The sequence below is a fragment of the Cynocephalus volans genome, chromosome 2, assembly GCF_027409185.1.
Source record: "Cynocephalus volans isolate mCynVol1 chromosome 2, mCynVol1.pri, whole genome shotgun sequence".
NCBI lineage: Eukaryota > Metazoa > Chordata > Mammalia > Dermoptera > Cynocephalidae > Cynocephalus > Cynocephalus volans.
Genome location: NC_084461.1, coordinates 200,708,797 through 200,851,589, shown reverse-complemented (window position 1 = coordinate 200,851,589; position 142,793 = coordinate 200,708,797). Strand labels below are relative to the sequence as shown.

At 47.8% G+C, this 142,793-nt stretch overlaps 3 protein-coding genes across 4 annotated transcripts; 2 read left to right on the top strand and 1 right to left on the bottom strand.

Moving 5' to 3' along the window:
* Window positions 1-49,610: 49,610 nt before the first annotated feature.
* CRYBA4 (crystallin beta A4) lies at window positions 49,611-63,676 on the bottom strand. Its single transcript, XM_063086842.1, has 6 exons — window positions 63,640-63,676; window positions 55,849-55,899; window positions 54,984-55,102; window positions 53,144-53,285; window positions 51,342-51,484; window positions 49,611-49,758 (listed from the first exon to the last, which is right to left on the bottom strand). The coding sequence occupies exons 2-6, from the start codon at window positions 55,885-55,887 to the stop codon at window positions 49,611-49,613; spliced, it is 591 nt and encodes a 196-aa protein (XP_062942912.1). The 5' UTR covers window positions 55,888-55,899; window positions 63,640-63,676.
* CRYBB1 (crystallin beta B1) lies at window positions 61,414-73,545 on the top strand. The gene is made up of 6 exons (XM_063087742.1): window positions 61,414-61,596; window positions 63,157-63,163; window positions 63,658-63,844; window positions 67,357-67,489; window positions 71,262-71,404; window positions 73,282-73,545. Exons 1-6 carry the CDS (start codon window positions 61,414-61,416, stop codon window positions 73,463-73,465), a joined length of 837 nt encoding a protein of 278 aa, XP_062943812.1. The 3' UTR covers window positions 73,466-73,545.
* A 5,925-nt stretch (window positions 73,546-79,470) lies between these two features.
* Window positions 79,471-139,451, top strand: TPST2 (tyrosylprotein sulfotransferase 2). Of its 2 annotated transcripts, XM_063086995.1 has the most exons (7): window positions 79,471-79,552; window positions 122,003-122,071; window positions 126,417-127,346; window positions 130,927-131,125; window positions 133,823-133,873; window positions 137,135-137,183; window positions 138,968-139,451. In XM_063086995.1, exons 3-6 carry the CDS (start codon window positions 126,505-126,507, stop codon window positions 137,174-137,176), a joined length of 1,134 nt encoding a protein of 377 aa, XP_062943065.1. In that variant the 5' UTR covers window positions 79,471-79,552; window positions 122,003-122,071; window positions 126,417-126,504; the 3' UTR covers window positions 137,177-137,183; window positions 138,968-139,451. The 2 variants fall into 2 exon arrangements, with proteins under 2 accessions (XP_062943065.1, XP_062943064.1); XM_063086994.1 differs by lacking the exon at window positions 122,003-122,071 and having other exon boundaries at window positions 79,495-79,552.
* Window positions 139,452-142,793: the final 3,342 nt, after the last annotated feature.

Sequence of the window (142,793 nt, the reverse complement as noted above, 5' to 3'; positions counted from 1 at the left end):
GAATATTATAAAGTGTTCAGTACATGGAGGAAGAGATAGATTGACTGAACCAGATTGACTCTGACCAGGCTGCCTTTCTGCAATACCCAGCAAAATCCTCCAGGTCTGCTGCCCTGTCATTGCCTCACTGGAAAGTCAAAGCCCTCAATGTGGGTGGTCCCATTTCTTCCTAACTTTCAGATGCCCAAGTGCCTTTTGGATGAATATACCATCCTTCATGCCCTAATTGTTTTGACTGAAGATCTTAGTGCTCCTGGGGTGTAAAAAGCCATTGTGAGTGGTTTATGCATGCTGAATTTAACCTAATTTCCAACACAAGGGCTCCCTCTGCGGAGAAGCCCATTTAAATGGCCTCAGCACTGCTCTCTTCAATCCCCTGGTGGCTGAAAAAAGAGGAAGCAGAGAAATGGGAAACTCCCCCTCTTAACCAACTCTCTCAGGAGGGCTCCTAACTGGGAACCAAGTTTATTAAGAGGCAAATCTCAGAGCAGTGGAGAAACAGCCCAGAGGAGGAGGAGGACGGACTGCTGGCACTCAAGATCTACAAGTGTGATCCAAGGGCAGCTCCGCAGGCTTTCCAACTATGACCTGCTGGCGGGTGAAAACCAGGCAATTTGAGTCTGGGGAGATTAAGGGGAAACCAACATCTCTGAGTTTCAAATTTCTTCCTCCAATATCAACATTGTCACTGGTGGGCAGGGGACTATGTCCCCTGTTCAGAGATGATTTTAAGAGATTCGCTTATTTATTCAGGCTCTGTTTGGGGATACTGCTAATAAGACTGACACTGTTCTTGTCCTCAGGGAGGAAACAGCCCAGTGGATACAGTAAAATGGCAGGAAAAGCATGAAAGAATCACTGTATTTATGATATGAGTATACAATTACTAAGGGGGCAATGTTGATAGACTCTCTGAGCAATGGACCTTGTAAAAACACGTTTTAAGCAAAACAAAAACAAAGAGTAGGATCTGTGTTTAAGTGAGTTTGGCAAACTGGGTTCAATGAAGTTACATGGGTGTCTTTATTGTAGGCATTTTCAGTGCCTTTAATGTGATGATGTGCCTTGTAAATCTCTAAATCTGGGTAGTTGTCAGAATCTTCTTGGAGGTGTCTCTAAAGGACAAATACACCACAGACGTGTGGAATCAGAATTCTCAGAAGTCTGGCTCAGAAAACTGCAGAGTTCAAAGGTCTCCAGGCTGAGTCTCGATGGTCAGCTAAATGGATCTCGAGATTGAAATTTGGAACCGTAGGAATTTCCCAAGCTTCTTTGACTCCTGAATATATCTGTTGGCACCTGCTGAACTCTCTTCAGTATGCACTGGTCCAAATACGTGGTCTCAGCTGTGTTTATTTCCCTGTTTTCATTCATTCCCTCTTAGAAAATCTACTGTGGAAATCCCAGTCCAATCCAGATGTGTAGGGAGCCATTAAAGGGAGCCTGTTCCTTTCCCCAGCACTGCCACCCCCAGCCTAGTGCTAGGAGACAAACATCGCTGAGAGCTCCAAAGCACACCATGCACCTTGGTCTGCTAGGATTTCTCTTTTGCGGAGCCCCTTTTAGAAAATCTGGTTTTGCTCTGGATTTTCCTAAAATGCAGGTGCAGGGGCTGGAATGCCACTCAGAGAATCCACTAATGAAATGTCTCCAGAGGCTGGAAGGGGGGCTGTCTGGGTGGTTCCTAGGAGGGAGTCCTGAAGCAATCAGAAAGCGATGAGTGGGTTCTAGGAGATGGTCTTTAAAGGAGGGAGAGACTTGGCTATGTCTGAATTCTTGGTCCTGTCTGTACTTTACAGAATTTGAAGGAACTGACTTCCAATCTACTAGCTCACTATCTTCCAACAGCCTCATGCCGGTATCTACAGCAAAGCAGCACACCTCTTTTTAAAAGGCAGCATGGGTTACTAGAAAATCATGGAATTTGTCAAAACAATTAAATCAAGTTTTTCTCTGGCCAAGTTATTCAAAATTTCTGAGCCTCAGTTTCTTCATGTGTAAACAAATAAAATAGAATAAAATCTACCTCCCAAAGTGGTTAAGATTAAATACATGACATTCCAAAGTACCTAGTACATGAGTTATTCCTTCTTTTCTTCCACCAAAGTGTTTTGCATTGGACAGTCAGCAGAAAGAGAATGGTTCTGCCACCAGCCTGCAGTGTGACACTGGATACCTCTTGGGCTCTGAATTTGTTAGGATACTTTTCATTGAAAGTAACAGACTTACTCAAATTAACTCAAACAGGGCAGGTGGAAGAAAGAATAATTATTATAAAAATGCGGAAGAGCTGGAATGCAGCCAGGTCTCAAGAAAGGACTGGAAACAGAGACTGGGATGTGCCAGGAAATCTAAGATATTCCTTCTCTCTGTCTTTCATCCTTTCTCCTCTCTTGGCATTGCTTTCATTTGTAACTACTTCCAATTCCACAGGACAGATAATGGCAGTCGACATCTCCCCTAAATACTCAAGCTGGGCCAGTAGGGCCCTTTCCTTAAGCCTAATTCCAAATTCCTAAGGAAGGCTTTCATTGGCCCAGCTTGGGTAGGGACATACCTCTAGTCCAATCGACAGCATCCAGAGGTGGGGCTACAAGACTTTCATTTGGCCCAGCTTGGGTTGAACCCGACACCTAGTCCAATCAACAGCATCCACGGGTGGGACAATGTTGCACAAATATGGAAGCTCCTAGTATAACAATACGAATGGAGAAAGTCCGAAGCCGCCTCCAGACATGGGAAGCTGGGTATGCCGAACAGTAAATGACTTGCTGAGGTGAACAAGACATAATAATACCTGCCCTTGAGGAGCTCACAGTTTCAAAAGGGAGACAAACCCAGACACAGATAACTCCATTCTTGCTCAGAAAAGGCCATTACAGGAATATGACTCAGAGATGTCCACACAACCAGTGTTTGGTGGGAGAAGCTCTCAGAAGCTGTACCATCTGCCACCCCAAAGCCATCCTAGGACCTGATGAGCTAATTAATCACAATTATTATTGATGGCAGTGCCAATCCACCTGTTCATGTCACAAGACATTAGTTATTGCCAGGAATGATAAATCCCAGGATGTAGAACATGCTAAAAATATTAATCTACAAGTGAAAATGATTTTAATTGGATTTCGCCCTTGGGTCATGTCAGGGGCCCGCTTTCAATCAGACTTGTCCAGTCAGCAAAGCGGACCTCAGCCTTTCAAACTGAAACTGTGATTGGCTGGCAGAGGTTAATAGAAATGTTGGGAAATAAATAGGTTATTGATTGATCATAACAATCAGCTGACTCCCCGCTTACCTTGCTGACCTCGCCCACCCAATTTTAAGGCAAACTCGGTTAGCATCTAATTATAGATCACTTTTACAATACTGTGTATTAATGAACAGATTATACAGTGAGGGTGGGGGAATTCTTACTGGAGAAGTTTCCCAGTGCAGAAAAATGTGGCGAGACGTCATGTCCAACCTGAGGACTGTCAGTGAGTGGGGAGGGTCCCACAGGAATAAATTTCCTCTCCCCCACATCCCCACCTAAAATCTCATTTGTTCGCTCAACACACATTTACTGGGTAGGGGAACTGGGGATGAGATGCTGTATCAGATGCAGCCCCTCTGCTTAGGAATTCCCTCTGTTATGCAGTGGTTATAAAACACCTGTCAGCCCAAGACTCACTTGGCAGGTGGTTGCTAAAAAGGCTGGTTCCTGGGCCCACCCTCTGAGATTCTGATCCAAATGGGTCCATATGTTTAATGAGCCCTCCCCACCCCAGAAATTTGGATGCAGTTGGGGAACATCATTTTGAGACACACTGGCCTGATCAGAAAGAAAAAGCTACACAAAAGTTACAATTCAGTGCTCTGGGTGCTTTGCTAGAAACTTGTCCAGAGTCCAGTGGGACACAGAGAAGCAAGGTCAGCTGAACCTGGAAGTCCTCATAAAGCAGGTGAGGCTTGCACTGAGTAGGAATATCCCAAGGCGAACCTGAAGAACAGTTTCCCCCATAAAAGGTCACTTTTAATAGGCACCAGTGGCATGCACAGAAGTGTGCCCAGCCCCACCAGGGAGACAATGGGCATCTATTTCTGTCCTTCAAGGGACTAGCAAGCTGGTCGGGAAAACAAATATATAAATAACCTTGAATTGTTCCTCGATTCCAAATGGCACCTCACAATGCACAAACCCTTTACTGGCCATCATCTTGTTGAACCAACGTGATGACTCTGTGAAGATGGCACAGATGAGGAAACAGGCCTGAAGGGGTGAAGTGACTTGCCAGAGGTGACATGGCTGGTACATCTGGACAAGACCCTAAGCGCAGTGTTCATGCACGATGGCACTGCAGCCACCTCGCCAGGGAAAATAGCCCTTCTAAAGAGGATGGGTACCAGCCAGCCGCAAAAAAAAAAAAAAAAAAAAAAAAAAATTCAACTTAATTACTTAGGGCTGGCTGGTAGCTTATGTGGGAGAGTGTGGTTGGTGCTGATAATGTCAAGGTGAAGAGTTCAGATCCCCATATCCCCGTAAAGATCAACTGCCAAAAAAAAAAAAAAAAATACTAAAGAGGATTGGGTGTGTCAGGGGCGTGGTTAGGATTGAAGGGTGGGACAGTGACAAATGGTTCAATGGCAGCTTTTAGGACAGGGCTAGGAAGGCCTCACTCTGGCAGCTAGGCTGGGCTTCTGGAAGACTTACAGGATGCCAAAGCAAGTTTATTAAGAGAGACCCTCGACTGAGAAATGAGGAGGGAGGCTTTTTAAAGAACAGCAGATAGAGGTGATTGAAAGTCATGAGGAGAAGGCTGTCTGGTTAGCTCAGTTGGTTAAAGCACGGTGTTATAACACCAAGGTCAAGGGTTTGGATCCTCTTACCAGCCAGCCACCAAAAAAAAAAAGTCACAAGGAGGAGATGGAGGAGCTCAGCAATGCCTGTGCAAACAGTGTCTGTGATAAATGCAGTTTCTCTCCTGGAATCTTCTCAGCTTCTTCCCAGAGCTCCCTGCTTCCCCTCGTCCCCCTCCAATCTATCCCCACCCTCCCCACAGCAGCTGGAGGCCACTGTTTAAAGCATAAATCAGATGCGTCACTCTGCAGTGCAAACCCCCCAATGACTTCTAAATACACTTACGGTCAAATCAGACTCCTTGTTGTGGTTTCACAGGCCCTGAATCGCCCAGCCCCCACTTGTCCTTCCAGCCTTATGTCCCACCAGACCACCATAAATGTCTTCATTTTACAGATGAAGAGTGCTATGGCCTCACCACTGTTCCTCCAACACGCCAAGCTCCTTCCTACCTCATGGCCTTTGCCCCTGCTGCTCCCCCTGCCTGACACTCTCTTCCTCCTTATGTCGCACGATGACTCCTTCTCGACAGCCCACATGCCACCTCCTTGGAGAAGCCCTCCCTGACCACCACCTGATCTTTTCCAGACCTCACTCCATCCAGTGCCTGGGTCTCACTGTTCCATTGTCCTGCTGTGCTCCTTGCATAGCAATGAACGGGTGTGGGAAGTATTTAACATTTGTGTTTCCATGTTGAAAGTCTGTCTCCCCCACTGTGAGTCCCACGAGGCCAGAAATTTAGTTTCCTCTCGCCACTCTACTCTAGGTGCCTAACACAGTGCCTGACAGACAGAAAGTGCTCAGCGCATACCTGATCAACTACTGAATACAAATCCAAAGTCTAACCCCCCCCTGGGGGGGGGATAAAACCTGGACCTGCTTGTCTAGAGACCAAAGCAGTGAACAAACTTGCTCAGTCTTAGTTGGGGGGGGGGGCCGGGGGGAGTGCTATGTGTAGACAAGACGCGGTGGTCAGAGAACATAGAGGACAGTCCAGGAAAAGACAAATGAAGGCCTCAAGCTGACACCCAGCACTCGAGGCAGATGAAATTAGATGCCTATGATTTACCTATTTGGTGCATCATTGATATGTCAAGGCTCCTGTTCTGCATTAGAAATTGAGAAGCCAGGGAGGAAGGTCTACGGCTGTCCAAGACAGAAGTGCTGGTGGCTTAGAGTAGGCCATGGCAGGAGATGGAGGTAAAATGGCAGGACTTGCCCAAAGGTTGTACCAAGGGTGAGGGAAGAGGAAAGATGTCTCCCAGGTTTCTGCTTTGGGCAACCAGAGATGGTGAGGCTCTTGGCTGAGATAGGAAATGCTGGATCAGGCTTAGGGAGAAAAGATCCTGAATGTAGCTGAGAGAGAATTGTATTGGTCCATTTTTGTGTTGCTATAACAGAATACCTGAGACTGGGTAATGTATAAAGAAAAGAGGTTTATTTGGCTCACGATTCTGGGACAGCTGCATCTGGCATGGGCCTCAGGCTGCTTCTGCTCATGGCGGAAAGCAGCAGGCAGCCAGCGGGTACAAGCAGAACACATGGCGAGAGGAAGCAAGAGAGAGGAAGCGAGAGGAGGTGCCAGGGTCTTTTAAACAACCACCTCTTGCAGGAATTAATAGAGCGAGAACTTACTCTTAACCCCCACCCCCCAGGGAGAGCACTAATCCATTCATGAGGGATCTGCCCCCATGACTCAAACAGCTCCCAGCACTGCCACATTGGGGATCAGATTTCCACATGAGTTCTGGGGGGACAACACATCCAAACTCTATCAAGAATCAACAATGTTTTTTAAAAGTAATTGTACCAGTTGTCTATTACTGCATAACAAACCCCTCCAAGACCTAGGGGCTTAAAACTACAATCATTTATTTGGCTCAGGACCCTGCAATCTGGGCAGGGCTAATGGGGACAGTTTGTCTCAGCTCTGTGCAGCATCACTGGAGCCAAACAATCCACCTTCAAGATGGTTCACTCACATGATTGACAACTTGGTCCTAGGAGCTCAGACAGGGCTATAGGTGGGCCTCTTCATGGCTGCTTGGGCTTCCTCACAGCATGGTGGTGGCTGGGTTCCAATAATTACTAACCCCCTTGTACGACTGAGCTTGAAATTCACATAGCATCACTTCCAAGAAAGTCACAAACCCGCCCAGGTTCAGAGGGAGGAGGGTCAAAGTCACATTACAAGAAGGGCATGCAGGGTGGGGAATATTGTTGCATCTATTTTTGGAAAATACAGCCAAACACAGTAACCATAATAGCTACTGTTTTTCACATTCACCTACAGGGGCCCTTTCACCTCACAACTGTCCCATGAAGGAAATCCTAGTATTATCCCCATGTTACACATGGTGAGGTGACTTGTTCAAGGTGACACAGATCCAGATGGGACACTGGATCTTTCCCACTTCATTTTCTCTACACTTTGGTGCTCAGCATAGGGCCGGGCCCAGACCCAGGGGTGCTGGTGCCCAGTGAGAGGCTGGGATCAAAGGCCGTGAGAGTCCAGCAGGGGACTCCTTCACTCCCATCCTGAGAACCTGGGAAAGCTTTAAGGCAGTTGAGACCTGACCCCAATGCCAGAAGGTGATGTCTGGTATGAGCTCCCCAGTGGCCCAGCAACCCTGAGATCTCTGGGAAAACGCCCCCACAGCCCTGCACTTCCAAGGCATTCTCCATCCTGGGGCCCAGGCTGGAGGCTCCAACACATTCTTCGCATTCCAGGGCTTTTCTCGGGGAGGAAGCCTCCTTCCCACAGGAGAGAGGCCTCTTGTGTGAAGATTAGAAAGTCAGTCATGTCTCAGGCTGAACTACATCCCACCCCCGACAGGGGCCTCTGTCTCCCTTGCTACATGGTATTGCCCCTGTTGTGGGTGCCTTCCATGGGAGGATCTGTTTATCTGCCATGTGCCTGGTGAGAAATGCCCATAGGGAATGGGCTGCTGTAACTGTGGCACCCGGGGATACTCACATCCAGGCAGGCTCCGAGCATAAAGAAGCCTGGGCTGCCTGCCAGCTTGCATGGTGACTTGGTCCAGTTGCTGCACTGTATGATCCTCAGGTTGCTCTACCTCCCTCCTGGACTCTGTGGGCGAGCCACACCCACTCAGGGCCAAGAGAAACCATGTGCGTATGAAATAGGGATGGGGCCCATTACCTGCTGATGCTTTGCATACGCCTTCTTGTTGAATTCTTACAATCTCTTTTGAGAGGGGCAAGGTCTTATCCCCATTTTACAGGTGAAGAAACTGAGGCTTAAAAAGGCAAGGTCCCCGGCCCTAAGTCACACAGGCAGTGAGGGGTAGATCTGGCCACCCCCTAAGTCTGCCTGGGCAGACCACTCACAAGGATTCCTGTTTCATTCATTCAACAAAATGTTGTTGACTCCCAATTCTGTGCCCAGCACAGTGCTGGGTGCCTGGGCTACAGGTGATAAGCAGGCAGGTATGTGTCCTGCCCTTGTGGAGCTCACAGTCCGGGGAGGCAGTAAACGAGCAAAAAATATGAAATCACAAACTGCTCAGCTCTCTGAGGACAACAGACACCTTGTAGGAAGGAGTGACAGGAGAGACAGTGGCACAGAGAGTGACTGGGCTCAATCTTACTGAGAACATGGAGTCAGCATTTTGGAGGGATGCATCTCCATGGGGGTGGTAACCATTTTGAGGCCAGATTTCCCCATCCTCCAGCTGTGTGTCTCCAGGCAAGTTTCTTCCTATTTCTGAGCTTTAGTGGCCCCTCTTGTAAAATGGGGATGATGAAACACTCAAATGGTCGTGAGCACTTCATGAATCAGTGTCCGAATCATTTAGCACGAAGCCTGTCATAGTAAGCACTCAGAAAATGGTAACAGCCATTTTATGTCACCCCAGGTGGATGAAGGCAAGGGGATCAGAGGTAGAATGAGGAGAAACGGTCTTGCCTGCAGGCAGAGCTCACAGCGTTCAGTGGGTTCTTAGAATACCATAGGCCTCAGGAGGAGGACGCTGGGGGGACCACGCACTGCCTGAAACGCTAGTGTTATCAAAATAAAGCAACCCTTATCAAGAGCAGCATGATGAAACGGAAGCAAAGTCATAGTTTGCTCATTTTGCAAAGGAGAAAACTGAGGCTCAGAGACGGGAAGTCACTTGGCTTGGCTTCTGTTAAGAACAGAAGCCCTCAGCAGAAATGAGCAGAGCTTTTCCAGAGTTTCTGTCTTCAGTTGCATTCTCTCCAGCCCCTTCCCTTCCCCCACCCATGCCAGGCCCTACCCAATGCCCTAAAACTCTGGGATCCCAAAAGTATCCCAATACAGCAACCCCAAACGCCCCTGAGGGGGGAAGCAGGTTTCCAGGAACTTAGAAGCAGTGGTTTGGTGCAACACCACCATCTGCTGGCCATTTCTATGAACTACAGCTTTGGTTCAACCATGGAACCCCTCCAAGTGGGCTTTGGGACTCTGCCTTCCAGGAGCTACAAATTATGCGATATTGCAACAGATTGAATGCAGCAGATATTAGAATCCAACAGAAACTGTCTCCTATGAGGCCAGATATTAAAGAGATTTTTTTTTTAGGTAAAACAATGCTGTCTTCTCACTGAATTTGTCTTGTTTTGGGAAATATTTTTCACAAAGCATGTGTTATCTATGTTAACATTCAATGGGTTTATTAGTGGTATTGTAATTTTTCAGCGAATTAATAAAGTCTTTTGAAAAATGTCTGTTTTAATTTCTAATGTGGTAGCCCCTCTCTACATCAGTTTCTCTCTCCTGTCCATATCTCTGTTTCTCTCTCCTGTACATTCTACACATTTCTCTCTGCTGTGCATATCTCTATGTTTCTCTCCTGTCCATTTCTGTATGTTCCTCTCTGCTGTCCATATCAGCATATTTCTCTCTCCTGTCCATATCTATACATTTCTCTCTGAAGTCCATATCTGTATGTTTCCCTCTCCTGTCCATGTCTATAAGTTTTTCTTTCCTGTCCATATCTAGGCGCTCTCTTACTGCCTCCCCTAGACTATGAGCTCTGCAGGAGTGATACCTACCTGCTTCATGGCTGTACCCTAGGCACCCAGCACCATGATGGACACAGAGTAGGGGTCAACAACATTTTGTTGAATGAATGAAATGGGAGCCTTGCAAGTGGGCGGTGTCCACACAGACAGGAGCAGCCATCTGCCTCATGGTAAAAGTATAAAGGGGTGCTGAGACCAAAATATTTGAGAACTACAGTGATAGAGTACAGATGCTTCTCAATTACGGTGGGGTCACATCTCAATAAACCCATCATAAATCAAAAATAACATAAGTCAAAAATGCATTGAATTCTCTCCCACAACCAGGCACACCAAGCCAGCACCTTGGGGCCAGCCCAGGGACCCGAGGCATGGAGAAGGGGACCAGATCTCTCTCCCACAACAAGGCACACTGTGCCAGTGCCTCAGGGCCCACCCAGGGACCCAGGGCATGGAGAAGGAGACTGGACCTCTTTCCCACAACCAGGCACACCAAGCCAGTGCCTTAGGTCCTGCCTAGTGACCCGAGGCATGGAGCCAGGAACTGGACCCTCCTCCCACAACAAGGCACACCATGCCAGCACCTTGAGGCCTGCCTGGGGACCCGAGGCATGGAGAAGGGGACTGGACCTCTCTCCCACAACCAGGCACACCAAGCCAATGCCTCAGGTCCTGCCTGAGGACCTGAGGTATGGAGCTGGGGACCGGATCCTCCTCCCACACCAGGCACAAAACGCCAGCACCTCGGGGCCCACCTGGGTACCCAAGGTATGGAGAGGGGGACCGGACCCTCCTCCCACAACCAGGCACATGGCTCCAACACCTTGGGGCCTTCCCAGAGACCTGGGGCATGGAGAAGGGGACCAGACCTCCCCCCCTCAACCAGGCACACTGTGCCAGCAACTTGGGGCAGACCCAGGGTCCTGGGGCATGGAGAAGGGGACTGGGCCCCTCTCCTTCAACCAGGCACACCAAGCCAGCTCCTTGTCTCGTCCGGTGACCTGAGGCATGGAGAAGGGGACCGGCCACCCCTCCCACAACCAGGCACATGGCACCAGTGCCTTGGGACCTGCCCAGAGATCAGAGGCATGGAGAAGGGGACCAAACACACCCCACAACCAGGCATACCGCCAGTGCCAAGGAGCATACAAAAAACAGCACCTCCACATGGGTGGCCCACCACAGCCACCACAATAACCATGGCTGCTGCAAAAGTGGCTGGACGCCACAGCCACCACACAGATGGTCCACCAACCACTGGAGTGCATTCACACAAGAGTCACCAGCAGAGACAAAGAAAAGAAGAGGATGTCTCTTTCCACAAAGCCCATTTCAGAGTGACAGAAGAAGCATCTGCTCTATGATATTGGGGGACCCAATCACACCTCTTAGCATTGGACAGATCATCTAGGCAACAAATTAACAGAGTAATCATTATTCTTTCAGAAGGAGAGAAGAAATCTAGGGCAATTGGGGGGGGAGAGGGGCATGGGGAGAGATTGGACAAGGGGTAAAAAGAATAATTACAATTTGTAACAATATATATGCTAGTAGTATTGATTTAATCAACATATCTCAATGTTCAACCCAAAAAATATGTATAATCGATTTTGATTCAATAAATCAATTTTTTTTTAAAAAAATGCACTTAATACCCTGATAAACCCATCGTAAAGTCAAAAAATTGTAAGTCAAAGCATCTTAAATTGGGGGCTGTCTGTACCACGGATGGGGTGGTCACAGGTGGCCTCTCTGAGTAGGTGATGTTCACCTGAGACATGAGAACCACCAAGAAGTCAGCCATGTGAAAAGCAGAGGGACAAATGTTTCAGGCAAAGGGATCAGCCAGTGCAAAGGTACCCAAGAGAGAACAAATAGGTGCATTAAAGTAACAGAAAGGCCAGCAACCTGGCATCCCAGAGTCTAGGGCAGTGCCTGTATACAGAAAGACTCAGTAAATGGTTTCTGGGTAAAGAGAGGGAAGGAAAGAAGGAAGGAGAGAACAGAGCTGAGAAAACACCAGTGGGCGGCTGAAAGCTGTGAGGAGCAGTAAGAGGAAGCTGTTTCCTAGTTAAGGGCCTTCTAGTCCTTCGAGGGCAGAAGGGCTCTCAAGTCCTGCTAACCCTGGGAGATTCCTAAGTCTCCTCATCACGCCTGGGCGCTGCTGCACAGGCCAGCTAAGGCTGTAACCTCCTCTGGAATACACACCCTGCCCTGCCCCAATATCCTATAGATAACTGCATCTCCTGTGGAATCAGTCTAATGAATCCCGGAGGAGCCACTCCAAAATGCCCTGCACCACCATAGCTACAATTTTCTCTCAATTGATTTTCCCCATCCTTCAAAGCTTCCCTCAAGTGCCCCTTTTCCAGGAAGCTTTCCCTTACTGCCTCCACCCTCCCTTCCCCTACCCCTGCCCTTCTCTCCAACACCCCTTTCCCCCAGCCCCCAGCCCACCATCTGCTGCTAACACAGAATGAGGTTTTGGGGGAACACCTGTGTGGCATCATATCCTGTCCTAGTTCTGCAAGAACTCTTGTGAAACTTCAGAACACTTATACCAGGTGAGAGTACTGTCCCCTTTTTACAAAGCAGACGGAGGCTCAGAGACGGAGGTTATCCCCAAGATATCACAGCAGGTAAGTGGCGAAGCTGGGTGTTTTAGTCCATTCTGTGTTGCTAAAGCAGAAATACCTGAGACTGGGTAATTTATAAAGAACAGAGGTTTATTTGGCTTACGATTCTTGGACAGCTTCATCTGGCACGGGCCTCAGGCTGCTTCTACTCATGGCGGAAAGTGGCAGGCAGCCGGAGGGTACGAGCAGATCACATGACGAGAGGAAGCAAGAGAGAGAAGCAAGAGGTGCCAGGGTCCTATAAACAACCAGCTCTTGCGGGAAGTAATAGAATGAGATCTCACTCACTACTCCCCCCTCCCCCAGGGAGAGCATTAATCCATTCATAAGGGATCCGCCCCCATGACTCAATCAGTTTCCAACACTGCCATATTGGGGATCAGATTTCCACATGAGTTTTGGAGGGGCCAACACATCCAAACTCCATCACTGGGATTCAAAGCAAGATTTGTCAGGAGTCTCAATCACAGGACTGACTCCAAAGTTCTTTAAAAACACCCCAACAGACTGGTCCTGGCTGCCCAGAACACTGTCCTGAGAAAGAGCCTGAAGGTGCATCCAAGTTTGCAAACAGAGATAGGTGATGAACTGGTAATGTCTGCCATGAACGTGGGCGGAGAGAGTGGCAATGTGTGTGCCATATACTCCTCAGCTCTTCACAATCACACACAAACTCCACCTTTTTCTCTGCCACCAAGGAACTCTTTGCCTCCACAATGAAGTGTAAGCTCCCTGGCAACAAGAACCTGAATCTTCTCTGAAGCACTACTATCTAAAAAATTAATGATAGTGGTGATGGTTGCACAACCATGTGAATGTACTTAATAACACTGAAATGTTCACTTGAAAAATGGTTAAGATGGTAAATTTTACATCACATGTATTTTACCACAATTAAAAATAAAAATAAATGCCCATTGTATTGACTTCTAAGGTCACGGTCTTGAGGCTGACTCATCGGCAGAGCCCACTCATTCCTTGAAAGTGTCACTGGCTGTCCCCTCTCCCCCAGACTATATGTCCCTTGTGCCTCATAAGCCAGTCATCCTTTGGGTGTAAACTGATTTTTAATATCCAAATGGTATTTTGCACAGAAGCTACATTCGTAGGTGAAAACAAAAGGCCAAGTAATGCTCCATTGCTGTATCCACATAAAATCTAATTTTTAATCTACAGAGCAATTTCTGTCCCCATATTCAGCATGCCCTGGAAGTAATGACATGGAAAACAAACTTCTTTTCTGGTCTGTTAGAGTAAAACAATGGGTCCCTGGATAGACTCTCAAGAGGGCCTTCGGGATCCTTTGTTGGGATGGGATCAGTCCCCAACCCAGGGCATCCCGCCAGCTCACTATGTCACCATTTACACCAGCACAGCCCTGAGGCAGGACCCACAGTGGCTACTCCCTCTGCACCACTATTAAGAGAGGATTAAGAAAGGATTAAGACACCTTTTCAGATTGGGAAGCTAATTCCTCGGCTCACAAGCCCATGCTCATACCAAGCTTGATGTTCGTAGACTCAAGGGCAGAGTGAATGAACATTCGCAGGCCCGGGGCAGGGAGGAGTAAAGAGAACGTGTCTACTCTGGTTCAGCTTCCTCCAGTATCAGGTGAACACACACGCCACACACACCACACAAACACACAAACACACTCCTAAAATCTCACAACCACTGTCAGTCTCAACATCGACCTGGTCTCAACCTGCCTCCAGAAACAGAGGGTCTGTTACCCACTGAGACATATTTTTCCATCTCTGGGGCCAGGAGCAGCCCCTCGGAAGTTTACTCCACACTTGCGTCTCCCCCTTGCAGCCACGCAAGACAAATGGGCTCCCTCTCCAGTGGCATTCTCTTGTAGACTTGCAGCCCACAACCAAGTCTCCCAGGATCTTCTCTAGGGCTTACATACCCCCAAGGGACACGTTTTTAAGACTGTTCTCCTTCCAAGTCCTCACTGTCACCTTGGTCCTTTTTGCTTTCCAGTCATTGCAGTGCTACCTCCAACTGGGGTAAGCATTAGGGATCCTGTTTATTTCAAGACAGATCAAAAGGTCCTCCTGTTTCAAAAGGTTTTAATCCGTTGTCTAAAATGTGACCAGAGCTCATTTTAAGCTCCTCCAAGTTCCACCTTGACTGAAATAGCCAAATGGCCAGCCTAAAACTCAAATCCAACATCTCCCCTTGTCACATCATATCCATGGCTCCCCAGCGTCTGCAGCATAAAGTTCAAATTTTAAAAGTACCAGGCAACAAGGCCTGGTACTTGTCCATGTCTCCTGCTGCATTCCCCATGATGAATCTTCCAGAACCTCTGGATCCTCTCTGATCCCCAGAACTTTGTATCCACTATTCCTGCCATCTGGAACTCATCCCCACCCACACTCCGCCTAGCCAGCGCTCAGCTTGGATGTCTCCCTCTTCAGAAAGCAGAATGCCTACCCTAACTGCCAGCGCCCCAGGATGAATTAGGCATCCTGAATTATGATGAATTATCTCTCCTCCCTCAAGCCCCCACTCCACCCAACATGCTAGAATTAAAGCTCCTGTAAGCCCGGATGGTGTTTAATCACCATCACATCCCCAATGCCTAGCATGGTGACTGGCACAGAGTACGTGCATGTCAACACTGTCTGTCTGCTGGATGCTCCCAGAGCCCCCTGACCAGCCCTATCATAGCACCCACCTCACTGCACCTGTCTATTTCATCACCCCCACCAAGCTATATAGCACCATGATGAAAAAGCCCATGTACAGGTCCCAGTAAGCAGACCAGTGCTTGGCACATAGTAGGTCTTTAGCAGCATCAAATCTTTTTAGTTGATGAAAGAGTTCTTGACATGGGAATTGTTTCTGAGCGTCCTGCTTTGAGTGAAATGAGGCAAGGCAGCCACTAGAGGGCGGCAAGTGGGCGCTTCCCCAGTGTGAGCTCTGCGGAATACCTGGGCCCTTCCAGCAGCCAATGAATTTTTCAAAGCTCTTCTTGACATTCTCTCTCCTCCCTTGTTCTCTTTGTAGCTCAGGACTCTGGATCACCCTTCAGGCCTCACTGCCAGCTACATTGGGTTAACTCTGAGCCCATGGTTGTTGCAGAAAGGGCCCTTGGCCCCAGACTGCAATTCAATGGCCCAAGCAACCTGCCTGTAAGTCCTCTGGATCAGCCTTTGACCCTGATCCAATCCTCCAGGCCCTGCCTTGAGCTGTCCTCTCCCACAGACTCAGACTACCAGACTGAGCCAGCAAAACGGGTCTCTCTTCCCATTCTCACCTTGACTTGGTGCCATCTCTTACCCCTATCCAGGAACGGATGCTTTGCGGCTCCACCCTCAGCTTCCAAAGGACCCTCCCTCAGCCTAAAGAGATGCAAACTTTCTTCCAGCCAAACTCCTATCTCCTCAGTGCAACCAAATTGCATAGAGAAATTATGTTAGATAACTTAGAAGAGAAAGCTGAGCTAATTTACACTAAAGTGTAAATGAGTGATGGATTTAATTCTGCTGAATATTCTGATCTAAAGCTTTATGTCCTAGGACTTGCAAAACTCTAAAGTCGCCAAAACAAGGACTCTAGGCCCTGGCCTGGCAACTGATTATTTCATACGTACTGGAATATCCTCTGTACACACCAAACAGGTGTCTTAAGGTTTATAAGAGCTGCACCTATTTGTATTTATATACTGTTTATATTACTGTAGCTATGAGGTTATTGTTTAGAAGAACTGAAACAAAGTGCAGATTATGAATTAATAGGATATGTCCACTGGCCAAAACCTTGGAAGACTGACTATACTTCTGACCCAACTCAGCTTGTAGCACCCCCAGACCTGGAACCTCCTTTAGAGAACTACCATCTTTACTGATTTCTGATCCCTCTGACCAAAAACAGTCACCAAGTCCAACACTACTAGCTATGTCTCTCCCTGTGTTAAGTTCCAAACCTGTTAGCCCCACCCCATCCATGCCGATATCCAAGCTGTTAATAGTAATAACAAGTAGTGTTAGACCTGTTGTTAGTCAGAAAGAAATCCACAAGCCGTTAGTTTCTGCTGAAAGAAACAGACCAGGAGGGCAGGAGTTAGCGGTGGTGAAGGAAAGGTTAATTAAGAGCAGATAAGAGCCAGGCCAGGAGCCTGGCGCCCCCAGATGGGCAGGGTTGGCTGTTAGTGGTCAGCCCCTCGGGCAGCCAGGGCGAGGCAGGGATTAGCTGGGTGAGAGCAAGAGTTAGTGCAAGGAAGCCAGAGATTAGCCCAAAGAGACCAAGGTGCCTACTGGAGGTGAGGCATGAAATCACCCCCAGGTGTGGCCCTGGCTTAGCGACTGGCGGGCTCTGGGGGAGGTGGGCTGGGCTCGGGTGTGGATGGGAACAGGACAGGGAGCCAGAAATTTATTCCTGTCCAGCCTGAGAAAATCTGTGGGCCCCCAGGGTTCGTTTCCTGTTCCCCACTTCCTCCTCCTGCAAACTCCTAGCTCGGGGTAGAGAAGTTTCCTCCCTTACCTTTTCAGCATGCCAACTACCGCCCTCTAGCTTCCAGGTGAGGGACAGGTCTTTCTCAATTCCTTCCGGTATGGAAAAAGGGCCTCACGTCTACTTCCGGTGTAGGAAACCCGCCTCTCCCAGCTCCACGTGTGGAAAGGGCCCCTCTAGCCGACCTCCTGTGTAAGAAAAGGGCCCTTTCCTTGATTGTTGGCCATTCCTCCTCAAGTTTTGTGGTGAGGAATCCTCTCTCACTGACTCCTGGCATCAGAAATACCCCTCGTCCAGGCCTTCGAATATTGGGAAGGCCCTTCTGGCTGACTGGCTGTGCACTAAATGCTCCACTCAGTGATTTTCAGCGTGGTAAGGGCCCCTTTCCTTGACTTCCGATGTAGGGAAGGGAAGTCTCGGCTTACTGACTTCCGGTGTGAGACAGGCCTCAGCTGATTTCCAGGGCGGGACACGCCCTGCTCCTGACTTCCCGTGCAGGACAGCTCCCGTCCCAGTCATGTAACAGTGGCAAAAATTCTACCTCGCTTCCGTCGCGAGAGGGACACCAGGCCCCTTCTCTCTTTCCCTTGGCTGGGAAGAGCCCAGAGCTCCACACTGTACACCCACAGGCCTCCACACTCACACGCCAGAGGCTTCCCTGGTCCCGCCCACTCCCAGTGGCAACCAGACTTCTGCACAGAGGAGATGTCATGTTCAGAGTCCAGCCTTCCACATCCACAGGCCCAGCTCCTCCTCCTCTGTTGTTAATAGGGCCATCCCCTGACTTAGACCTGGCCCAGTGGACTCTGATCTCACAAGCAGCCAATGTGGGGCAGCAAAGTGAACAGTCTGTCTGCAGGGCCAGCCCCAGAACATCTGCTTGCCAAAAGGAGCGGGGGACCAGCCCCCCAGAGCTCGGCAGGGCTGGGGTTAGTAAGAAGAGAAAACAGGGTTAGTAGGGGCTGGGTTAGTAAGTCAGCGCACAGCACCAGCGGACAGGGGCACCTCAGCAGACACACGCAGGAGTCGCTAGGAGAAAAGGAAGAAGGCACACAGGTCCGTTAGTTGGTTAAGGGATGGTTGGGGTGCAATGGAGGCACCCTCAGGTTAGACAGGTTAGTAATCGAACAAAAGAGCTGCCTATGGAAAAGAAAGCTGGGAAAGAGGAAGAATAGGGGGAAGAGACAGTTAGGGATTCAAAGCAAGTGTCTGGCCCCAGGCAGAAGGTTCTGTGTGCAGAACACCCAGAGACCAGGGCCCGGGCAGGGGTGTGATCAACCAGGTTTTCTGGGCTTCCCACCCCCACCACCATCCTTTTTTTTTTTTTTTTAATTACCTGCCATGGGTCAAGACCTTTATATTCATGGGACTCCTCACTGCAACGTGTGAGGTAAGTATCAGTACATCCATTTAAGCACTGAGGGAACTAGGGTTCAGAGAAGAGAGGCGACTTGCTCAAAGTCACCAACCAGAAGTAGCAGAGTTGATGAGTCTTCTTTGCATGCCCTGTCCTGGATTGAGTCTGCACAGAGATCCCAGCCCACAGACAGGGACTTTCGGAGCCTCATCTGCCCCAACGTCCCAGCCCCTTGAAATGCCCATCAGCTGCACGGTTAGTAGGGTCTGGCTGCAGGGTGGTTAGTAGGGCATGCTCGGGCCTGGTTAGTGGGTTAGTTGGTTGGCAGAAGGCCAGGCACCTCGTCACACACCACAGCGTCCCGGCCGAGCCCTGGGTTAGTAGGTTAATCACACCATGCAACACTGCCCCGGCCCCTCGAGCTGCAGCCCCACAGGTCTCCCACCCCCACCAACCCTGGAGTGGGGTCTGACCAGGGCAGGGGGTCTGCCTCTAAACCCCTCAGCTCCACCAGAATCAAGCCTAACCACATGGACCCCTGCCAGAAACATTTTGCTTCACTATTCCTTGGCTGTGGGTCTCAGAGCCTCCCCACCTCCCAAACACTTCAGCTCCCCTGAAGACGGACCTTCCTTGTCATGGGAGGAAACCCCCTACCTGGTTCTGGTCATCCCCTCCCCAGAGGGCTGGATCCTATCACTAGAGTACACACGCACACACCTGCTTCTTTCCACAAAAGATCTGATCCCCTAGAGCCACCATGCTCAGGGGACATCTCTCCCACCACCAACTGCCAGACCCTAGCTGCCCCAACAACTGGCCTGCCCTCCCCTCAACACAAAAACTGCATCAAACTGGCCAGACTCCTGATACTAAGTTCAGATTCCCCAATCGTTCCTGGTCTGCTTCCTTTCCAGACAATGGAACGAAGCACCTGAGTGTACCCTAGTTGTGCTGTCTCCTATCACCACTGTATTTTTCCCACAAAACCCCCAGCCTAGCATCTCCCATAATTCTAAATGATGCTCTGCAACCAAAAGATTCTGCAACCAAAAAAGTCAGGGAACACTTCCTCCTCTGTCCTGTCCCTGAGTATTCAAAATTTCCATTAGTGTTTTAAAGGCTCTAATAAGTCCTGCATTACAGAAACCTGCTGAATTTGTTTGCTTGTTTGTTTGTTTTATGAAAGAGCAATAACACCTCCTAGAATTTACTTTGGGGAATCTCTGTTCTAATTTCCCCCTAAAAGCTCTCAGCTAAGCCACTTCTTTCTCATCCTTCGAGGTCTTGGTTGGTTCAGCTTTGCTAGAAAACCTCTCCAGACTGCTGCAGCCCCCTCTAGGGGTGCACTCCCACCCTCCAAGCACTCAGAACCTGGGTCTCAGTAGACTATTTTATGATACTGCCCCATTCTCCAACTCTTCATATGAGCTGGCCTGGCTTTGCTGTGAAATCCTAAAGGTTTGAACCATGGCCAGATCACCTATACCCCACCCCCAGCCCACCCCAAGTGGCTAGCACAGGAAAGGGCCTGAAGTAGGTGCTCAGTTCTAATGAGAGGAGTATAATTTGAAGACCCCAGGAAGCATTGTGAGTTACTACAGAAGCCATGAAATGCGGCCACTTCCCCAAGCTTATTAGAGAGGGATATCAGGAAAACAGGAGGGGAAAGGCTAGGCAGAAAAGCCCCTGGATCAGCAGATGCTGAGTTTTGTAGTCCAAACAGCCAAAAACAGATAAACCCTAAATCTAAACTCCCAGATGGGTGGGAGCATTTACTGAGCACCTACTAAGAATCAGGCACTGTGCTAGGTACGTGATCTCATTGAATCTTCCCTGCGCCCACCAGGCGAGCACGTGGCTCCCATCTCACAGAGTGGAAGTCAAGGCTCAGAGGTGAAGTGAGCTGCCGAAGACTGCAGCAGATGTGCACCTGAGACCTGCTCTGGCTTCAAAGCCCTGGCTCTCCCCAGGACTTCACTTTCCTAGGGGATCCTCCTCTCCGCACTGGGTCCAGCCAGTGCCGTATGTCCCCAAAGCACCCCCAGCCCACCCTAGCACAGTACCTGCCATTCTGCGTCTGCTTCCCACACCTCTGCTCCTCCTCCCCCCTCCCTGTGGGGGTGGGAATTCTGAAGGGGAAATAGCTCCAGCTTTCCATGTTTGTGGTGACCACCCTGTTATGAACTGAATTTTTTCTTCCTAAAAATTCATAGGTTGAAACTCTAACTTGCTATGTGACTATATTTGAAGGTAGGGCCTTTAAAGGATTGATTAAAGTTAAAAGAGGTCTTAAGGGTAGGGCTCTAATTTGATTGGACTGGTGTCCTTATAAGAAGAGGAAGAGACACCAGAGCATGTGGTTTCTCTCTCTCTCTCCCTCTCCCTACAGAGAAAAGGCCATGTGAGGACACAGCAAGAAGACACCATCTGCAAGCCAAGCAGAGACGCCTGACCAGAAACCAACCCTTGCACCTTGATTTTGGACTTCCAGCCTCCAGAACTGTAAGAAAATAAATTTCTGGTGTTTAAACCCCCCAGTCAGTGGGATTCTGTTATGGTGGCCCTAGCAGAGGAATACACACCGCCTGCCCACCCTGGGAAAAGGACATTGGGCTTTTAAACTTGCCTAAGGAAGGCTATAAGCTGCCCTCTGGAGGGGACACTAAGGAGAGGTGCAGAGTGGAGAGTGAGCGTGGGGGGCAGCTGCACATGGGAGGTGGACGTGGGGAGCTGTCCTGCCAGCTTCTGCTCCCCAAGGACAGAATGCAGGAGCCGCACAACAAGGGGCAGGGGTCTGAATGGGGCAGAGTGTCCTGAGATCGGACTCAGGTGACCCTTCAAGCCTTCAGATAAGGTTGGTTCCCTTTCAATAGCAGGAATAAGACCCAAACTATCTGTCTCTTTCTAATGTGTTTCCCTGGCCTGGGTTTCCCCATCTCTTTGAAACCCTCTCTTTTCAGGATAGTGCCCCCTCTGCCCCTCTAGCTCCCTGCCCCCCCCCCCCGAGCTTGACAACACTGGGGTAAGACCTGGGCTCCTCCCAGGCCCTGACTGCCTCCTCCCTGTAACTGCCAAGGAGAGAAGCATGGAAAAGCCCCCACAAAAATGGCAGGAAGCCCCCACAAAATGGCAATTGCTCACAGGGCAAATGGCAGAAGAAAGACAGTCTCCAGCCAGAAGCTCCCCCAGGAGCTCCCACCCCTGTTCCCGCCTCCATCTGTAGGGTTCTCTGAGACCCAGCCTTGGGGAGGGTGTGGCCAGCAGGGCCTAGGCCCAGGCCGAGCTCTGTCCGGTCACCAACAGGGATGCGAGGAGGAGTCAGGTCCACACAGGGTCAGGAAGCAGCCTCCTGCCCCAGGCAGCAGGGCCCAGCAGGCAGGGTCCAGCAGGAGGAGAGGGGGCGGTGGGCTGCCAGGCCTCCCTCATACCCCTTGAGCTGTCCTCCAGAGCCACGTCCAGTCCTCTGCTGAATGTCTACCAGTGAGGGTTCTTATCCACGGGAGGCTTCATCCCAAGAGTTGGGAAGGATGAGGTCTTCAGAGGACCGCCCAGGGTTCCAGATAAATCATCAAAGACTGCTCCCTGGGTCACTGCAGCCAGAGTCCAGAGTCACTCGGGCTTCAAAGAAAAGACCAGGCCAGGAGTCTTGGAGATGCATCCAGGGCAGAGCCAGCTGGGGGGAGGCAGGACAAGTGAGGATAAGGCCATAGCCTCCATCCACAGGCCCCATAACCCCTTTCGTGCCCCCAAACTCACACACAGTGGGTAAGGGCTTGGGACACCAAAGCTTGTAGAAGAAACTTAGGAATAGAGAGGAAGTGATACAAGCTCTGAGTGCCCCGCCCGGGCTGGGTCAGCTCAGGGGATGGGGGAAAGCAGTAAAGGGAGCCCCTAGCAAGCCCCAAGAGCACTGTGGGCAGAGAAGAGCCAAGGGTTTGGGTGGGCAGAAAGGGCCTTCAGAGTCCTCGGGGGCTTGAAGTCCCTTTACAGTATTCCCTCTTAAAGGCCCTCTGCACGCCACCCACTACATACACACACATACACCCATCCCTCCCAGGGCGGGGAGCCCCCCATCTCTGTGATAAAGCAAGTTCTTACATGAAGATCTGAGAGGATGGGACCCTGTATCCAGTGTTCACCTCAGATCTAGCGTCTGGCTCCGAGAAGGTGCTTGGTCCCTGTTTGTGCTGAATGAAGAAATGTGCTAACATCTGTGCCGTGAGCCCACCCACCCCCACCTTGTCACACAGAACAAGCCTTCTAGCCACCTGGCTCCGGGCTTTCTTCTCACAAGAACCAGTGTTCTAGCCAGGCTGGGGCCTGGCAAGGGGACGTGAGGGGGAGGACAGTCTACCCCCATGAAACTAAGCTCAATGCCACCTCCCTCCCCCCCCCCACCCACCCAGGCTTACCTGACAGCATCCAGCTCCTTCCCCACATAGACCCCACAGGCCCATCCTGGAAGACAAAAGAGCCAACCACGCCGCAGGAGAAAACTGCACCCAGGCCCCCTCCCCAGGCCCGGGCCTGGCCAGAACTCTCTGCTGAAGAGAAGAAGGCCTAGGAGTCAGGGAGGCTGGGCCTGGACACACCACCCTCCACCTCCCTTCCTCCCACCCAGAACACCCTGAAGTGTGTAGGGGGAAGGAGGTGGGCTCTCTTCACCCACCTCGCTGTTGTGTAACAGCAGAAAGTAACCCAGAAGAAAGCAGGACAAACTGGGCAGCTTGGTGACAGCTAAGTGGAGCACTGAACGGAGAGTCAGGAGTCTGGAATTCTGATCCCAGCTCTGCCCCTGCCACACTGTGTGGCCATGGGAAGTCGCCCTCTCTCTGGGCCCTGGGACCCTTCCAGCCCTGACATTCGCCCCAAGTGCACGATAGTAACCTGTTGCTTTAGGCAATGGATGAGAAACAGGAGGGGCCCTTCTGCCCAGCCTCAGTTATTTTTCTGCTTCCCCTTCCCCCTCCCCCCCAACTTGTTTTCTTCTGCCCTTTCCTGATGACCCATACAGCAGAGGAAACTTGGGGAGCCAGAGGGTGGGGTAGGGCTCTTTTAAGACCACCCTATGTTGCCAGTCTGAAGAAGACTACCTGTGTCCTGACCCAGAACCATCTCCCAGATTTGACTTTTGGTAACAGCTCTGCTATCTTCATCAGCTGGCACACCTGAGCCAGGAGAGTCAGGGGACCCTCTCGGCACATTATCAGACCTTGCAGTCAGCACCTGAGACTCGGGGCATTGGTCCAGAGCTGGAGATATACTCAGACTGTGTACTACAGGCAGAATGTACTCAGAAGAATGTGTCCTACAGGCACAGTACTGAGGTCCCCACTTGACTGTAAGGCCAAGGAGCCCTGGCCAGGGTTTTATAAATATGATCACAAAAGGCCAGAGCTGAGAAGGGCCAGTCCAAATCACCAGGGAGCCCCCAGCCAGCGCCCTTTCAATGCCAGATCTACAGGTACACAAGATGAAGTCACTTAACTCAGCTATACAAAAGTTCCTGACAGTGGAGTTTATAAAATACTAGCCCTGATGACAAAAGTGGGGTGTGAAAATCACCTTTTCTGGGGCCCCATAAAATGGGGACAAGCTCTTTCTTTCTGGCATAGAAATAGAAAAGCAAATAAACTGCGTCAACAATTTCCCCTCCCACTTTGGGATCCCAGGACACTACACTTTCCTGCACAGACCAGGACAGGGCAGGCAGGTAGGCTGTGGGCTGGTAAGTTTGAATACTTATCTGCAACGTTGCTGGTGGGAATGTCTTGAGGAACCTGGAAATTTCCTTCTCTCTTCTCTTTCCCAGGACTTGTTATACTCTGTAAATAGACCTTGGGATGCTCAGGGAGTATTGCTTGACCCCTTCCCCTGGCTCTGTGAGCCCAGAATCCCTGATATTAATAAAGCAATGGAGGTTTCAAGGGAACTTTAGTTCCTATGTCAAACTGACACTCTCTTAAAGGTCAGAAAGGAAGACCTGGGCTTTGGGGCCAGACAAACCTGGATGAGACTATCCCCCTCAAACCGCACATATTCATTGTATGACTCAAGATTAATTATTTTCAAAGCTTAGCCAGTGCCTGGCACACAGTGTTTCAAAAATTATTTCCACCAATCAATGATTTAAACTTTGAATAAATCTTGATGTAAGACTTATGTTCCAGAAATATGGGCCGTATTTATCCTGTGGCATTATATGCCCCAAGGTGGGGGGTGTATATACCCCAGTTAGAAAGCACAGAGCAAATTAAAATCTCCAGTCTTGGTGAATGGATACACAGATTGTAGCACATCCACACAAAGGACTCCACTCAGCCATTGAAAGAAACAAACTATTGATACATACTGCAACATGAATGAACCTCAAACACATTATGCTCCTTGAAAGACAGGCACAACAGAACACATATGTATGATTCCATTTATACAGAACATTCAGAAAAGGAAAATCTATAGAGATCAAAAATAGATTAGTGGTTGTCTGGGATTAGGAGTGAAATGCGGACTAACAGTAAACGGGTATGAAGGATCTTACCAGGACAGTGGAAAGCTAACAACTGGCTTACAGCAATGGTTGCACAACTTGGTAAATTTACTAAAGAGCACTAAATTGTACACTTTAAATAGGCAAGTTATATGATATTTAAACTGTGCCTTAATAAAGTTGGACAAAAAAAGGATTGAACTACTGAGACTTGCAACAACAAGGCTGAACCTCAAAAACATCAGGCTGAACAAAGGAAGCCAAACCAGAGGATTCCATATGTATGCAACTTTAGAAAAAAACAAATCTAATCTATAGTCATAGAAAGCAGATGAGTGGTTTCCTGGAGCTTGGAGCGGACTGGCAGGAAAGGGACACAGAAATACTTTAGGGTGATGAAAATGTTTTATATGTTGATTATGGTGATGATCACACATGTATACATTTGTTAAAACACATTTTCATATATGTAAATTACACCTTCATAAGGTTATTTTTTCAAAGCTTATTTATAGGTGATGAAAGAAGACTAGAACTTAGAAGTGCCACATCAAAGACCATACAGAGACCTTGTGGTGGGTGCCAGGGCCCCAGCATCTCAGCTCTCACTAGGCCACAAGGACCCTCCGCTTCAAGCCAAGGTCAAAGAGACCAGCAGGGTAGTAGTGATTGAGGGACTGGAACCCACAGGTTCATCAGAGGACTCTCCTGCCTCTGAGATTCAGGTCTCAGCATATATGGATTTCGTGGTGGACCTGACCTCATCACATGAAGTTGGTTTCTAACACCCCCAGTGTACACAGAAGGAAAGAGAGGATCACCTTGGTTACTCCTTTGATGCCGTTGGGGTCATGGCAGCCACATGAAGGTGTCTGGAACCACATGGGGTAGGTAGGGAGGTGCCTCCAGCTGTCATCAAGAGAGAAAGAGAAAGGAGAGAGAGAATAAATACATACCTGTGGGCAAATTGGGGAATAAACTCCAGGGTTCTCTTTCAAATCACAGCATTTGCCAAAACCGATCTCCTTGATGCAGATCAAAAGCAACACAGGAAACTGGGAGGTATCTTGGTCAGTCCAGTGTCAACCAAAATATCTCAATACATTGGAAAGGACATGGACTTTATGGAGTGGATTGCCATCCTACTCTGCCACAGGCTGACTGTGTGACCTTGAGCAAGTCCATTGCCACACTGAGCTCAGTCTTCCAATCCATGAAATGGGGATAATAAAAGTACCTGCCTCACAAGGCTGTTGTGAGGATTAATTGAGATGATAATTATTACCTATTAGCTCAAATTCTACCATTTTCTTACATTGTTATTATTATTATTACTATTGCCCGCCCATACTGCTCATTACACCATCCATGGGATCTTCATTTTTCCCGTGAAACTGTGTGCACTGTTTCTGGTAATAAATAAACATATACCAGGGAAACATACATTGGTTGCATTTTAGGATCCCTGTGGGTTTTTGGTCTTTTTCTCTGACTCCAGAATAAAATGGCTACTCAGAAATCTCTTGGGGTCTCCAATCAGAGATCATGGGGTCTCCATGAGGCAGCACACAAGAGCCCTGGTAAATGGTTACTAAAGGGTAGCTGGCATTGGTTACATTCATCATCTCCTCTACACCTTGAGTCCACAATAGTTCAGCCCCTCCCCCCTTCCATGACTTATCCAGTAGCTTAAAGAGGGGCCCACCTGGCACTACAGGGAGAAGGGGACACCTGCCTCATCTGATCTGATCAGTGTGTTAAAGGGATGGGGAGACAGATGTCACCCTCAGCCAGACTTTGCCTCTGCCACTGAGAATCTCTGGCTATTGTTCCATGGAGCTGAAGCTGACAGATGAGCCAGGCCTCAGAGGCAAGGGGAGGGATTCCCCTGGAACAAAGGACTAGCCTATAAGTTATTCACCAGCCCATTGAACCTGCACAATGGACTCAATGCCCCAGAAACACTCTGCTCAAACAGCCCAAGGATCACCCAGGAGAGGAACCAACAGCTCCAACAGAAATAAAAGCAAATAACTAAGTCTCAATACAAGATTCAGGTGCCATGTAAGTGAACTCAGCTGGCACCCCAGTGGCTGCACTATAGCATCAACTACCTTTGTTAAGCACCTACAGGTGTCAGGCACTCTACACACACTGTTTCATAGCCTCATGACGGCCTTGTAAAGCCGGGATTATGACTTCCACTTTATAGATGAGGAGACTGAGGCTCACAGAAGAGAAATGACTTCCTTACTGAAGCGGACGTAGGGTAGGAAGAAAGCTTCACACACAGATCTATATGACTCTCAACCCCTTCTCTTTCCATCACACAGCATATGCCTCGATGAATAAATTCAGAAGTGTAAATAAATTCAGAAGCTAAAAATGCAGCAAGAAGGATGTAGGTTAGATTTCAGAACCATTCTCAGTAACAAGGGTCATTAAATAAAACAGGAATAGGTGGGCCTCGGGGCGCGCGGACGGGCCGTGCATGGAAGGTTTTAACATAAAAATTCTTTCAACATGGAATCAACCGAACTCAGTGCGGGATGAGTTCGAGCTAGGAGCTAGGAAAGTGCCCCGGTGGAACCGTCCTGCCGTGACTGCTGGCTACATGGTTCTGGGCTGGGGGGGTGGGAGTGGGGGGTTGGGGGGGCAACGACTGTTCCCTCAACCTATGGTCTGGTCTGCATGATCATGAGCAGGAGGAGGTCAGAGTAAACACTCAGATGCCCAGCCCCCCCCAAACCTGCTGACGCATCCCCCGGGCCACGTGGCCCGGACATCTGCGTATCTGAAGCAACGCCCCTAAAATCTGAAAACCAGCGTCCTCAGGTTTCCCCGTATGTCAAGTGGAATTACTCATCCCTACCCTGCGTCTCCTCCCCGCCCCCCTTCCCGGGCGATCGCGACGCTCCCACACGCTCCCAAATGGGAATGCGCTTTGGAAAGCAAACCACTGTGTCCAGAGCGAGTGTTCTGCTCTAGGCTGCGCTCAGTCCGAGGTTGGCACCGAGAAAAACAAAGCCGCTTCCCGCAAATTCTCTCGCTGCCCTCCCTCCCTTACTCCCCTCCTCCCCCGGCAGGTGGGGGCGTTTTCCCCGCCGAGGCACTGCAGTGGGGTGTGAGCGCCAGCAATCACTGGCGCACGGCAGCTTCTGGTGTGGAGTCTGGGATGACAGTGGAGAATTCAGGGCCCCCGGGGGTCTCCCTAGAGTCAATTTCTCTCCCCCAGGGCCCTCCGCTGGAGGGGAGGAAAGGTGTGGGCCCTTCCCTCCCAGGTTTCCAGCCGAGGAGAGGTGGGGAACCGAGCTGGTGGATTTGGGGGTCTCCCAAGACCCTTTTGGGGATGCAACATGGGCTTTACAGCCCGACATATCTGGATTTAAAATCACCGACTGTGTGACCTTGGATGTGTCGCTAACCCTCTCTGGATCTCCATTTCCTCATCTTTAAAATGGGGTTCTTACCACCTCGTGGGACTGTTGTAATAATGCATGCAAAGCACTAAGCGGGTCCCTGGCATTGAGCAACCTCTCCATAAACTGATGTATTATCATTGCCATTATCAATGCCATTATTTTTCTCAACGAGGTGGCTTACCGGCTCTCTCCATCCTTCTGGAGCCACACTAGATGTCGGACATCTGGGATTTGAGTCCCAAAAGTGAAGGAATGGCAGGCGCTACGGGGTGAGCTGGATACTCGGGAAGGGGAGCTCAAAGGCCCCGCCCCTCCTCCGCACCCCCAGTTCTGAGACCAGCTGGCCTCTGTTCACGGCTTGGCCAGTTCACTGCTGACCCGGTGGGCCGAGAGGTCCAGGATCCGCACCCCGCCCCGCCCCCGCCATGTCTGTCTGGTAGCCGGGGAAAGGAAGGGTCTTTGTTTCCCCTCACATCATGACTGCAAGACCCCCAACCGCAGTGGACTCCCGGCACACAGTCCCCTTCCCCTTCCCCGCGTCCCACGCGGGCCAGAGTACTGTCTGCATTTGACAATTGCAGGCTGGACAGCCTCCTCATCCATCAAATGCGGGGCGCTTCAGGCAGCGTTTGCCATCCCCTGAACCCTGCCCTGGGACTCTGGGACCCACCCTCGACCCCACCCTCAAGGAAGCAGGCTGTTCCGCGCGCAGGGACAAGAACACTTGGGGAGGGAGGGCCGCTAGGATGGGGACAGCTGCTTACCTCCGGTCCGCGGTCCTGCGGCGCGAGTGCAGAGGGCTCTTTGTGCCCCGGCTCACAGCGCAGAGCTGGGGGAGCCCCTGCAAACGCCTCCCATCACAAACGCCTCCCTCACTCGTCCGCAGCCTCCCTCCCTCTGGTCCCCCGAGCGCAGCCGGCGTCGTCTTTGTAGCTGCTGCAGCGCCCATGAAATTTTAATGCGGGAGCGGCTGGCGGGCGGAGGCGCCCCACCCCTGGCCCTCGCCTCGCCCTTCTCCCGCCTCCCCGCGCCCCTGCAACCCCACACTCTACCTCCTTATCCCCGCCCTGCAGTCCGGGCGGGGGAGTCGGGGTGCAGCGGGAGTGGGGAGAATGCACCGCCGCCTCCGCCGCACAAAGGGGCGAGCTGCGCCTTGCGCTCAGTTTCCTGCATCCCAGCCCGCGGCGCTGCCATGGCAACGCTTGCCGGGCTGGCCTTGGCCGCGGGGAGCTCAGGGCTGGAGAGGTCTGAATCCCAGCGGAAGAGGACAGAAGAGGCTGGCCTGGGAGTGCTTAACCCGCTTCTCAGTTAAACCTGCTAGATAGTCACATGCTTATGGACAGGCAAAGTTTGAACCCGTGTCTGTGACTTCATGCCTTTCCACCATCTGGTCTAACAACATTTATAGGTTTGGTGTTTTATTATTTTTAACTGCCTCTCCTTAGTACCTTCTATTTTCTCAGCAGGGATGCTAGAAAGTGATCTTAAAGCAGTGGTTCTACAGCTAGTCCCAGGACCAGCTGCATGCAAGTCATTTGGGAACTTGTTAGAAATGCAAATTCTCAGCCCCCCTCCCCCTCAACTACTGAATTGAAAATTCCGGGGTGGGACCCAGAGATCTATGTTTCAGCAAGCCCACCAAGAACTTCTGATGCATATTCAAGCTGGAGAATCACTATACTAGAACATTCCAGTGACCTCTAGAACCAGACTGTCCTCGGTTTAAGTTTCAGCTCTGTCCATGGCCCTGACCAAATGTGACCTTAGGCAAGCTACACACCCTTCCTGAGACTCTGTTACTAGTCTGTAAAGTAGAGGCAAATAATAAAATCTTCATGGTAGGATTGTGTGGGTTAAATGAGGGAGAGGGGCTTAGCCCAGTTTGGTAAGGGCTCAAAACATATTTTCATTATTAGACTGCCATCCCCTTTAATTTTCGCATGTCTGTGTATACTGTTTATCATCTTCATTGCTCAGATAAAAAGGCTCAGAGATTTGAGCCCACCCTTTCAGGTTCCAACTTTACTAGCTGTCCTCTATACTACACATCTCCTGCTGCCCTCCATCCCCACCGCCCCAAGCTCTTGTTTTCAGAAAATACAAACTCAAAATTGAACAAACTTATATCCTATTTCCAGTGGGCCCAGCCCAAGACCACTGCAGGAAGCTTGAAGGTCCCAGGGAAGCTTCAGACAGTGTCTCCACCCTGGCAGAGCCAAGAGACAGTCCTGACAGGGAGATAAGACACATGTGGCACAGTTAGAGAAAAGGCAAGACCAGGTGTGGTCACAGAATCGCCTAGACTGCAAAGCCACACTGGTCATCACCCAGGTCTTACGGCTTTCCCCTAGTTCACCAGTCTAGTCTCCCTAGACTACATACAAAAATGGTAGTGGGGTTTGGCATGACATGTTCTAAATGAACAAAGGGAATACTCAGGGATCACAACTTTCTTGTTTAAATATTCCCAAGCCAGCTGTTTCATAATCTGTTCCCAAATTATCCCACTTATTGGCCCATCATTTCCAATATCCATTTGAAAAAAAAAATCAAACCACTTGCTTGCCTCCAAACTTGCAACACTTCCTCTATACCCTGGGGCTTCTTGATGAGCAATAATGAGTCCATGATCCTATTTCCAAGCATCTTTGATTCTAGAGAATCTTCCAGGCAAGCAGGGAGGCCCAAAACATGGCCACTATAAGGTACTGTGGGCTCGGTGCAAATAGACCATGTCTAACTCAGATGGACTTGGGGTGAGCCATAAACTGAGGAATGCAAGGAGGGGCAGACCCCACATCCAGCAGACACCTGCCTGGCTGTCCTCTGTCCCTGATTCTCTAACACGGTGCATTTCTTTATGATGGGGTAGACCAAACTGGCTCTCCTGGGGGATTCACTGGTCCCTTGCCCTCCTTTTTTCCATCTGTTGAGTGCCTTTGTGATAAAGAAGCCTTCTGCAGCATCCTCCATTCTCCTAGGGAGGGTTAGAGATGTTTAGTGACTTCCTTCATCTTCTTTAGTCTTGGGACACTGTCATGACCTCTTTTGAGAGACATGTCTAATTTGAGACCTAGAGCTGGCATTCTTTTTATCTCCCCATCAATGTAACTCTGACCCTCACCTTATTTTGTAGGTTTTCCCAGAATATGGAAGAGCATGTCCCAAGATGGCAAGTGTCATCTTCCAGCCAAAAGCTCCAGTCTCCCAAAAGTCATTTATGGGGCTAACTTGGGCCCCAAGAACCCATGTGCAGATAAGAGCATGCTGAAGAGACATATCAACATTCCCCCTTCTACCTCTCTTGAAAATGACCTGAGCTACTTATCATGGAGGGTAGGTTGCCATGGCAACAGAAGGAGGTGCCATCAGACACTTCGGAAGATGTCCTTCAGAATAAAGTTTGCTCCTTCAAGCTGGACCTCCCTAGTCCCATGAGGCAGCCTGGCTCCAGGGATCTGTGTTCATTGAGCTCATGACACCGCCTCACAGCCCAAGATTTCCAGGGGAATTCTGACACTGGCAATAGGTCCAGGAAAGGGGAACCTGAATCCCTTCTCTCCTTACACCTAGAGTAGCCTCTGGAGAAACAAGGGTGGCCCAGGAGTCCAGGGTTCCAGTTGAAACTCTGTTATCAACCCTCTGGATGCCTCTGAATAAACACTTAGTCCCCCCGCTGTGCCTCTTTGGGTTTTTAATGGAAGCAAAATTCACATCACAGAAAACTAACCATTTTAAAGTATACAATTCAGTGACATTTAGTACATTTACCATGTTGTGCAACCACCAGTTCTACCTAGTTCCTAGACATTTCTATCACCCCAAAACAATACTCCACACCCTTAAGCAGTTACTCCCCATTTTCTCGTCCATTCCGTTATATGAAATCATACAACATGTGACCTTTTGTGCTGGCTTCTTTCACTCAGCATCATGTTCAACCACATTGTAGCATGGATCAGCACTTCATTCCTTTTATGACTGGGTAATATTCCATTGTATGGACACAGTTTGTTTATCTGTTCATCTGTTGATGACACACGGGTTGTTTCCACCCTGTGGCTATTGTGAATAGTGCTGATATGATCATGCGTATACATGTATTTGTTTGAGTTCCTCTTTTCAATTACTTTGGGTATATATATATATATCTCTGCGCCTCATTTCCTTTTATACTGCCCCACTGAGCGTAGTCAGGGGGGTTCTAGAGTCAGTAGCAAGTGGGCTTCTTCACCTTGTTACCTGAAGTAAGTTCACAGCCCATCCCCTGTCCCCAGCGCCACTTCTCTGTCCAGTTACACCTGCAGCACTCTGATGATGGGCTCTGGTAAAAGCCAGGTTTTGTCTGCCCTCCAACCCTGTTACTGACAGAAACTATGCATGTCTATCAGAAGACCAGGGTGCCTCCTCTCTGACAGCTGTTCCCTGCACCATCAGCTCCTAGTCTCACTCAGAAAATTTCGTTTTGACTAAATCAAAGCAGCCATTCTCACCTGGGGTGAGGGTGGGGCTCCCCAAATTCAGGGGCATGTGCTTGTATAGCAGAGGAGAGCAAGTTCAGTGTGGTCTAGAAAGAATGTGCCTTTCAACAATTCCCCGCAGCTACAAAATTCCCCTGCCCCCCCCCATTATCACCTTCAGATGCAATGAATTCAGCCCCCTGACCACTTTCCTGCCACGGCACTGTTCCAACATTGACTCTGAGGAAGTGTCAGCATCATCTTCACCTGGCAGATGAGGGAAGCGAGGCCCAGAGAGAGGAAATGACTTTTCCGAGGTCAGCCAGCTAGAAAGTGGTGAAGTTGAGATCGGAGCCCAGCACTGTCTGATTCCAAAAGCTGTACTTGGGATCTCTGAAAATATGTCTCCATCACACTGAACCCTGCCTTCCCCTCGGAAGAGATGTCCTGCCCCACAGCCACTGGACAATGACCCCACCACCTTGCTGGGGTCACTCTGGGGTCTGTTCATTGCCCTGCCCTGCACGTGCACAGTGGTGGTTAATCTCTGCCTCTGTTTCAAGGAACATCATTGGTTCAGGATCACTGTCATGGACGACTGGAGTTCAATGGTCTCTGAAGTCTTACCTCTGTTCTGCCCCCAGTGGCGGCCTGAATTGTGAAGGCGAGCAGTCCTGCTAGATAAAGGATGGATGAGGGTATTAGCCTGGATCATCCCAGACACAGACCCTAAGATAAAGATCCAAGTGCAAGTAGGTTATTTGGGAGACGAGCCCAGGAAGCATTGGTAAGGGAGGAGGGTAGTGAGACAAGGAAGAGAGGAAAGCTGGAATAAGTACGTTAAGGAGTGTGTTCCTCTGCTAGGGCTGCCATAACAAAACACCACAGACTGAGTGGCTTAAACCAGAATCAATTTCTCAGTCCTGGAGGCTGGAAGTCCAAGATCCAGATGCTGGCAGGGTCAGTTTCTCTTGAGGCCTCTCTTCTTGGTTTACAGGTGGAAACTTCTCACTGTGTCCTCACGTGGCCTTTTTCTCTGTGCACATATGCCCCTGGTGTCTTTTTCTCTTCTTATAAGGGCTCCAGTCTTACTGGGTTAGGGCCTCACCCTGACTATCTCATCTAACTTTAATTACCTCTTTAAAGGTCCTGTCTCCAAATACAGACACGTTGGGGGTTAGGGATTCAAGCTACAAATTTGGGTGGGGGAGACACGATTCAGTTCATAACTCTGAACAAGTTATTGTGGGAGACTAGGACCCAGTCTGGCTAAGGTCCCCTAGGAGACTGCTTGGGACACACCTGTCTTGTCACACCTGAGGTCATGGAAGCCTGGGCACTTACCCACCAACTTTTATCTGTCATGGTGGAAGGATGCTCTTTGTGCATTAACTTGCTCCACCTCCAGGCTACCACATGCATGGACCAAGCATGTGCCTTTGGCCAGAGAAAGCCATCCGCAGGGAGTCCCAGAGGCCTGCAGTAAGAAGCCACTGGTGTATCTGGCGATGGTGAGTGTTGAAGGGACATCCACCATGGGGACAGTGGATCATCCATGCCCCCATCACCTATCCACAGCCCAATCGTACCCCAGCAAAGCTCACCCAGAGTCCAACAAATTCAGGGTCTACCCAGTTTGAGAAATCTACTATTACATACTACTCTGGTGATAGATATGATAGGTAAAGCCTCTGCCTTCTAGAGCTCACAGCCTATCAGAAAAAGATATGTCAATTTGCATGTAGAAGTTACCATGATGGTCGCCATAATGAAGGAGCTCAGGGGGCTTATGGGAACATATATTAGTGACACAACAGTCTTTGAGGTCACAAAGGGACTTATCAAATGCCAGATACTACACCAGGTGCTGAGAATTAAAAATCATTAGAATAACTGTATCAATCACTATTTTTTTCAGGACATTTCTGGTTTCCAGCAGCAGAAACAAGTTCAAGGCTATACATAGCTTCAGGCACAGCTGTATCTAGGTGTTTAAACAACCATACCAAGAGTCTTTCTCCATATGTTGGTTTTGTTACCTTCTGTGCTGCTTCTTTCACAAGTAGGTCCTGCCCTAGTGAAGACAAAAAGGCCTCTGGTAGCTCCAGGCTCTCCACCTGCCAGTTTAGCAACTCCAGCTCCAGCCCCAACCCAGGGCCCACTCTCAGCACCCTGGCTGGGTCACATGTCCATGAACTGGGAAGTAGGGAGCAGTGGAGTGGAAACTCAAGGTGCTGCTACCAAAAGAAGAGAGAAAGAAACAGAAACCAGCTGCTGTCCTTAAGATGGACTAATTTGGGGGAAAAAATCATTAAACAAAAGGAGAATGATACACTAGGGCATGTATTAGTTTTCTATGGCTGTTGTTACAAATTACCACAAATTCAGTGGCTTAAAACTACACAAATTTATTACCTTATAGTTCTGGAGGTCAGAAGTCTGACATGGACCTCACTGGGATAAACTCAAAGTGTCAGCAGGGCTGCATTCCTGTCTGGAAAGTCTAGGTGAGGATCTCTTTCCTTGCTCTTTCTGGCTTTTAGAGGCCGCCCACATCCCTTGGCTTGTGGCCCCTTCCTTTACCTTCAAAGCCAGCAATGGAGGATCAAGTCCCTCTCACATCACATTACTCTGACCTTCCTCTGTACTCACATTTCCCTGTCTCTCTCTTCTTCCTCCCTCTCCCACTTTTAAGTTCCTTTGTGATCACATGGGACCCACCCTAATAGTTCAAGATAATCTCCCTATCTCAAAGTCACCTGATTAGCAACTTTAATCCTTCTTTGCTGTGTAAACTAACACATGCACAGATTCCAGGGGTTAGGACGTGAACATCTTGGGGGAGCCACTATTCTATGTGACACACATTCTCTACAACTATCTACCACGTGCGAGGCTGGGCCAGGGTTTGTATACTTTAAGAAGGATAACTGCCTTTTTACTGAAGATCTATTCTGTGCCAGGCACCATGTCAGGCCATCCCTCTGCCTGGTCTATGCTGGACTCTGAACTCCTTAAGACAGGGGCCACATCTAACTCATGCAGCACACAGTGGTCTCACAATTCACAGTTCTATGATCTTATCCAATTGACACAGCAGTCCCAGGAGGTGGGCACTGCAGTCTGCATTTGGCATATGAGGAAACTGAGGCTCAGAGAGGTGAGATGCAGAACTAGTAGTGGGGAGGAGCCCACAAGGGACTCCCAGGCCCCTGCTACCCGGCTCTTTTTCCTTCTTCTTCTTCTTCAACAAATATTTATTGAATGCTACTATGTGCTTAGAAGCTACATGCACAAATACACTGCTCACATGGAGCGATTAAAGTGGCAGTAAGACGAAGAAGTGGTACGGAGGAGGGAGTGATAAATGTTGAAGGTTATAATGAGACGTCATCTTAACTGAGCTTTTCTGTTTGTTTGTTTGTTTGTTTGTTTAATTTAATTTAATTTAATTTTTTCCATTGTGCATGTTTATGGGGTACACTTTGTTGATTCAGTACATACATATACTGTATAATAATCTAATCAGAATAGTTAGCATATCTGTTACCTAAACATTTATCACATCTGTGGTTATAACATTCCAGATCCTCTTTTCTGGCTATCCTGAACTATGCAATACATTGTTACTAGATATTGTCACCCTAGAGCACCAGAACTTACTCTTCCTGTCTAACTTTGTAACTTTGTACCATCTACCAATCTTTCCCTGACACCTCCTCCCCACCTTCCCTGCCTCGGGAAACCACTGTTTTGCTATTTCTCTTTTTTTGTCTCTTTTTAATTTGTTTTTAATTGACCCAGGATAACTGTATATATTTATAAAGTACGAAGTGATATCTGGGTATAGTCATGCTGTGTGCGATGATCATATCAGATTGCTTTGCCACCTGGCTCTTTGTCTTGTGTCCATTCTCTGCCTTCCTCCCAGCCGGGGCTGGCAGCCAAGACATGGACTCGGGAGCCAGGCAGATCTGAGTTTGAATCCCACCTCTGCTCCACCTCGCCATGTGACTTTGGGCAAGAAACTACACCTCTCCAGGCCTCAGCTTCCTCTTCTGTAAAATGGGGACAATGTAAGCTCTCTTGCAGGGCTTTTGGAAGAATTAGGTGAGCTGAGTATACAAAATACATAACCCACTTAAAGTGCTCAGAAAATGTGCTCTCCCCCCTCCCACACACACACCTTGATCTCTGATTTCTCTGAATTTTTTTCCTTCCTGTGAATATTCTGTGGTTTCTCCTCTCAGTCTCTGGGCCTCATGCAAGTGATTTGAGTTCAGTGTTTCTCTCTCTCTCTCTCTCTCTCTCTTGCTTTCTCTCTCTCAAGGGTCATCAGTGGCTCCCCACAAGACCTGGAGTTCTTAGACCTAGGAAGTTATTATAAAGGGCCTTAGTAACTAAACAGGCACCAGCACTGTCTGCAGAGCTTACAAATAACAAGTCTGGTTCCCAGATGTATCACTGTTTCTCATGTGTCAATGGATGCTGTTGGTTTGACTACAATACAGGTTTATGTCACCCCTATGTCACATTCATGGTCACTCTTTTTTAAATCGTCAGGCCTTTTCTCCATTGTCAGGACCTGCAAGTGTATCCTCTACTTTATGGCGTCTATAATCTGTTTCCCTTTAAGAAAAAGACAGTCAGACTGGTGAAGTCCGGGACGACTGGTGCCCCAATCCTTCATTTTGTGGTGCCCAGAGCAAGGATCTGAGGCAAGGAGTCCTCCCCCTGACCCCATGCTCCTTGTTCTATGTCCCTCGCCTCTGCCCATCTCCCTTTTGTCCCCAGCATGTGTGTGTGGTGTGTGCATGCCTCTGTGTGTGCATGTCCTCCATCCCCACTGCTTCTTTGTCTGAGCTTTTGTGTCCAGACAACAGAGGAGGGGGGCAGAGTGTGTGTTGCTCTCACCCATCTGCAAACAGACCCCCTCCCGACGCCTCGCACCTGCTCCCCGGCCCTCCCAGCCACCCGGCAGGTGCTGCAGGCCGGCCAGCCTCTTGACGCCGCCGCTGCCGCTGCTGTTGCTGAAGAAAGACTCAGGCCACAGCCGCCAGCACAGCAGCTGCCTCCCCACCCTCCCCCTCCTCCTGCCGCCACCTCTCTCCACAACAGGAGGTGGCTCTCATCGTTTTTTCCTGTATGGACAGACACTGACAGAGCCAGAGATGGGACCCAAAGGAAATGCGGCAGGGGAATCGAGCCCTGAAGAAGACTTTACAGAGACACCCCCCACCGATGTTGTGATCATCCAACCCTCTCTCCCTCACCCCCAGATCTGATGCATCTCCACCCCATCCCCTTAAAATTCTGCCAAGTCATCTTCATCCCCACCGAGTCACCACCATGGTCCCTGCCTTCATACTCCCCTACTAGGCCCCCCTCTAATCTGTTCCTCTTGCTGCAGCCAGAAGATTCTCAAAATGCAAGACTGACCTCATCTCATCGCTCCCCTGCCCATGGTCCCACTGGTCTCAGGATGAAGAGCAAGCTTTACCTTCCGCTGCAGAGCCCCACCCTGGCTGGCCCGGCTCCACATCCATCCTCACCAAGTCCCTGCCCAGCCCAGCCCAGCCGCATGGTCTCTGGGAAAACCTTCTCTGACCTCTAGGTCAAAGTCGATTCCTTTAGGTACGCATCCTCCTGGGTTGACCAGGACCCCTCCTTCAGGGCTGATTTCAGTTTGGGATTATACATCCATTTGCTCTTCTGTTGTACACACACACACACACACACACACACACACACACACACTCCACAACTAGCCTGTGAGATTCCTCATGGGAGAAATCTGCTCTCCTGGTTCCACCCCAGCATCCCAGGGCTTGAGGAAGGGTCTGCCTCACAGGACACTCTCAAGGTATGCTTGTCAAAAGAATGACTAAATCTTGAAACTTAAAATTCTGCAGTTCTGGAGGGCCTCTTGGAAACCATTTTTTGGATGGACAAAGAGAGACCTGGAGAAGAAAAGTGGCTTGCCCAAGGTTCCTGTCCCAACATGGCCATGCTGTGTGATCCCAGGGTCTCCCCAGTCCCCAGCTCCTCCTGCTTTCCAAAAGTCATCCTCTCCTTTATAAGACAATCTGACACCTCAAGTACCTGCCCTGAACTGACTGCAGAAATGCAGTGCCCTTTCAGGGATTTGTTTGGCTTTTCTGGCTTGGTGGCATCTTCATCTCTTGCTCCAAACACCTGCTCTGTCACCTTGATCATCTCTACCCATCTCCTGCCCATTTCTGGGGCCTATGATCCTCCCCACAGACATTCAAGTGGGCCCCCACTTCACCCTCATTGTTCCCCATAGTACAATCAACAAAGCTCTTAGGGGAGATACTAAGGAAGTTTGGGGAAAATAGTAATGTTTATTGAACACTTGCTGTGTTCCAGGTTCTGGGATAAATATTATAAATGCAACAGCTACAACAACCCAGTGGTGCCAGGTATTGGTACTATCCCCATTTTTCAGACAAGGACACTGAGGCTAAGCAGACACAGCTAGAAGGTATCTGAGCCAAGACTCAGCCCCAGTGGTCTACATCCAGATCCTGGCCTCATGGAGGCCCCTCCCCACCCCAGTCCCATTACTCCTCTCCAGGCTCCCATCATCCCCCACCTGACCAGCAGCCCCTGTACAGCCCCCCTGCCTCCTGTGGTTCCATCTGCTCCAGCCTGCCCACCCCCACGTGGCCACACCACAGCCATTCTGCAGAACAGTACATTCTTTATTTATGAGATGCATCTGGGCTCCCTGCAAATCAGCTGTGAATGCCACAGTGGCTGCAGGAGGGAGACGGAGCGTTCTGGAGCCAAAAGTCCTCCAAGGGGCAGACCGGGTCTGGGCTCTGGGTGCCAGGCTCCAGTAGGGGCACCCACTGGACCTACAGAGCACAGAGTGGGGCTAGGGACAAAGTAATCAGTGCTTCTGATCCCCTTTGCATCCTGGCCTGCACAAGGCAGCCAGCAGAGAATCTGGGGGGATGTGGGATGGGGAATAGTGTGGACACTAATAGTAATTGAGCATATCCTTGAACCCACATGAAACCCTACAAGGCAGGGATTCTTGTGCTTACTTCATAGAGGAGGAAATGAGGCTTGCAGAAGGTAATCAAGCTACAGAGCTTATACATTCAGAAAGCTGAATGTATAACTGGGCTTTGTCCCTCCTGACCCCCAAAAGGTTAGAGTTAAGGTGGCTATAAAGATGTCCTCAACATAACTAGAAAACTAATTACAAAATAAGATAGGAAGATGAGTCCCAGAGAAAGGAATACGGGGCTAGAGTTTAAGTTCCTCTTCCAAAGTCCTGCCACACAGTTCTGCCCAGTTGCTAATACTGGACTGTGCATTGGTTCTGAGCATCCTAGAAGCCAATACAAAAAGGGAAAGACCTGGCCTACCTTCTGCAATTAGTTTCACAAGAGTCTGATGTCTGCAAGGAGAAAAGAAACTAGATACATAGAGACACACCATGGCTGGTATTGAAAACAAAGGAGGCTCCAGCCCCTTAACCTCACCTCAGATCGCTAATCTCCTAGGAAGTGGCTCTTTGTTTCCTTTCCCCATTCCACTACCCCACCACTCCACTGGCAGGATCACCATCTTCTGATAGTGCCTTGGAGGGTGTGTTTTTACAACCTACCACCAGGTGTCAGTGCGGGGCAGGTCTCAGGTTTCTTAGCTTTGGAGGAGCCTTATGGGTGGGAGAGGCCTGAGGAACCTCAGCAAGTTAGTACCAGAGCCTTTGGTTACGCCCCAACAAAGAAATCAATCTCCTGTACGGTGGAAGCAGGCTGCACAGCATCTCCACGGGGGGATAGAAGGAAGAGCCTTGGACAGAGAGTCAGGAGTCCAAGGTTCAAATCTCAGCTTTCCTTGCAGTTCTCTCTGCAAACTTGAGCACACCGACTTGCCACCTTTAGCCTCAGTCTTCTCATCTGAGCAAGGGGGTTAATAATGTTTATTAAGGGAAGAGGAGACTGAGACAGGGATGAAGAGTGATCATGGTCACTAAGGCGTGGAACTGTCAGAGGGTGAAGTACCCAGAGCTTCTGAGCTACAGAAGAGGAAAAAAAGGGGCCCATCTTTCTGGAAATAAAAGCCATCAGGGCTCCAATTTAGGAATGGAGAAGAAAAGTGGTGAGCCTCTCTTTGTTTCCTCTGGTGGGTTTGAGGGAGTAAAAGAGTCAGGGCTTTTTCAAATGTAAGTGACAAAAACCCATCTTAAAACGTCTTAAGACACAGAAAGTGGGGAGAGGGTGTTTTTTGGCTTGTGATAAAAAGTGCATGGGGTATCTGCAAAACAGGATGGTTAAACTCATTCTCTCCATCTCTGGCTTTTGCTTTCCTCTACACTGGTTTTGTTTTCAGGCTGGCTTTGGTGGCAAGTTCCAAACTTATGTTCTATCGACTTCACAAGCCTAACACAAACAGAGCTTAATTTCCCAATCCGTCCCACCAAAATTCTGAGCTGACTCTCACTGGCTCAAACTGGGTCATGTGCCCACCCATCTGTGACTAGTATTGGCTAGACCTGGGTCATGTCTGTAATCAAGGTGGATCAACCCCATTTGACAAATTGACTGGGGGGGGGGGCATTCTTTAAACTAAAACTGGGGCTCCTCCCAGAAGCCATAAAAGGTCCCAGGAGGATAAAAACAGCAGAAGGTCATCTCGTGGAGGAAACTGTTATGACCCACTGGCCTGCCTCCCTGAAGTTTTGTGTCTAGAGAAGATTCTGGGCACTTGCAGCAGGAAAAGGAAGGGCCTCCCCACCCCACCGATATTTCCCCTCCATTAATCTTGTAATTACAGCAACGGTAAACAGAGGCCCCAGGAAGTGGGAGTGGTGGGCGGGGATTCGCCACCCGCAGGCCAGGTGGGGGCCTCACTCCCTCCTTGGAGGGGAACGGGCCTGTGCCTGGCTGCTGGCTCAGAGATAATGGATGTGTCAGTGCCTGGCCCTGTGCCTAGCACACAGTTGGCACCCAGTAGATGCTGTCTCTTTCTCCTTTCCAAAAAGGGCTGAGCTGATGAGTGTTGTTACTGTAAGCATCATGGTTTGGATCCTCTTTAATAATGAATAGGTGTTCCACATAGCTGCTTCTTCGTGGGTTGTGCAAGAGAAAGCTCTCTCTCTCTCCCTCCCCCCCTTCTGTCTCATCAATAAACCTGAGATGTAGAAGATATCCAACTTCTCGTCCCCTTTCATTCTAGGTGGTTTTGTTCCTTTTTACCTGGTGGCTCCCATTCAAGGCTTTGTCACAGCTTCTTTGCTCCTGGGGGAGTGACACAGTGGAACAGTAGTGAGAAAACCAGGTGGACAGGACAGGAGGATGAACTGGACAGACTGGGGCAGAGGGGGTTAGAGAGGGAGCAAGAGAACAATAAGAAAGAGAAGCTTTCTCTTGTCTTGTCTAATGGCCCAGGCTAGAACTTCCAGGACTATGTTGAATACAAGCGGTGAGAGCGGGCATCCTTGTCTTGTTCCTGATCTTAGAGGAAGAGCTTTCAATGTTTCACCACTGAGTTTGATGTTAGCCATGAACTAACATACACTGTCTTTACTGTATTAAAGTACATTCCTTCTATGCCTAATTTGCTGAGTTTTTATCATGAAAGGATATTGGATTCTGTCAAATGCTTTTTCTGTGTCTATTGAGATGATTTTTGTCCCTCATTCTGTTAATGTGATATATCACATTTATTGACTGAACCATCCTTGGGATAAATCCTGCATCCCAGGGATAAATCCCACTTGACCATGGTGAATGTGCCTTTAATATACTGTTGAATTTGGTTTGCTAGTATTTTGTTGAGTATTTTTGCATTTATGTCCATTAGGGATATTGGCCTGTCATTTTCTTTCCTTATAGTGACCTTGTCTGGCTTTGTCATCAGGGTAATGCTGGTCTCATAAAATGAATTTGGAAGTATTTCTTCTTCTTTGATTTCTTGGAAGAGTTTGAGAAGGACTGGTATTAGTTCTTTAAATGTTTGGTAGAATTCCTCTGTGAAGTCATCTGGTCCTGGGCTTTTCACTGATGGGAGATTTTTGGGGGGCAAAAAACCTAAATAGACCCTTTTCAAAAGAAGACATACAAATGGCCAACAGATATATGAAAAATTCCCACCATCACTAATCATCAGGGAAATGCAAATTAAAACCACAGTGAGATATCATCTCATACCTGTTAGAATGGCTATTATCAAAATAACAAAAGTTAACAAGTGTTGGCAAGAGTGTGGAGAAAAGGGAAGGCTGTGCACTGTTGGTGTAAATTAATACTGCCATTATGGAAAACAGTGTGGAAGTTCCTCAGTAAACCAAAAATAGAACTACCACATGATCAAGCAACCCCACATCTGGGTATATATACAAAGGAAATGAAATTAGTATGTCAAAGAGATCTGCACTCCTATGTTCATTGCAGCATTATTCACAATAGCCAGTACAACCTATGTCCATCAACGGATGAATCGATTTTTAAAATGTGCTTTATATACACAGTGGAGTACTATTCAGCCTTTAAAGAGGGAGAAATCTTATCATTTGGGACAACATGGATGAACCCGGAGGATACTATGCTAAGTGAAATAAGCCAGGCACAGAAAGACAAATACTACACGATCTCACCCATATGTGGAATCTAAAGAAGTTGAATTCATAGAAGCAGCAAATAGAATGGTGGTTACCAGAAGCTGGGGGAGAGGGGTGGATGGGAAAAGGGGAGATGTCAATCAGAAGGTACAATGTTTCAGTTAGACAGGAAGAATAAACTTTCATGACCTATCACACAGAATGCTGACTATAATAAAAAATAATGCATCTTATATTTCAAAATTGTTGAGAGTAAATTTTAAATGTTTTCACCACAAAAACATGACAAGTGTGTGAGGTGATGGATTTGTGGAATAGCCTGATTTAATCATGCCACATTGCAAAAATATATCAAAAAATCACATTGTACCCCATAAATATACACAATTGCGTGTCAATTAAAAATACAAGTTTAAAATTAATTAATTAAGAAAAAGAAAGAGAAGCCTTACATTATGTAGCATCATTTTTTTGTCTGTTTTTTTTTGGTTTTGGCAGCTGGCTGGTAAAGGGATGGAACCCCGCACCTTGGTGTTATCAGCACCATGCTCTAACCAACTGAGCTGACTGGCCAGCTCTGTAGCATCGGGGAGGCAAAGCAGCTCCCCAAGGGTCACTCTGTCCGGTAAACACGGGATCCAGGATGTGCACCCAGGTGTGTGCAACTCCAACTGTGTTGTCACAGCTGTGAGTAGCTGGGTGATGAGGCTGAAAGGAGCAGCAGCATGGACAGTGATTGCTGTGTGGTCTTGGACAAGTTCCTTCCCCTCTCTGGGCCAAGGGTTTGCTGACTTAGGATCTGCAGTCCTAGACCCTGGGGTCAGTCCTGTTTGCTGAGCGCAGTGTTCCAGGTGATGGGTTTCTGTGCCTACCACTTACTTCTGACCAAATAGCATCAATAATATAAACTCCCTTTCCTTTATAACCTAAGAAAATTGGTCTCCTGGCAAGATATAAAAAATAATTTCACGCTCTCTTTCCTTCTCTTCCAAGATTGCCCCTGACAAATTGTCTTTTTATTACTTGTGGCTCCATCATCATCTTGCATCTGAGGTTCCATTTTTTATGGTTGTCAGCCTCACACTGAGTTCTGACTAGGGCTGGCTTTTAATAGGGTTGCCATCAAGTGCCAATGAGGCTCCTTCATCCATCCATTCATTCATGCATACATTCTTTTCTTCAGGATATATTGCTGGTTTTGCACCCAGAGAGCTGAGTCTTTCCTATAATAGATGAGAAGCTCCACAGTTATTTATACTAAAGTGTGAGGGGCTACTTTCTTAACTCTTTTAAGGGAGGACACAGACCCAGTAACTTATTGTTTATAAATCATATTTGTGCCCATTATCACTTTAATCCCCTCCCCCAAACCTTGCACAACCTATAAGGGGCTCAATGTTCTTATAGGCTGGGTGGCCTCAGGCAATTTGCTTAACTTCTCTGAGCCTCTGACAACTCAAGTTCCCGATGTGTTTTAAATGGATAATAATTATCTCAAGGAGTTATTATGAGGTTTAAATTACATCACATGTGGAAGGGACAAATACAATATGTACCACCAATATTATTATTACTATCAATATTATAAGGAAAGCATGTTCTGTTTAAGGGGTTTGGGGTGGAGATGAGGGATGGGGTCAAAGCAAAGGGACAGAAAAAGGGAGAATAATAGTAGTAATAGTAAGGATGATCTTAACTTCTGCCAACCTTTACTGAGAGCTTACCAAGTACCTCCTACAGGTCCTGTGTATAATAGGAGTATGTCATTTTTTAAATTTTTTAATTTTTTTTAAAAGATGACCGGTAAGGGGATCTTAACCCTTGGCTTGGTGTTATCAGCACCACACTCTCCCAGGTGAGCTGCGGGCCCGGCCCCGAGGAGTATGTCATTTAACTATTCACAAGCAAAGAGTAGAGTATCATTAACAAATGAGGAATTTGAGATTTCAAAGATCCAGGGCTGCGATGGCTTCTTCCCCAGAGGCTGGAGCCGACTCCAAGTTGTCAAGGTCAGACAGCTGCCCCTCTGTGGTGAGAACAGTTGAGCTCCCATCCAGTGCCTTCCAGGAGCTCAGAGTGAGAACACATCTGTCTGAAAGATGGCAGCCAGGCCTAGTCCCTGTCCCAGGCCTCAGCAAACCCCAAATCCACAGAGACTGACTTCAGGACCTTCTCTCTAAATTGTCCTCACCCCTGTATCTTTCTAATGCCTATTCCCTAGGACTGACCATGATACCACTTTCTGGACAGTACCCCTGCTGCCAGAGCAATACTTACCACTTCCACAGTCCATTTCCTAAAGCTCTTTAGGAAAACAACTCATACTAGGCTGTGAATGGCTACTATGACTAACTCCAGCATTTTACGCCTTACATTCCGCAGTCACTCATAATGCAAGATGCTCCACCAAAAATGAAAAGGTAATCATTGTTATATAGTCAAATAAACTTGGGAAACTCTGAATACTCTATTCTCCCTTCCAGAGATTCACAATACCTGTTAAACTATTGTAGGCTCTGAGAAGTCCTGCAGTATAAACACCAAAACTCCCCAAACATATTGGACATAATTTTTTTTTCAAGGAATAGTGTAATATTCATGTGACAGTCTAATAAATCGTGACTGAGGAACCATGGAGGTTTGGGAGTAATATCTGTATCCCCCAACTAGTATGTAAATCCCTCAAGGGAAGGAATTTTGTCTTTTTTGTTCCCTATCATATCCTGAGAGCCTGTAACAGTGTTTGGTACACAGAAGACATTTGATAAATGTTTGATGAATGAATGAATGAATGAATAGAGGTGGCCTGGATAATGTTGGCAGGTCTCTGTTCTAATCCTGGCTTTGCCTTTAACTTGTTGTATGACCTTGGGTAAGTCCCCATCCCTCTCTGGGTTTCCATTTCCCTACATGTTGAAATGTAGGGATGAGACAAAATTAAGCATTCTCAAGGGCAGCAATTGCGTGACCAAGAGGTAAAACTTGGTTCTCAGGGAGAAAAAAAATCTTATTCCTTTTATATATAAAGCACAAATATATGTACACAGTATATACAGATATCCATTATATCCGTTATATATCTGTGGTATTAAAACTTCATGGAAGGAGGTGATTAGGAAAATAACATCTGTAAAGACTCTTTGGGGGGTAATAGTTAAAAAAAAGTTGAAGAACTCTAGGCTTGATGATCTAGAAAGTTCCTTCTAGGTCTGACACTCTATGAACCTTTGACTGTAGGGGAGGTGTTAGTGAGAAATATTTGAGGGAAGAGTGTTGCGGGAACAGGGAACAGCAAGAGTCGAAAACCTCAGATGGGAAGAAACCTGGGTTTGTGTGTACACTGAACTTTGTGCTTCCAAGATTCATATGTTGAAGTCTCAACCCCCAGCTCCTCAGAACGTAACCATATTTGGAGATCTTTAAAGAGATGATTAAGTTAAAACGAGGCTGTTGGGGTAGGACCCAAATGCAGTAGGACTGGTGTCATTTTTTTTTTTTTTTTTTTGGTGGCTAGCCAGTAGAGTGATGTCCTTATAAGATGAGGAAAAGACACCAGGGATGTATGTGCACAGAGATAAGACCATGGGGACACACAGTGAGAAAGGGGCCATTTGCAAGATTTGCAAGCCAAGGAGAGAGGCCACAGGAGAAACCAATCCTGCCAGCACCTTGATCTTGGACTTTCAGCCTCCAGAACTACCAGAAAATAAATTTCTGTGGTGAAGCCACACAGGCTACAGTGTTCTGTTATGGCAGCCTGAGCAGACTCACACACTGGGCATGTTTACATGCCAATGTAGGGACACGAGGTCCAAGAGACTGGAGGGAGGCAGATCACAGCAAGCCTCACAGGACAAGGAAACATATTGTTTGTTTGTTTTCTTGGAATGGGATGGGGAGCATGGGTGAGTATCAAGCAGGGGAATGACAAAATCTGTCTTATGTTTTCTTTTTTTAATGGGGATCCAAACCTTGACCTTGGTGTTATAACACCATGAGCTAACTGGCCAGCCACCTTAAGTTCTTAACGGGACCACTCTGGCTGCTGAGTACAGAACAGACCCTACAGTGGCAAAAATGGAAATAGAGAGACCATGAGGAGGAGAGAGAAGAGTGAAGCTTGGACCAGGTGGTAGCAGCGTGGATGGGGATCAGTGGTTGGACTCTGGTACATTTTTAAAGTAGAGCCAGTAGGATTTGCCAATGAATTCAGTTGTGGAGCATGAGAGACAGAGAAGGTTTATGGATATTTCAAAGGTTTGGTCTGAGCAACTAGAAAAGTGTAGTTTCCATTTTGGGTGGGTTCTGTTTGAGATGTGTATTAGACAACCACGTGCAGGTGTCCAGCTGTTGGATATTCAGGGACAAAGCACAGAGGGGAGGTCTGAGAAGAGATAAGCATGAAGGAGAATCTGTCCCCAGCCTCTCTCCCTGTCATCTGTTCTAGCCCTACATCCCCCCTGGACTTCCCCCACCACAGGTCTTATCACAGGACTTTTGCTATCCGTTAGGTATCTGACTGTCTTGAACTGGGTGAGAGTTAAGGACTTTCTGTCTTCTTTACCCTTGTATTTCCCAGGGCCTGGCTCCCTGTAGGTCTCAGGCAAATGATCTGTGGAATAAATGGAATGATACAATATGGGGTTAAAAACTATTTAATTGCAAATGTTCCTAAACATTCCCCTCCCCTTCCTGAGCAAGATAATGTTATCTTTTCCAGCAGGCTGTTCAGTGCCTCACCCCTTCCTGTCCCTATCAGGCAGAGGATGATGGGCTAAGAGAGCCCAGAGGTTAAGACAATTCTATATAATAAAGAAACAGGAGAGAGTAAAGAGGGGAGGAAGAGAGAGAGAAAAGAAAGGAGAAAGAGAGGCAGAGAAAGAGAAAAAGAGGGAAAGAGAGAGATGAGAAAGAGAGAAAGGGAGAAAAGGAGAGAGGGAGACAGAGAGAAAAGAAAGGAGAGAGAGGTAGAGAGAGAGAACAATCTCACCACTGAGGCTGCAAGTGGAATGGGAGTTTATTTCTTTGTTTTATAGGCTTTCTCTGGAAGGTGGAGGGTGTTAAATGAGAGACTCTGGGATAGTATATGTCAGAGAGAATTGGGAAGAAAGAAAAGGGATAGGAGTAGTTTTGCTAGCAAGGAGAACCAGCTGTCTCCATGTATGGCTTTGAAAATTGCAAACTAGGAATAATCCATCAGGAAGACATAGCAATCATAAATATATGTACACCTAATAACAGAGCATCAAAATTTTTGAAGAAAAAAATCAAGAAGCAAAAATGGACAAAAGTAAAAGATAAATCCAAATCATAATAGGAGATATGAATAACCCTCTCCCAGTAATTGATAAAAATTGTTCTTTTTTTAATTGGTGATGATATTAAAACAATCTAGCCAACATAGTCAACCAGCTTCACCTAATTGACATTTACAGAAGACTATACCCCAAAATGGCAGAATATAAATAATTTTCAAATGTACCTCCAAGTCTTTCAAAGATAGACCATATGCTTGGCCATAAAATAAGTCTCAATTAATTTCAGATGACTGAATTCTTATAGAGTATGTTCTCCAACCACAATGGACTTAAATAACAAATCAATAACAATAAAATATCTAGAAAATCCCAAAGTATTTGGACTTTAGGTAACACACCTTTAAATAACCCATGAGAGCTGGCTGGTTAGCTCAGTTGGTTAGAGTGTGGTATTATAATACCAAGGTCAAAGGTTCAGATCCCCAGCCAGCCACCAAATAAATAAATAAGCATATAAATAAATAAGCAACACATGGTTCAAAAGAAAGAAATCTAAGAGAAACTAGAAAATATCAAACTGAATGATGATGAAAATACATCAAATCAAAATTTGTGGGAAGCAGCTAAAGCCATACTCAGAGGAAAATTTATAGCTCTAAAATGACTATACTGGGGACAAAAGAGAGGCCTAATGTGAATGACCTAAGAGTCTACCTTGAAAAGGTAGAGAAATCAAGAATGAAGTAAACCTGAAGTAAACAGAAGGAAGGAAATACTAAAGAGAAAAAAATCAGTGAAATAAAACACAAATGACAGATAAAATTAACAAAGCTAAAACTGCTTCTTTGAAAAGATTAATAAAATTGAAAAGCACTGCTAATATTGGACCTTTTTTTCTTTTTTATTACTTTGAGTTTTTTGTGCTGACTATTCATGGACTGCTGGGTTCACACGGTTACAGGGGAGGCGGAATAAGAGTGCGCATAACAGCCTCCAGAGTACGAGCGTTCCAGACATGCATGCAGGCATGCGCCCCTCCATTCCGCACACACTCCTCGGTGCTGGGCCCCTGCTCACTGCTGGATCCTGCGGATGCTCTGCACCTGGAAGGTCTGGGCATGAGAGCCCCACTCCCGGAAATGCTTGTAGTCACCTGAGTGATGATCACACTCCAGCACATACTGAAAACCTCGGTAGCCAGGAAACTGGGAGCAAACCCAGCTGGAAAAGGGAAGAGGCAGACAGTTACCCTACAGAGACACCGGTGCAGTGATCAAGACAGCAACAAAGGGATCCATGGTACAAACACATTCCAGCCATCCTAGCCTTCCTCCAGTGCCTGGAATGGGCCATGCTGTTCCCCACCACCAGGCCTATGACCATGCTGTTCCCTCTGCCAGGAACACCATTCCAGCCCTTCTTTGCCTGGCCAGATTGTATTTGTCCTTCAGGCCTCAGATCAATCATCACTTCATAAGGGCAGCCTGACCTATTTCCCAAATTAGGCCACAGTCCCTTATTGGACCTTCGTAGCACTCATGTATAACTCGACCATTTTCAGATTATTTGTGAAATGTCAGCCTCTCGCACTGGCAGGTAAGCTCTTGGTGTAGTGATGTGTGTGTCTTGTTCATTGTTACCTCCAATGCGTAACACAATGCCTGGCATAGAGGAGAGCTCCATAAACATTTGATGGATGAATGAAGGAAAGAATGAATGAGAATCTTGTTCTTTCCCCCTCTTCCCTTACTCGGTAGCACTTCCAAGAATAAGGCTATTGTTTCATTTTATCGATCCTTGTTCAAGACAAGGATTGGTGTTTAGTTTTCTGAGCACCCATTTATCTTTCCGTAAAAGAGGGAAGCGGACTCAAGAACTGCAAGGGGTCCATCTTACTCTGAAACAATGTCATTCCTTGGTGGTTCCTGAGGAACTAAAGACAAAAACAAAAAACAAAAGATCCTAATTCCCACCTTCACCCTTGCCTACCAGGAGCCCAGGGGGCCCTCCGAAGGTGGCTCTGATGTCCTCCCTAAATGAGGATCTCACACCTCAGCTCTCACCTGCCACCTCCTCAGTGGAAAGGGTGAGAAGTCTCAGCCAATGCTGAGCTTGAAGCTAGATACAGTCACCTGCCTGCTGCTGGACTTTGAGTGAGTTACTTGACCCACATTCATTTCTTTATGGCTGGGCATCCATTCTCCCCTCTTCTGGTCATAGACCCTGTCACCTTCTGACCCCAGTCAAGGTGGGAAAATGGGGCTGACTTTAGCAATGGGCACATGACCAGGCCTAGCCAATCATAGCTCTCCACTCCTGTGGGCATGGTGATTGGTTCAGAATTGAGCACGTGACCCAAATTGGATCAATGGGCACCTTTCCTGGAAATTTTCATGGAATCATTCAGAAAGCAACACTCTCTTTCCCTGGGGCTGGAATGAAAAAATTAAGTGCCATCTTTGCCTTCACAAGGCAAAAGCTCATCTAAGAATATAGACACACTGAGGCAGGCAGAGCAAGAGAGGGAGAAAGACAGATCCCTGCTGTAGCACCTGGATCCAGCTGTGCCTGAATCTAATTACAGGGGCCAACAAATATCATTTGGGCTGAAACCAGTTTGATGTGAGTTTCTGTCACTTGTCATCCCACAAATTCTGCCCGATACCTCCCTGTGCCTCCGGGTTCTCCTCTGGAATATAGACATCAGAGCATAAAAGACCCAGTACACGGTTTTCACTGGAGGTGTCCCTACCCTTCCCAACAATCTCTCTTTACCCTGCCAGCAGAGCCTTGGATCCACTTACGCCCCAGAGTGAACATGAAAGGAGCCCACTTCATTTCCATCCCAGCCCATGGCCTGGAGGGAAGGATAGTCATCGCTCAGCTCTCCTTTCTTGCCCAGGAAGTTCTCCTGCTCGAAGATGGTCAGCCTGGAGTCACGGTGGTTCTGTGGACACAGTGAACAGGGTCAGACCACCAGGCATCCAGTTGGAAAACCAGGAGCCTCTGCTCGCCCCCACACCCCTGGCCCTGTCTTCCAAATCAGCCTTCCTTGCAAACCTTTTGGAAGGGCAATAAGATAACAGCTACCAGAAAATTTACAAGTGTACCATTTGCCCTTCCAGAAATTTATACAAAGAAAATAATCATGGAAGCTGTAAGAGCGTTCATCATGACAGTAAAAAAAGGAGAAAAAAAAAAAAAAAAGGGATCAACCTGAATGTCCAACAATAGGCAATCAGGTGGTAAACTGGGGTATTGCACTGTGGTTAAAAACAAGCGTGTGGACATCCGAGTTCGAATCTTGACTCTACCACTTACCAGCTGACTGAACTTAGACATGTCACCCAGCATTTCTGAGCCTCCGTTTTTATATCTATTAAATGGAACTAACCACACCTATTTTTCAGGGTTGTTTTGAGGACCAAGTGAAATCAGAAGTTGTAAATTGCATGGAATCAGGGACTGTGTCGGATGGGTCACAGCCCACTATGGGTCGCTGTATTAGCACAATGCCTCAGCCATTTGTGGAATAAATGAACAAATAAACTTATTCATAAAATGGAATACTAGAGTGCTGTGAAAAATGATGTCGTGGGCCGAGCCCGTGGCGCACTTGGTAGAGTGCCGCGCTGGCAGCGCGGCGACGCTCCCGCCGCGGATTCGGATCCTATATAGGACTGACCAGTGCACTCACTGGCTGAGTGCCGGTCACGAAAAAACGACAAAAAAAAAAAAAAAAAAATGATGTCGTAAATGAGATTTAATCACCTAGAAGAATGATTGTGGCATATTTGCCGAGTGAGAAAGCTGATTTCCGAGCTTTAGGTTCATTATGATTCCATTTTTATAACAAAATTAGCATGTGTTTAGATATATAGATTATACAAATATAGATGTAGATATAGACATAGACATAGATATAATCTGTGGATAGCAAACAAGGCCAGCAGAAATCTCCAGCACTGTTGACAGCAGGCTTCTTTCTCAGATGTGTGTTGGAGTGACTTTTATTTTCTTATTCTGCCATATCAGGTTTTTCTTTCTGAATTTTGGATGATAAATTTGTTGCCTTGTGTAATTTTAAATCAACAAAAGTTGTTTTTAAAGAAAAAAAAAATAAACTGCAACTTTCTGAGCCTCAGTTTTTTTATCTGTAAAGCGGGGATAATAATGCCCACCTCCACCCATACTCCATAAACAGCAGCAAAATATAAAATCAGGAGCACTGATAATGAGTTGGGAGCAAGAAATTAAACCCTTGCTCCCCACCCAGCTCTGTCATCTCTGGAACCCAGCTTCTGCTGGTGTCCCTGAGCCTTATAAAGAAGAGCACAAAGCACACAGGGGCTCATATCAGGAACAGAGTTGCTGTGGGCAGAGAGTCCATGGCGGGCTCTGGCCAGATGTTATGCATTCTTCTTCCTCACAACATAGCCACAAGGGCCCCATTTCAAGAAAAAGGAACTGAGGCTTAGAAAGGGGAGAGACTGTCCATGTACAGCTTGAAGAGGTGACATGAGAATCGGCACTCTGGACATTTGATTCCCAAGCGCCCACTGGAGGGGCTCAGGCCTCCCTGGGACATGGCAGTGGTAGGACTCACAGCGCAGGCCACAGGCCGGAAGGAGGTGAGCCTCTCGGAGGGGTAGGCTGTGTTGCCGCCCCAGGCGTCCCAGCTTGGGTACTCGCCCCGCTCCAGCACGTGCTGCTGCCCTTGGAAGCCAGCATGCTCAAAACCTACCCACCTGCGGACAGAGGGCAGAGAGTGCAGGAGGTGAGAGAACCACCATCCTGAGTTCTAGGCCAGTGGTTATCATCCAAGGGTGATTTGCCCTTGGGGACATTTGGCAATGCCCAGGGACATTTTCGGTTGATACGAGGGGCAACGATTGTCATCTAGTGAGTAGAAGCTGGGAATGCTGCTCAACATCCTACACTGCACAAGACACCCCCCACCACAAAGAATGAGCCAGCCCCAAACATCGAGAGTGCCGAGATTACAGATGCCTGCTCTATCCCTGGCAGCCCAGTGACTTGCTGTGAGTCCCGTAGGTAGGGGAACTGCTCTGCACAGATGTCCTGACAGCCTTACATGTATGTGTCCCTACAGGTCCCATAGGCAAGGCTTGACCACTGGCTGCCCTAAGCCTTTGTGGAATTTCTTGCGATCCTGCTGGGACATGGGGAGATGGGCAGTCTTGTGAGGAGATGCCACAAGACGGGTTCTCGTCCACCTTCCTCTCATGAGGAGGCTTCCACAAGGCAGTTTCTCATCTGCCTCTCTGGTTGCCATGAGATATGGGGCTCCCCACCTGGCCCCCCACAGAGGATAGCAGCAGGCTGTATCTGAGGCACGCAGGTGGCTCCTCAGCTACAGGGTGCCCACCTGTCCTGTTGCCGGTCATTGGACCCCTTTTACTTTGGTGTTGTCCTCTGGGACAAGGGACAGGAGGCCGACACCATGTGGACCTTGCACTTGTTGCCTATATAGGTAATGAACTGTCTGAGTCTATCCAGGATCATTGTCTCCTTACTACATATCCCTAGACAGGCCACTGTCCCCATCTGAGCCCCATTTCCTCACCTGCACAAGCAGAAGCTAAAAGAATGTTTACCACCATTGAGATGCATAAAAACCACCCAAGATGACCTTCGGTGGCACTCACAGGCATAGCATTAAGTGACTGAATCACATAGAACATTGTTCTCCTTTCAATCTACTTTCCAAACTTTTAGAACTTTCTATCTAATATGGTAACCACTGGCCACAGGCAGCTAATTAAATTTAAACTTAAATTAAAATAAAATTTAAAATTCAGTTCTTTAGTCACACTAGTCACATTTGAAATCCTCAACAGCGACACGTGGCCAGTGGCCCCAAATTAGATAGACAGCGTGGATGTAGAATATCTCCATCACTGCAGAAAGGTCTGCTGAATGAGGCCGGTGTAGAAAGTTTCAGTGTGCTATTAACATGTCCTTAGCATCTCTCTACATCTCACTAATCTCTCTCTTTTTAAACAAAAAGAGATCAGGCCTTGTGCTTAGAGTCTAGGTCAGGCAACAATATTTAGCTAAAAATTAATACCATGTTTTTACTATATTTATTTTTACAGTTACCTTCTATTTTTGGTGAGTGGTGTTGGCTTCCAATCTATGCCTAAGAGAGATATTTTAGGCCCAACACTAGATTCTAGGGGTCTGCTCCTACGGGGCAGTGTCATCCAGTGAGCAGGGTCATGTGAATGTCCCTATAGTTGGGCAGTACCTAACCCTTCACCTTACGGGGCAGTCCTGCACACTCCTTAGCACTTCAGGAGGGCACCATGGCACAGTTCGAGCTTGGGAAGATAGGGCCTAGGACATCTAAATGTCCCAGCACCCCTCTTTAGGTCCCTTTCTGTCCTTCACGCCACCCCGACTCAGTATGCCCTTGGACTCACGCTCCGCTCAGCACTTTCAAAGATCTCACGGTCTCAAAGCCAAGCTCCAGCACACTGGGGCACTCGGCTGTGAACTCGTGCCGCCGGCCCTCGAAGCCCTCCTCGTCCCATACCACCATCTGTACAGAAAGAAAAGGTGGAGACCTGTATGAGAGTCCTGCAGGGGTGAAGGGCTGGGGGCTGACCCCAGGACTTAGGGTAGAGCAGGGCAGGGAAAGCAGGGATTGCAAACTCCGATGCCTCCAGGGGCCAGAGGCAGGTTAAGGGAGGTGAGGGTTGTGCGGCACTGGAGAGAATGGGCCCGAGGTAAATGGGTGGGTGTCTGCTCCTCAGCACCGCCAACTGCTAACAAGTGGACACGTGGGTCAGACCTTCTGATTTTTCAAGACAATCACTAAATCTGAACTTTTATGTGAATCCTTCAGGTTTTTAAAGGCTGATTGTTAGGGCTGGCCAGTTAGCTCAGATGTTTAGAGCATGACGCTGATAACACCAAGGTCCAGGGTTTAATCCCTGTGCCAGCCAGCCAACAAAAAGGGAGAGAGAGAGAGAGAAGCTGATGACAAATTCAAAAGTTTTCTTTTTAAGCAGAGAGATGGTCAAAGAAATCATGCCCAAAGACTGTGCAATCTCTGCTGGAGAGTATTACAGTTCAAGTTTGGGAACCAGAAGACCAAGTTCAAATTGAGGCTCCCTGTGTATGACCTTGGGCAAGTCCCTTCCTTACTCTGTGTCTTGTTTGCATCCTCTGTGAAATGGGCATTCATAACCCCCTCATCTGAGGATTCAGTGGAGGTGGATTTTCTGGACTTGGGTTTGACCTGCACCCCCTCCATGGACACCCCTTCCCCAAGCCACTTCCTACCTTCCAGTGTCCTGCTGACTTGGTGCATTGCAGTGCCATGCTGGCCCCTTCCTGCACAGGAGAAGAATACCATAGTTTTCCACATTGGCTCTGCTCTCCTCCTTGGTGCTGAAAGCAGGTTTGGGCCAAGGCAGGATCCAGATGGGGTCCAGATGTGACTGGGCTAGGGGTAAAGCATGGCTTTGGCCTGTCCCTCTCCTATCCTTTCCATCTGTGACCAATGCCATCTTCCATTCTATCACCATCTGAGAACTTACCCATTCGGGTCCCAGTGCCTCTGAGCCCCGCTTTGTATTTTTTTATCTTTGCTATGGGAAAGTCACTGTGGCTGCTAGTGCGTGGATGCAGCCATCACTCCAGCAAGTGCCAAAGTGCTTAACTTAAGAGAGCCCTTCCAAAGACAGTACCTAATCCAAAAAGACTACCAGAATAATTTTGTTTTTAAATGAAGGTAGCAGGTACTGGTCTTGGTGTTTGGGGCCTGTCCTTGGTTAGGATGACATCCCCGGGAATGGGGACCTGGGCTCCCCCCCGCCAAGAGGGTCACTCAGAACTCTTATCTCACCCCTTCTCCAAACCTGAGACTTACCCAGATGGGCCCAGAGAATATGTCAGACCTGGGACCAGTCGAGGTCAGGCTCTTATAGGCAGGGACAGGAGAGGGGCCCCTGGGAGACAAAGCCCCGACTCAGCAAGTGAACAGCAGAAACAAAAGCCAGCCCTGGCTGAAGCCCCAATGCAGAGGTGTCAGCAGCTCTGGCTTTAGCTGGGAGGGAATGGGTCATGTCACCTCCCCCAGGGATCAGCCATGAAGAAGGGGAGAGGTAAAAGGTCTGCCTTAATCAGCTGCCCAGGGCTCCTGCCTAGAGCAGGAGAATAAGCACTGGAATAGGAGTTAAAAAGCATCCTCTCTAGCTATGTGACCTTGGGCCAGTCATTTCCCCTCAGTTTCTGCCTATGAAATGGGACAGAAACAAATTATATCCCAGGGTTGTTGTGAGGTTATGTAACATGCCTGCCACAGAGTAAACATTCAATTAATGCCTATTCCTTTTCCCCTCCCATCCTCCTCCCCCTTCCAGCCGAAACAATCAGGGTAGGCTACTTGTTGGAGGTGGTATATAAACTAGACTCTGATGGATGGTGAGAATTTGTGCAGACTGAGCTGGAAGGAGGGGTGTTTTAAGCACAAATGCAGAGGTGGGAACTTGTGGAACGTGTGTGTACAAGAAAACGCTGGTAGCCCAACTGGTCTAGAGCTCAGGAGTCCTGAAGGAGAGCAAGGCAGGAGAGGTGGGTGGGGCCAGAGCCTACAGGCACCACAAAGCCCAGGATGAGTCCAGATGGCTCTGTGGGCAGAAGAAAGGAGGTGCTGGGCGTGAACATGCTTTGCAAACTGTAGCACGCCTGCCAAATACCAGGGCTTGCAGAATTCGCTGGGTGCATCCTCTCCCCACACCCTGTCCTCTGAGTTGGCCTAAGGGGGTCTCTCACAGCATAGGAAAGAGCATGGCCAGAAACCAGGTCCCTCGAGGTGAAATCCAACCCTGCCTCTTACCATCTGGGTGACCTGGAGGATATCTGAGTCCTGCTCATGGCCTGTAAAATGGCAATATCAGTTCCCTCCTGGGAGGATTAAATGCAGCTCTATCAAATGAATGACTTTGATGAAGTGTTGCTATGAAAACTAAAGGTTAAGAATGCAGTGTCTATGGCGAGACAGCCTGGGGTTTGCATCCCACTCTTGCTGGCTGGATAACTTTGAGCATGTTTTTAATCTCTCTGAGCCTTAGTTTCCTCGTGTATAAAATGAGTATAGCAAAGTAAATTGGGTTTAGCCTAACAGACAGGGGTATTGTGAGGATAAATGTGAGTTATCCCTGAACTGCACATGGAGCTGCTCCTGGAACATTAAAAGCATTATGTATCTCCATCATCTTCATCATCACCATTGCTAATAATAAAAATGATTATCGTTAAATAATCATTCATAAAAAGCAAGAGGGCAGTGCACAGTTTCTAAGAGCTTGGGTTCAGGAATTAAAAAGGTGTGAGTCCCAATTCCATTTTACAGATGAGAAGAAGGCTCAGAGAGGTGAAAGACAGTTGCTTTGGTTTTCTCATCTGTAAATGGGGTTAATCCCAGAGACTCCACCCTCATAGTGAGGAGTCCAGAAAATGCTCAGAGTGGAGCCATCCAGCATGGTGGGCCATCCCCTTTCTCTGCCCCCACCCTTTGACAGATGGCCCATTGCCAACAGGGGCACGGAACTGCCCCAGACGGCCTGGCCTTGAAGCTCAGACCTGTGGGTGGCCCGCACCACAGGCATCTTGGCCCTGATTCCAGTGGCTGCCCCATCCTGTGGTTCCTGCCCCACCCCACCCCCAGGCCTTGGCGCAGGATGAAAGGCTGAGCCCAGGCTGGGAAGTGGAGAGTGCCGGGTGGGTGGAGAGGCAGAGGCAGAGCCAGCCCCAGGCCAGGGTGATCGCAAGGCACAAAGCGGAGCTGGGCTCCATGGGGAGCCTGGACCCCCAAAGAAGAGACAGGAACCTGTACAGACACCCGCCACTCGCCCTGCCTGGGGCTGGGGAGTCAGACTGCAGATGATCTGGCTGAGCGGTTCTGAGGATCCCTCTGGCCCCAGCCCCATTGTGAGCTCACACCGTGTGATCTTGTTGAAGTCACTTTTTCCCACCTGGGCCTCAGTTTCCCCATTTGTGAGATGAGAGAGTTAGACCATATGACTTCTGGCATGTTCTGTTGTTCTGAGTCCTTATTGTCCTACCCTGACCTCTGTCTGTCTCTCTCTCCTGCACCATCATCCTACTCGGCCCCTCTGTATCTCTGTCTCTATCATCTTTCTTTTTCTGTCATTCTCCACTTCTCCCCATCAGTCTCCCTATTCCTCTCTTCTCACCTTGGTTTCCCTGTCTTCCCTGCACCCCACTTCTGTCTTGATCCTTGGAACAACCAAGGAATTTAGTCACCATGTATGTGTGTGCCAGGCCCAGTGCTGGTGCTGGTGCTGGTGGTGAGCTAGCTGTGGTGGGGCTAGGGGCTTACCAGAGAGGGAGGCTCTGAGACAGGCAGACATATTCCTCGCCACCAGTCTGTCTCTAGGGTCAGATAATGGGGGCTGGGGGGGGCCTATGGGCAGGTCAGGAAAGAATGGTGCCCAATGTGGGCAAAAAAACAAGACCAGGAATTAATGTTCAATCCACCTGAGACAGAGAGACTCCACCCATCCCTCTGCCTCCCTAGAAGCAGGGATACAGGCTGCTCGACCTCCCTGTGCCCTAGCTCTGTCCCCCGTGAAGTGACCGTGATGAAATAAGGCAGGCGGGGCTGCAGAGTGACCAGGCCACACGGATAAAACACTTAGCACCCAGTAAGCGCTCACTAAATGGAGCTGTCGATGTCCCACTCACATCTGCCTCTATAAAGCATTTCTCCTATGCTCATTGTCACCTTTTCTGTGTGGCATCCAATAGGGACACTTGTGCTCCCCAGGGGTAGAGACCTACCAAAGACCACACAGCACATAGTAGCTGAGTCAGGACTCAAACCCAGGTCTCCTGCCTCCCCAGAGCTCCCCCTTTCCCTGCCCCCGTGCTGGCAGCCCATCACTGGCTGGGTCAGGTGGGGAGGTGGAGCTGCTGCCAATGGCCAGGCTTTCTGCTGTGTGCGCGGGACTCACAATGGAAAGTGCTGCAGTGGCCCAGGCGGGTCTGCCTGGTCTCCCACCCCCTGCCAGGCCTGCTGAGCCAGCTCCCCCTTTGTGCCACAGACCATAGGGCCTGATGTCTGCCAGACTATAAAATGGGGGGTCGGCCCCTAGTCACCCACAGCGCCCTCCTGCCCGCCTGCCTGTCCTCCAGCAGGAAGTAGCAAGTCCCCAGGTAAGAGGGAACCCACCATGCTGCTGAGGGCTGAAGGGGAGGGGACAGCAGAACAGAGGCAGAGAGAGAGAGAGGCAGAGAGGGCAGTAAGTGAGAGAGTCAGCGAGGCAGGGCAACCAAAATAGAGATAGAGAGAGAGGAAGAAAGGGAGAGGGAGAAGGGGGCAGAGAGAGAACAGAGAAGACAGAAATAAACAGGAGAGAGAGAGAGACGATGTCGGGGTGGTAATAAAGAACAGATAAAAAGAGACAGGCGGAGAATTGGGGGAGAAAGAAACAGAGACAGAGAGACAGAAGGACAGGCAGAGAGAGAGGGAGAGAACTAATGGTAGAAATAGAGAGACAGGCAGAGGGAGGAAGACAGAGAGGGAGAGGGAGAGAGAGAAAGAGCATCCTCAGGAAGGAATGAGTCCAGCCACCAGCCTGGAGGCAGGTTTCAGAGACTTGAGGCGGGCAGCAAAGCTAAAAGCCATATATGTGGCCCAGACATCTGGCCTGCCCATGGTGCACAGAGCACCCCAGAGTCTTCCTCAGGGGAGGTTGGGGGTGGGACCTGCTTGCCCTACCTAGCTCCTTCTCACAGAGAATGTTCAGGAATCAGCCAGACCAGAGGGTCTTTACCTGCGCTGTCAGGGGGTCATTGCATCGCCTGAAATTGTCTCCAAAATTAAAGGGGACTTTATTTTTCTGGGGACAAGTTCAAGGTGTTCATCAGACACTCAAAGAAAGGAGTCCATGACCCCATGAGCCATGAGTAACCACTGTAACTGACCAGAGCCCTCTCCACCCAATGCCCTCACAGCCACAGTCCTCATTTTCAGAACCCTCCACATGCAGTAAACAGGGGGTCTCCTGGGGTCCTCCTTCATGCCCTAGTCTCCACCTCTGTTTCCACACACACATAAACACACACACACGCACAGCATGCCAGAGGCAGCAGACTGGGAGGGGAGCTGGGAACATGCTTTCATTCCCTTTCCTGTGTGCTGGTTGTGGGGCCCCAGCTCTAGGGATGGAGAGGTGGATGAATCCAACCAAGTAAAGGGCAGAGCGTTTAATAACCCAGTTGCTGGGTCTGCTTGAGTTGAAATCGGAGCCCCATCACTTAGTAGTTGGGCTTGGGCAGGACACTTCCCCTCTGCAAGCCTTAGACTGCTCAGAGGAGAGAATGATAGCAGCTACTCAGTGGGGTGGGGTCAGGGTCAGGGTCAGGGTCAGAGGAGTTCATTAATGCATGCACCAGTGCCTGCATCCCTTAAGTTCTTCCAAATGTGACTTGTTATTGACCTAGTGAGAAATATCAAAGCTGCACATGCAAATAAGTGTGATGAGTGGTATGGAAAGAGGCAGGGGGCTCAGGAAGGACCTAGCAGTGTAATTGAGGGTAGAAGGGAGGGTGCGGCTGGTGGAGGGAATAGCATGGACAAAGCCTGGAGGAAAGATATATTAAGGATGAGTAGTCCCCAAACAGGGCATTCTTGGCTGGGGTGCAAGGATGGGACAAAAAACTTCCAATCTTACATTTCAGGAGAAGGAGAGGAAATGAGTTCAAAGAAGCCTGGAAACACAGGGTGAGAGGGTCTGAGAGCAGGAGACAGCTGGAGGGTGCGACCTCCGAATTCACCTAGGCCAGAGGTTTCTTCACAGGTTTTTGCAGGTGGGAACCATGTCTCAGGCTGCAAAGGCCGCCACGGCCTCAGCCACCACGGCGGTGAACCCAGCATCTGATGGCAAGGGAAAGGGGACCTCACCCACCGCACCAGCCTCAGGCCCCGGTCCTGCCCTGGCCCCGGCATCTGCGCCCACACCCAGTGCCAAAGCAGGGGACCTGCCTCCTGGGAGCTACCGGGTAAGGACCTGGGGGTGGGGTGGCTGGGCTTCACCCCTCTGCCTCCTCCTCCCCTTCCTTCCTGCCCCTTCTCAGCTTCCACCTCCCCCTCCCGCCTCCACTTCCCCCTCCCCCTCCCCCTCCACCTCCTCCCCTCTTGCTCTTTCTTCTCCTTTGTCTATTTTTTCTCTTTTCTCCTTTTCTTCTTCTCCACCTCCCATCCTTTCCCTCCTCTTTTCTCCCTTTCCTTCTCCTTCCCAGACACAAACATGGCCCAGCTAATCTGGGAGCCCAGGAAAATGGATGGGACTTTCAACACACCTACAAAGAAGGGACATGTTCTGGGGTTGTAAAATAATAACAACAACTAAAACACAACGCTTCACAGCTGCAGGGCACCTGCAGTCATGCCAGACCTGCACAAGACATGCTCAGAGTTTATCGAAAGCTAGAAACAGAAAGAGAAGGAAAGGAAGTGGTCTGGCTCAGCAACAGGAACCACCTATCTGGGAGGTTCACCAAGGCAGCAGGATGACCTCAGACCCTCCTGGAAATTGTTCAAAGTGATTCAGGCTGAAAGCGGTCCTGGAGAGCAAGTTGTCCAGTCCTCTGGAATTTGGCTTGGCTTGGTTTGGTTTCAAACGTCAGGTGCACAGAGCTGGGTCATTTTGCGAGGCTTGGTTCATGACACGCTTTCACGTGGTTCATGCATGACTGGCTTTTATTTATGTAGTGACTTATTTAATAGTTAATTTTTATTTAATTTTTAAGAATGCAACAGGTGCCTGCAAACCCACCACCCATATAAAAGCCAGGACTTGGTAAAAATCCTCTTCCTAACTCTAAGGTGCCCCCCATGAGCCCACTGCCCCCCTCCCCAGCTCCAGGCAACTGTCATTGTGCGTCCATCATCTGCTTGCTTGTTTTTTATACTGTTTTATGCATTATTCCTTTATAAGTATATATTTTCATTTTACTTCTGCTTAACTTATTGAAATACGTTGTATGGGATTACTCTGGGTCTTTCTCCTTGCTTTTCACCTACTGTGAGGTCCCTGATATCCATCCATGCTGTTGTGCACCACTGTGGGGCACTCATTTTGGCTGCTGAATGATTCTGCAGAGTGTGACCATCACTATCCTACTGAGGACAACTTGGGTGGCTGTTAGCTCTGCTGTTGAGAACAGCCTGGCCTGAATGTTCTCATCCCTGTCTCCTGGGGCCCTACTGCAGGAGTTTCTCTTGTGCGGACAAGAGCAGGAGAGGAAGTGCTGGGTCAAAGCTATGTGAACCTCCTCCTTTTACAGTTGGGGAAATTAAGGCTCAAACAAGGCAGACAATTGCCTCAGTTCAAGTGAATAGCAAAGTTTTCCCAATCTGGGCCAGCAAGTGGGTAAAGAACCAAAATGAGAGGCTTGGTGAGGACAGAAGCTTAGCTCAAGTGCACCCCTGTGATGTGAAGGATAGACGGGCCAGTGTTCCCTAAGAATCAGCCCTGTGGCTGGTGCTGGGCTAGGGCTGGAGATACAGAAATGGATCAGGCCTAGGCCCTGCCCTGGAGGAACCCTTGGTCTTTGTAGGGCTTGGGTAAGAAGGGAGAGAGGTGCACACACAGAGAGAGAAACACCCAATGCAAAGAAGCACTGACTGTGTAGTGTTGTTACTTGTGCTGCTAATGGGGTGAGCAGTGTGGGACACAAACCAAGCCTGCATGGGGCGGGGGTGGGAGCGCAATCAGGAAAGGCTTCCTGGAGAAGGTGACAACTGAGCCTAGAACAGAAAACAGTCCATGACATCTAGCCTTGAACATGAGTTAGGGAACATGAGTTAGGCGGTGGGAGCTCCAAGATGGGGGTGTGTGGTGCAGAAGGCATTTCAGGCAGGAGGATCAGCACAGAGAAAGTCGTGGAAGGGAGATTCAGCAGTTCCTAATGATGACACAGACCTTAAGTTCACAAGTGGGGAAATGGGAAGATGGGATCATTTCACAAACTGTGGCTCATGACACATTCTCACGTGACCCATGTTTGGCCTGTTTTGATTTATATAGGGACTTTACTTACTGTATTTTTGACTGAGAGCCTTTCCAGTTTGGAGGTACTCCTCTCTACTCACTCTCCTCCTCGGCGTGGGGACTTCTCTCCTGCAGCTGGTGGTCTTCGAGCAGGAAAACTTCCAGGGCCGTCGGATGGAATTCTCGGGGGAGTGCCCGAACCTGGGAGACCGTGGCTTTGACCGAGTGCGCAGCCTCATTGTCACCTCGGGGCCGTGAGTGTTGGGCGGGGGAGGGCAACTCCCTCTGCTGTAGTAAAATAATAATAGCACATTAATAGTAGCTGCCATTTACAGAGCACCTGCTCCGTGCCTGCAACCATACTAGTGCCACATATATTACTTCCAATCCTCATTTCGAACCTGAGAGGGAGGAATTATTCTCCTTCCTGTTTTACAGATGAGGAAACTGAGGCTCACAGACGTGATCTGATTAGTATAAGGTCACACTGACAGTCATGGTTCTGGGCTCCAGAAAAACACTGCTTCTACTATATAAGGAACCCTAGCCTGTCACTAAGGGCAGGAGGAGGCCAAAGAGCCAAGTGTCCACTCTATCCCCTCTCCTGGGCATCAAACAACCCCTGGAGTAAGAGTAAGCATCTGTAGAGCACCCACTAAGTGCCAGGCACAGACTGAGGGCTTTACCTAGATGACTGCACCACAGTGTATGAGAGAGGGGCTGTTCTTATCCCCATTTGACAGATGGGGACAGCGAGGCTCAGAGGGGTTAAGGTTTTTGGCCAAGGTCACCTAGTGGTAAGTGGCAGAGCTGAGATTTGACTCAGGCTGGTTGATTTTATTCCCAGTGCTCTCAATCACCATACCTCACTGCCTGTTTCTAGCTCTCTGGGCTTTTCTGGGCCTTAGTGACCCCCAAGAAAGCAGCAAAAATCATCCCTTGGATAGAGGTGCTGCCTCAGCTCCAGCTTCTGTGTGCTGAGGTCAAGGTGCTGGGCCAGCCCTAGGACAAGACCCACGTGGCCTCTTTGCTCTCACCTCCCCCCTCAGAAAGCCCCCAAAGGGTATGGTCAGCCTGTATTCTGAACATCGTGGGGCTCTTTGCAGTACAAAGAGCAGAGATGGACTTTGAGGTCAAGCCCTGACTCCCCCATTTGCCTTATTTCGTTTCCAAACCTGTTTTCTCATTTCTAAAATGGGGACAGTGACAGTCCCCACCACCCCTCCCGGGATTATTCTGAGACCTGGCACTTCATGGCCACCCAAACATGGCAGGTGACTATGATGACTGTTTATCCTCCTCATGGCCCTGTGAGTTCAGCCAAGTCATCCTGGTCCAGAGTAGGCTCTGGGGGCCATGTCTACCTCCTGCACCCACCCCGCCCCCGGTGTTGTCAACACAACCTCAGCCCCACCCTCAGCCCCAGAGCTAGCTGGGAACAGAAACTGCCGGATGTGGCCAGCTTGGGTTTTCAGGCTTTTTTTGGTGCCAGTGACTCAAACCCAGAGTATTTCTCCTCAAACAAAGATGCAGCTGATTTCTAGTGTGTACTCTTGGTCTGTGCCTGATGGGGAAAGAAATCCAGGGGCCTGGATCTGGGTCAGAGCTGGCTGGGCAGTGAGATAAACAGGTGCGGAGAAAGGATGAGGAGGATGAGGTAGGCAGGGGAAGGGAGTAGAGGCGTGCCCTCAGCACAGCGGTGGGGAGGTGTGCCTGTCTGAAACCTGAGAGACTTCAGCCTGACACCTGACACCATCGTGTGCCAGCCGGTGACTTAACCCCTATAAGCCTCAGTTTCCATATCTGTAAATTAAAATTCCCAATCTACCTCTCTCCTGGCATTGACATAAATATTTTAAATTTCTCACTCATATGACAGATCTTCACTGGTCCTCCTGAAGAAGACAGGAGAGGTTTTGGGGGAGGGTGGGCAGGATGGCAGGACCACATTAGTGTCTGTCTTTCTATAAGCCCAGACCTCCAGTAGCTTCTCTCCCTCTTTAATCATAAACATTTTTATTTATTGTGCTTATTCTGTGCTGGATCTGTTCCATGCATTCCCTCTTTTAGGTTCCATGCATAACCTCATGAGAAGGTAGATGCAATCAGTGCCTCTCTTTACCAAAGCTTAGCATGCTTAAGTGACTGCCCAAAGTCACACAGCAAATAAACAGTGAACTGGGATTAGAACTCAGGTCTGTCTGTTTCCAGAGTTTATGTTCTTAACTCCACTGTGATAAGGCTCCCTTCCCATCTATGTATCCATCCATCTATTCATTATCCATCTACTTACCCGTCCATCTATCCATCTATCTGTAGATCAATCCATCCATCCATCCATTCTCCATATGTTTATTCATCTATCTACTTGCCCCTCCCCCTCCATTCATCCATTTTCCACCACCCATCCATCCATCCATCCATCCATCCCTTCATCCACGTATCCTTTTCCCTTCATTCCAGATAAGACAGGGCTGAGGCAGATTAAATTCTATTCGGGGAGGATGAGTCTACATCTTCAGTTCTGTCACTTCAGTGTGGGTGGCTCATCCCTGTGGCTCCTGGGACACATTCTGTCTCAGTCCATGGTGGTAGCTCATTACCCCATCTCCTTATAGGGAGAGGAAGGTTTTGGCAACTCCCAGAGAGATGATGCTAGTGTCAGTGTCCTCTCAGCCCTCTTTTGTTCCCTGAGAACTCCAGAACACATATAGAGCAAAGGTCAAGGGGCCTTGGTCTCAGCCTTCTGAGGACTGGGGGTCATCCTATTTCCCCCCAATCCCTGGTCTCTCTGACACAAGCTCACTCCCTATCCTTAATCAAGCTATACTTGGAAAGATAGGAAAAGTCCTCATTTGACTTTAAATTTTAATTAGTCCTTGTAAAAAACTGAACACCTTCATATACTCTATCATATTTAATTCTCATAGGTGTCCGAGAGGTAGATTGTCACCATCATTTCCTTTCACTACCCCCATACCAGCTACTGTGTGTCTCCTGTATGCTGGGCCAGTCTTTACCCTACATTAGATTCAAGCCCCTGTGTCAGTTTTTACCTTACCTCTGTACCTAGGAGACTATTATTTATTTAATATATTTCATTTAAAATGATCCTTCTAATCAATCACAAATAAATATATTTTAAAAGAATCTTTACATCATTTTTGTAAATGGAAAGCTAGTGCCACTGCTACAAATAAAAGGTATCCATAAAAAATTAATATAATGAACACAAAAATGGTACTATTATACCATTGCCTGCCCAAAGCTCTGGGCTGGTGTCTTGTTTTTCCTTTGTTACAAAAAGAGAGATTAGAAAGGGTTAAGGACAAATTAGCATCAAACAGAGACTTTTTCCTAGCTCTCATCAGACTTAAAAGAAAATGTTTCTTTATGTGTTATTTGACTCCAGGTCCTTATAGTATGCAGTTAAATCATGTGTGAATCCTACATCTGGGGAAATAGTTTTCTCAGATAATTTCATGCATTATTTCATTTAATCCTTCACCAACTCCAGGAAAATAGTGTATTAGTGTAGATGAGGAAACCAAGGCTCAGAGAGGTGAAGACACTTGCCCATAGTCACACAGCCAGTAAGTAGTATAGCCTAGAATCAAATCCAGACATGTTAGGCCCCCTTTGGACTTTCCTACTGGTCTCAGGCTGCTTTGCAAGTGGAGAGGGGGGTCTTCGGCTAACAATTTCTCTCCTGTCTGCCTTTGACCCTCCTGGCTCTCCCTAACCTCATGGTCTTTCTCATGTCCAGCTGGGTCGCCTTTGAGCAGTCCAACTTCCGCGGGGAAATGTTCGTCCTGGAGAAGGGAGAGTACCCGCGCTGGGACACGTGGTCGAGCAGCTACCGCAGTGACCGGCTCATGTCCTTCCGGCCTGTCAAGATGGTGAGTGGCCCAGGCTGGGGCTGGGGAGTCAGTGGAGCAGGGCAGGAACCAGTCTGACTGAGCAAGGGAGACAAGGAGGGGATGGTGGACAGGGAGGTGTGACAGCCATTCTCATGCTCATCAATTCATCAGGCGTCCCAGACACACTCGCTATGTACCCAGCCCCGTGCTGGGACCCCTGGGCAAATGATAAACACAAAACCTTCCAGTTGTTAGAGCTAGAAATTTCTGCATTTTCCTTGATTCTCTTTGTAGAACGTTTCTAATCCCTGGCTGCACATTAGCGTCTCTTGGGAAGCTTTCAAAATCCTAATGCCCATCCAAAACACCAAACATGCAGGCTGAAGATCACACAAGGACTAAAACGAGGGATATTGTGGAAAGGCAGCTTGAACTTCTTGATAATAAGACAACGTGCTGAGTTAGTCTATGATAATATTTAACTGAGTAAGCTTAAAGAAGATTCAAGGCCAAGATAGGTGAATATATCCTTAAGTGGTTCACAGTATTTCCAGAATTATCTTCATTATGAGTTATGAACCAGCCACATCTCACTCACCAATGTTAGTCTCTGATGGTAGCCAACTTTTGTCTTCATCATGGGAATATTCATGAATGTCCATTTGAGGCTATCAGATGCCAACACCAACTGTTTTGGCATCACCAAATTTATTTTAAGCCAGATCATTCACAGTGTTTTTTCTCAGAATTCGAGGCTGAATTTTCAGCCTTCATAATGGGCTCTTTGTAAGAATTCATAGATTTATCTCTCAATCATTGAATGGTCCTTATGTGGCAATCTATGTCAAGGAAGCTTGTGTGGAAGAGTGACCAGCCAGGGCATTTCTGGTAGCTTCTAAAAGTTGGCTGCTCTCTGCCTCGGTGCCTTCAAGGCAGTAGCTATATGTGTCTATTGAACACTTGAGTTATGGCTAATCTGAAGGGAGATGTGCTAAAAGTGTAAAAAACACACCAGGTTTTGAATACACAGTAAAAAAAAATTTTTTAAAAAGAATGTAAAATAGGGCCGGCCCGTGGCTCACTCGGTAGAGTGCGGTGCTGATAACACCAAGGCCACGGGTTCGGATCCTGTATAGGGATGGCCGGTTTGCTCACTGGCTGAGCGTGGTGCTGACAACACCAAGCCAAGGGTTGAGATCCCCTTACCGGTCATCTTTAAAAAAAAAAAAAAAAAAGAATGTAAAATATCCTGTTAATATTTTTATATTGGTTATATACTGAAATTAGCATACTTTGGTTGTATTTGTTTAAATAAAATATATTATTCGAAATTTTGGGGGCTGTCTGGTTAGCTCAGATGGTTAGAGCATGATGTTATAATACCAAGGTCAAGGGTTCAGATACTTGTACTGGCCAGTTGCCAAAAAATTTTTTAAAAAATCCCAATGCCCAGACACCATCCCAGACCAATTCATTCTGAATCTCTGGGGCTGTGACCCAGCCAACGATATCTTTTTCCATGCCCCCTAGGTAGTCTCTCTGTGCAGCCAGGGCTGAGATTCAATGGTCTAATCCCTCCTTTCTATTCCCTGCCACTATCCTGGTCCAGGCTACCAACACTGGGTTCCCTGACTTCTTTTCAACCCCTCTCCTGGGAAGTTAGGAGGATCTTTCCAAAATAAGAACCTGACCATCTCTACTTAAACTCAGGCATTCGACCACTATAGGTTTGTCTGTTTCTACCAGGCTCTGTTCTAGGCTCTGGGTGTACAACTGTGCATTGGACAGACATTGCCCTCGTGGGACTTATGCTGTACCCAAGGAGGCAGCTATTGAAAACCTAATCATGGAAATCAGTCTATAATCACACACTGTGATATGTGCTGCACAGGTGTTGTGCAGTCTCGCTAGGAGAGTGGAAGAGGGCTCTGATGTTGGAGGTGGGAGTGGTCGGGGGTGGTTGGGGGAACCAGCTCCCAAGGGTTGGGAACTGAATAAGCCATGGGAAGAGTAGGTGGAAAAGCCCTCCAGGGAACAGTGTATGCAAAATTCCTGAAGCAAGGATAAACTGGTGTGACCAAGGAAATCAAAATAAGCCAGTGTGGCTGCAGTAGAGGGAGTGGATGGGAAAGAGACATAAGACGGGAGAGGGGCCATCAGCAGAGGCCAAGTCCTGCAGGACCTCACAGGCCACGGCAAAGAGTTTGGTCTTGACTCCACCAGCGATGGGGAGCCATGGACTGGCTTAACTTTCTCAAGGCCTTCAAAGCTTTAAAAGTAATTAAGTAATAGTTGTTACTACTAATTAAGCACTTACCATGAGCTGGTAATTCCACTCAGAGCATTTGTCATTCCATAGCTTAAAGGATTCCCTGTGCTCCCATCCCTGTCTTGAACCATGTATGTGCCCTCTTGCACCCTGACCACACAGATATTTGCTTTTCAATGCACCCACCCTGCACATTCCAACCTCCCAGCCTTTCCCAGTGCCTTCTCCTCTGCCTTGGTGCCTCTCCTCACCCTCCATCCCTTCTCAGCCTTGCACACTCCTACTCAACCTTCAAGGCCCCTCTCAAGTGTCACCTCTTCCATGAAGCCTGCTCTGATCCACTTTCTGTCCCTCTGGAGGAATTGACTGGCCCTTTCCTCATCTACAATCTTCTATTGTAGTCTTCCATAGAGGCTGCACTTACATCCTCAGCCCTTCTTCCTCCTGGTGGTGAATAATAGTAGATAATCATAGCGCCCATTTATTGAATACCTACTACGTGCTGGGGGATTTACCTGCCCTTCGTGTAATACCTGCAACAGTCCTATGAGGTAGAGGCTATCGTAACATTCATTTTAAAGACAAGGAAACTGAGGTTCAGAAGTGGAAAATGACCGCTTAGGGCCACACGGCTGGGAAATAATGGGGCTGGGATTTGCATCCAGGTCCGTGGGACAGAGACCAAGGTTGGCATCACTCTGCTATGATTTCCTGTTCATCTCCGTGGCACTTCATTCCCTTGGGCTTGTAATATCTCATGATAACTTCTAAAAAGATGGATGATTCTTATCTTCAGAAATAACAGGCCAACTTAAAAAACAAGACATATAGTCATGAAAGCATTAAAAATTGATGCAAGCCAGAGTTGAATCATGTGCCCAGATGCGAGGGTGGGCCTGTTACATAGTTGACAGTCAACCATGGGTTGAGTGGTTGTTACTCACAATCCTGTGAGGTAATAGTAACCCCATTCTGTAGATGAACAAACTGAGGCTCAGAGGGGCAAGGTAGATGCCAAGGTTACCAGCACATAAATATCAAAGGAAGTATTTGAACCCAGATCTGTGTTCCTCTCCAGTGCCCCATGGTGCCCCAGAGTCAGTTTGTAACTTTTACGCAGTTTGTAAGAAACGTATCCAAAAGGGCAGTGGTTTAAACTTCTGATGGCACAGAGAGACCAAATGCAATGTTTCTTCAAAGTTTGTGCCTCTCACTGGCTGTGTGATGTTGATCTAGAACCTTGACCTCTCTGAGCCTCTGTGTCCCTGACCATAATAATAAAAATAATAAATACATTTTTTGAGCACTTGGTGTATGCCAGACATCATGCTCGGTACTCTACATGGATTAATTCATTTCATCCTCAAGACAGCTCTATGACATGGGGGCTGTCATCCACTTTTCACAGACTAGGAGGGTCCTTCCTGGCCAGACAGCAGCAGTCCCACAGTTGCCTGAGCAGACTCAGCTCTCTCTCCACTAAGTTAGTTCTCTTTGTCCCATTCATACACCGCACACCTGACCCAGCCTCTCCTTCCTCAGGACTCCCAGGAGCACAAGATCTGCCTATTTGAAGGTGCCAACTTCAAGGGCAACACCATGGAGATCCAGGAGGATGACGTGCCCAGTCTCTGGGCCCATGGCTTCTGTGACCGCGTGGGCAGCGTGAAGGTCTCCAGTGGAACGTAAGCATCCCTCCTGCCGGGTCCTTGTCCCCTGCTTCAAGCACAGACAGACCCGGAGGCTGCCCTCCTAATGGGACAGAACAGAAGATTCCTAGGAAAGGCCACAGCCCTTCCTAGTGCTGGTACCTGGGATTCGCCAATAGAGCTTCATTCCTCTGGGGTACAGAGTCATAGTTTGACGGGTTCCACATCAGTTATAAATAAATCTGGCAATGGGTTCTAAAACGCTGGAAGATGGAGAGAACAGGAGCTGCTAAACCCAAGCTGTGGTCGAAGGAATAATCAAGTCAGGGGGTCAGAGCTAATGTGGATGGATGACTCTGGATGTGTCTAGTGAAACAGAATGTTCAGGGAAATCCAGAGCCTCTGAGGAAATGAGTAGAATGACTTCTGAGAGATGAATCTGTATATGAGAAGGCCTTGCCTCTGCTACTGTCATGTTGAGGGACTTGGGTGAACCCATACTCCTCTCTGTGTCTCAGTGTTGCCAGCTATACAATGGGCACACCAGATCCCCTCCTCTAAAGAGGCACTTTCTGCTCTGAACTCTCAGGATTTGAAGCTTTTAAAACAGATCCCCATGAGAACACAGAGAAGGGCTGAATGCCCAGAGGAGGTCACTTTGCTGGGCACCCCTGGTCTCCTCTAGACAAATGTAAGCCTTCTGTCTCTCTACCCCCAGACTGTTGGAGCTTATTTAACACCATCAGGGCCCTGGCCTTTTTCTTGACTCTTCCTTCTTCCCTGAAGCCTGTATCCATGCCATTCAAATCACCCCAAATTTACTAAGCCTTGTCTATGAGCCCGGCACTGTGCTAGGCACACTGGGGAGGCAGAAATGAATAATTCCCAGTTCCCGCCTCCAAGGAGCTTACTCAGCCTAGCAGGGGAGACCCAAAAATACCTGTGAGATACTATCTCACAATACTGTTCAATGATACTAGGTAAGAGATGGTCCACACAGGGCATCGGTGCTGCTGGAGGTCATAGGAGGAAGGAAGGTTTCTGGGACCTGGTTATGTGTGTTGGGTGGAAGGCAGATCAGAGGCTTGTCTGAAGAGGCTGGAGCTTAAAACAGACTTTGAAAGGTGGGCAGGGAGTCTGGGAGAAGCCTGGAAAGACCGTCCCAGCAGAGACAATGACAGAAGTTAGAAATGAATTATTGATAGTAATAACTTTTATTGAATGCTTGCTATATACCAAGCACTGTACTAACCAATTTAAATGAACAGTTATTGAATCTTTATAAGAAACCAATGAGGTAGGTGCATGATCATCCCCATTTCACAGACAGTAAACTGAGTTCTGATAACTCATCTACCTAAATTTTCATGGCTTGTAAATGGCAAAACTAAGATTTGAAGCCAGATATGTTTGATACCAGAGCATGTGTTCCCAACCACTGCACACAAATTCACTTACGTACAAAGGCACCCCATTGTTTGAAATAAGCCTCCTCCCTCTTATTTACTCTTTGCTAACCAGTTGCTGAACCCCATCCTCGCAGTGGTCATCACATTCAGTGGGATGAGTATTAATGTCCCTATCGTATGCAGGCAATATGCTTAGCAAACACTCGAAGTGCATTTTCCCACTTAACCCCCCAAACACCCATAATAAAACAGGCACTGTGACCATACCCACTTTCTAGAACAGGAAACTGAGGCCTGTCAGAGAGGGGAAGTCCTTGCCCAAGGGCACACAGCAGGAAGGGGCAAAGCCAGGACAGAGGGGCCCCATGTGATCCAAGCCTGAGCCCCCAGAGGTGAGAGAGCAGCCCGGAATGGGTAGGTGGAGAACAGGCTGGTCCAAGCAGGGGACAGGTGCCAGGCAGTGAGGCTGCCATCTCCATTCTGTCCTTCTTGCTTTCCTCCCAGCTGGGTCGGCTATCAGTATCCTGGCTACCGCGGGTACCAGTACCTCCTGGAGCCTGGCGACTTCCGGCACTGGAATGAGTGGGGGTCCTTCCAGCCACAGATGCAGTCCGTGCGCCGCCTGCGTGACAGGCAGTGGCACCGCGAGGGCTGCTTCCCTGTCCTGGCCACTGAAGTCCCCAAGTGAGTCGACGCTCCATTGCACACCCTTGCCGCACCCCATCCTCAGCCTCAGTTTCCCCATCTTTCCCATGCAAATAAAAGTTCCTAAAGCCAAAAGGTCTCCTGGGTCTGTGAACAGATGTGTGCCTCAGGTCCTCCATCATTATTTTTAATAATTATAATAATAACAAAAGCAGCAAACACCGCAAAGTTTTTTATACACATGATCTTAGTATGTCTTTCAGACTACCCTAGGGGACTGGTGTTATAATTATTCTCATTTAATGCATGAAAAAATTGAGTCTCAGAGAGGGGAATTGACTTGCCTAAGGTCACACAGCCAGCAAGTCTGGATTTGAACTCAGGTAGTCTGGCTTCAGAGCCTGCGCTCTTCAATAAATCTGTTTTCAAACTCTAGGCTTTCATGCACCACTCATGATTTTTTTTGCTCCATCTGTACTATATTATTTACTTAATTTTTTTATTTAAATAGACTTACTATTTTGTGCTTAAACGTATTGATTTGTGAATAAAACTTTATGACGCTATGGGAAGCATCATATACCATAGATAGAAGGCAATCATAAATAAATCAAATACAATTTAAAGAAGGCCAAGTATCAAATTCCCAGCAGACATCAATGTCTGCCAAAGGCTCTCAGCCTGCAGTCTTTTCCCTCTTTAACAAAATGGGTGATTAGCAGGTGTCAGAGAAAAGTACAAAAAACATGCTTGCCTGAAAGTGAGATTTTTTTCCCTCAATCTAATCAATGAAGATTGAAAAGAGCATTATTTTCTTGTTTCTGATTAGTATTATATAATCCTGGGTCCAGATTCCACCTAGAATCATCTCTCTTGGAAATCTCTGTCAGGCACTATTGACTCCCATATCAACAGTTAACCCTGATTGATGTTATTAGCCATTAATCTGTGCAGGAAGTGTGGCAGGAGGGCTGTGTTGCTTTCAATATCTTCCTGGAGGAGGGAGTATTTGAAGGGACACTCAAAGGATGGGTCACTGGGCTGGCTAGTTAGCACAGCTGGTTAGAGTGTGGTGCTGATAACACCAAGGTCAAGGGTTCTGACCAGCTGCCAGAAAGCAAAAAACAAAAAGCAAAAAGGATGGAGCACAAGTTTCCTTGACGGTGAATGGGGGATATGATATTCCAGGCAAAGAAAAGAGCAGAGTTCCTACTACCCCATATGGCACCTTTGTACAAATAACATAAAGATGCCTCTTCCTCAAGACATTTTACTGCCATCTGCCAGAAATTACTGGTATACATCTGTGATGCCCATGATGTGAATGTGGCACCTTTGTGCTGGGCCCAACTTGCACAGCTATCCTTGGCAGCCCTGGAGCACTATAAGCAAAGGCAGAGAGGTTGAGAGAGTTGTTGTGGTGGGCTCAAGTGAAGCTTACTGAGGTGGGAACAGTAGCTTGGTGGTTGTGTGGGCAGAAGTGGGGGACGGGAAGGGGTTGCTGAGTGTAACAGCAGATGAAGTTGGCAAGAAAGGTGGGGCCTTGTGACATCCCACTCTGTGGTTTTCCTGAGCTTCAAAGTTGAGACACCACCTCACATAGCCTTCCTCAGGTCTTATCTCTGATGTACTCACCTTCTTTCTTATTCCCACCCTAGTTCTCCCCACCTCCACCCACTTGGCCAGCATCTTGGACTAGAAGACAGAGTTGCCTGTGGACCAGGATTCCTGGGCAGAAATAAGGAGATATAGGTGTCAACCATGCTCTACTGTTAAAAGCTGGAAAGAATTGGGCAAACTGCTTCCATTTCTTGGGATTCATTCTTCCCTTCTGTAAAACGACAGCTCAAATGTCCATCCAGCCCCAAGATTCTGTGGTTCCAAAGTTCCACAGTTCTCTAAGATTCTGTAATTTATCTCTAAGCTTCTATGGTTCTGATTCCAAGGACAAGCTATATAGATTAGTTCCTAAGGTCTATGAATACTGCTTTAAAATTCTATTGCAGTTGAGCCTTACAATCATATGAGCCACATGAAATTAACTTTCATATTTCCTCAGCTCCAAGGCCCTATTGATGGCAAGATGCACTATAATTTTACAATCCAAGAAAGAAGAAGAGAAATACTATCCATTAAAACATAACACAATTGCTTTCTGATCACTCAAAATTTTTATTTTATACTTATTGAAAGAAATATTTTGGACTTATTTACAAATAAGAAGGATTTTTTTTCAGTGTTTCAGTCTGGTGAGCTGTATAAAAAGAAAACATACTAGAAATTAATCAGTTAGGTTAGTCCTAAAACTTCTTTGTATTCATAGTCCAGATTTCCTGGATTGCTTTCAATTCAAATAAGATATCCTTATTTTCTCACAAGTGTTAACATTTGAAAAAGAAATGTACATATTAACATTGCTGAAACAAGATATGTACACTTGGCAAAGCAAAAACTGGAAGAAACTAATAAAGCCATTATTTTATATTTAATTTGATGTTTTGATAACACGTTTATAAATAAACAAAACATGTTGTAATGAAAAAACAGAGAACATAGAAAAATTAAGCAAAAATAAATAATAAAGATAAAAAGAAACAAGCAAAAGAAAATAACATGTAAAAAGGCTGGAAGTGAATGTAATGGAGGAGCTATAAACCTGGTGTTCACTCCATGGGTCCTAGTTCCAACATGCCTCTTGAAATGTGATCATCTCACCACCTGGAGCAGAATTTCAGAGCTTAAAAATAAATCATACTTTTGCCTTGAAACCAAAACTTCGAGTTTCAACTTCATCAGGTGTTCAACACAAGAAATGATAGTGGGTATGATATTGGAGGAAATCAGCGGAAATGGACTTCCCATGTAGCCATGGTGCCCACAGCCTTTGAGGGGACTTCTCGGGGGTGATTTTGACTCTGCATGAAGTTTTGCCCTAAACACTGGCTTTAGAGCTCAATGACTGGGCAAGCTGGGGACTTCACCATGTTTCAACGTCACATCCCAGATCATGAATCTTTCGGTTGTTGGGAAGGCAAAGCATCTGAGTTATGGAACATCACCTCCCATCTGTGATGACAGGAGGCAACCCACAATCTTCTAGGCTGTGGGGTATGGGCACAAAGTGGGCAGCGTGTGTATGTGGGGTGAGGGCAGGAGGACCACTCAGAGGCATTGGCCAGCATCAGATGCTAATGGACACATAGCAACTGAGTGAAGCACATAAGAAAAAGATGTGGTCCAGGGTGCCCTGAGGAGGTTCTAAAGAGATGAGCATCTTGTTTAGAAGCACTTTGCCATGACAGCCAGTCACTGGGTCAGACACCCAGGATTGAAGAGTGCTTGGTAAAGCCTGCATATCCAGCTAGGTGTGGTAATCCCACATCCTTCCAGCAGGAGAAGGGAACTTCCCTGTTTACGCTCACCTCCTCTCCACTGCTGAGCTGCCTCCTTCTACCAGTGGACTGGAAAGTGTGAGAGAGATCTGAGTTTACATTCCACTTCTGACAAATAGCGGCTATTGTCCTTGGTCAAATCACATTACCTTGTCGGGCCTTTGTTTGCTCATCTGTAAAATGGGAGTAATGATAATACAACCTTAAAAGGTTGCTGGGAGAAGTAAGTGATCAGCTGGAATATAATACTAATAAGGTGCTTAGCGCATAGCAAGCACCTGAATAAAGTTTAGTTATTGATATAGCATTAACACCATCTCCTTGAATGTCAGAGCTAGAAAGAGTTTTAGAATCAATATGCTTTATGCTACGTTTATTATTCCTGCTTTTGACAAATATTGATTGAAGACTTCCTAAGTGCCAGGCTTTGTCTAGATGCTGAGGAGATAGCCTGGCAGAGAAGACAGAGGAGGCTCCTGTTGGGGATGCAGACAGTAATGAACTCTTTCATTTGCCTTCAAAGTCACATCAAATTCTCCAGTTGCATGGTCCAGCGTCTGATCTATCAGGATGTCCTTGTGGGGAGGCAGGGATCATTAAGCTTCCTCAAGGAGGTGACAGCCAGACTGAGACCTTAAGAGGTTCGCTGAGCTGGGGGTGCTGAGAAGAGAAGAACAATCTAGAAACTAGAGGATCATTCTGTTCCTTTTCCTTAGCCCTTCAACTGAGATCTGCCAATTTCTGTCTTCCAAACATCTTTGGAACTAGAACACTCCCTCCATGCCCTCGTCCCCTTCCTGGACTGACTAACCTCCCTTGGATTATTTCAACAGCTTCCAAACCAGTCTGCTTGCCTGTTCCTCCTCCATGAAGCAGCCAGAGGGATCTCTGTAGAACGCAAAGCTAACCACACTCTTCCCCTACTGAACACCTTCTCTGTCTCTCCATTGCTGCAACACAAAGCCCTGATCCTTCCCACAGCCCACAAAGCCCTGCGGCATCCAGCCCTGCAGAACCGTTGATCTCTTCTCTCACATCCACCCCATCCTGTCCACTCCGCTCTACATGCAAGGCCCCACACTCACCTCCTTCCTGCTGAGCCTTTGCACCTGCTCTTCCCTATGACTGACAGATTCCCTCTTCAACAGATATCCACTCATGCCTCAGTCATGCGTAAACACCTTTGACCCTCCCTCCCCGGACCAGGTTAATCCCACCTGCTCCTGCGTCACCAGTTACAAGCACTCACTTTACTGTGAAGGTTTGTCGGCGCCAAGTCCGGCTTCCCCTACACAGACGCAGGGTCCTAGTCCTCCTGTTACCTCCTGAATCTCAGTGCCCAGCACAGAGTGCTCAGGAAATGCTGTTGCTAGAATGTTATTAAACAAATGCCCCCATTCAGACTTTTTTCTTGGATCTACATTTCTCCACCCACAAAGGGACATTATAAAACACCCTGCCAGTGTTTGATCTGTCAGTTCATCAGATTTGTCATATGAAGTCTCTAATATGCACTCAATAAATGCTATATAATATTGTTTTATTGTTTCTAGACCAGTAACAACAGGCTCCATGGAGGCAGGGGATTTCATTTTGTCAGTCTCAGCATCTTCCACATGGCAGGCACTAATTATTTATTGGACCCATGAATGAATTAATGAATGAACTATGAATGAACACATGGCTGGCTACGGGCAAATTACTCAATGTCTGTATGCTTTGGTTTGCATGTGTGTACATAATGTTTGCAGTTATAGTTGTAAATATTAAAGAAATTTATTTAAAACAAATAATATATACATACAGTGTTTTTAAAGTTAAAAGAGAACAAAGGTTCACAGTGAAAAGTAAGCCTGCACTCCTCCCTCCCCTTTCCTTCAGGTATTCAATGCATATTCTGCAAAAATAGGTCTATTATTTCCCCCAGTTTACAGATGAAGAAACAGAGGCACAGAGAGGTTTTATATCTTAGACTGAGCTGAGGGTTACCAGCCTGAAGTTCTATTTCATTCATTTCAACCTCTGCACTATTGGCACTTTACGCTGGACGGTTCTCTGTTGAGCGCGGGGGCTGTCCTGTGCATAGTAGGATGTTTAGAAGCATCCCAGACATCTACCCGCTAGATACCAGCAGGACCCGCCCCCCTAGCCCCCTCGCCCTCCCCGTACTCAGTTGTGACAACCAAAAATGTCTTCAGACATTGCCAAATGTAGGGTCGGGGTGGGATGTCAGGGCAAAATCGCAACCCCCTTGAAACCACTGATGTATATGAATATACATCAGAGCCCCTCCATTTTTTTTCTTTGTTTTGCACAAACAGTAGCACAAATGCACCTTGCTCTGGGTCTAGTTTTCTTCTCTTACACCACTCTTGGGCGATCATTCCACTTCACTGCTTATAGGCAGAGAGGAACTTCTAAATAGAGTTGTTTGGGAGGAAAAGTGGTGATCTGCCCGTCCTGGGGGTAAGCCCGCGTGCAGGCAAGGATTCCCAGGGCGGTGGGGCTGGACTCCTGGAGCTCCCCGGCGAGCCTCCAGGGAGCTCCGCGGAACCCCCCTGCTCGGTGCCGGACTGGGCGGCAGGGTCGTGGGCGTGGCCGCGTACCGGGCCCGCCCCCTCACGACGTCATGGCGCTGCGGCCACGCCCCCGCACGGGCCCTCCCCCTCCCCCGGCCGGGGCGGCTGGAAGCCGGGAGTCGCTGGGCGCGCGGGGCTGCCTCGCAGCGCCTCGGCACGGTAGGTGGCCCTGGGGCGGCGCGGGGGGCCTGGGCTGCGGGCGCGGGCTCGGGGCGCCTGCGAGCCGGCCTCGGGCGCTCGGGAGCCCTCCGTCCTCGCGGCTTCTTCCGGGCCCGGCGCGGCTGCTCGGGCTCCGGGCTGGGAGCTGAGAGCCGGGAGGCAGGGGCGCGGGCGGGCGGTGGGAGGATCTGCACCCGCCCGGCGCCCCGAGCGCTTTTCGCGGGGTGCGGCACAGACCGGATCCCTGTTGCCGCGCGTGCCGCTTCGTACCCTGCGCCCGAGAGACGCTCACCGTCTGCATGTGTTCGTGGTGGTGGCGGCGGGGGGGCGCGGCGTGTCACTGCCTTCGGAGTCCCCAGCCCCGCTCAGGCACGCGGGGTCCCGCAGGCGGGCGCTGGGGCGCGTGGAAGTTAACTTACAGCCACCGTGGAGCTGCCAGGCGTGTCAGAAGTGGAGTGGGGGCGGAAACGCTGGCTGGGGTGGTGGGCGCCGACAGCATGGGCTGGGGAGAGCCCTGGTGAACTTGGAGGTCACCGCGAGGAGAGGGGCGACATTTGACCAGAGAATACCCCCCATACACACCCCTCCGGCAGCCTGCCCTTCTCAGTGTGAGCTGGCGGGAGGAGCTGGGACTGGAAGTGGCAGTAAGTGAAGGGGGCTATGGTTACCGAGGCTGGGCACGCCTAACCTGGCAAAGCCATTACTATTATATGGGACAGAGGTCGGGGTCTGGCTTTCCCACTCAACGGCCTCCTCCCTCTGGAGGGAGGGCGGGAACCATCCGTTTCAGTGCAATAGTTAGAAGGCACTATACCTATCACTTTGCCTCCTTCTCCTTTACAGATGGGGAAACTGAGGCTCAGAGAGGTCACGCGCTCATGGCCCTAGGACCTACAGCCAGGCTGTGGCAGAACTGAATCTCACCCATAGACCTCTTGACTTCATGTCCTATAGGGATATTGGGAATGGGGGACTGGCGAACTCCTACTCATCCTTCAGCAACTTCTGAAGGCAGCCCTCCTCCTGGAAGCCTTCTTTGGCATTCTCCATCATTGTTGGCTGCTTCCTGTTTTGAACCGCACGGAGGTAACTGGCCCTTTCCTCACTTGCCAACCTCCTTGCATGTCTGTCTCTGGACTGGGCTGGGGACACCTTTCCCCATCCCCCATCTTGTACTCCTTTCTAGCAGAGTGGTCTTATAGGCCAGATTTCTGGATTTGGACAGATCTGGGTGTGACTCACTCTTATTTAGGTCACTGATGCGGCCTGGGCGAATCATTTATGCCCTCCCCTGCAGCCTCAGTTTCCATGACTGTAAAATTGGGTTTGTTGCATCGTTCTAAAGGAATTGTGTCATTTTGAACCATTTTACCTCCATTGAACCCCAACTGTACTGTTATTTGCTTAATAGATATCTCTGTATCACTTTATTTTTAAAAATCCCATATACATTTTCTATAACAGCCTTATTGAGGTACAATACACATACCATACAATACACCCTTTTAAAGTATACAATTCAGTGGTTTTTTAGGATATTCACAGTTTGCAATTTTCACCACTATCTAATTTTAGAACATTTTAGTCATCCTAAAAGGAAACCCTGTAACCATTAACAGTCACTCCACAATCCCTCCTTCCCCCATTCCCAGGCAACTGCTGATCTGCTCTCTGTCTCTATGAATTTGCCCATGCTGGACATTTCATATAAATGGAATTGTACACTTTGTTACCTTTTATGACAGGTGCTTTCACTTAGAATAATGTTTCTAAGGTTCATTTCATTGTAGCATATGTCAGTACTTCATTTACTTTTTTGTTTTTGTTTTTGTTTTTGTTTTAAGTACTTTACTTTTTATGGCTAAGTAATATTCTATTGTGTGGATATACCACATTCTATTTATACATTTGTCAGTTGTTGGACATTTGGGTTGTTTCCACTTTTTGGCTGTTATGAACAATGCTGCTATGAACATTCATGTACAAGTCTTTTTATGGAAATATGTTTTCAGTGCACTCGGGTATATCCTTAGGAGTGGAATTCCTGGGTCATATGGTATCTTTAGGTTTAACCTTTGAGGAACTGCCAGACTGTTTCCCAAAGCAGCTGCACTGTTTCACTCCCACCAGCAGTGTGTGAGTTCCAATAATCCTAAATAAATTTAGTCTCCTCTTAAGCAGTCATAATCCTTGAAATCACTGGCTTTGATGTTTTAGTTATAAATTATTTTCTAATGCACATTAAATTAAGTGCCTCATTGGCAGAGTGAGGTGTGCCCCATGTGTCGCCATGAACGTCTCTGGGAAAATTAGTTAAGGAAAGAGATCAATCCTGTAGAGTGGTTAACCAAGGTATGTGTGCCCTTGTGTTTCTCTTAGGAACAGTGATAAATACTCGCTGCCACAAGGGGAGGCAGTGAGGGACCCAGGGGCTCACAACACACACCCAGAGACCTGACACAGTATTAGGGGACTGGTGGGGGGGGTGAAGGAAAGACAGAAACTGCCCCCTTTACAGCTAAGGCTCCTTGGAGGATAGGGACATCCTTTGTAGTTTTCGTAGACTGTAACCCAAAGGGAAGGCTCTTCCCTTGGCCATGAAATTGAATTGGTCATGCCCATGCCCCACCTTGAGCCCCCATGCTCACTCTGAAGGTGCCCTCCCTCCCCCTGAGGCCACAGGAGTGGGCCACATGTGGGGCCACAGTGAGCCACTGCTTATTTCAAAAGGTGCCACTCACAGGCGTGGCGAGCAATCCCTGCTTACACATGCCCCTCTGTGAGCACCCAGACACACAGACTTCCCCCACTCTTCTCTTGGGTGTCTCCCCCACACCTGGAACCTCCACCTCTTCCCTCATGCTCTTTGCCTTCCATGAGGTGAGGCTGTTCCAGAAGAGCAGGTCAGAATGCAGTGTTTTCACAGAGGAATGAAATTACTTGAAGGTAGTCGGTTCTCCTGAGGTTAAAACTCTAGTCTGCTGGTTCGAGAACTTAAGCCAGATTCATCTGTACATCGCAGATTCCCAGCAACCAGCCTCAGTTCACCTGGGAAGCTGCTGTTTGGGAGGGGCGTTGAGGCCATGCCTGCCAGTCTCTGCATCAGCCCCTCTTGCTTTTACTCTTTTCTGTATACCGGCTTTCCCTTGTCCTTTTGGAATCCAGATTCCTGTGCATCAAAAAAGCAGCCTCGGGAAATGGAGATGGGGTGAGGAGGCTCCCTAGGCAATGGACTGCCCCTCTCTGGGCCTCAGTGTGCCCTTCTAGGGAATGGGCACAGACTGGTCAGAACTCACATGTGGTTAGCATCTTGGGATTGGTAAGGCTGTCAATGCATTATTGATGTGACTTTGCAGATGAATTTATAGTGTGAGCAGTAGGTCAGATATGGCTTCACAGCCTGGGGTTGGTGACCGGTATGTGCCTTTTTGAAAGTTTGAGTATGGGTGGGTGGCTTTGATTTGCCATGTGGCATCGTGGAAGCTTCTGTGGGTAGCAGTAGCTCCTGGCTTCCCCACTTGCTGTGCCATGTATTCCTAGTGCCTCCAAGGCAAAGCTCCTTGCTCTCTGCAGACACACACCACTGCCCTGTCTGGGGCTGCTGCAGGGAAGGTTTGGGATGCCTGCCCCCTGCCATGCCCTTTCTCAGATCTCCCCTACCCTGGGCTGCAGCCTGAGGAGGATTTGTGGGAATGATTCATTCAAAGCAGCCAGAGAGCTGGGCCAAGCCCCAGAAATTGCAGGGGAGGACCGCAGAGGGCAGTGCTTGGTGCCCTGGGGAGCGTCTGGGGCTGCTGGTGTGTCAGGGAGCTACCTCTTATCCTGTGTGTTCAGATAATGGGCAGCTGGTTGTCTGCCAAGTGAATTCTTGCATCATCCAGACTTTTGACCCAGGTCTCTGTGGCCAGAAAGCAGGCAGGTGGCCAGAAAGCAGGCAGGGTGGTGGCGTGCCAGGGGACTTGGGCCAGCGTTAGACTCCGGCTGCTCCACTTAGGAGCTGTGTGTCTGGGGCCACTGACTACTTTCCCTATGCTTTGGTTTTCTCATCTGCAGAATAGAGGTACAAGTGGGGCCCACCTCCTGGTCTTGTGGGATGGGAGGGGATGGCAGTAAAGTACTTACCCTGGTACCAGGCAGAAGCTGAGGCCTTGGGTGAGACAGGCTCTGTGAAATCCTCAGCATGCCCCTTATGATCCTCAGCTTCCCCATCCGTCAAAAGTCCTTATACATTTGACCCTTGAAGAGCAGGGGTTTGAACTGTGTGGGTCCATTTACGTGCAGATTTTTTTCACTAAATATATTGGAAATTGTTCTTGAAATTTCTTTTCTGTAGCTTACTCTTTCCCCCCCCTTCTAGCTTGCTTTATTGTAAGAATACAGTATTAATACATATAACATACAAAATATGTGTTAATTGTTCATGTTATTGGTAAGACTTCTGGTCAACAGTAGCCTCTTAGTAGTTAAGTGTTTGGGGAGTCAAAAGTTATATGTGGATTTTCCACTGCAGGGGAGGGGGAAGTCAGTGCCCATAACCCTGATGTTGTTCAGGGGTCAACTGTAATTATAAGTACAGCTGAAAGTTCCAGGCACTTTGTTTCCTTTAACTCATGTAATTCTCCTAACATTCCTATGAGATGAACATGCTGAGGCACAGAGCGGTGAAGCAGTTTGCACAAGGTCACCCCTGGGAGAGATAGGATTTGGTTTTTTTGTTTGTTTTTGTGAGTTTTTTTCTTTTTCTCCCCCCACCCCCTTTTTTTTTTGTGGTTGGCTGGAACCCTTGACCTTGTTGTTACAACACTTCACTCTAACAACTTAGCTAACCACCAGCCCCGGGAGAGACAGGATTTGAATCTAAATCTGTAAGATCTACAGTCTTAATTTACATCCTTAACCCATCTCAGTACCCCATCTTAAGGCCCAGCGATAGAAGACACACAATATGTCAGTTGTTATAAATATTATGAATAAATGTTCATCCATTCCCCATCCCTCTGTCCACACCCCTTCCTCGATGGACAGACAAGTAGGGCTCTTGGCTTTTGAAGTGTGTATTCCCACCCGCCCCTCCCAGTTCCCTCCACTTCTCCCACGCCCCACACTCTCATGGGCAGTGCGCAAGAGCTTGGAGGCATCCACGTCCCAACTCTCCCTCCAAATCACTGTGTGACATTGGGCAAGGCGCTTCCTCTCTCTGAGCCTCAGTTTCCCTACCTGTTAAATGGGTGGGTTCAGTCTACAGCATGGTTTTGTTTAGCTCTCATGCTATGTGATTCTTTTTTAAAACTGAGCCAACATTCAAACATTTCCAGAGGAAAATTCCAATTTCTCACTTTTCTTGGAAACTCAGGAGCTCAGGACAAACCAGAGTGGCCTGAAGCTGCCCCTTAGATAGCCTGTGTTCTCCAGGTCACTGTAGTCCCCACACTCCCCATTATTACATGTGTGACCTGTCCGGTCCCAGACCCCTTTGGCCTGCTGCAGATCTTCAGTGCTCTAAGGACGCCTCAGGCCTGCCTTATGTCACACAGTTCCGTTGATTTAAAAACAAGTTATTTTTTAACCACTGGTTTTGATGTTCTCGAGGAGCCCTTCCAGTTCTGCTTTTCTAGGACATCAGGCTGTTTGAGGCCTCCTGATACCTTGTCTGCCATTATAAGCCCTCAGAGCTTTTAACACGTATAGAGTTTGTTCTCATTCCACATTCTCTGGGTGAGGAGCCCCTATCTCTGAGCCCAGAGTCCCACCCCACCTGGTTTAGGTCCCCACCTAACCCACAGTGAGATATTTGGGGCCAGCTGAGATTTCTCTGCTGTGAGTACTGGTTAGTGTGTGTCTGTGATTCCAATACATCTGCACCACCTGCATGGCTGCCAGGACACCATCTACTGTCCCTTCCCCGCCCTCACAAGATAGTGGGTATGTGTTTGTCATTGGCCACCTCATTTCCTAGAAACTGAGGCTTGGAAATAGTTGAGTTGCTTTCCCGAGGTTATATATGCCAGATGTGACAGCACTGGGATTTGAGCCCTATCTGCCCAACTCCAGAGGTTGCCTGCAAGTGTCATGTATTCATCCCATCTGTACGGATAGCTCCTGAGTGACGCCTGCCACTAGTGTGTACGTTCATTGCAATGGCCCCAGCACCTGGCACTGGGCCTGGACATACTAGGCACTCAACAAATACTTGTTGAATAAGGACAAATGGCAGGTTCTCAAATGCTGAGATAGATATGCTAGATAGATGCTGGGATGTAGGAGTTAAGAAGAAACAAAGTCTCGGTTTACCTGGAGTTTACATTCTGGTGGAGGCATGAGGCAAGAAAGAGAGTCAACCACAAATCTGACCAGAGATGTTGACCTAGGAAATTGAGTGCCTGATGCCTCTTAAACCTTAACGTGTACATGAACTCCTCGGTGAAATTGTTAAACTGAAGATTCTGACCAGCAGGTATGGGGTAGGGCCATACTAGCTGACAGGGGATTCTGATGCTGCTTTTCTAAAGATCACGTTGGGAATAGTGAGGGCCTAGACAAGAAGTTGGCAGATTACAGCCCATTGCCCAAATCCAGCCCAGTACCTGTTTTTGTAAATAAAGTTTTATTGAAACACAACCATGCTTATTGATTGACATTTTGTCTATGGCTGCTTTCATGTTCCAGCAGCAGATTTGAATAATTACCATAGAGACCATAGGTCCTATGAAGCTGAAAATATTTGTCTGGCCTTTTATGGAAAAAGTCTTCCAACCCCTATTCTAATCATCTCTTGGGTCCCTTCAAGTTATAAAATTTTGTGGTTTGCTAAGTGTTAGATGGTGATAAAAATAATGATGGCGGTTAATATTTGAGTGCTTGCTGGGTACTTAGCTCTTTGCGTGTATTTTTCTTAGCTCTATCATAGGTAGTACTATTGCCCCATTTCATAGGTGAGGAAACTGAGGCTTCTAGAGGACTTGATCACTGGCTGAAGTCTGCGGACCAGTGAGTGGGTGAGGCTGATCTGAGCCAAGTTGTCTGATTCATGTTGGACAGGAGCTACTGCCTGGAACTTTTCCACAGAACACAGAGATGGTTTTGTTTTGATTTTGGTCTATCCGAGGGCATTCATGTGCCTTCATTTCTTTATTCTTCCATTCTGCCATTTAGTCGACAAATATCTGTGCAGCCCGTGCTGGGAGTTTGGGGACCATGCTGGGTCATGAGAAGGTGTGAGGCCTAGGACGGGGTCCCAGCCCTGCACATTCCAATGGGGGAGGCAGCAAGGCCACACCAAAGACCACACAGGGTGCTGAGCACATTGGGGGATCCTGGTACAGGATGGGAGGCAATCAGGGAAGGCTTCCTGGAGGAGGGGTGCAAATTGTGCCAGCAGGAGTTAGCTGGGTAGAGGAGGGCAGGAAAGGTTTTTGGGGGGAGGTAACTACAGGTGCAAAAGTGTGGCTTGGTAGGTTTGGTAGAGTGTGTGTTGGGGGCAGGGGAGCAGATGGTGTTAAAATTGGAGGCCAGCAGGAGTTCAGTTGCAACAGAGCCTCAAGGGCCATGCAGGAGAACCTGGGTTTTGTCCTGGAGGCTGCTGTTGCCTAGTATGGGGTGTTAAATCACAGAACATGCAGTGTTCAATCACAGAATGAGAGAGTTTTCTCCATCCTCTGATGACTTCCAGGAGAAAGTCTCTATAAGGGTGCTAATTTGGTGTCTTTAATGTTTCTCCCCAGACTCCTCTGTTTTAACAACGAGCAGGGCCCTGCAGGGCTCCTGGGATCCTTGAGCAGGCGGCAGCCTCCAGCGAGGAGGCACAGCGTTGCGAGGAGGCACAGCATTGCTTCCTTTGTGTTTATTTTGGCAGTGACTTTTTAATTAGGGCATGTTTTTCATTTAAGCTGGTAGATGATAGTTTCCTTTGAAAACATACTTTAAAAATATTGAATGCATTTAACAAAAATATGTAAGAGTTAAGGGAGTTCTGGATGTAGTCAACATTGGGAAAGTGGTCCTCAGCAGGTAGGAATTTGGGAAACTCCTGTGACAGGTGGTAGGGGGCTTGAACGGGGCCAGGCCAGCAGTGACCCCACTCTTAATGTCCCATTCCTTCCCTGGAGCTTCGACGGAGGGATGCAGACAGCTCCATTAGCCAAGCTGTGGGCACAGCGATGTGGCTACAGATTCACGCTGTGGGAGCTCAGGTTCCTGTTCCAGGCTGTGCCTGCTTCCCATCTTGCTCTTGCTCAGTGTTTCTGACTTGGTCTGTATTTTTGTTTCTCCCTGACTCTCTTTTTCTCTCTCCTACCTCTGTCTCCCCTTGGTTCTGTCTCCCCCATCTCTGTCTCTTTTGCTGTCTGTCTGCTCCCTGATCTCTGTCTCTGCCTGTCTCTGTCTCTCCCCACCTGTCTCCCCCGTCTGTCTCCCCATCCCTGTCTCTCTTGGTGTCTGTCTGCTCCCTGATCTCTGTGTCCTCCTGTCTCTGTCTCTCCCCATCTCTGTCTCTCTTGGTGTCTGTCTGCTCCCTAATCTCTGTGTCCACCTATCTCTGTCTCCCCATCTCTGTCTCTCCCCACCTGTCTCCCCCGTCTCTGTCTCTCCCCATCTCTGCGTGTGGTCTCCGTCTTCTTCCGTCCCTCCCGCACTACTTCCCCTTCTCTCCGTGCCCACCCCCATGCTCGCGCACCGCACAAGCAGAGAGCCCTTTTATCTCTCATTAGGGACTCTCTGTCCCACTTCCTTTGGCTTCTAAGTGACATCCTGCTGCAGAACCATCCGGACTCTCGCAGAGCTCTGGGGACCGGCCAGGCACCCTGGAGGCGTGGGAGAAGGGTGGAGTGGCCGCTTCCACCCCCCAGGGCCCGCCCCACCGGGCCGGGCCGTGGAGGAAGAGGAAGCCTGAGTTGGCAGCGAGAGGGCGGAATGCCGGTTTTGGTTTGATTTGGTTTGGGGCGCTTAGCATGGCTGTCAGCAGTGGGGGAAGGGGAGTATCTGTTACCCTGCCTCTGAGGCCTCCCGGTGCCTGCACGCAGTCGGTGCTTTTGCCCCTCAGTCTGCCACCAAGAGCCACCACGGCTGCGTGTTCGCTGCTGTGCTCGAGCGCACAGTAGGCCAGCAGTGCATATTTTGCTGGCTAAGAGTTTGGGGGAGAAAAGCAAGATTGGAAATTGGGTTCATATCTTCCACGGATGGGGAAACTGAGGCCCAAACAGTCGAGGTGACTTGCTTAGGATCACAGAGACAGTTTTGGAGTAAAGAATGGGCTCTCAATCTCCCATCCTCTGGAAGCTGTGCAGGGAGAGTGTTTAGCTGGTGGGTGCTCTGATGTCGTGAAAGCACCCTCCTGGGAGACAGGAGATTCCGGTTAGAGGCTTGGCTGGTCTCTACCTACCACTCAGGTGAGGACATGGCACAGTCCTGAGGACTGCAGAGGTCAGTCAGGTCTGTGGGTCAGAGGTCACTGACCTCAGAGCACATGGAGTGCTTGTTCAACATGGATTGCTGCACTCTGCTCCCAGAATTCCCCATGGGGCCAGAGGATTTGCATTTCTAATAAGTTCCCAAATGCTGCTGCTGCTGGTCGGGAACCCACTTTGAGATCTGCTGCAGTAGAAGTTAAGCATGTGGGCTCTAAAACCAGACAGTGCAGCTTCAAGATCCTGCTCTGCCACGTACCTGCTGTGAGATCTCAGGCAAGGACTTTAACCTCTCTGTGCCTTGGCTTCCTCATCTGTAAATGGGGTGATAGCAACATCATCCTCATTGATTAGTTGTGAGGATTAAATGGGCCAATACTTTTAACATGTGTAGAATGGTGCCTGGGCGTTGGGTAAGCACTGTATGCTGTTCTTACTATTATTGTTATCTTATTGCCATTACTATTTACCTAACCCCCCTCCATAGGCTGTTCTGCTCACAGCAAATTCTTTGCCATTCTCCAGATTTCCAGGGTCCTTTCACACCTCTAAGCCTCTGCTCAAGGTGTTCCCTCTACCTGGGACACTTCCTCCAATCACTGCACCTGTTAAAATGCTGCTCATCCTTTTAGGCTCAGCTGAAATTCTTGCCTGATCCTCACTACCACACCCCCACCCCAGCAGGAATCCATGGCTCCTTCCTCTCACTTCCTTTATTTATTCCTCTTATTGATTCCTCTAATCAAGCTCTTATTTCATTCTGCTGATTGTCAGGTTACTTGGTGTTAGTCTCCTGCGCTGGCCTACAGGCTCCTACAGATCTGACTTCTTGGGGCTTCACTGGCACAAATAAGGTCCCCCAGGAATGTTACCCCCAAAGTCCAGCCTTGATGAGTTTCCAGAAAGGTAGCCCTGTAGGTGGCAGACGTCAGAGAAGGTTTCCTAGGCATATGGGGTGAAGCTGATTGGGGAAGTGGGATTTCCTTAATTAGTACACAGCCCCAGGTTGAAATCTAGGTTTTGCCAGTTAGTGTGGCGTGGCCGTTGGAAATTTTCTTAAATTTTTGGTGAAATTTAAAGAAAATTTTAAGAAAAAATTTAAAATTTTTCTTAATTTATTTTATTTTATTTATTTATTTATTGCATCTTTATTTTAAAAGGATACTGTCATCACTTACATCACTGGGTTTTTGCGAGGACTCGGGGTTTCATTTATGCATCAAATATTAAGCACCTTCTTTGTGCCAGGCTCTGTGCTGGGCACCAGAGATCCAGCAGTGAGCAAGACACTGTCCATGCCCTTAGGGAGCTGACATTTTAGGTGAAAAGATGGACAAAGGAGAAGTACACAAATGGTAGTGTCATTGTCCCGGGAAGATGCTCTGGGAAGGAGGTGGTCCATGGGGAAACGCTCTGTGCATGGTCTTGCAAATAGGAGGCCCTCAGCAATTGGTAGGTATGGTGATTACTATTATTATTATTTTACTATAATTATTAGGGAGAAGAGTCAAAAAGGGATGGGGATCAAAAAGAGAAGAGTCAAAAAGAAGACATAATATCAGTAATAGTACAGGGACAAGAAAGCATTTGGTGCCAAAGTCATAATATTCATGGCCAGTGTTTACTGATATCCTAGTGTGTGACAGCTACTCTACTAAGGACTTCCTAAGTACAATTTATCTCACCTTCCAGGGAAGTGTTGTTATTATTCCCATTTTACAGATGAAGGAAATGGGGCCCAGGGGAATTGGACCAGTTGTCTGGGGAAGTGGAGGAGTGGGTTTCAAATGCACATTCTTACCCCTCTAGCTGGGGGGCTTAGGGCTCCCACAGGTGAGTGATGGGCCGTGAGACTGGGTGGGGTGGGGCAGGTGGGGAGGACTGAAGCCTCAGGGGCTGGGGAGCATGTCCTGCTGGAGTCCCTTGGGTGGTCTCAGGATGCACAGGGTGGGGAAGTTCATGGAATATTCTCTCATGATCCAGAAAAACCAGTGGCATGAAGCCCCTCCAAGAGCAGGTGGGAAAGAATGGTTCCTCCCCGGCTCCGCTTCTGGTTGGGTCAGCTGGTGGGTGGCATATTCCTGACAGAACAGGGGTTGTGGCAGGAAGTGATGGGCACAGCACGACCCGTGGCTGGGAGCCACATTTTGGAGGTGTAGGACGCTGGCTGTGTGTTCCTTCTTTGTAAGGAGACAATGGCTTGCTGTTGCCTTTTTCCCAGTTCTGCTCTCTGGAACCCTCTCCACTTGGGACTGGGGACAAGGAGAGCCCAGGAGGAGGGGTAATGAAGACTCCAGGTACTTGTATCTGTCTCCAGCCAGCCAGCTCTCAGATTCCTATGGCTTGCCAGTTCCTGAGCAAAGAGGTGTGTTGACCCAAAAAGAAACTGAGGACAAATACATATAACAAAGATTTATTTAGCCAATGTGATGATTGCAACCAGGGAGACACATAGATCAGGTAGCCCTGAAAATGTACTCCCCAGTTATCAGGCGCCTTGGGGAGTATCTTTATCCTTTTGGGTGTGATGCCATTGAAACATCACTGTGACCATGAGGCAGACATCGAGAGGAAGCCTGAAGTGGTAGAAAGATGGCAGCTCTCGAATCAGACACACTTGAGTCAGAACTCCAGCTGTCTTGGCCATGAGCTGTGAGACCTTGAGCCAGATCCGTTTCCTCTCTAGTCCTCAGTTTCCTCACCTGTAAAACATATCATGGGTTGCTGTGAGGATTACAGATGGTAGTTATGTGTGGCCTGATGCATGGAGGTGCTCAGTAATTCACAGCAACAAGGGTTTTTTTTTGTTGTTGTTCTTCACCCATTTTACAGATGAGGAAACTGAGACTCAGATAATTAAGGGACTATTTCCGTGGCGTATTGCTTCCTGGCAATGACCAGGCAAGTCTGCAGGTGGAAATAACTTTCTGACAAGGTCCCAGGCCCACTCAGCTCCCCAAATCATTTGGAAAAGTCTGTTCACTCACTTTGAATCAGCCCCGAGAAGACTGAATCATCTAAGAACATGCCCCCACTCCCTCCCGGTTTTTTTTTTTTTTTAAGTGTTCTTGTTCTGAGCAGCTCTTGAAGCCTTTGAAATTCATTCCTTTCTTCCTGCTTCTAGGAGTAAGTGTGAAGGAGGAGATTCTCCTGGATTGTTCGCGAAGGCGGCAGAGGGGCAGGTTAATGGATTTCCAGTACGTGCTACCTCAGAACTGGGGCCAACAAATTATGCAGTTTAAACGCCCACGTAATTCTCACCTCCTGTCTCTGATAATATGCCCCAAATATCCCTGGGATGAAAGCATAGTGCTTCTGGGATGAACCACAAGAAAATGTTTAGGCCGGCTCTGGGAACATGACATCCAGCAAGTATTTATGACTTGCTTTGTTCTGGTTCAAGCCTTCCCACCTTTTGGCCCTTGGCCATTGCCACAACAAAGAAGTGGGAGGTCCACCACCGTGGGGGTGGGGAAGGGGGAAGTATGTCAGAGACTTTCTAAGCAAAAAACTTCAGATAACCTTCTGACCTTTTGGTATAGACACCCCAGAGTCCACTTTCTATGTGGAAATTTAAATCCACGTCTTTGGGACAGAAGCGAGAGTGGTTGGCTGACCCCAGTCATCACCCCAAGTCTTCAGATAAGACTGTGGAAATAAATTTTTCTTAGTTTTGTCAAAATATATTAAAAGAAAAGGTCATGCTGGGGGCTAGAAGAAGACTGTTTAGTGGTAAGCATGCTGAGGTCAAAAACAGCCTACTAGGGCCAGCCTGTGGCTCACTTGGGAGAGTGTGGTGCTGATAACACCAAGGCCAAGGGTTCGGATCCCTATATAGGGATGGCCGGTTAGCTCACTTGGGAGAGTGTGGTGCTGACAACACCAAGTTAAGGGTTAAGATCCCTTACCAGTCATCTTTTTAAAAAAAGAAGAGTCTATTGGGGGCTGGCTGATTAGCTCATTTGGTTAGGGTGCATGCTGATTAATACCAAGGTCACCTGTTGGGATCCCTGTACTGGCCAGCCACCAAAACAACAACAACAAAACTATGTAGCCTTATCACTCAGGCTGTGAGTGATAGCTTCCTAATTCAAAATAACTTAAGGAGGAAAAGAAAGAAATCTCTTAGCTCAGGTAAATGGAAAGTCAAAGACACATTGCCTTCAGGTACAGCTGTATCCAGGTGTGCCAGTGTGTCAGGACACTGTCTCTGCTCTGTCTCTCAGAGGGGCTTTCTTCTGTAGTGGCTTCATTCTCAGGCATGTTCTTCCCAATAACAGCTCCAGGCAAACATCCTGCAAGCTTGGCTGTCTTGCCTAGAAGAGAGCCATTTCCCCAGCAATTCTTGCAAATCCTGGGATTGATTCATATGTACCCACCGGGAGTCTTCTGCCCATCCATGAACATCTGTGCCCTCTCACCATCCAGGCCTCAGTCATTGCCCCTAGACATGGGGTCAGCCCCACTCTGGTCACAAGGACTGATCTCAGAAGACTGGAGTATGTTTTCTGGGCAGGTGGGTTGACAGATGCCCATGCCAGTGGTGGGGCAGAAATGAAAGGCACAGGCAGGATTTCTTCTCTGGAGGAGAAAGTGGAAGCAGGAACTGCCATTAATCAAGCATTTGCCCTGCTCCAATATGGTATTAAGTCCTTTATGTGTATTTAGCTACTCTCCCATTTCACAGATGAGACAAATGAGGCTCAGAGAGGTTGAGTGATTAGCCTAAGGTCACAAAGCTAATAGGTGGGGAATTCAAACTCAGGTCTGTTTTCCTGCAAAACCCATTCTCTTTCCATCATTCCCTGATATCTGAGGAAACATTGATCAGTGAGGTGACCTCAAAAAATAAAATATGAGAGCCTGTGGGTGTGCCAGTTTCTGTGTTAAGTGTGGGAATTGTTGACCTAAGAAACTGAGGCCAAATATGTATAACAAGGATTTATTGAGCCAATATAAACAATTGCAACCAGGGAGACACATAGATGAAGTAGCTCTAAAATGTGTTCCGGAATGGGCAAGCAGGGCTTACCATTTTATAATCACAAGAAAGGAGAGAAATCAAAGGGGATTCTAATCTTTATGGCTTTCTGGCACCATTATGGCTGCTTCTAAGTAGAATGGTCGTATGGTAACATTTTTTCAGGATGGGTGGACGTGACTGCTGGCTTGTCCCAAATCTCCCAAGGCACTATAATTTGGCTGACCTGGTCAGAGCAGATTTTTTGTTACCAGAATACAACAAAAGAAAAAGAAAATAAGAGTGCTGGGCGCCTTAGCCCATGAGCACCTACAGCATTCCATTCACAGGTCAATGTTTGTTCAGGGATGGATACATGACCCCATTTAGGTCAATTCGAGTCAACTGGAGACTTTTGCAGGATCCTACAGGGAGGCAAAGCAAGGAGGGTATAGGGCTGGAGGGGTGGGGCCATCTCTGGTCACTACGTGTAGAGCCTGCCTGAGAATGAAGCCAACCCCGGAAGGCAGAGCCAAGAGATGGTGACATAAATCCCTGATGTTAGTCGGGCCCCTAGATCCAGCCATGCATGAAGCCATCACGACCCCTGGATGTGTGTAATGGAGGGACAAAACAGCAGTCACTGTAGAGAAAGGTGAGGGGTAGGCACAGGGGACTGTGAGATATAGGGGTGCTTAATCTAGTCTAGTGTTCAGGGAAGGCTTCCGGGAGAAGGGATGTTTGGCTGGGGTGATAATAAGCTGCCCAAGATAGGAGGGAGGGTATGTAGATACTATTGGCTGGGACTTTTGATGAACGGATAAACTCAGCTTCCATGGAATTAAGCAAAAAAGTAAATTTATTGGCTCATGTAACTAAAACACCCAGGGGTAGTGATGGCTTCAGGTATGGCTGGATCTAGGGGCCTGACTAACATCAGGGATTACGTCACCATCTCTTGGCTCTGCCTTCCGGGGTTGGTTTCATTCTCAGGTAGGCTCTACACATGGTGACCAGAGATGGCCTCACCCCTCCAGCCCTATACCCTTCTTGCTTTGCCTCCCTGTAGGATCCTGCAAAAGTCTCCAGTTGACTCGAATTGACCTAAATGGGGTCATGTATCCATCCCTGAACAAACACTGACCTGTGAATGGAATGCTGTGATTGGCCAGGCCTGGGTCACGTGTCTAATCCTAGAGTCCATAGTGGACTGAGAATGAGGATATGGAAATCGGGGACACATGGCACCCGTGGGACTGATGGAAGGCCCATTTGGCTGGAGTTCAGGAGTCTGATCATGAGGCCCCTGTGAGCCATGCGAAGAAGTGTATCCTCAAGATAGTGGGAAGCCTCGGAAACGTAATGAAAGCAGGAGTGACATGCCCACCGTGGGAAGGCGGGTAGGGGTGTGAGCAGGATGACCGGGTAGGAGACAATGTGGGCTTGCACCTCGTGGTGGTGATGAGGGAAGTGGCTGGATCCCAGAGAGAGGTGGGGTGAGTGTAGCCAGGATGAGATGTGCTGTTGATTGGAACAGAGGCCGACAGAGGGGAAGGGGTCACGGTGATCCTGGGTTTCTGGCTTGTTCTAAATGGAGAAGCCTAGAAAGGGACCAAGCTTGGGAGATCACATCGTGAGTGCAGGTTTGTGTTGAGTTTGAGATGCTGTCAATGGACTGAGTGACTGAGAAGCGGGGGCTTGGGTGTTTTATGGTTGCATGGTGAGAGGGGCAGGTCAGGATCCTGTGGCCTCGGGAGAAGGGTTGCAGAGTGGGAACTCTATGCAATAGATATTTATTGAGCATCAACTGAGCTGGGCTCAATGAACAGAGCATTCAAGGACCCCAGCCAATGAATGTAGAATGCAGTAAGTCAGATATTATATGATGTGTTAGAAGGTGGTAAGTGCTGGGGAAAAAAGAAAAATCATGCAGAGTAGCGGGGGCTGGAGTGCTGCATTGGTGGGGACAGATTGCAATGTTCAGTGGGTGATGAGAAGGCCTTGAAAAGCCAAATGGATGTTTGGGGCAAGAGCATCCAGGCAGCAGGGACAGCTGGGGCTCAGGCCCCGAGGAGGGAGTGTGCTTGTATGTTTGAGGAACAGTGAGGGGGTCGGCGTGGCTGGAGGAGAGAGCGCGAGGTGGGAGGCAGATGGGGGATGTGGGCAGAAAGGTAAGAGGTGGGGCTGAGCCTGTAGGGGATACAAGGACTGGCTTTTTCTGATGAAGTGGGAGCCATGGGGAGGAATCGGAGCAGAGGAGGACCATGACCTGACTTCTGTTTTCATAAGGTCACTCTGGCTGCTCACTGAAAATCAACTGAGGATACAAGGGCAGAATTTGGGAGGCCAGTGAGGTGTTGTGCAGCCAGAGATGAGGGTGGCTCGGACCATTACCAAGTGTGGGCACCTGGAACACAAACGCCCGACAGCACGGGTGTTGGGAAGTGTTGGATTCTGGCTGTGTTTTAAAGGTAAAGTCAACAGGATTTGGTGCTGGGTTGGATGGGGGTGGGAGAGAAAGAGAAGAATCGATGCTGCCTTCAAGGTTTTTCGCATGAGCATAAAAGATGGAGCTGCCACCAAGTGCAAGTGGACTATGTCGGGGGAAAGACCAGGCTGCACATCCAAGTGGAGGTGAGGAGACAGTTGACACCTGAGTGGTGTCAAGGGGACAGATTTGGGCTGGAGATGACAGTCCAGGAGTTATCAGGCTGGTGGGGGCCTCTAAGGGTGCCCACCTCTACTGGATGGGAGGGAGGGGAGATGGCAGCAGAGACAAGTGGCAGAGTCTGAAATTCCTGACACCTGTGCCAGAATGGCTGGGTTTGGCCCAGCATAAGGAAAAACCCTGTAAACGATCTTGCGCCTCAGGGTGGCAGCGAGGGAGGAAGACAAGCAGACATCAGCTCCTTGGCATCTGATCAAAAGCCACGCCAGCCTGGCTGCTCATTTATTGAGTGTGGGTCTGGGGTTGGCTGTGGCAGGAGCTGGGGTGTGGGTGGCACAATCGGAGGCTAAGGCTCAATTCACCTTTATGTTCCTGGCGCCGGGCATCAAGCCTGGCCCAGGGAGAGCGTCAACTAGCAAGTGTTGATCGAGTGAATGAATGGGGCTGTGTGTTCCTCGGGAGCAGCCAGGAGGGGTGTGTGGGTGGCAGAGGGTCATGGCCAGCAACACCATTCCTCAGCGTTTGAACAAGTGTGATTCTGTAAAATTATTTTTATTGAAGTCTAACATATGTGGAAAAGTACACATATCATAAGTGTACAGCTCGATGTGTATTCAGAAGGGAATGTGTCTATGTGACCAGCACCCAGCTTAAGAGAATGTTCCAGCACCCCTCCCCACCCCCACCAAGGGTAACCACCATCCTGACATCAGAGATTCATTCTGCCTGCTTTTGTACTTTGTATACATTGAAACATGCATTATGTTCTCTCTTGTGTTGACTTTTTTTCACTCAGCATAGTGTCCATTATTGTGTGAGGTTCTAGCTTGTTCTTTCTCCTGACTGTTTAGTATATATTTATTTATTTGTATTTACTTATTTATCCATTCTATTGTTAATAGGTGTTTGGGCAGTTTTCAGTTGCGGGCTGTTACCAGTAGTGCTGCTGGGAACATTTTGATAATGTGCCCCTTGGTGAACAGTTGGATGCATTTCTGATGGATGTGTACTTGGCAGTGGAATTGCTGAGTTGTGGAGAAGGTGCATGTTCAGCGTTCATTTCAGTTACGCCAAAGAGTTTTCCAAAGGGATGGTGCCAGGAGACCCTCCCACCAGCAGAGCATGAAAGTTCTGGTTGCATTGCATTCTTGCCAACACTTGGGATTATCTTTTTGTTTTTTTAAAAGCTATTCAGGTGTACATTAGTTCCCTCTTATCCACAGTTTTGCTTTCTGTGGTTTTAGTTACCCATAGTCAACTGCAGTCCAAAAATATTAAATGGAAAATTCGAGAAATAAACAATTTATAAGTTTTAAATTGCATGCCGTTCTGAGTAGCATAATGAAATGGTGCTCCAGCCTGCCTGGGAAGCAAATCATCCCTTTGTTCAGCAAATCTGTGCTATATATGTGCTACTAACCATTGGTTACTTAGTAGCTGTCTCGGTTACCAGATCGACTGTTGAGCTATCAAATCACATAGGCATTTTATCATTTCATATTATCACAAGAGGAAGAAAGGTCAGTACAGTACAATAAGATATTTTGATACAAAGATAGAGAGACCACATTTACATGACTTTTATTACAGTATATTTGTATAATTGTGCTATCTTATTGTTAATCTCTTACTGTGCCTCATTTACAAATTAAACTTTATCATAGGTATGTAGGGAAAAACATACTATATACAGGGTTTGGTACTATCCGCAGTTTCAGGTATCCACTGGGGGTCTTGGAATGTATCCCCTGCTGATAAGCGGGGGCTGCTACACAGTGATCCCACAGTGTACTTCTAATTTGCATTTATTTCTCTGATGGATAATGAAATCGAACACCATTTCATATGCTTATTGACCATTTGGATAAGCTCTTTTATGAAGTATATTTTTAGACTTGCCCTTTCTTCTGTTGGGTTGCTTGTCCTTATTGATTTCACAGAGCTCTTTATATATATTCTGGATGCAGATATGTTGTTTGACATGTATTGCAAATATCTTCTTTCATGTGTGACTTCATTTGATCAGTAAGAGGAGGAACCAGGAATTTTGAGCCTCAAAATCATTGATTTGAACACAGAGCAAGCCCTTCACCTGTGTGAGCCTCAATTTCCCTCTCTAAACCCTGTAGGCTGTTAATCCACTGCCTGGTGTATAAAGAGAGCTGTGATTGTTGTTAACACCTTTGTGGGATGAGAAAGCCCTGAACAAAAATGGGCAAAACTGGCCACGTGGGATTTTTGTCAGTTTTACAAGTATATATTATGTGCCCACTGTATACCAATCTCCAGGCTAGACATTGAAAATATAGTGGTAAACTAACCCAGTTCCTACTCTTGGAGGGGGCTGTGCCAGGGATGAGTGCAGGGGGCTGTGGGAGCCCAGGGGAAGCACTAACTGGGCTGGGGCATCACAGAAGGCTTCCCAGAGGAAATGAGCCTCACAGTGGAGTAAAGCCTCTTTTGTTCAGGCACAGGTTTGGGCATCCTGGTGCGTTAGGCATTGAATGGGCACCTGGGAGATGGAGAGAATTCACTTGGTCTCACCCCTCTTGACCAGTGGTTATTGATGGGGGTGATTGTGTCCCCAGGGGACACTTGGCAATGCCTAAAGACATTTTTGGTTGTTACGACTGGGAAAGGAGGGCTACTGTCAGGGTTGCTACTCAACATCCTGTAATGTGTAGGACAACCTCCATCACAAAGAGTGATCTGTCCCAAATGTCTGTAGTGCTGAGGTTGAAAGATGGACAGTTGCAACACAGTGTGAGGAAGGGGAGGGGATGAGCAGAGGGACCAGAATGTCATCCTGACCTTAAGGAGATTATCAACCCGCGTGTCCATTACAGGAACCACAGGCCACCTGCAGAGCCCTTGAAATATGGCTACTGCCGCTGGCCGAGGAACTGAGTTTTAATGTTTATTTAAATTTCAAAACATATGCTCGATTCTGTTCTTGGGAAACTTTTTAGTTTGTGTGGAACAATTTGGGTATGTGAATGTACTTTTTAAATAACTGTAAATTTTATGAAACCTAAGTATAGATTAGGTATTTCCACTGAAAATTTAGCATGCAAATTGAGATATGCTGAAAGTGGAAAATACACCTCAGATTTGAAAGACGTAGTACTTAAATTAAAAAAAAGAATGTAAAATATCTCAATAATTTTCATATTAATGATAATATTTTATATGAGAGTGCTTCAAAAGTTCATGGAAAAATAGAATTAAAAGATAATACTAATCTTTCCATGAGCTTTTCGAAGTACCCTCATGTATATTAGGTTAAATAAAATCTGTTATTAAATTTACTTCTTTAATGTGGCTACTTGAGAATTCCATGTGTGGCTCGCATTGGATTTCTGTTGGATGGTGCCGTTGCAAACTGTGGGAGGTAGCTAGAATGTCATGGGAGGTTTTGGGCAGGGGCGATGTGGTTGGGTTTCTGTGGTGGCTGCATACTGTAGCTATGGAGATGAGAGAGGATTCCAGAGAATGGGGCACATCTGGTCGTAGGGAGACTGCGTGGCCTAGAAGCCCTGAGCTACAGTCCCAGAGAAAAGCCCTGATGCATCAGAGAGCTGGTGCCCACTGCCAGTCCACAGGTGAGCGACCAGACTAGGGCCAGAGGAAGGAGAAGCCTCTGGGAGAGGCAGACGCTTCCTAGTGCTCTCAGCTAAGAGCAAGAGAGACCTCAGCCACTGCAGGTCTGCCAGGTCCTGGTGGGTATCACTCCAGACACCTGCCAGCTGGGGTCTGACCCTCCTCCCCACTCTGGATGCTGCCTGCACCCCACTCAGGTTTGATACCCTACCTCTTGCTGCCTGGCCCTTCTCTTTACTACTTACTAGCTGTGTGACTTTGAGCAAGTGGTTTCCCTTCTCTGGGGACTACCAGCTTTGCATGGACTTACCAATATCCCACTTAGAACTCAGGAAAGACCAGATATTCCAACAGGTGATAGGTCTTCCTGGGCTGGGTATTTTTGGGGTGGCATTATGGAGCCCCAGCAGTGTGTGTGTGTTTGTGTGTATGTGTACACGTGCATATGGTACTGTCTGTTTGCAGGGTGGCTTGCTCTTTCTGATCTCTGGCCTTGCTCTTCCTGTTTCACTGCTGAGGAAGTCTAAGGCTCAGAGAGGAGAAGCAGCTTGCCCAGGGTCACACAGCTCTGCAGAGGCAGAATTCAGATGGGCCGACTTTATAGGTCCCAGGCTGCCCCTCCCATGGCCATAACTCAGTGTTTGATTAAGGGCAGGGCACTGCACCTATCTGAGCCTCAGTTCCCTTGTCTGTCAAGTGGGGAGGGAAACAGTGCTGACCACAGCTGGCTTCTGGGAGTATGTAGTAAATTGGGTGAAGCCACATTACGCTGGCCCAAGGCAAGGATCCAGATGACTGATCTGCACATAAGTCTTCACTGCAGCCTCCTGCAATGAGTTCTATGAGCCCATTTTTTTTTTCTATGAGCCCATTTTAAGGCAGAGAAAACTGAGGCTGAGCTGTGCACCTGGTCAGAGCAAAGCTGAGGTGCCACCCCACTCCTTGGCTCCAGAGGCCTTCCCCTCTGTTGCATGGTTCCTTGGTATTACCTGATGTGCATGACAGGGCAGGCTTGCCCTGTGCCCAGCCTGGTCCTTCATTCTGCATGACTAGGCATGAATGGGCACAGGGCAGCCTCGTCCAGCCCACTGAGCCTGCTCCCTCCCTCAGGAGCTCTTCTTCCTCTGCTAGGTGAGCTGTAAGCTTTCTACTTTCCTGCTCCAAGCAGCTCCTGACAGGCAGAGTGGTTGGGCAGCTAGTGGCATGGAAAACACCTGGGCCGTGGCCAAATCCTGAAAGGCAGAGCTGGGAGAGGACTTAAAGCTCGTCGACCCCTGGTGCTGGTTGTCTAGATGCCTTGTTCAGCCTCAATCTCTACATCCGCAAAATGGGAGGAATCGCCAGCTTGGTAGCATCAGGCAATACAAAGTTGGTGCAGAATGGGAGCTTGCAAACTGCTGGGGGGAGGGTTTTTGGAGGGCACTTTGGCAGTATTTGCTGAAATGTGAAGGGAGTGTGCATGGACCCTGAGCCAGCTGACCTCTTTAGTTTGCTACCTAGAACTGTGCTTCTCAAGTTTTAATGTGCATGGAAGTACCTGGGGTCTGGTTGGATTGCAGATTCAGTACCTCCGGGATGACTCTAGCAAGCTCAGGTGACCCTGCTGCTTGCTAGACCCTAACAAGGCCCTCTAGGGCTCCTCTCACACAGGGGCACGATGAGGCATGTTCCTTTGTGACAGGTATGTCATTGCATAAAAGACAAAAGGAGCTTAAATGTCTGTCAGGTTGGCCTTGGCTAAATGAATGGTGCATCATCCCTGCCAGGGATACTCTGAAACAATTGAAAAGAGGGAGAGGGATCTGTCAGAGTATTGCATATTGACAGGTCTTGGGTTACATGAGGATGGCAGTGCCCTCTGAGGGCTGTGCTTTTGCCTGTGTTGTTTGCTGATGTGGCCCTGGTGCTAGAACAAGGCCGGGCACACAGTAGGTGCTCAAGCGATGTTTACCTGGTGGTGGAACAAGTATGCTGATGTGGAAAGACCTCATGTTGAGTGAACCGAGCAAGCTTTAGCAGGCTTTGTATAATCTGGGGCTTCTTAGCCTTGGCACTGATGACATTTGGGGCTGGATGATACTTTGCGGTTGGGGCCATCCTGGGAATTGTAGGATGATTAGCAGCATCCCTGGTCTCTACCCATCAGATGACTCCTAGTTGTGACAACCAAAACTGTCTCCAGATGTTGCCAGTTGTCCCCCGAGGGACAAAGTCACCCCCAGTTGAGAAGCACTGGTGTGATAGGACTGCATGCGGATGGAAGGATGAATGGATGGAAGGACGGGTGGGGGGCAGGGAGGGAGAAAGGTCCTATGTAATTTCCATTCAGATATGCTTTTGGCCATAACCTCCTTGAAAAAGCAGGTGTGAGTGGCCCCTCAAACTGATGAACAGTGGCTACCTCTTAGAAAAAGGGGAAAGAGGACAGGTTTAGAGATTTTGCTCTAAAGAGACGTAGTCTTCTCTCTGTAGTTCTTTTGAATATGAAGATTTTTACCTATGAGTTGAGCAATTAAGTACATTTTAAATATCAGGATGGTACAAGGACTGCCTTCTAAAGCAGTGAGGATTTAATGAAAGTACATAGTGGGAGCATTCAACAAAGTGGTTGGCTTGTGCTTGGAGTGCAGCCAAAGGAAACCATTGTTTTATTGTGGTGCATCCTTCCAACAGCCCTTAATCCTACAGAAGCAGTTAAGACCCTCTTTGCATATGGGCAGACTGGAGCTCAGAGATAGAAAGGGACTTTCCTGAGGTCACACAGCAAAGTGGGAGCTAGGCTTCAATTGAAGTCAGCCTTCAGAACTCTGAAGTAGGAGCCATTTCTCCCCTGTCACACTGTGACGCCCACCAGGCTTCTGGGCCTCCTGGTCATCACACCTGTGGACTGAGGCTGTGGGGGCTGTTTCAAGTGCCCCATCTTGTTAGCTACTTGGTGTTTACCAGCCCAATTGAGACAAGCAAGGCTGGAAGTGGCAGGGGTGTAGCCTGTGGGAGTTGTGTTGTTGGTTTTTAACAGCAGCACTGGGAGGACTGCTAGTGATGTGGAGCCTATGAGGGAGGACCTTGGCAGAGATGTTCCTTGTCAGTGGGCAGTGGCTGCCAGCCCTATGCAGCTTCGAAGTCATGCTACTCATCTCCTGCTCAAACACCTGCCATGGCTCCACAGTACCCAAGTCTAAATTTTCCTTCCTGTGCTTGCTGGGTTAGCATTGCATGCCCTACAAAGGACTCTCTGTGAGATAGCTAGATTCCCAATACCACTGCTACTACTACTAATAGGAACCAGAACACCTGTTTGCCAGGCATGGCACTAACTGCTTTACATGCAGTATCTTATTTAATCCTTACAAAAGCCATATGGCGCTGCTGCTTGTATGATTCTCATTTTAAGATGTTTCTCTCTGATGATTTTTTTTTTTTCAACATAAATATTTATCAGAAAGGGATCAGATAACCTTTTTATCATCTGACATCTTATCCCGGATGTCTCATAGGGTAATAAATCCTTCTTTTTCACAGTCGTATCTAGTTCCATTATAGTTGTCCTGTGGAATATTTAACCATTCCCTTATTAGAAGTGATGAGAAATTAATAGTTGGTATTTACTGAATCCTTCTCCTTTCAAGTCCTGCCCTAAGCACTTGATTCATCAGTCACCTCGGCAACCCTCTGAGACAGGCAGTTTAGCCCCATTTTACAGATGAGGAAACTGAGGCTATTGAAGTTAACCTGCCCCAGGTCACATGGCCGGTCCTTGGCAGAGCCAGACTTGGCCCCAGCCTGCCTGAGTCCTCCACCCAAACCCTTAACCACACTGGGCAACTTGGCCATGTGCCTCATCTCCGGTGTTCTCACAATGCCATGTGTCTTTGGGCAGGTGAGTGAGCTGGGTGCTGGCCAAGGAAGGAAGGAAGACCCATTAGAAGAAGCACAGTGGCCTACAGTGGTCGGATATGCAGCTTTGGTCAAAGAAAGGCTGAGTGTTCCTGCTGGAACAGTCCCTCCTGCGTAGGAGAAGCACCTGCTTGCAGGAATTTGCTGGAGCTGTCTGGGGTGAAATTCGGACTGGCTCAGCTGGCCAGTTTCCCCAAGCCTCAAAAGTGTGTGTAGCCAAGGCCTCTTCCCTGTGGATCCTGGGGGCCACTGGATATGGTGGTTTCTGTTCCTTAAGGGTGTTCAGGGTGCCAGGTGCTGGGCTACCTGCTGTGGCCACCCTGAGCCATCGAACCTTCTCAACAACCTAGTGAAGTGGGTTCCATGTTCAGGTGGGGACCCTAGCTTCAGTGAGGTTAAGTGCCCCATCCAAGGTCACCAACACAGCTCTATTCACAGATAGTTGGGAGTTTTGGGGCATCCTGGCCAACATTTATTGAGGGCTTAGCATTTATCGTGGGCTTAGCAACATGGCTTGAGTCGGGTACTCAACTCGGGGAGTTGCTCTTATGTCCTCATTTTATAGACGTGAAAACTGACACCTTTTGTACTTTTAAAAATGTTAGCTGTGAACTCCTTGTTCAGGTGAAATTTGCCACGAAGCGCCACTTCAGGTGTCAAATCAGAGAAGGTGCTAGCCATTGAAGTTGGGCATAGTCCAGGGGAGGGAGACAGGGTTCAGCCTCCCCCTAGAAGTCAGTGATAGGGAAACTGAGTCCCAGAGAGGGAAGAGGTGTGTCCTGGTTGCATGGTGCTTCAGCAGTGCAGCCGGGATTCGAACCCACATCCCCCTTGCCTTAGGCTTTTTTAGGCTGGCCATCCCCTTTGGGTTTTCCCCCAAAGGCCACAAACTTGATGACTAAACTTTCATGGAAGGGGTGCTGGCGCTTGGACAAAGATGGGGCTGAGTTTTGTCCACCACCTCTGAGGACATGCTGGGGGAAGGCTGGGGGTTCCTAGAGGTGGGCCTTTGTATCCTCGGGTAGTTGTTCATGTGTGTCCTGTTCCCTTAAACCCATAGCGACCCAGAGCAGGGTCTTCTAAATGAAGAGCCTTGCACATGAACATGAAGCCAGCTCAATGTCTAAGCCCCAGGGTTTTGGAGTCAGCCCTCAATTCAAATCCTTGCCCTGCCCTATCAGCTGTGTGGTGCTGGACAAGGAACTTAACCTTCCCGAGTCTCTGACTCCACATCTGTAAAATGGGATGTCCTTGTACCTCCCTTCCAGAGTGGCTGGGAGGATCAGCTGGTGCAGTGTTTAAGACGGCCTTTGCTCAGTGCCAGCTGAGAGTGAGTGTGTGCATTCAGTGGTCGCTACTGGTGGCCTAAGTGACAGTTCACCAAGGACTGTCATTGTTTCCTAGAGATAACCCTGAATGCCCCCTTTAACAGATAAGGAAACCAAGGCTCAGAGAGGCTGAGTGAGCTGCAGAGATGAACCCAGCTCTGTGGCCTTGCGACTCCTATCCCCTACTCATCTCCCGTCCCTCACTGCCTGCCTTGGTGGGAGCGACATGGCTGCAATTTGAGCTCTGTGTTTGGGCAAGTGACACGTGGTATATACATCTGGAGCTCAATAAATACTCGCTTCAAAGCAGAAGTTGCGATAGAATTTCCCTGGGCAAGTTGAGGCAGTGTGGTTCTAGAAGGAGCAGGGCTTTGAGGGGAACCTGCTTCTGTCATGGTGTGTGGATATCCTCGGGAGGCTCTCAGTAGCCACTGCTGTCTGGGCTGGGGGATTTCGGGGGGTCCTGAGCTCCCTGGCTTCTGGGTAAAGGTATGACCAGAACCATGCCATCAATTGGGGGTTTGCAGAAACCAGGGTTTGACCCGGAAGAACTCTAGATGGCAGGGCTGGGATTTGGGTGGTTGAGTAATCAAGATAAGTAATATTTTAATGCAAATGTTTAAACATCAAAACTAATGGGTGGACCTTGAAAGTAGTATGCTAGGTGGAAGAAGCTAGTTCCTAAAGACCATGTGTTGTGGGTTTCCGTTTACACGAAGTGTTCGGAACAGGCAACTCCATAACCACAGGAAGTAAATTAGTGGTTGCCACGGGCTTGACGAGGAGGCAATGGGGTCGATACCTAAAGGTCTATTTGGGGTGATGAAAATGTTCTAAAATGGGCTGTGACTGTACTAGAACTGTGAATATACTACTCTGAATGTACTAGAAACCTGAGAATATCCTAAACTCTGTGATTATACACAAAAACATTGAACTGTACACTTTAAGTAGGTGAATTGTATCTCAATAAAATTGTTACCAGGCTATCCAAATTAATGCAAAAATGTCCATGATGAACAGCATATCAAAATTCTGCACAAAGACAGGATCAGTGTTACTCATTTTTCTCCTTCTGCCTCAGGCTCCGGTATGACTAGGCACAGCCCCAGTATTTGTCCTATTTATTTAAAATTTTGATTTTTTGTTCATTGCGGATTTTTTTCCATTAATCTAAAAAAAATTGCATTAAAACATTATTGATCTTGGTTACTGAGTTTTTGGTGCTCTCTTGAGTTTTATGCTTGAGGACAATGCCTCGCCCTGTCCCAGCCCTGCCAGCCAGGCCTCTTGCTCTTCCTAGGCTGGCTGAGCTCTCCCTGCCACTCTGTCACTCTGTCCCTTCCTGCTCTCAACAGCATCTCCCCATTTGACAGATGAGGTCAGCGAGGCCCATCCCAAGAGAAGCTGTGAGTTGATTGTCCCACAAGTGAGTCACGTGTGAGGACCACAGGGGGGTCTCTGTCCGCATCACCTTCTCCCCTGGCCCAGGGTATCTGGTTCCTTTGCCACTTTCTCCCCTCTCTCTCCTTTGAGATGGCTCCCTGGATCCCCCAGCAGCTCTCGCCTGGCCGGCGGCCCTCGTCTTTTAAGCTGCCCTACACCAGAGAGAGCCTGTGTTCCCTCCTGGGGGATCACAACCAGCCCAACAGTCAGAATTTCCCACTGCCCCCAGTGCAACTCCAAGCTCCTGACTTGGCATTCAAGGCTGGGCACAGTCTGGAGCCTGCTGACCTCCCTTCCCATCCTCTTACTCACCACTGCTGATTTCTGATCAGTAGATTCAAGTGGGACCCACATTTATTGGAGAGCTGTAATGCATCAGCCACAGCCCTCTGCTCTTTTTCCCAATCAAGCCTCCATCTCACTTAATCCTCACAGGAGCCTTGGCTAGTAAAAATTATTGGGCCCATTTTACAGATGAGGAAATGGAGGTCCAGAGAGTGGAGGTGATGCTGCCGAGGGTCTGAGGTAGAGGCACATACATACCCAGGCTGGCTGACAACACACCTGGGCTCTGTCCACCTGCCCACGCCTCACACATCCAGTGTTGGTGGAGCCTCCTCCTGCTTCCCCTCGGGGTCATGTGTGTAGTGGCTATGGCCAGGGTCACACCCACTCCCATCCACACTTTTTTTTTTTTTTTTTTTTAAAGATGATGGGTAAGGGAATCTTAACCCTTGACTTAGTGTTGTCAGCACCACGCTCTCCCAAGTGAGCCACGGGCCGCCGGCCCTCCATCCACACTTCTGACCTGAGTTAATATCCAAGGTCTTGTGTTGGCCTGTGATACCTGGAGGCATGGTTCTTTTGTAATAGTTGTTGTCTCCTGCTTTTACTTCTTAAAGTAAAATCAGAGCATCCAAACTATGCTCTAGAATATGCCATCAAGCTTTTCTGGTACATGTCCCTACCAGACATTTTTTTATATCACATTTCACTTATTGCAGATATGTCAGCTCATCACTACATGCAAATTACACTAGTAATTTGGACTGACACTAGATCTTGTTGTTTAAATTGCTTTAATAAAGAGAGCATATACGTTACTATATCATAGCATTTTTTATAATTGTGTCCTCAGCCAAAATTTGCTGTAGTCGGTTTCCCTTTTTTTTTTTTTAAGGCAGATCAAGATCGATCACAGTTTGTTTACTTGAAAGAGGAAAGATTTAAAAATTTATTTTAAATAAACTTACAAAGAATAGTAGTTGTATTTAGAGAACATTTTATAAAAAATAAAACGTTTACAACACCAACAGAAGGTTCTTGATTAAACATGTTTAAAAGTAAAAGACAGTTTATCTAAAGTTAAAGGTAGTATAATCTAGGCATTCAATAACATTGTAACGCCTTTTAAGTGTAGTCAAATGAGTTCAATTTAACTATCATGTTAAACAAAACACCTTAGATTCTCAGGATTTTCTAGTTCCAATTTCTAGTTTTAAAAATCTTCAAGTCACCTGTTAAAAAGAAAACAGAAGTAACAACTTAGGGTAGAAAGAAGTTATTTCAAAAGAAAAGTAGTTTGCGATTCTAAAATAACTATTTCAAGTAATTCTCTTTGTTTATTCATTTAAACAACTTTACAGAAATGGTATCACTGTATTTTTATTCTTATAGAATATATACAGCTCTACACCTAATTTTCAGTAACACACTGTTTTATCCATTTTATTTATTTATTTATTTTAATTAATTTATTTATTTTTAATATCCATTTTGAATGAATCACGTGCCCATGGAGATGGATGGCTCCTGTCTATTTTAAAAGATACTTAGAGTGATATCCCTTTAGGATAACATTTTAAGAGTATCTGGAAAATTATTGCAGAAGAACTTCTTATTTGTTACAATTTTCCTGCCCTCTACCGAAGACATTTTGCTGATTTCATTTTACATCTCGTCCATCTTTATATGCAATCGCTACTCTTGATCAGAAAATCTCAAGCGCTCTAAAAACACCTGTATATTTTATTTTATTCCATTTAAAAGGGAAGGGGTTTGTAGGTTTCACCAGAGGGTGAAGGTATTCATGGCACAAAAAGGCCCATTAGATCTGGACTTGAGTCTTGATGCTGCCCAGCCCCAGCTGCAAGAGTATGGGCGGCCATCTCCCCTCTCAGCATTTCTTATCTGTTACCTGGGCAGAGCTGTGCTTTCTCCCTGACGGGGTTGCTAGATGCAGCTTTGCTGTGGTGTCTGTCTGTCTGGCCGTCTGTCGGATGATACTTGGTATTCTGGGCAGGACGTGGCACTGGGCTGCTCCTGCTTGTGCTCCCACAGCTGCCTGCACGTCCCCCATCTTGGCATCCCTCCCACTCTGTGTTGATTGTCTGCCTTCCCAATGGTCCTTATGGGCAGAACTGTGTCTGTGCTCATAAATAATAGCACATAATTATAGCTAATGTCACTGTGCTCATATTCTGAGCCAGCGTCGTGACAGCTCGATGAGATACGTGTCACTTTCAAACTTTTTTTGGAGATGAGGCAAGTGAGGCTCAGACACGAGAAGTCACTGGCTCAAGGTCACACAGCTGGTGAATGGCCAAGCCAAGGTTGCACCTCGGGTCTGTCCAACATTGGGGTGTGCACTCCTGACCCCCACAGCCTATGAACATTGTGTTCCCCATGCCTGGCCCAGGTGAGCACCAGTAAATAGTCCTTGAATGCTGAGCTCAGTGGCCTAAGTGTTATTCCATAGAGTGGAGGCAGGGGAGGCAGCGCTTGTTAAAATGTAGATCCCTGGGCCCCACCGTATCTTCCAAATCAGAAGATTTGGGGCAGGCCCCAGGAGTTAGCCTTTTAACAGTTTCAGGCTATTTTGAAGCACAGTGAAGTTTGAGAACCACTTTAAATGGACAGAATAACAATGATACGTAAGTAACAAAGCTCTGTTCTGAGTGCTTTATATTAGTTCGTGTATTTAATACTCACTAGTGCTATTAGCATCCCCCTTTCACTGAGCACAGAGAAGTTAGGTGCACCTTCTCCTTTCCCCCATTGCTGCATTGCTAGTAATCAGCGGAACAGGGACTCAAAGCCAGGTGTGTAGGAGTTTTACTCCAGGGCTCAGTCCCCCACCTCGGACAACTTCTCAGCAAAGGAGTGGAGACAGGGTCGTGTGTGTGTGTGTGTGTGTGTGTGTGTGTGTGTGTGTGTGTGTGTGTGTGTGTGTGTGTGTGTGTGTGTGTGTGTGTGTGTGTGTGTGTGTGTGTGTGTGTGTGTGTGTGTGTGTTGGGTGCAGGAAGCCCCCACCAGGGTCGTGTGTGTGTGTGTGTGTGTGTGTGTATGTGTGTGTGTGTGTGTGTTGGGTGCAGGAAGCCCCCACCTCGGACAGCTTCTCAGCAAAGGAGTGGAGACAGGGTCGTGTGTGTGTGTGTGTGTGTGTGTGTGTGTGTGTGTGTGTGTGTCAGCTGCCCAACCTGGGGCAAGTAGCTTCCCCATCTCTGTTCTGTAAAATGGGGCTAATAATAGCACCTAACCTCTAGGGTTGCTGTTAGAACCAAAGTGTGTATAAAACTGCCAAGCATACATAAGTCTCTCTCCTTAAGTCCTTACTTGGAAACCGGCAGGGTACCAGATGATTCCCTATGCATGTGTGTGCTGTTTTTTTTGTTGTTGTTGTTGTTTTTTAAATCAACTGTTTGTTTTCTGGAATTGTATATTTTTCTCTTACTCACCAAAGGCTGGCCACCAGAGTCCTGCCACTGGCCCTTCTGAGCTGGGGCCCAGAACCAAAATACATAGTGGCTTCCAGCTCAGCTCAACCTGCATTTGTGCCTTGCCAGCTTGCCCAAGTTGCACTGGGCATAAGCTGCTGAAATTGCCCTTTCCTGACATAGACCATGGCACTGGCAGACTATGGCCCTGGCACAAAATCTTGCTTGCCGACTGTTTTCGTAAAGTCTTATTGCAACACAGTCATGTGCATTTGTGTGTGTGTCATTGGTGGCTACTTTTGTGCTCCAGCGGTAGAGTGGAGTAGTTGCAACAGAGACCATCTGGCCCACAGAGCCAAAAACATCAGCTTTATGGTCCTTCACAGAAGAAGCTTGTTGACTGACCCCTAATAGAGATGGTAAGATGAGGTCACAGAAAGTTTGGGAAACAGATACAGGGAAGAGAAGTCACTCCTTAACCCACCTCACCACACCACACCTTCCTTAGTTTATGTATGCCCCTTCTAGTCTTCTTCGTCTATGTGCTGTGATGACAATGATCATATTATTAAATACATTGTTCACATGTTGACTCTGTGCCAGTCTTGATGGAAGTTATGTAGTTCCTCATGCCGCTTTTTGTTCTGTGTGTTATTCCCATTTCTCAGATGAGAACACTGAGGCTAGAAGAGCTGTCCCAGAGGAACCCAGGACACCCAGCCTCATCACTCCCATCCCCAGCTTGTTCCTAACACAAAGTGTTGAACTGAGCCTATTTCGAGGGGGAGGTTGGGGCAGTGTATGGGGGCCCTGCTTTGATTGTTTTAGGTAAAAAAAAAATGTGAAGTCAGTTAGGGACAAAAGATCCCAGATCAGGAGCGTGGGCTCTTGAGAGACAGTGAGACTTGGCTTTTCCTGCTGGCTGCCCTTCCTACCAGCTGAGTGGCCCTGGGAGGTTTACTTCACTTCTCTGAGCCCCTGTAAATGGATGGTTAATGAGGGAGAGTCAAATGGGGTCATAAGGAGAGGGTTGCAAGGACAAAATGCAATGACGTGTGTAAAAACCCTTAACTCAGTACCTGGCATACCATAAGCGCTCAATAAGTATGATGATGTAATGTTTTTAAGGCAGTCTGCCAGCCTAGCCTGCCTGCCCTTCTCCCCTATGGAACCACTCTGCATGCTTCTTATGTGCAAACAGCACCCAGGAACTCAGACTTATTTTTCCCTTCCCCCCATCTCATTGGAATCTGGCAGACTTTTCTTGGCTGGCTTCCCTCTGGAGTGGGTTGGGGGTCTCTGATTCCTAGGGTTCCCGCCTGAGAGAGCTAAAGTCTCCCCCCACCTCTGCATGGAGGGTTGCAGCGTGTAGGGTGGGAGATGGTGCGGTCAGCGTGGCCCGGCAGGAGCTGTGGCGATGGAATGTTTGGATGCTGGTTCCCATGGGGAGGGATTGTGAGGCTGATGGCTGAGCTTGGGCACATGGGCACTGGGCCCCCCTCCAAGGCCACTCTGTAAGTGCAGTGACCCACCTCATTAGCTGGCACTGTGTGCTCCCAGCTCTTCTCCCCTCCAGCCACTTTTTTCTTGGGAACCTCTTGATCTGCTGAGCTTGGAGAAATGATGCCCATTTACAAAGTTCAAATAGGTTTGAACCAAAATCATTGCAGTCTCAGTATAAATATCACCTCCTTTAGCCCCCATGGAATGTCTCCACCTCTCGTCTTGTGGGCCTTTCCTGCTGAGCATTTATCACTGGTGTCTTTGTCTCACATATGGGTTTCTGTGTCCCCCACTAGAATGTCAGCTCCATGAAGTCAGGGATATTTGTCTGTTGCCCTTGATGCATCTCAATATCTTGAGCAGTACCTGGCACATAGTAGGTGCTCAGTAAATATTTGTGGAGCGAATGAATGTGGATCTAAGAGGATATTTTAGATTGATCAGCTCTCCCCTCCTTAACTTCCCTTCTCTTCCCTTCCCTTCCAGGGTAGCTCAGGGGTCAGTGGAAAGAGGGTGCAAAGCTCCTTCCCATCCTCTCCTGCTGCCCCCAGTTTTTTTGCTGTTTGCTTTTTGGCAGCTGGCCGGTATGGGGATCCAAACCCGTGACCTTGGTGTTATCAGCGTCAACCAAGTGAGCTAACAGGCCAGTCCCTCTGCATTTTTTGAGCCACAAAATGACACACCAAGGATGGCATTTTGGGGACAGAGCCACATTTGGAAACTGGCTTTTCCTCCTACTAGTTGTGTAGCTTTCTGCTAATCACTTTGTCTCTTGGAGCTTCAAGTTCCTTACTTACCAGATGAAGATAAAAATCCTCACCTTACAAGGTTATGCTGAAAACAAGAGCTAGTGCATGAATGCACTTGCTCTGTGCATGTTCTAACATGTTCTCAATTACTGACAACTCCCAGTATTCCTATGCGGCTAGTTCCTGGAGGTATTATCATCATCCCCATTTTACAGATAAAGAAACTGAGGCTCAGGGAGGTTAAATGATTTGCCAATGTCACACAGCCAGTAGCTCTTGAAGTTGGGATTTGAATCCTATCAGTCTGGTCCCATACTATGCCTGGCAAACAATTCAAAAGATACCAGTCACTTTATTATTTTCTCATATGGAAAGACAGTATGACACCATGAAAATGCATTTTTAGGAGAAGAATGTCACTTCCAACCCCAGCATCACCCCTGGTAGCATTTTGAGTGTGTTTGCTTCTTGTCTTTTTTTCTTGCCTGTGGTTTCTGATTACTGGATGGTTCGGCTGATCTGGCTATTTTGCTTTGTGGCACTGTCATGCTCACACACGGGTCTCGTCCGTAAAGTGGGGAACATGGCACCTGTCCATCCCACACTGGGCTGATGCGAGTGTGAAACCGGCAGTGCATGGAAAGCCCTGCATTTGGTGTTAAATACACAGTGGTACTTAATAAGTGCTAGCCGCTATTACTGATGATCCTCCTGCAAGAAAAGGAGGACTCGTTGTCTCCCATCCCTGCCTCTTGTTTGTCCTCTAAGTCAGTGCTTTTCAATAGAAGAGAACTTTCTGTGGTGATGGAACGTTCTAGAGCAAGGTCGGCAAACTTCTATAAACATTCAGATAGTAAGTTTCGGTGGTTGTTGCTGTTGCAGCTGTCCCTCCTCTCTCTCCTCTTCCTCCTCCCCTCCCCCCGCCAGCTTCCCTTGAAAAAAATGTACAAATCACTCTTAGGTCAAGGACCATAGAAACACAGGGCATGGGTTGAATGTGGACCAAGGGCCGTAGTTTGCCAACCTCACTCTAGATCTGCACTGTCTAAAACTGTAGCCACTGGCCCCATGTGGCTACTGGGCTCTTCAAATGCAGCCAGTATGAACCAAGATGCTGAATTTTTAATTTTACTTAATTTTGCTTGATCTGAATTGAAATAGCTATGAGTGGCCGGTGGCTGCATGTTGAACATGGAGCTCTAAGTCACTCTGAAAGGGCCTGTGTTCCCTGGAGGGGGCAGGCCAGCCCGTGAGCCCCGGGAGCTGCCCAGCTGGCAGGCCTCTTGGCTCGCTGGCATTTCAAGGGCCGCCTCAGGGCAGCTGGGCCTGAGCCATCCTGCCTCCGAAAGAGCTTTAAGTGCCTGTCCCTAATTGGTTTTATTCGTTCCAAGAGGGCAGCCAACAATGGAGGACAGGAGTGCCAGGCCTGAGTATTCTGTGGCTTGGGAGTGGGCTGGGGGTGGGGTGGGGGTGGGGGGCTGGTTGCTGTGGTTACACCTGGGAACCGTTCTCCATTTGGGTTTAGATGTACTAATGGGGCTGGTGTTGCAGGAAAAGAAAAACTGTATAGAGGTGAGAAGCGCGCGAATAGAAGGAAGAGAGGACAAAGATATGCAGACAGTAGCCTACAGCCACTTGATTTCCATCATGGCACAAATAGTGATAATAGCTGAGATTTTTAAGTGCCTACTGTTATCTTGCTTAAGCCTCTCAACAGCCCTTTTTACAGAACAGGAAAACTGAAGCGCAGAGGCGTGACCATCTATACAGTCAGGGAGTCGTCCAACTCCAGAGCTGCATTCCAAACCACCTCTGCCTCCTGAAACAGGACCGAGAGGAGGGATGCTGAGCCTCAGACTTCAGGGAGTCTGTAAAGTGATTTCCCCTCCTGGGCCTCAATTGTCCCATTTGTAAAATGAGGGGAAGTGAGAATTGGACTAAAAATCTTCTCCACCCTAAATGGTAAGCACACAGTGAAAGGACAAGTCGACACCAGTTGACGATCCACCGGAGAGAGCTCGTTTATTAGGCGGTACACACACATATGTATAGGGCTTTAAGGGAAGGCTGATTGGCTTAAAATACAATCCCTACTTAGAGGGCAACCAGCGCCATGATGGGGTGTGGCCGAGAAGGACTTATGTGATCGGGGTGTGATCCCTTGGGGCATTTGGGTCCCTACATTCCTCCCTTTTTCTTGTTTTAGGAAAGGGGACGTTGAAGTCATCGAGCTACTTCCTGCTGAACTGGGGCGTTGTGGGGGGGGCAAAGGGAGGAAGGTACATAAATACCCATTATGAAACCCCAAAGGAGGGTGGAGAAACAAGTAATTTCAAAAGGGGAAAAGTCCATAAACGTTCCTTGAAGCCACAAGTCGAGTATGCACCAGTTCCATTGTTCGTAGTTGGAGACTGGAGGGAGCAGCCAGGCATCGGTGGCAAGGGCGTGTAGGATGCGTTCCCTCTGTAAGGTGCTGTCTCTTCAGCATCGGCTGAGGAGCTCACGAGATGAGGCGGGGGGTTCATCGGTATCTAGGAGCTGGTAGTTTCTAAGCAGAAGCTGGTTAAAGGCCTGATTAGAGATTTTTCCCACTTGGGTTTGAAGAAACCTAATGATCCAGGGCAAGAAAAGGCAGGTTATGAGGATAATGATTAGAGGTCCCAAAATGGGCCAAATCCAAGTTAGGATAGGGTTTAAGATAAAAGAAGAAAAGGGGTTAGAACTGGATGTGGTTCGTAGGCTGGAAGCTAAGTCGGTGAGTTTGATGATGTTTGTTTCAGTGAGGAGGTCTAGTGCTCTGCGGTTTTGGAGGGTGACCTGAGCTAAAGAGGTAATTTGTCTCTGTAGAGAGGAAAGAGATTCGGCAGTGGAGGTCAGAGCCCCTTCAAGTTTAGCATTTATGTCTTCAACCGCCCATAAACTGTGTCCTAAGGCTCCTCCCGACAGGCCGGCTCCAACCACTGATGTTGTTAGGGAAATACCAACCATGATCGGGAGGAAGGCGGCCCTTTTTTGCCCTGAGGGGGGATGAAGAAGATGGAACAGTTCTGAACTGGAGTACAGAGTGAGTTGAGGGACGATGGTGACAAGAAGGCATGGGGCAGTAAGATTAGGCAGGATGGAGGTAGAGAGGGTTCCATTGCACCAGAAGAAAGAGCCTGGTGGGGCAATGGTGTGGTTATAAATGGTTGAGGAAGGGAAGCGTTTAAGGAGACGGCCGCCAGGAGCGGTCGCATGAGAGAAAACAATTTCCGGGAGAGAGAGAGAAAGATGAGTGTTTCAGAAATGATCTGTTGACAGGTGTAAAGGGGTGACCCAGGGGAGCTAGTAGAGGGGCCTGAAAGCTCCCTGGGTGAAATGAAAAGAACAGGAGAATCCATGGAGTAACATGATTACCTGGCAGGGAAAGTTTAGCAGCAGTTGGAGTGCAAAGGATGACAGGACATGGGCCTTCCCACTTAGGGGTTAGGGGGGTTTTGGGTTCCGGGGAAGTGTAGAATACTAATTGGCCTGGGCTGAGTGAAAGGTTATTTATGGAAAGTGACGGATCTGGAGGTAGTCAGTCCTGGTATTTCCATAGCTTGGTGCGAAGGTGGGAGAGCAAGGGTAAGGCCATGGTGGGTGGTATGGGTCCTTCAGTTGCTGTGATCCCCGGGGGTAGGAGGGACCTACCATACATGACTTCAAAAGGGGAAAGATTGGAGGGCCTTTTTGGGAGAGCTCTGGTCTTGAGTAGAGCGAGAGGTAGAAGACGGACCCAATCAAGGTGTAATTCCAGAGACAATTTAGTTAGTATGGTTCTCTCTACCTTTCCAGATGCCTGAGGTTGGTAAGGGCAATGTAGGTGCCAGGAGAGAGAGAGTGACTGGGAAAGTTTTTGTATTATCTGGGCGGTAAATTCAGGTCCATTGTCAGATTGAATGGAAGTGGGCATCCCAAATCGTGGGATGATTTGGGAAAGGAGAGTCTGGGCTATAGTGGAGGCCTTTTTATTGGATGTTGGGAATGCCTCTACCCATCCTGAAAAGGTATCAACAAACACCAAGAGGTATTTGAGGCGCCGGACAGAAGGCATGTGCGTAAAATCGACTTGCCAGTCGGCCCCGGGTGTGAGACCTCTGGCCTGGTGGGAGGGGTATGGCCCAGGTTTGAGAGGGGTGTTAGGATTGGTACGCTGGCAGATTGTGCATGAGGAGGAAATTTTTTGCAAGAGGGCTTTGTCAGATGGGGTGACTGAGAAGAAGGATAAAGCTTGGGGGCTAGAGTGAAACAGGTCATGGAGCAAGCGAAAGAGAGAGGACTTATCATCATTAGGCAGTTGAGGCTGAGAGGGTGTCTGTGAACCTTGGGAGCCGTATGGAAGAATGGGAAGTTGGTTTTGTGTCTGTGGGCGCCGTGCTGCAGTGCGTGCGGCGAGGTCAGCCTTACAATTCCCGCGAGTGATTGGGGAATCGTCCCTCTGGTGGGATCTGCAATGAATGACTCCTAATTTACAAGGTAAATGGGATGCCTCAATTAATGTGGAGATTAAAGCTGAGTTGGTGATTGTGTTACCCTTGGTGTTAAGCAGCTATAACCGAATCAAGGGAGACTATGGCATAACCTGTGTAATGAGTGTTTCCTTCCTTGAATGAGGACCCATCCGTGAACCATGCGAGATCAGCGTGAGACAGGGGCCCCTCAGTGATGGAAGAATGGTAAGATATGAAATTCTGAAGGCTTTCTACGCAGCTGTGCAAAGGGGTGTTGGGGGAATCTGGTATAGGCAGTAGGGTAGCCGGGTTTAGGGGTGGGCAGGTAGTGAAGGATAGGGCAGGATTTTCCAGAAACGAGGATAGGAGGGTTAGGATTCTGGAAGGTGGGAGGGATTGGAGAGCCTTATAGGTAAGGAGGTCTTTAAGGTGATGTGGTGAGATGCCTCCTTATGCAGTAACTGCCCCGCTGCCAGGGCTCTTAAACAGGGTGCCCAGCCTTGTACAGTGGGGTCCAATTGTTTTGATAGGTCCTAAAACGCCCAGAGCTTGTCCCGTATTTTCATGAACATAGAGGAAAAAGGGTTTAGTTAGATCAGGGAGATGAAGTGCAGGGGCTGTTAGAAGGGCCTATCGAAGCTTGAGAAAAGGGCGCTGAGGTGAGGAGAGCAAAGGTTCTTCAGGAGGACCCTTACTCATATTATAGAGATAAAAGGCACCATTAGGTTTTTTTACAGCGAGTATGGGAGTATTGAAAGGGGAGCGAGTGGGACGGAGATACCCCTTTTTTAATAGGTCCTGAATGATGGGGCTTAACCCGAGGAGGGCTGTTGTGGTTAATGGATACTGAGCCTGACAAATATATTTGGAGGGGTCTTTTAGTTTTATGTGTACAGGGGAACACTGGGCCAGAGCGGGGCTGGCAGTGTCCCAAACTGTGGGGTTAACAGGGTGCGTCAGGATGGGTAAGGACTTCTTTGGAGGGGCGGAATTAGTAGGATCTTGGGCTTGAACTAGCGCTAGGAGGAAGGAAACGGGGGAAGAGGAAGAGGACAGGGGCAAAGTAATGGAGACTTGAAGCCGTGATAGAATGTCCCGACCCAACAAGGGGATGGGGCATTGTGGCATGACTAGAAAGGAATGGGAGAAAACGGATTGAGTACCTTGAAGGCAGCAGGTTAAAAGAGGGTTTTTTGGGGAAAGATTTGTTTACCTCCTACCCCGACTATAGGAGAGCTGCTGGAGGTGGTGGGGCCTTTATATTCCCTTAAGACCGAAAAGGTGGCTCCAGTGTCCAGGAGGAAAGATATTGGGTGGCCGTCCACAACCATGGATACCCTGGGTTCCTGCTTTGTTATAGAGATGGTCGGGAAGGGCCCAAGGCTCCGTCGGTCCTCCTCAGCGAGGCCCACCATAGGTGGTGTCCACGGTTCGGGGGACTGTGGGGCAGTTGGTCCCTCACCCCTTCGGGCAAGGGGGCAATCAGATCCCCAATGTCCCTTCTTTTTGCATTTTGGACAATGAGTGGTGGGTGGCCTGGGGGTGGGGCAAGCCTTTGCCCAATGCCCTTCCTTTCCACATTTAAAGCAGGCTCCAGGTGGAGGCTTAGAGGTGGAGGCTGTGGGAGGGCGCCCAGGGGGTTTGATAAGCTGGGCCCACATCTGGAAGTTGGCGTGGTCGGCCTTTTGTTTTCGATGTTCCTTTTCCTCCTCCCGATTATGAAAAACCTTGAAGGCCACTGACAGGATTTCGGTCTGAGGGGTTGCAGGACCCTGCTCTAATTTTTTAAGTTTAGTTTTAATGTCGGGGTAGGATTGGGCCAGGAAATAGGTCATAAGGACATGCCGGCCATCTTCTGAGTTGGGGTCTAAGTTAGTGTATTGTTGAAAGGCCTGAGTTAATCTATTGAGGAACTTGGAGGGAGTTTCCTCCTTTTTTTGGGCAATTTCTTGAAGTTTTTGGAAATTGACAACCTTGCGAGCCGATTTTTTGAGGCCAATTATTAAGCAAGAGGCAAAACGGTCTCGAGCCTGGATTCCCTGGGCTGTGTTATAATCCCAATTAGGTTCCTGTTCTGGGACTGCTTGGGGGCCTGGCGGGTGATTCGGATTGGTACGATGGGTGTCAGTGGCATGGGTTTGGGCTGTATCCCAGACCCTGCGGCGTTCCTCGGGGAGGAGGGTATTGGCTAGGAGCATGAAGATGTCATGATGTGTGAGGCTGTAGGCCTGCAGGATCCATTGGAATTCTTTAATGTAGGTGGTAGGGTCCGTAGAGAAAGAGCCTAGTCTTTTTTCTAATTCTGTAAGGTAAGCTAGGGAAAAGGGAACATGGACCCTAACTACTCCTTCAGCCCCAGCTACCTCACGTAGTGGGGCGATTGTTAAAGGGGCGGGGGGAGGTCCTCGGGAACGGGTGAAAGGGGGGCTTAGTCGGTCAGGAGTAGGTGAGGGTAAAGACCGGGGAGTGGATGGCGCTGGAGGTGCAGAAGGTGACGCGGATGACGGGGGAGGAGGAGCGGACGCCGGAGGCACTGGGGGAGGAGGAGGTCGGTAGGGTGGGGGTTCATCAGCAGGGTCGAAGGTGGAAGGATCGAGGGGTGACTGTGAAGAGGGTTTACAGGCTAAAAGGACTTGAGAGGGAGCACAGGAGGAGCAGAGGGCGGGGTTCTGAGCCAAGAGGCGAAAAGCCTCGATGTAGGGGATCTCCTTCCATTTTTTAGGCGCTGGCAGTAGTTAAAGAGGTCTCGTAGACTGTTGGATCTAGTGTGCCCTCAGGGGGCCATGTGTTTTGATTATCTAAAGGATAATAAGGCCAATCTTGTGTGCAGAGTTTGGTGAGGAGTTTGGGCTCAATATCCGGCCTGAGGGAAAGGTTGGTGAGGTTTTTCAGAAGGCATTGAAGTGGAGAGTCCCCTAGGGAGGAGGAGGAAGCGCCCATTCTGGTCTCTTAATGGGAATTTAGACAGAAATCGGACAGAGATTTAGTGATAGGACAGATCCTTCCGCGGTTGGGAAAGGCGGGATCCTAGAGGGCGTCCCCAGTAGGTCACGTTAGTCCCGGCAGGTTCAGGTACGAACCAGGAGGAGAGAAGGGAGGTGTGGGTCGTCACCCAGACCTTCACTTCTCTAGGGCAAAAGCCCGGTACCTGAAGGAAACCTAGCGCCAGGATTTTCTGGTCGGGTCCCGGACCCGGGAAGTGGTGAGAAGAGAGCGGTGGACAGGAGGGTGAAGGAGAGAACAGAATGGGGCTTTTAACCTCCAAAAATGAAAGTAAAAGTTTACCGGGGCTTTGGAACCTGTTATAGTTTGGGAATTTATGGTGGTCGTGAAGACCGTGGTGGGGTGGAGTATGGGTGTTAGGGGCTACCAGACGGTCTAGACTCCCTGTGGTAGCCTGAAAAAGGGCTGGTGCCCTTTAGGAAAGGGGGCTTACCTAATGATGAGCCGGTGGTGAGTGGAAGGAGCCAGCGCCGAAAAGAATGGACGAGGGTGGACCGTCAATGGTGAGCGGTGGAAGGGAGGCCGGTCCTGGCGGGACGGAGTTCCCGAGGGGCGACTTGGAAGGTGTTGCTGCTGCGATTCGAAAAGTGTCACCGCTCAAGAGAAGCTCCGTCCCGGGTTCTGGCACCAAATGAAAGGACGAGTCGACACCAGTTGACAATCCACCGGAGAGAGCTCGTTTATTAGGCAGCACACACACATATATATAGGGCTTTTAGGGAAGGCTGATTGGCTTAAAATACAATCCCTACTTAGAGGGCAACCAGCACCATAATGGGGTGTGGCCGAGAAGGACTTATGTGATCAGGGTGTGATCCCTTGGGGCATTTGGGTTCTTACATTCCTCAGTGTGATCCCTTGGGGCATTTGGGTTCTTACACACAGCATTGAGATACATGTGCCCTGCCCCTAAGGTACAGGGATCCCCTTGGTTCCCTGTTAGCTGGGTCCTGTTTGCATGCTGGGCCCATCATGGACACAGCCTCATTCCTATAATGAGGTAGTTAAGACCTGGGCATGGGCCTCACACATCTGAATGGCAAAACTGGTTCTGTCAGTTCTTGTGGTCAGTTGTTCTTCCTCTTGGTGTCATTTTCTCATTTGTAAAATGGGGATCATCATACTTCCCTTTTACCGAGCTTTGAATGACACAACGTACTTGCATAGTAGGCATTTGGTCATTTGGTCATTATTAGGTGGCGGCGGCAGGATATTGTCCAACTCCAGGGAGTGCCATATTAATCGTAGGCTGGGTACAGCCTGGTCAGCTGCACCCAACAGTCTCATGTGGTAATAGTGGTATAAGGGTGGTTGTTGATGCTTGATGTTATGTTTACTTTTCCTGAAGTCCAAGGTCCTTACGTCAAGAGGAGAGAGGAGGCATGAATGGCAGAGTGGCAGGCCTTGATCAGACCAGGCCAGAGCTTGGCAGAGACTCACACTCTCAGCTCATACCTCTGGTCTGTGAAGCGAGCCAATTCATTCCCTGTAGGAGGAGCAGGCGAGTTCAGATACCTGCTGCAGCATCATGGGCTGAAGTGGCCTCCCCCTGCACTGGAGCTCATTCTCCAGAGTCCTTCCCCTAAATGTCCCTGTAAGGTGCCCTTGGGAGCCCAAAACCCCCTCTGCCTCTTTGGGGAGACCCTGCCCTGGTAGCATTTCTCCACAGCGCCCATCCCTGATGTAGTATCTCCTTTGCCCCTGCAGGGCTCTGCGGGCAGACAGCCTTGGCAAGCTTGGAGGGCTGAAGCCCAGAGATGAGAATGCCCAGGGGAGGTAAGTGTCTCCAGAAGGCCCCACAGAGTCCCGGCTTTTCCAGAGCCAGCTCTTGGCACGGTCACTCCATGCCGGTGGTCGAGCAAACTCTCTGACTGGCTTTCTCCTCTCTATCAAGCCAGCAGGTTAGAAATCCAGTACTAGAAAGAGCTGGGTCCAGGCAGTGTGGAAAAAGCAGGTCTCTGCTCTTGTTTGTCTGTTAGGAAGATGATTCTCCTGGTGATAGCATAGAGAAAGCTGAGACCCAAAGCAGGCAGGGGACTTGCCCAGTGTCACGGCCAGAACCCAAACCCTCTTGTGTCTCATCTTGCCAATGTTGGCATTTTTGGTGTACTTGTTCAGCACCTTACGCAAGAGTTCCCTGACCCTCACAATAGCTTCCATGAGAAAAGATTATTATTCCTTATTTTAGAGGAGAAAACAGGTCAGCGAAATGAAGACCCTTGTCCAGGTTACCAGCTTGCAAGTAGCAGAGGCAGGATTTGAATCTGGGGCTGTAGGAGTTCAAGTCCAAGACCTCACCCACCATCCTCACTGGCAGGATGCCAGGACACTTCCCTTGCCAGGGTCCAGCAGGGTGGTAAAAGTGCAGGGCAGGCCCAGGTCCCTGGGCTGGGCCCTCTAGCTCCTCCTGGAGTGAGGTTACTGACTGTGACTCTGGAAGCTGCCTTTTGCTTTGTGGTTTCCCAGTTGCTTTCTGTCTTGCTTTTTTCTTCTGAAGCCATTTTCCAGGTCTCTGCTGTCTTCTGCTGATGTCTGACCTGCCCACGTCGAGCTCTTTTCTTCTGGTGAACAGCTCAGCCTTGGCCTTGTTTGATCAAGGCCTGCCACTCTGGCTGTGCAACCTTGGGCAAGTTGCTTTATCTATCTGAGGTCAGAGGACACATGAAAAATGCTTTGGCAGAGTGAGCGTACACCATAAATGTGTAAAGACACAAAACTCAGGACTTTTGCTAAACTTAAAATGCTGGAGCCAAATGAATGATCAGTATGGAGCAAAACTGGCAAGTTGATAACATTTTCCTTACTCTGTCTGTACCTTCTTCCAAGCCTTTTGCCTTGGTATTTAATATCTAAATCACTTCCAAACCCCAAGCATAGGCTTGAGTGTACACACACACACACACACACTCAGTAGCATGCACACTATACCAACCCTTTCTGGAAGCAACTTTCAGTTTCCAGATTGTCCCCCTTTCTCAGTATTCCCTCACCTCCATGTGTTCACCCAAAAGGGTAATTATTCTAATTCAAGCTAAAGTGTGATTGACAGCCCCCCAGGGGCACTGACACTGAAATCATAATAATTGGCAGAATTCTAGTCTCAGGTCTAAGGGGAGAATTTCATTGAGCACTTAAAGAAGCTGGGGGGGTCATTGGAGGGATTTCCGAATGACTTCAGGCCCTGTCCAGCTTGCCTTCCCCCGAAAGTAGTCCTGAAATTAACTTTTCCCATTGCAGATCTTGAATTGGGGGCACCAGTGAACCACCAACATTGTCAGCAGAATTTAATAGGCACAATTTTCTGAGAAGAAGGTCCCAGCTATTATCTGATGCTCAGAGAGGCCAGTAACCCCAAGGTGACATTTATTTTTGTTCTGTCAGCTGCTTCTAGAACCTTCTTTGAGGCCAGTGGATCCACCCTATTTTGCAGCTGAAGAAACTGTAGCTGAGATGGGGGAAGTGACTCTCCCAAAGCCACACAGCCAGGAAGTGCCAGTGTGTCTCAGCAGTTTCAACCCCAGGCCTGAAACTATGCTTTCCCTCAGCTTTGAGGTTTATTTTCCACTTGCTACAGTCGAGAGACCCAGGCAGCCCAACCCTTGTGAGTGGATAGGCCCCGCTGCATACTGGCTCCTTTGGTGTTTTCAGGTGAATTGTCATGTCCAAAGAAGAAAGCTGTCTCCCTGCTCTCTTCCCCCAGCCCCTCCACCATTCACTAAGTCACTCGTAGGTCCCCAGTCATGCCAGTTCTTCCCTGCCTGTGCCTTTGCGCTGGCTGCTTCCTTTGCCAGGAACACCCTCTCTCTCTCTCCTCCACCTGCCTGTTTCCTATCCACTGTTTAAAGCTCAGCGTGAGGGCTACCTCCTGCAGGAGGCCTTCCCTCACCTACTCAGGTAGAAGCCCTCAGTCTCTTCCAGGTGTGGATCAACAGTGTGAGTAAGGCTGAGACTGTGTCTCTTAGCTCTGTACGCCAACTCCCAGCATACAGTAGGTGCTTATTAAATGCTGCAATAAATGAATAACAAGTGATCATGGTAGAAACTGCTAATATTCTTTCAAATGCTCCCTATGTGCTGGGCACCTTCTTAAATACTGTCTATATAGAAGTTCATTTACTGTTCATGACAGCTCTCTGAGGTTGACACTCATAGGTCCATTTTACAGATGTGGCTCAGAGAGGGTAAGTTTGCTGCCCAAGATCACGCAGCCAGGAAGTGGCAGAGGTGGGTTTTGAATGCTGGCCTACCTGACTCCTTGAATGCCCAGAGACCTCAAGCCCTCACTTTGATTCTGGAAAGAGATAGGAAGGGCATTCCGGGAAACTAAGGCCCAGTGACGCAGCAGAGGCGAGGCAGAGAATGGCTAGGGTGGTCTGAGATTGGCTGAGTGTCCATCCAGCATCTGGGTTCTGCACCTTCTGCATTGTGCTCAGGTTGCAAAATCGGGGGGTCGTGGGGGTGAACTAAGGAGGGAAGTGGATTCGTCACTTGAGGGGTGTGAAGAAGGGGATGACTGGACTGGGTGGACCCCTCTTTTTTTTTTTCCTGGTGGCTGCTGGTTTGTATAGGGATTGAACCCTGGATCTCGGTGTTACCAGCACCACACTCTAACCAATTGCGCTAACAAGGTAGCCCTCCCTGCTTTTTAAAACAAGCCCTTACATGAATTCCCATTAAAATCTGTTCCTCTTAATTAGCAACACCTGGGAGGGGCGAGGAGCATAGGCTCAGGGTCATAATTCACGTCCTAAGTCATCTCCACCCCTTGTCCCCCCATTGTCCTTGAGCTGAGCTTACCCAGGATACTGGCAGGATCCTCCTGACTGGCCCTTTGGCCTCCATCCTCACCCCTGCAGGCCCTCTCCTCAGGGGCTGCCCATAGAGTAAGCCCAGCTCTTTACCGGTTCCAAGGACTTGCCTGGCCAGTGGCCCCCCACCGTCTTTCTCCCTCCTTCCCCCCTCACTCCCCTCGAGCCCCATCAGTCTCCTTTTAGGCTCTTGAAGATACCCTGTCCCATCTTAGGGCCTTTGCCCTCTCTGTTCCCTCTGCCGGGAGCACCATTCCCACTCATCTCCATGTGGCCAGCTCCTTATCCATGTCTTGGCTTGGAGGCCACCTCCTCCAAGAGGCCCTCCCTGGCTACCCTCCTTCTTCTGAACTTGATTCCTCTCACAGTGTCTGGATCATTTCCTTGAAAGTTGTTATCACAGTGTGTCTATACATTGTGTATTATCTGCTTTCCCCACTAGGACCTAAGCTCCTTGAGGTCAGAGTCCTGACTGTGATGTACATTGTTTCCAGCACCCCACATGGTGGCTGGCACCTTTTAGTGTCTAATAAACATTTCCTGAATGAAGAACAAATGAATGGATGATGATTCAGGAAGAAATCTAGATGAGGATGTACTGAGCCTTTTCCTGAAAAACCTGTCCTGCTGAGACATTGTGGTAATTCAGAGCAAGGGCAGGAGCCGGCTGGCTGGGTTTGAATCTTGGCCTCCTGGGTGGCTGCGTCCCACCTGGGCGACATTGAGCAGCCTCTCTGTGTAGTGATGATTTCAGAGTACTCACTTTGTGCCAGGCCCTGCTCATTCTACCAAGGTGCATTCCATCAGTACTTACTGGGCAGCTACTAGGTGCCAGGCACTGTGCTAGGAGCTGGGGATACAGCAGTGATCAAAATGGGCAAAATTCCCTGTCCTCATGGAACAGAGGTGCTGTTGGAACCTGATGTTCCAATGGATTATTATTTTCTGCATTATCAATAGTAAATTTTATAGTTATTATTTTCTCCATTTATCAGATAAGACATCTCTGGCTTTCAGAGATTAAGGAACCTGTCAAGGTCCCACAGCTAGGAAATGGGGAGAAGGATCTGAACCCAGCGTGTGGGTCTATAGAGTCCCTTAGGGGTGATAATAATACCTACCTAGGGCTGTGGGAGGATCCCAGGAGTTAAGATATGTAAGGTGCCTAGCACATGCCAGGCACACAGTCAGTGCTTATGAAATGTGCTCTGTGCTTAATGTCAGCAGCGTCACATTTGCGATTTGGGATTTGTGTAGTAAAGGACCCATAGCTCGCAGGCTGCCTGACCATGTGTGTCTCCCTCTCTCCGCAGATGTGAGCCGGGGCCGCTGTCTGCTGATCCGTCCTTGAAGCCACCTAAGCGGGCCCCCAGGCCGGGCCTGCCCCACCCCCGGCCCGGCATGCGCCTGTCGGTGCGGAGGGCGCTGCTGGTGGCCGGCTGCGCCCTGGTCCTGGTGCTGGCAGTCCAGCTGGGCCAGCAGGTGCTGGAGTGCCGGGCGGTGCTGGAGGGCCTGCGGAGCCCGCGGCGGGCCATGCGGCCGGAGCAGGAGGAGCTGGTGATGGTGGGCATGGACCACGTGGAGTACCGCTACGGCAAGGCCATGCCGCTTATCTTCGTGGGCGGCGTGCCCCGCAGCGGCACCACGCTGATGCGCGCCATGCTGGACGCCCACCCCGAGGTGCGCTGCGGCGAGGAGACCCGCATCATCCCCCGCGTGCTAGCCATGCGCCAGGCCTGGTCCAAGTCAGGCCGGGAGAAGCTGCGGCTGGACGAAGCGGGAGTGACGGACGAGGTGCTGGACGCCGCCATGCAGGCCTTCATCCTGGAGGTGATCGCCAAGCACGGCGAGCCCGCCCGCGTGCTCTGCAACAAGGATCCCTTCACGCTCAAGTCATCGGTCTACTTGTCGCGCCTGTTCCCCAACTCCAAGTTCCTACTGATGGTGCGGGACGGCCGGGCCTCTGTGCACTCCATGATCACACGCAAGGTCACCATCGCGGGCTTCGACCTCAGCAGCTACCGCGACTGCCTCACCAAGTGGAACAAGGCCATCGAGGTGATGTACGCCCAGTGCATGGAGGTGGGCAAGGACAAGTGCCTGCCTGTGTATTACGAGCAGCTGGTGCTGCACCCCAGGCGCTCCCTCAAGCTCATCCTCGACTTCCTGGGCATCGCCTGGAGCGACGCTGTCCTGCATCATGAGGACCTCATTGGCAAGCCCGGTGGTGTCTCCCTGTCCAAGTGAGTGGAGTCACCAATGCTTCTTCTGCCCAGACCCCATCCCTGGAGACAGGCAGGAAGATCGCTTCTGCCTCTTCCAGTTGTGTGGCCTTGGGCAAGTCACTGTACCTCTCTGAGCCTGTTTCCATATCTAAAAAATGGGAACGATCACTCCTCTGTTTTCTGTGAGAATCAGCAGGCTTTGAATATGCTTTGTAGTAAGGCAGTAGTGGGTAGAATTAAGAGCACAGGTTCTGAAACACGCTGTCTGGGTTCAAACTCCAGCTCTGCCCCTTCCTACCTGTGTGACCATGGGCAGGTGACAACCTCTGTGTGCCTCCATTTCCTCATCTGTAACATGGGGATGTAATCTATCTACCTTATAAATACCTGCGAACATCAGATAGGTTAATACATGTTAGGTGCTGTTATTACTATTATTATCATTTTAGTGTTACTATTGCTTTTATGGGAACACTCATCAGCCTCACTCATTTAATGAGTGCCTACTATATGTGACAAGTACAGGGTTTGTCACCCTGACAAACATTATCTCCTTTAATCCCCACAGCAACCTCAGGACATAGGAACTACTCTTACCCCCATTTTACAGATGAAGATACAAAATTTCAGAGAGGAGACGTTACGGGCCTGAGGCCACACAGCTAACAATGCATGCTGCTGGGGTTTGAGCCCAGGTCTCTTGGACTCCAGAGCTTGTGCTCTTGAGCTCTCCACACCCAAGACACTCTCCTCCCTCCCCTCCTTCTCTCCTGTATTAGTCCGTTTCTGTTGCTTATAACAAAATACCCAGAACTGGGTAATTTTTAAGAAAACAAAATTTATTGCTTACAGCTTTGGAGGCTGGGAAGTCCAAAGTCCAGGGAACACATCTGATGAGGGTCTTCTTTGGTGGTGGCTTTACAGCAATGTAGGTGTTTCCCATGGTAGAAAATGGTGGAACAGAGAGAGAGAGACAGACTCTCTTCTCTCCTTTTTTAAAGCCCTCAGAACCACGCCCCTGACCACCATTATTAATCCATTCATTATGGCATGGGCCTACAATCTAATCACCTCTTCAAGTCCCCACCTTTCAATTACCATAATAGGATTTCCCACCCTCTTTACACTGTCACATAGTGGGGACTAAGTTTGGAGGGAAATCAATCCACAGCACCTCCTTGGGAGAGGCTGTTGTCCTTCTCCTGAGACCCATAGCAACTGAACAGTGCAGGAGCAGCATATGCAATCTCTGTGTGTCCCTGTCCTGATCAGGCCCTGGCCTCCCTGAGAGCCCAGTGAAAGGGTAGTCCTCCCTGGGACAAGCCCTTTCTCGCATGGCTCGTCCCTAGGAGTCTCCATCCCCAACAGCTCTTGAGCCTTGAGCAGCTCTGGAGGCTGTCAGTGCTCACCCCTGGCAGTGAAGTGCCTGCATGCCAGGTACCCCAGCCAGGTGGTGTCGGTGCTGGGATTTTGTGCATTATCATGACAAAAACACAGAATTACCCAAGGAACGCATCTTTATCCTAGTAAAGTGGGAAAATACACCAAACAAGAAAGGAAAAACAACCCACAGTTCCACCACCCAGATTTTGATATGTGACCTACTGGTCCTTTTTCAGGGCATATTCATAAGACTGGAGTCCAGCTGAACATATTCCTCTGTAGCCTTTTTACACTTTGTGTAACAGGACCACTTGTTGAAGGCAACAGCCTTCTGCTGTGACATCATTTTGAATGGCTGCATAAGAGTCCACTACAGATAGTACCATATATACATATATATATATTTTTTAATTGCGGTAAAATACATATAACATAAGGATTGCCATTTTAAGCATTTTTAAACATGTAATTGTGTGGGATTCATTAAATTTACAATGCAGTGACCATCACCTCTGTTTCCAAAATGTTTTCATCGTCCTAAACATAAATTCTGTACCCATCAGGCAATAACTTCTAATTATCCCTTCCCCCAGTTTCTGGTAACTTCTAATCTCCTTCTGTCTCTGAAATTATTATTATTTTTTTTAACTTACTTTTTCTTAATTCACCCATGATCATTGAATATATTTATGGGGTACACTGTGATATTTGGGTCCACTTACTCAGTGTGCAATGGTCATGTCAGGTGGATTACCATATTCTATTTAACCTCTGCTATTGTTGGACACTATGATTATTTCTAGTTTTATTGACAAGTTTCAAGCATTGCTCCCATTCAGATTCTAGGATGTGTTTATGTAATGTCTGTGCTGTTAAGTCCTGGAGACACAAGAGTTGTAGCAAAAGCCATGCACATAATTGAGATTTTTGAAACACTGGATAGAGTTGAGATTTAAATTCGGGTCCACAGACTCCAAATCTGTGCTTTTCCTACCAATCCACACCTTTTCACCTCCCTCTGTTCTCACTCCCAGTCCCATCTGCCTTTTGCTACCTCTTTCTGTTTCTGTTCTTCCCCAAGTCATCTCTTAGTTGGGATAAAAGCATCCAGAAATATGCCCTCCATCCTGGGGGCTCCCTTCCCTCCATCCTACAAGGTCCCTGAATTATGATTGGTAAGACCTTCATGATTCGGATGGCTGGGTAAGCCTGTTGCAGGGGAGAATGAGGAAGTGCGTGTGGGATAATGGTTGTTCTATTGTAAAAACAAAATGTTGAAAACAACCTAAATGTTCATCTTTAAGGGAATGGAAAAATAAGCTATGGAGGAATGCTACACAGCTGGAAAAAAAGAATGAGATAGTGAGGAAAAAGATTGTAGGCAATACATGTAGCATATTTCTTTTAAAATTTCAAGTGTGTGTGTGTGAGAGAGAGAGAGAGGGCATGAGTGAGCAGTAACCCTTACTGAGAGCTTATCATGTGCCCTACACTCTAGGCACTTTCTTTGTATTAACTCATTTGCTCTTCAGGATAGCCCAACAAGATAGGTGCTTTTCTTTCTCTCTCTCTCTCTTTTTTTTTTTTTTTGTGTGGCTGCTGGCCAGTATATAGGTAGGTACTATTATCATTCCCATGTGTAGATGAGGAAACAGGCTCAGAGGGGTGAAGTAACTCTCCCAAAGCCACACAGCTGGTGTTGGTACAGCAGACATTTGAACCCAGGCAGTCTGGCTCCTGAGTCTGCTCTTAATTGCATTTCTATTTAAATCACAGGAAAGGAATTTAGAGGGTGTACTTCAAAATGCTAAGACTGGGTACCTGTAGGAAGGTGATGGACTGGCAGTGGTGACCACAGGGACTTTTAGTCTTACCATTAGTGTTTTATATTTTTTTCAAAGAAGAAATATTCATGTTAGTCATATACATAAAATGCTATTTTTTTAAAAAGAGAAGTCAAGCAGAATTTATGTACCAATAGTATGTACTGCTAGTACTTTCTTCTGACTTGCCACCACATGCTTTTATCCCCATTGTACAGAGGAGGTGTGATGAGGCAGAGTGACTCACCTGCAGTCTCATCGTTGCTGGGTGCAGAACTGGGCAGAGCCCAGGTCCCCCAACCATTCCCACTGCTTCAGAGTGGCTGAGCAGAGAGCCCACTAGGCTCTATCTAGGTCTGTCCTGCCCCATCTAGCCTGTCCTTTCTCCCCAGGATCGAGCGGTCCACAGACCAGGTCATTAAGCCTGTGAACCTAGAAGCTCTCTCCAAGTGGACTGGCCACATCCCTCGGGACGTGGTCCGGGACATGGCCCAGATTGCCCCCATGCTGGCTCGACTTGGCTATGACCCCTATGCAAATCCACCTAACTACGGCAACCCCGACCCCATCGTCATCAACAACACACATCGGGTGAGTGTGAGAGATGTGCTCTTGGGGCTTGGCACAGGTGAAAACTCCAGCTACCTAAAAAAACATTCAGTCTCTTGATTCCTGAGCATCTGATTTGTTTCTATCTGATGGACATGGTGAATTGTATGACTGCTAATATTTCCATTTTTGCTTGGGCTGCCAGGATGCTCAAGGCCAACTGGTAGCCTCTCATACTGTAACATCTAACGGCAGGCCCACTTGTACACTAATTTCATCTTAGTTCTCTACTCTTATTTTCCCTTTTCCCCCTTATTTCCCTCACTATTTGTTTGTTTATCTGTTTGTAAAGCACTGCAAGTTCTTGTTGATAGTGGGCATAAATAAATGATTGGTCCCTCTATTATTCCCATAAGGATTAATGTTGATTTCTTAGACAAACATGAGTTTAGAGCAGTGTAAATGACTTTTTAAGTGCTCCTTAGTTAAGGTGGTCAAGGGAAATGACTTTGACGAGATATTTTTGAAGTGTTACAGTAGGCAAATGCTTGCTGGGTAAAAGAACAGTTAATAACTTCATGATTTATGTGTTGCTGTTACAGCTTCTAATTTATTTTGGGTGCTGTGTACCTACTTCCTTACAGGTACTAAGTTGGTTAAAATATTTGAAAATAGGACCCAGGCTTGAGGAAAAGCCCTCTTACCCCTTACATCATTAAGACCTGTAGTATTCATTTAAGTTAAACTCAGCATTTCTGAACACGAGCTAGTTTTACAAAGTAAACAGTTCCTGTATTGAATCACATAGCAACAGAGTTCCTCTCTCACATCTCAGGCCTTAATTCTTCAGTTGGCTCAGGAGTCTTTAGAACCTGTCCAACACTTGCTAATCTCTCTTTTTAACAAAGAGAATTTACTAACACTGGGCTTTGGGGGTACTGCCCTAATGATTGAAGTGTAAGCCCATCTGTGGCTCTTGTGGGTTCCTCTTCTCCCAGATGTCTGTTGATTTTGCAGACATTTATTTACAGAAATACTCAGATCCAATGTACATACACAGCCTACATTGACAGTGTGGATGTTTGCATCCCAGATGTGGTTTATTTTTATTATAAATACTATTTTTAATTTTTATTTTGTTATTGTTTAATAATAATAGTCATTATTATTCTTTTAAATACTGCTTATGTGTTTTATATACTTTTCTGTACATATGCCATCACAAACAAAATTAATTAACTAGATTAAAAGAAGATAGTGACAAATTTGAAATCCAGCTCCCAGGTGCTTCTGAGAAGCATCAGCTTAGGCAGGATGAGGACATCAGCAGTACCAGGCTGAGCCCTCCTTAGGCTGTTCTGCTTAGCCAGGGCTCAGCACCTGCTCCTTTGGGGTCTCTAAGGTGGAGACCCCTGACTTGCTCCAGACTGTGGGTCAGAAGCTCTTAGTGTACAGCCTGACTTTGTTTATTTTATAATATATAAATAATTCTAATGAGTACTAATAGGTTAAAATCAACTCTTTGGAGCTTTTTTGTTTGTTTAAAATGGAAGATATTTCTAGTTTCCTTCCAAAGAGGTTTCTTCCCGGAGGGTTCCAAAAGTCTTAGCAACTGCCAGACACCTTGTTTAATCTTTACAGTAGCTTTGCTGTTACTGTGAAGATAATTCCCCTCATTAAAAGCCATGTGTGAGTGTGTGTGCATGCGTGCGTGTGTTTCTGTGTCTTCTGTGGACATTGTGTGTTCCTATGATGGATCCTGAGTCACAGTAAACTCAGTGACTGAAAGGATGTCTCCGCGCATGAAATTGTCTATACCTCCGCTGTCTGTTATGGGAGCCACTAGCCGTGTGTGGCAATTGATCCTGTGAAGTGAGACTAGTCCAAATTGAGAGGTACCATAAGTGTAAAATACACACTGGATTTTGAAGTCTTAGGACAAAAAAAAAGTACGTAAAATTTCTCATTAATTGTTTTTATATGAATTACATGTTGGAATATTAATATTTTAGATATATCAGGTTAAATAAAAGATATTATTAGAATTAATTTCCCCTGTTTCACTTTATTGTTTTAACATGGCTACTAGAAAATTTGAAGTTAGATAGTCAATTCACGTTATATTTCTATTAGACGGAGGTAGTCAGTATGATGTCTCCATACCAAGAGATAGTGGAAAGGCCTGGAATGTTCTGGTTCCCACCTCAGGGCCTTTGTCCTTACTGTTTCCTCTGCCTGGAATGCCTTAGCTTCCAAGCTTAAGCTGGCTGGTTTTCCTTGTCATTCAGGTCTCAGCTCCAAGGTCACCAGTTCCAAAGAGGCCTTTCTTGACCACCCACTCAGAAGAAGCCCCCTGGTTACTCCTAATCATACATACCCCTTTGTTTTACTTTCTTCATAACACTTCCTGTGATTTGATGTGTTCTTGTTTATTTGCATTTTATTGTTACTTGTATATTGTCTGGTGCCCTGCTAGAATGGAAGCTCCAGGAGAATAGGCATTTCAATTTTCTGGCTAATGTTGTAACCCCGGTGTTTGGAATAATGCTTGGAGTAAGAGTAGCTCAATAAGTGTTTTTTGGATGGAAGGATGGATGGATGGATGGATGGATATAGATGGGTGGATGGATGGATGGGTTGGTGCGTATTGGGTAGGTGGATAGGTAGATATTTTGGGATGGACTAAATTTTATTTTTTAGTCACTTCCTTAATAGTAATATTTCTTTTATCTTTCCTAGGTCTTGAAAGGGGACTATAAAACACCAGCCAATCTGAAAGGATATTTTCAGGTTAGAAATTCCACGGGGAATTCTGAATTCTGTTTTCTTGGCTATACCAGTAGCTGGATGCATGCCCTTGAACACTTCACTTCTCCAGTCTGGCTGACATTTTTCCCATCATGAAAGGGAGATGGGGGTCAGGCCAGAGGGTCTCTAAGTGTCTGATCCAGCTGGGGCCAAATCTCAGCAGCACTTCTGCTGGAGCAGTCCTTCGCCTTGTCTCCTGGCTGCAATGCAGTTGGAGGGACTTTGTGAGGACTTCCATTGAGCTTTCTATCACTAGCCTTAAATTCACTTTTATTTAAAGCAGCAGTTTCCAAACACAACCTAGGGCAAAATTTTCATCAGTATACCAAAAAATGGGGAACATGAGGGTCATGTGATACATGTATATGTGTTAACATAGACATACATACACTCCTGCATTCCCATGTGCATCCACCTCACACCGCACCCCCCACCAGCTGTATCTCCCAGACATCCCCAGTATGTCCATGGGAGATGATCCATGCTCCACGTCATTGTTGGTAATGGGATGGGGTTTTTTTTCTGGTGTCTGGTGGTATGAGAATCTGAACCCTTGACCTTGGTGTTATAACACCATGCTCTAACCAATTGAGCTAACCGGCCAGCCCTGGGGCCGTCTTTCTTAACACATAGCCTAGGCGACCCCTTTACCAACATTATATCTACTACTTTTTGTGTTAAAATGCTCCCTTTTAAATGAAGTGGTGTTGCTAAAATTAGTAGTTTTAGTTTGTGCATGTGTTTTATTTAATTTGGCAAAATAAAGGGTGGGTCACCCTCTGGCAGTCCCCAGTTTAGTAACCTGAGAGCCAGGAACCACAGCTTTTGAGTACTTTCTACTTATTGGGGGAGAATGTTTCCTTTGGGGGAGTCAGAGACCCATCTCTTGCCACTGTGACAAAATGTGGCAGAATGAGCAAACATTAATTTATTATTTGTTTTCACCAAAAAGATGATGTAACAACAAACAGAAGTGGGGGTGAGGGCAATTAGCCACAATCTGTAACTCTTCCTTGTTGTGTATCACCTTTTTTTTGCCCACCTGAATATGCATTTTTGCATTAGTTGTAATTCCATTTTATGAGCTGCTTTGCTTTTTTTTTTTCTTTTTCTTTTTTGGTAGCTGGCATGTATGGGGATCTGGCCCCTTGACCTTGGTGTTACAAGGCTGCGTTCTAACCAACTGAGCTAACCGGCTAGCCTTTGCTTTCTTAATATTCTTCCATATTCTGGGTTTCACCATCACCATTTTGGATAGCTATATAGTGTTCTGTGGAATGAATGTGTCAACATTACTTAGCTACTTCCCTAAGATCGTTTCCAATTTTCACAGTATCCTGAATGACGTCAGACACTTCATCCTGACCCCCCTCTTCTGTGGGGTCGGGGGACTCTATTGAATCATTCCCTTAGAACACATTATTCAGGAGTGGATTCAGTAGGTGGAAAGGTCTGGATCTTTTTTTTCTTCTTTTTGGTGGCTGGCTGGTGCTGGGATTCAAACCCTTGACCTTGGTGTTGCAAAACCAAACTCCAACCAACTGAGCTAACTGGCTGGCCTGAATCTTTTTAAGAGTCTTGAACCTCAAGACAAAAATTGTTTTACAAAAGGGTTGGACCGGTTTACACTCCCCTGCAGCATGTGGCATATACAAGATATCTAGCTGACCTGGGACTGGTTTTTGCTACGCTCAGGAGCAAAATATGAAGGAATGTCATGTGCCCTGTCATCGTGAACACTCCCACCCTCAGGACAGCTGCCCTGCAAATTGCATCAAACTCCTCCTTTTTGTCCTCATCTCCTGCGCTGTCCACTACACACATGTCATTCTGGATATTGCAAAAACTGGAAACTGTCTAGAGAAGTCATTAAGTAAATGGTGGCACATGCATTCTACAGAACACTGTGTTGCCATCCAAAATGGTAACTCAAAACACAAAAAATATTAACGTAAAATGAAGCAGCTGGTACATTGGAATTGCAACTAATGCAAAAATGTATACTCACTCCGTGGGCTCCATCCACCCCCTTCTTCCAAGCCTTTGCCATTCTCTCTGCCAGGAATGCTTTTCTAGCCAGATCTTTGCGTGGCTGGCTTAGTTTTCTTCTTCCAGATATTGGTTTATGGGGTGTTTTCTGAACAACCAGTTCTCTGATTATCTGGACACAAACTGGGTGTTCACCAATCAGTTCAGTTCTGACACTTACTCCAGAGTTACATCAGCCCACACAGGTTAAGGGCTCAGTCCCATCAGACACTTCAAATGCCAGCCGCAGTGGAGTGCCCAGACTACCCACACTTCTGTCCAACCGAGTACAAATTTGGAGGTCCTCACAACCCCCTCAGTTTGATAATTCACTACAACAACTCACAGGACTCAGGAAAACACTTTGCTTACTACTGCCTGTGAAATTTAAAGGATACAACTCAGGAACAGCCAAATGGAAGAGATGCAAAGAGTGAAGTGTGGGGAGGGGCTGGCACAGAGCTTCCAAGCCCTCTCCAGGCCCACCACCCTCCCACCATCTCAATACGTTCACCAACCAGGAAGCTCTCCCAATGCCTTTTTCTAGGGATTTTAATGGAGGCTTCATTATGGAGGCATGATTGATTAAATCATTGGCTGTTGGTGATTAACTCAACCTCAGCCCCTTTCCGCTCTCCAGAGGTCGGCAGAGGGGAAGAGGTGGATGGGGCTGAAAGTTCCAATCCTCTAATCCTGCCTTAGTCTTTCTGACACTGCCCCCTCCCCTCCCCACACACACTCCCACTCAGTCATTTCATTAGCATACAAAAAGATACTCTCATCACTCTGGAGATAGTGCTAGGAATGGGAGATTGTGCCAGGAATGGGAGATTGTGCCAAGAACTGGAGACAAAGACCAAATGTTTATTTTTTATTACATTGCAGCTTTTTTTTATTACACAGTCATCTTGTAGAGTCATTTTCTGATCACCTGATCTCAGGTAGCCCCAACCACAGTCATTCATATCAGCCTATTCTACCGCCTGGATTTCACATTATCTTGAATATGTGTGAGTTTAACAGGCTCTCCCCCCAACTAGAATGAAAGCTTTATGAGAACAGGGCTGGGTGAACATGCTCACCACAGTATCCCTAGCATCTGGCACATGGAAGGTGTGCAGTAAATATGAGCATAACTCAGTGATGCTGAGGGGAGAACCTCAGGCAGCAAGACCCTGGCCATGACCTCTTCCTGTCTGTGTTGTCTTCCTGCAGGTGAACCAGAACAGCACCTCCTCCCACTTAGGAAGCTCGTGATTTCCAGGTAGGCCTGTGGACTCCACTGAGGGCTCCTGCTGCTTCTGAGCCCAAGAGCCACTTTTCTGAAAAGGCTTGTCTTTCCAGAGCTTCCCTGGGGAGAAGTGTCCACCAGGGTGGGCTGACCCAGCCCCATCAGAGGTTTCCATGGTGACAGGCTGGGGGAGCTATTTATAGAAATGAGAATTAGTCTCTTAGCTCTGGATCAAGGATGGGGGCAGGGATTGATGCTGAACCAACCAGAAAAAGATTTTACTGACACTGGGAAGGGGGCAGGAAGGACCACTATGATGGGGAGGGGGGATTCTGGAACCATTTTTGCACAGAATGCTCTCTGCTAATCTGGCTTCTATAAACAGCATCAGGGTTGGCCCAAAGCAGTTAATGTTCTAATAATAGTCCAAGCAGTTCTCTTCTAAGAATAACTCCCATGGCACTGGGCCAAGTATTCCTCCTGTGTTGCTCATTTAACCCTCAGTGTCCTTGAGGGGCAAGTGACACAATTCTCCCATTTTACAGAAGAGAAAACCAAAGCACAGAGAATGGCTTTGGCTTGCCCAAGGCTATGTAGCCACCAAGTGGCAGAATGACTTTTCCCCCAAAAGTCATCTCCTCCAGAGTTTGCTTTTAGTGAGCAATTTTAAGCGCATGTTTATCCATCCCTGTTTTGCTAAGGGGTAGGAAAGCAGATTGAATTTGGCAATTCAAAGATTTAAGACTCCAGGCTTAACTTCTCTTACCATCTATTTTCCACATCTGGAGAATAGTGATTCATCAGTGCCCACTTCCCAGGGTGGTCATGAGATGAAGGGAGCTGGTCCAGGTGGGAAACTGTAAAGTGCTGGGCCCTCCCTGTGGCTGGGGCTGGAGTTAAAGCTCCAGTGAGTGAGCTCACTTCTTATGCAACCCCTGCGTCCCTGATTGTACTCCAGGAAACTGAAGGGAAGCCTGCAGATAGGTCAAGACCAGCTTGCACTTCTACTGTTTTAGATTGAAACAGAACTTCTAGCCTGGATTCTACTTTTAGTCTCTTTATTTTTAGATAATCAGCATATTTTTTAGTTTTTTTAATTTTTTTTTTTTTAATTTTTTAAATTCACTTTGTAGCAACCTGCAAGGCTGGGAACATTATCAGGGTTCCCATCTTGAGTTGTGCTAAGATCCCAGAGTTCTATTTAATTCCAAAGAAAAGAACCCTCACATTGAAAACAGTCTTTCTTCATGTTTCTCCTTAAATTTATTTGCCTCACTTGCTTTCTGCAGATTTACTAGTAGAATCTTGAATGTTCTCATTAATAAGACTAGATTTATTCCTCATTTTACTGTTTAAAAGAGATACTACATACGGAGTGTTCTAGCTAATCCCTGGTACAGAATTGGCCTTGAACAAATGCTAATCTTTACCTTGCCTCCAGAAATCCACTGGTGTTCATCACATAATTACTGCCATTTGCTCTTTTTTGGTGGCTGATGGGTATAGGAATCTAAACCCTTGACCTTAGTGTTATAACTCTGAGCTCTGACTAACTGAGCTAACCTGCCAGCTTGGTTTGCTCTTTAATGAATAAGAAAAGTATATCTCTAAGGTCAAGTGGATGTAGGTTGAGATGTGGGTAAGAAATCAAGAAACATTTTTAAATTTAAATTCTCTCTGGCCATCTGGGTTGCATATATAAAACTATGCTTATGCGAATGGATGAAGACTATACGTTCTGCAGTCACACATATAAATATAAAAGATTTCTTTCAGAATTGCTTCTCTGGGTCTAACACAGTCTTCCCCCCTTTCAGATCTCTGTGAATGGCTTTGTTGCCAAGAAGAGAAGAAACTGCATTCGAGTGGAAATCGGACCTCTAATCCAAGCATATTGCTTGCTATTAATCGCCAAAACAGGACTGCTAATGAAGAATGTATTTGCATATGTTTGCAAAAGCTGAATCATCGAAAATGTACCTCGAAACTCTCTATCTTTGGACACTGTAAGGTGGAGAGTGAAGAGCGTAGAGTAGTCCGGCTTTTGAAACTTAGGTATTTTATATTTTTCCCCTAAAGAACTTTTTTTAAAGAAATGGATTTGCCATCCTCCTTAAATTGCAGGACTACCTTGGTGGCTTTGTTTGCTGGGACAAGGCCCACAACCCGTGCCTCTCCTAATGACCCTTACTTTGAATTCAAAGAATCTATTTAAGAAGTTAATATATGAGGCTTTCTTTAATTCCTTCTCAGTTCAGTTTCACAGGAAAAAAAATTATTTGAATAAAGTGAACAGGGGCTCATTTGTCTGTGCCTTACTTTACTCAGTGAATAGCTGTTTTTTTCTTTTTTTCCATATTGCATTTTGCTAGTAAGATTAGTGACAAGCAGAAGCTAGAGAATATAGGTTTATGCAAAGCACAGCTGAACTCCTTTATCAGGGGTCCTCAAGGCCATCCTCAGGTTCACTGACTTGCTAGGAGGACTCAGAACTCAGAAGAGCTGTTATACTCATGGTTATGGTTTGTTACAGCAAAAGGATACAGGTTAAAATCAGCAAAAGAAGAAAGTGTGTGATGGTAAATTCTGTACGTAAAAGCAAAAATACAAAGAAACATGAAGTTAAATTATAGGAAAAATATAGCCGATAGTCAGCTTTTAATCAGTTTAATTTCTAAGGTAATATTAATGTATTTTCTATTGCTAATTAAGTCATTCAAGTAAGGAAGGATTATAAAGCAAGACATTGGAGTACAGAGTACAGAGTAGTCCTGGAGAGACCAGCATTGAGCTTCCAGTTGTCCTCTACTGGTGGGGTCTTTCAGATACACTTAATTCTCCCTGCAGTGATGTGTGACAGCATGCACAATGTATATCTAGTCAGGAAGCTCACCTGGGCTGTGATGTCTGAGTTTTTTATTGGGGGTCAGTCACATGGCCATGGAGCAACCGCATAACTGACCTTAGTTACTCCGTCACAAGCCCCTCCAGAGGTCAAAGTGATACATCATGGCCCAAGGCTCCCACCATAAGTCTCATTAGCACAAACTATCTGGCCCTGTATGGCCCAAGGCCCCAGGTATACAAAGACACTCCTATTAGGGAAGATATTTCAAGGGCTTAGTCGTTATCTCCCAGGAGCCCTTTCTTTGAAATGTGCCAGGGTTTAGACACTCCACCTGCAAAGTTAACCCTTTACTACACAGTCCCTAAATGCTAAGGGATCAACAGTTTCATTAAGGTCAAGGTGTTTTACTTGCACTTCCTTGCCTTACATCTCATGATAATACATGAAGCTTTGGGAAGGTGGTGACTTACGGTGGATGCGGGTATGGATTTGGGAGCCAGGCCGACATATTGGCTATGTGGCTTGAGCTATTCGCGGGTTTATTGGGAATGCCTAGTGGGTAATGTTGGCAGTGGTGCTTGGTACCTGATGAGCCCTCAGTGTAAGGTACCTCTTGTCTCTTCTCAACTTGAGACTGCAGTGGAATGGTAATTAGGCTTTTGAGGGTATGAGACTCCTTTTTTTCAGTCTCCTGCTCAGTTTGCCAAGTGTGGTGCTGTCTCTTTAAGAATCTGGTGACAGCTGTGCATCCCCTCCCAACAGAAAACCATTTATGTCTGGTTCCACATAGATGAGAAGTGCATCCATGAGACCCTGGGTAGTCACAGAACTGCCTGGGAAAACATCCAAAGTATGGGGAGAGAAAAGAGGGAACAGATTCTGTTTCCAGCCCCCAAGTGGTGGGATTGGGTCGTATCCCCCAAAATAAGTCTCAAAATCCACTCCCATTTCATCTTCCCTGAGTTGATCTGAAAAGATTTTTTATTTAGAATACTACATGAATATATTATAAAATAAGAAACATTTAGAAGAATTAATTGTAAGAATGCAAGAGGCCTTTCTTGCACTTCGTCTCAACATTTCCTTCCTTCCCTAATGGTAATGCTACCATTTTGTTTGGAACATAGTATTCCAGACTTTTCCTGTAAATGTCCATACATATAAATATTTATATCTAAGTATATAGTCTTAAAGATGCATAAAAATAACACTCTGAGTGGGTTACTCTAAAGTGTACTTTAATAAATTGCACTGGAGGGTTTTCGAAGTGAACACGTGAAGCTCTGACACCGTCCCTTCAACAGCTACCTGTATTCTAGAGCACACCATCCTTTTAGAGCATTCCACTTCTGCTAGGTCCTTAGCCTGTTTCTGGCTTTCACCACGACTGGCAAGCTACAGTAGGTATTCCTGTGTATCCCTCTTTGTGCAACTGTATGAGTTGTTTCTTCCTGTCTTGAGTCTTCCCTAGTTCTGACTCCAAAGCTGATTATGTACAATAATAGCACCCAAGTAATGTACCAAGTAATGTTACAATGTTTTCACATATGGCAAGTTAAGGAATCAGAAGAGATGATGTATGTTGCCCAAGCTGGACAGTGGATGGGCCAGGGCACAAGTGATGATTGGCTCACCACTCCAAGGTATCCCAAGAAAGGCTCTGGAACAAGGCTTTAGTTTCACAGTGAAGTCAAATTTCAGCCCAAATCAGGGTACATGGGTGGAATCTATCAAAAAAGTTAATATTTATGCCTTTCACCCCAGCAATTCTACTTATTATGGGGAGATTTTGACAAGGTTCCAAGCCAAGTGTTTTGTTTCCTTCTTTAAGCAGCAGAACCCCCATATACCCATTACACACCCAGACACTCAAATCAAATCACATGTAAGAGTTCAATCTATAAAACAAATAAAAGTGGCTGTTCTGATGAGGAGCCCATCCCTGCCCAGGCACTTCTCTCTGAAGTACTTTGTCATAGTTAAGCTTTTGTGTTTAATTGCCTGTTGAGTTGACACAAGTTGGTCTTACTAGGTTGTAAACTCCATGAATGCAGGTACCATTCTTTTTAATTGATTATCATTTATCCCAATAGTCTACCATGCTTAGCATATCATAGGTTGATAGCCAGCTTCCAAGATTGCCTTCGGGGAACCTCTCCTGGTATCCATGCCCCCTTTGGTATGTTGTTCCTTTCCACACTGAATAGGGCTAAGGTGCCAGGTTAAATGCAGGATAAGGGTTAAATTTGGATTTCAGATAAAATAATTTTTTAGCAATATTGCATGAGAAATACTAAAACATTCATTGTTTTATCTGACATTCAAATTTAATGTGGTATCCTATATTTTTATTCGCTATATCTGGCAATCCTAATTAGGGCTGACTGTGTAACAAATAAGATATTGCAGAAATGACAGTGTGACTTTGGAGAGTAGGTCATGAAAAACCTTGTGGCTTCTGCCTTTCTCTTGGTTCATTCATTTGTTCCGAAGGAAGCCAGCCAGCCACTATGTCTGAGGACACTCTGCAGCACTATGTAGAAGTTCACATGGCAAGGAACTGAGACCCGCCAACAGCCAGGACAAGCTTGCTAGCCATGTGAGAAAAACACTTTGGAAGTTGATCATACAGCCCTGGTCAAGCCTTCTTCAGATGACTGCAGTCCCAGCTGATGGCTTGACTGCAACCCCATGAGAGACCCTGAGACAGAACCGCACAGCTAAGCCACTCTCAAGTTCCTACCAAAAAAATTGTGAGATAATGTTTACAGCTGTTTCAAGTTGCTAAATTTGGA

Coding starts and splice junctions, on each gene's coding strand:
- CRYBA4 (XM_063086842.1), bottom strand. CDS start 55,887: ATGGCACTGCAATGCACCAAGTCAGCAGGACACTGGAAG. Junction 55,103..55,848: donor AGTCAGCAGGACACTGGAAG/GTAGGAAGTGGC, acceptor CTTTCTGTACAG/ATGGTGGTATGGGACGAGGA. Junction 53,286..54,983: donor TTGAAAGTGCTGAGCGGAGC/GTGAGTCCAAGG, acceptor CTCTGTCCGCAG/GTGGGTAGGTTTTGAGCATG.
- CRYBB1 (XM_063087742.1), top strand. CDS start 61,414: ATGTCTCAGGCTGCAAAGGCCGCCACGGCCTCAGCCACCACGGCGGTG. Junction 67,490..71,261: donor CCTTCCGGCCTGTCAAGATG/GTGAGTGGCCCA, acceptor CTCCTTCCTCAG/GACTCCCAGGAGCACAAGAT. Junction 71,405..73,281: donor GTGAAGGTCTCCAGTGGAAC/GTAAGCATCCCT, acceptor CTTTCCTCCCAG/CTGGGTCGGCTATCAGTATC.
- TPST2 (XM_063086995.1), top strand. CDS start 126,505: ATGCGCCTGTCGGTGCGGAGGGCGCTGCTGGTGGCCGGCTGCGCCCTG. Junction 131,126..133,822: donor TCATCAACAACACACATCGG/GTGAGTGTGAGA, acceptor TATCTTTCCTAG/GTCTTGAAAGGGGACTATAA. Junction 133,874..137,134: donor ATCTGAAAGGATATTTTCAG/GTTAGAAATTCC, acceptor GTCTTCCTGCAG/GTGAACCAGAACAGCACCTC.